Source organism: Rhipicephalus microplus, chromosome 8 (assembly GCF_043290135.1).
Source record: "Rhipicephalus microplus isolate Deutch F79 chromosome 8, USDA_Rmic, whole genome shotgun sequence".
Taxonomy (NCBI): domain Eukaryota; kingdom Metazoa; phylum Arthropoda; class Arachnida; order Ixodida; family Ixodidae; genus Rhipicephalus; species Rhipicephalus microplus.
In genome coordinates this window covers 45375680-45519858 of record NC_134707.1, presented here as the reverse complement: position 1 = coordinate 45519858, position 144179 = coordinate 45375680, and the positions used below count along the sequence as shown (strand labels likewise).

At 46.1% G+C, this 144179-nt stretch overlaps 1 protein-coding gene across 4 annotated transcripts; it reads right to left on the bottom strand.

Annotated features, from left to right (window-relative positions):
• Window positions 1–79779: 79779 nt before the first annotated feature.
• LOC142768493 (uncharacterized) lies at window positions 79780–143118 on the bottom strand. 4 transcript variants are annotated; one of them, XM_075870482.1, is made up of 7 exons: window positions 142986–143113; window positions 139483–139555; window positions 131943–132010; window positions 112114–112174; window positions 106939–106976; window positions 105570–105623; window positions 79780–80072 (listed from the first exon to the last, which is right to left on the bottom strand). In XM_075870482.1, exons 2-7 carry the CDS (start codon window positions 139541–139543, stop codon window positions 79929–79931), a joined length of 426 nt encoding a protein of 141 aa, XP_075726597.1. In that variant the 5' UTR covers window positions 139544–139555; window positions 142986–143113; the 3' UTR covers window positions 79780–79928. The 4 variants fall into 4 exon arrangements, 2 of the variants coding, with proteins under 2 accessions (XP_075726597.1, XP_075726598.1); XM_075870483.1 differs by lacking the exon at window positions 139483–139555 and having other exon boundaries at window positions 142986–143118; XR_012885311.1 differs by lacking the exons at window positions 79780–80072; window positions 105570–105623; window positions 106939–106976; window positions 112114–112174 and adding an exon at window positions 112860–113152.
• Window positions 143119–144179: the final 1061 nt, after the last annotated feature.

The window sequence follows — 144179 nt, the reverse complement described above, 5'->3', positions numbered from 1 at the left end:
ATATATATATATATATATATATATATATATATATATATATATATATATATATATATATATATATATATATATATATATATATATATATATATATATATATATATTCATATATACCAGAAAAAACTCGGACCTATTTATCTAAAGCCAGAAGTGATCCTCTGAAACATTTTTAATGAGAAAGACCTTCCAGTACCTCAACACTCATTTGAACTTTTTCGGCAAGCTCGAATTCAGAGCTCATAAAACACGTTGTCGAAAATTCGTTCTTTTTAAATTGGGTGAAGACAATCTTTTATCTTCAGAACAATGGCAGGCATTTTACTTAAATTGATTTTTACGAGCTTTAACCTATTCGTGGATTTTTGTGACCTCAATTATGGAGAATATGGTTCATATTGTAAATGATTTCTTAGAAGGAAACAACTTGAGGAAATAGGATTGTTGAGACTAGCATGTTGCCAGACTGTTTTACTGAAAACCAAAAATAATTTTAGGCATCTGCAGTGTGAAATAAGGTTTACATGTTGCGACAAAGTTGCAAAAATATTTATTTTGGCTCCAACTTCAGCCGTAAAGTCTACCATGAGATGGTTCTGCTAAACCTATGCTCAGTAGCCGATTCAATAGCAACCTTCATTGGTTACTCTCTAAGAACGTTTTTTTTAATAATTTTTTGTTCGAAGCAGGGATTATATTGTTGAATTTTTGTGCTACCGTTTTCTGGGTTTGGACGTGTCTATAGCCGTAACAAGACATCCTAGCAGCAACGGACGTGGCTGCACCCTGGCTGCTTTAGAGAGTGGAAATTTCAGTTCTGAAGGTAGAATGAAAGAACCTGTCCGAATGAAAATCAAGGCCCACGAACACGCCTGTAGGAGGCGCGTGTTGAGTTGGCAAAGGTAGCGCAATATCCTGTTCAAGTGGCAGCACTGTTAAAATGTTGGATAAGTGGCGGCGCTTACGTGTTCGCACGCATTGTTTTTTTTAAACACCGCAAATGTCCCATATGAGTTTCCTACGCCACGCGCGTTCCTGTGGTCATTTTTGTCAACGTTGCGAACACAATCTCCACGCTGCGCACTGCCCTCTTGCCATGGCTTGTTCAATTTATTGCGTATATATATATATATATATATATATATAATGTGCCTGTACTCTGTCTTGCCGCAGACTGCGCCGTTGGAGGCAAGGCTAAATATAGCCGAGAATGTCCATATAATTGTTATCGTAATCAACGTACTCGCCTAGTCATCTATATTTCAGTGAGGCTGATGTGTGCTTGTTTAAACGGCATCAGTTTGCACTGCTTTTAACAACGTACTATGACGTGCTGAATTTTTTATGCCGATAAAATGTCCAAGAAATAAGAAAGCTAACACGTGACTAAACAGTTGCGCATATCCGCAAGCAGCACCCTCAAAAAAGTTAGTTTGGGGGTGGCCAGTATGAACGACAGAAATACGGATCGCGTTATGTTAGAATTAGAACAGTGTTCCAGCCGCTTTATGAAGGAAAACAGTTCACCATGAGTTGTGCACAATGACAGTGACACACAGTCATGCGAAATAAATTCCTGCAAGATTGTGGCACCCGTTGGTGCCCGACCTGTACCTTGGCAATATGCGCAACGCTGTCGCTGGCAGCGGAGGCAAACCGGTTGCATGCCGTAAGCTTATTTGAGGGCACTGCTTTTTGTTTTTGCAGATGGGAGCGCCCTCACACCTTTTATTAATTCGCAAGCTTTCTTTTTCAACAGGAAAAATTAGTGCGCAACGAGTATATTGTTGAAACTAACACAGACAGATGTCCTTTCAACATGCGCACGTCTGCCTCATTTACATCTTGATAACTGGAGAGTACTTTCGTGGTTACCAATTTACTCATGACTAATTATAATTGTATTAACAAAAATATAGTAACGCCTACTACAGCACACCGTGAAAAATATGCACTAGGTATGGTTTGCATAACAGCATTCTACTTTTAAATTGTGCTGCGTGATATGTGAGACACTTGTATACACAGTGTGTTAGAAGAAATGTGTCCAATATTTTTTAAATAGGCACAAGGCGCTACTTTCTCGCTGTCTTCGCAGTTGCTTTCGATATAGTGTCAAGCATCTTAGGAGGGTTAAACACATCAATTAGAGCAGTAGTTAGATGATGATGATATATGGAGTTTAAGGTCCCGAAACCGCCTTATGATTACGAGAGACGCCGTAGTATAGGGCTCCAGAAATCTCGATCATCTGGGGTTCTTTAACGTGTACCCAAATCTGAGCACACGGGCCTACAATATTTGCACTTCCATCAGAAATCCAGCCGCCGCAGCCGGGATTCGATACCACGACCTGCGGGTCGGCAGCTTCGAGCGGTAATTAGAAAACTTAAAATAGTTAGCTTCCTAATTAGCTGAGTTAGGCAGCTAAGTCGGGAGAATTGAACTCATGCACGCGAAGAACCCATTGGGCTTTGAGATATCGTAAAAGCGGCCTTTAACAGTACATGCGAATTAACGGAATTCTGCTAAGTTTAGCGGCGAAAGCGAAACCAAATGACCGATGAGGGCAACGAGCAGATGACTACAATGACGTTACTGTTCAAAGCAGCAGTAGAGGGCTGCAGTAGCTCCCCTTTCGTTACCGCATGTGCATCATGCATGCTGCAATTGCAAGCACAGCACATATACAGCACACACACACACACACACACACACATATATATATATATATATATATATATATATATATATATATATATATATATATATATATATATATATATATATATATATATATATATATATATATATATATATATATATATATATATATATATATATAGTGGGAGTAATAATTCAATGGGCCAGTTAGTCTTCGTGAAGGTATGGGATATGGCACAACGGGAGCGTTGTCAACAAGGATAAATATCTTTATTTCCCAACAGTTTCGGGAGGGGTCCTCCCTTCATCAGGGGATTAGTTCTCCTGATGAAGGGAGGACCCCTCCCGAAACTGTTGGGAAATAAATATATTTATCCTTGTTGACAACGCTCCCGTTGTGCCATATCCCATACCTTATATATACATTGATGAATTTTTCAGGTGTGTGGAGCCCTCTATGGCCAAATTCTAGAAAGTTTGCCCCCTAATGCGTGGTGTGGAAGAAGAGATTTTAACCGGCCTAATTTGAAACCCTCCTGCGACAGTTGTGGAGTTTTATGAGGAAGCCACTACCATGCAGAGGGCCCTTCAACAGCGTGCCAAGCAGTATAACCGTGTTGTACATCCAAGTAAGGTCACTTCTGTTTTCACAGAAATTACATCAGCGCGTTGCGAGAGCTCAAAAGAGCTCTTATTAAGGAAGAGCTACAAAAGATGCAGGTGACTGCTTCACCTGTAGAGCAGCTCTCCATTGCGGAGATGGTACGCGGCGAGCTACGGCAAGCCGTTCAAGCTCCCAAACAGTCCGAGGCGCCACAACAGAGGCACTGCGTCGAAATGAGCTACGCGGAAGCAGTGCGACGTCCTGCATGGTGCAGTTCACCCGGCGTGTTTTACCCCAACGGGCGGCACGCTCGGCAATAGAGGTAGGCTTCCGTCCTCGCAGACCGCCGTTGATGGCTGAAGCAAGATCGAGAAAGAGTGACATGTGGGGTACACCCGACCACAGGCCCTTCTGTTTCCACTGCAGAGAATCCGGACACGTCTACAGAGCACGTGCATACTGTCGTGTGGGTCACCGTGGCTTTTCGCCTAATGCCTCTCATCGACAACCTGGCGAGCGACCACTGGAAATGGAGAGTTGCATCTCGAATCGTTGAAGTATCGGTCGCAAGAGCCCCGCTCGTCGTCGCCTGCTCGCTACAGGTCACCGAGCCCAGCCTATTCACGCGGCGCTCCGAGACGCCGTTCACCCAGTTTTGAAAGTCGAGAAAACTGGTTTTAGCGCCATCAAGTTGAGGCCGCTGACGATTACTCTACGGAAGATCCTTCACTAAGATGACAGCGAAAGCAGCGAAAAGTTGTACAGAGGCAGTCAAACGTGGTTCGAAGAATAGTGACATCAAACATTGCGGTAACTGTGGATGACGAAGAAGTCATGGCGCTAATCGACACTGGAGCAGACACTTCAGTTATGAGCATGGGTCTTGCCTGCAGGCTGAATAAGGTTTCTACCCAGTGGGCTGGGTCGCAGATACGTACGGCAGGAGGCCATCTTCACACTCCGGTGGGACGGTGCACAGCACCGGTCACTATTCACAGATTTATATATATCGGAGATTTTGTGATAATGTCGAGTTTCTCGAGGGACCTATTTCTCGGACAGGACTTTGTGCGTGATAATGGAGCCGTAATTGACTTGCAAGAGTCGCAGGTAATGTTTTCCACGGCACGAGCTTTAGCGCTCAACCCTCACAGCCGTTACGTGGATGCTTTGGGAATTGTTGAGGATGACGTCACGCTACCACCGAAGAGTTGCGGCTGGACCTTTGTGGCATGCGACGTTTTTGGTGAATTCAACGACTATGAAGTATTACAGAGGCAAATATCCCTCTGCTGCTCAAACGAAACATCTGCATAGCCCGATGCCTTGTTCGGTTAAAGAATAAACGCTCTCGAGTTCTGCTGACCAACTTTAGCAATGAGTTTCAGCACGTCCCTAGAGGCACTACTGTCGCTTTCCTCAGGTAAATCGCCGACGTTTTCTATATCAGCACATTGGATACAACTTCACCACATGCAAATGCTTGGGGTGACCTTGGAAACCGCATTCACGTTCATCCAGACTTGCCAGCTTCACAGAAAAAGCGGCTGCTAAACCTTGTGAGGGAGTTCTCGGACTGTTTCTCCACAGCATCGAAAGTTCAACTTACCACCGTTACAAAACACCGCATTGTTACCGAAGAGTCGTCGCGGCCTCTTCGCCAACATCTATACCATGTGTCTCCGAAGGAAAGAGAGGTGATTAGGCATTAAGTTCGAGAAATGCTGAATGATGACATTGTTCAACCCTCGACTAGTCCGTGGGTGCCACCTGTTGTCTTAGTAAAGAAAAAAGACAACACACTATGGTTCTGCGTCGACTATCGATGGCTTAACGAAGTCACAAAACGTTTTGTTTACCCCCTGCCACGGATTGATGACGCGTTAGACCGTCTACGCCACGCCAAGTTCTTTACATCAATAGATCTCAAGTCAGGGTACCGGCGAATTGAAGTTGACGAGGGCGACCGTGAGAAAATCGCATTCGTGACTCCTGACGAACTCTATGAACTTAAAGTGTTGTCTTTCTGTCTGTAATCCCCTCCCACCGCATTTCAACGCATGATGGACACTGTACTAGCTGGAATAAAGTGGCAGACGTGTCTAGTATACTTGGATGACGTCATGGGATTTTCAAGCACGTTTGACGAGCATCTTTCAAGGCTAAAAAGCTTTCTCACTGCAACAAAGAAAGCAAACCTTACTATCAAGCCCAAAAATTGCTACTTAGACCATCAAAAACTCAAGTTTCTCGGCAACGTGGTGATCCCGGGGGGTTGTTTGACCAAATCGGAAGAAGTTGGCTGCCGTTGCTGATTTTCCTCGTCCTGGAGACAAGAAGGCTGCTCAGCGACTACTCGGACTCTGTGCGTACTTCCGCCGTTTTGTCGAAGGATTTTAGAAAATTGTGGAACGTCTTACAAAAGTACGGCCAGATGTGCCTTTCGTATGGACGAAACAATAACAACAAGCCTTTTTAAAAGTACACTATTGACTGCAGAGAGCTGCAGTGCTGGCACAATTCGACGACACTGCTGACAACGAGAGTCACACAGACGCCAGCTGCGGCGGAATCGGAGCCATTCTGGCTCAATGGCAGAACGGCGAGGAGCGTGTGATCGCTTACGCGAGCCGCAGTCTCACAAAAGCAGAGGACAGCTACTCTACCACCGAAAAAGTGTGCCTAGCAGTCGTTTAAGCCACTAGCAAGTTTCGACCCTACTTAAACGGCTGACCATTTCGAGCTGTCAGTGACCCCAATTCGCTCTGCTGGCTTGCCAATCTACGGGATCCATCAGGCCGCCTCAGCCGCAAAAGCCATCGCTCTCAAGAGTACGACATAACGGTGGTGTACCGATAACGACATGAACATACAGATGCTGACTGCCTGTCTCATGCTCCTAGTTCCCCGACGTCATATGACACTGAATAAGGTTTATCGTTTCTTGGCAACGTCGATGTGGGGCGGATGGCTGAGCTTCAACGTGAGGACACTGAGCTACTTCCTGTCATTCAGCATCTTCAAGAAGAAGACGTTATCGTCCCACGTCAGCTCTCACGTGGATTAGCATCGTATTGTCTGCGGAACAATATCCTCTACAAGAGAAATCATGAGAGCAGCCAGGAAACATTTCTCCTCGTCGTTTTAACGGCAATGCGTGAGGTTGTTTTGCAGGCGTGCCACGAGGATCCTTCTGGCGGTCTCTTAGGCTTTGCTAGGACATTAGGACACCAGCGGAAATGGTAGCATTGACGACTTTGTTGAGAAAGCCGAGGAAGCCCGCCAGCTTGTACAGAACCGCATTCGCACGCAGCAAGGTATCGACGCTCGCCGTTTCAACCAAGGCCGAAGGAACTTCCACTATCAACCAGGTGACTATCTATGGTTGTGGACACAAGTTCAACATCGCGAGCTTTCGGAGAAGCTATTGCGACGCTATTTTCGCACTTACAAAGTTGTGCGTTGCCTCAATGACGTGAATTACGAGGTAGTTCCCCAAAGCTCCGATACCAATTTAAATCGAAGACGTCCACGTTCAGAAGTTTTCATGTAGTACGGATGAAGCCGAACTACGCCCACGAGTTATGAACGCTTTGAACTTTTTCGTATTATTTACAAGAGCGCGGGGTTATTTTTTTCCTTGACGTGATAATTTTTATGGTCATATCTAGCAGCTCAGTCAATCAACCGGGACGATTGTTATTGAAAGAGGGAAATTGATGCAATATAGGCTGGCATCTATACTAGCCAGCGTCTGAGGAGGACAACGAAGTAGTTGTGTGGGCACGTGCTCTGGTGTTCGCGCTTTTCGCTTTGGTTACGAAAGTTAACGCGCTGTTTGTTGCCTACGTACCTGTGTCTTTGTGACATTATGATTATAAGAGACCCCGTAGTAAAGAGCTCCGAAAATATCAACCAAGTGGGGCTTTCTTCCTCTGGGGAAACCAGCAAGTAAGACAACATTTTACGTCACAGCATTATTCTCGCAATTATGTTCTTACACTAGATTGAAAATGTTACGAGGCAGTGTTACAACACTGTAAAGTTTTGCTAACATTCCTGCTGTGATAAATTTCCTTCTACGCGCTCTGCGGTGCGGGTCGCCTATTCGTCGCTTTTGTGTCTTGTGCTGTACGCAAGCGCTGGACAGGGGCCATATAATATTGCGCCACTTGTTCATGCTTTTATTTTGGTGTGACTTGATGATGCAGTCATGGATGGGAATGAACAAACATTTTATGAACCAGTACAAACGCAAAGTATTTGCTCCTTCCGCAAAACATATTTTTTTAAAAGAATAGATCGTTACCTCTGCTCTGTCGAAAATGTTGCTAGACTATGAGTGAAACGAATCGTTTATATATATATATATATATATATATATATATATATATATATATATATATATATATATATATATATATATATATATATATTTATATATATATATATATATATAGGGGAAAGAAGTGTATACCTAAGGGCTCGTTTTTCCGTGTTTTAACACAATAATAATGGGATCTAACATACAGTAATGCCAAGGAATGTACAGGGGAAGTTATTAGAACCAATGGAATGTAAATAAGAAGAAAGAAGAAAGAAAAGTGGATGAAAAAGTAACCAGCCGTGAGTATATATATATATATATATATATATATATATATATATATATATATATATATATATATATATATATATATATATATATATATATATATATACATATATATATATATATATATATATATATATATATATATATATATATTGTTATGGCGTTTATTAGCCGGCACACAGCGAGTCTACACAATGGCGACAGTAACAGCCAAGCACGGACTCTCCGCGCGAGCGGCGTGTTTTTTGGGCAGACCCATTAGAATGCGCTTGAGAGCTCGACCTATTTCAGTGTTCGGCGGCTTCTCTACAATTACCCCGGGGTCGAAGAGGTAGCCGCCTGGCGACCTAACAGCTTGTCACTACGAGCGGGTCATAGTAAGCCTTCAGGCGCTCCACGTTGACTATGTCGCGCCCGCGGCGGCGCATGTCCGAAGATTGTTCAATTGGCTCGATAAGATAGTTGACCGGAGATGTGCGCTCGATCACATGGTAGGGACCTTCATATTTCGGGAGTAGTTTGGAAGAAGGGCCAGCTACAGAGGTCGGGATTGAGAGCCATACAAGGGAACTAGGAAGGAACGTGGGCTCAGAAGTGGCGGAGCCATCACGAATACTGTTCTGCCGCTCTTGCCCATGCGTCGTAAAACTATTCGCAAGCTCGCGGCACTCTTCAGCAAGCCTGGTGGTCTCGGAAATAGGTGTACACTCAGTTGGATCCGGCGTGTACGGGAGTATCGTGTCGATGGTGTGTGACGGGTGCCTTCCGTACAACAAAAAGAAAGGTGAAAAACCAGTCGTGCTCTGAGGGGCGGTGTTGTAGGTGTAGGTTACGAAGGGCAGTATGGTATCCCAATTCGTGTGGTTGGCGGCGACGTACATCGACAGCATGTCGCCGAGGGTGCGGTTAAAGCATGCGGTCAGGCCATTCGTCTGTGGGTGGTAAGCAGTAGTTTTGCGATGGACAGAATGGCAATCAGTGAGAATGGCGTCGACGACTTCTGACAAGAAGACACGGCCTCGATCGCTGAGAAGCTACTGGGGTGGACCGTGGCGCAGTATGAATCGATGTAGTAGGAAGGACGCAACATCACGCGCAGTAGCCGCAGGGAGAGCGGCGGTTTCGGCGTATCGCGTTAAATGATCTACGGCGACGATGGCCCAGCGGTTGCCAGTGGACGTCAGAGGGAGTGGTCAATACAAATCGATACCTATGCTCCCAAACGGACGGTCAGGGCAAGGTAACGGTTGCAGGCCGGCTGGTGACATGTGTGCGGACAATTTGCGGCGTTGGCAAGAGAGACAGGAGCGAACGAACTGCTGGACGTAGCAGTACATCCCACGCCAGAAGTAGCGTTGTCTAATGCGATGGTAGGTTTTGAATACCCCAAAGTGCACGCACTGTGAATCAGAATGGAATGACTCACATATCTCCGACCGCAGACTGCGGGGTATCATGAGTAGCCACTGCTGGCCATCGGCGTCTAATTGCGCCGGTTTAGGAGGCTGTCCCGAATGGCCAAATGGTGAGCTCGACGACACAAGGCACGCGTGGATGGCGTTGCGGACGTATCAGAGAGCAAGTCGATCAGTTGGGCGATCCACTTATTCTTTCGCTGTTCAGTAGCAATGATGTCAACATCAATGGCAGAAACAGCAACCGAGGATACTGAGCAGAGCACGTCAGCTTCAGGCAGAGGGGAGAGTGAGAGGGCGTCGGCATCAGCATGCTGGCGTCCGTTGCGGTAGAGCACACGAATGTCGTAGTCTTGTAAGCGAAGAGCCCAACGGGCGAGGCGGCCTGAGGGATCCTTCAATGATGACAGCCAGCATAGTGCATGATGGTCGGTGACGACATCGAATGAGCGACCATACAAATAAGGTCGAAACTTTGTAAGAGCCCAGACAATCACCAGCCACTCTTTTTCCGTGAGGGTGTAGTTTGTCTCGGCTCTCGTGAGCGTACGGCTTGCATATGCCACAACATAATCAGGGAATCCGGGTTTGCGCTGCGCCAGGACAGCGCCGAGGCCTACACCACTGGTGTCCGTGTGCACCTCTGTTGGGGCCGTAGGGTCGTAGTGGCGGAGAATGGGAGGATACGTCAACAAATGGCGGAGCTTCAAGAACGCGTTGTCGTACTCTGACGACCACTGATTGAGGGGCCCGTTACTTTCAAGGAGCTTCGTCAGCGGTGATGTAATCGTGGCAAAGTTTCGTATGAAGCGTCGGAAGTATGAGCACAGACCCACGAAACCACGCAGTTCTTTGACGGACGCAGGTTTTGGGAATTCGGCCACGGCCCGAAGCTTGGCTGGGTCAGGAAGAATGCCATCCTTGGACACGACGTACCCTAGGATGGTGATTTGGCGTGCTGCAAAGCGGCACTTCTTCAGATTTATATGCAAGCCGGCATTGCTCACACGTGCGAAAACTTCTTTTAAACGTTGGAGATGGGTGGAGAAATCTGGAGCGAAGACAACAACGTCATCGAGGTAACACAAGCACGTGTGCCATTTCAAGTTACGCAGAACGGTGTCCATCATGCGCTCAAATGTCGCAGGTACATACATAGACCAAACGGCATGACGTTGAATTCGTACAAGCCGGCGGGTGCGATGAAGGCAGTCTTCGGTCGAGCGTCATCAGCCAGGGGTACTTGCCAATACCCCGAGCGCAGATCGAGAGAAGAAAAAAATTGGGCTCCGTGAAGGCTGTCAATTGCGTCGTCGATGCGCGGCAGTGGGTAGACATCCTTGCGAGGGATCTTATTGAGCCGTCTGTAGTCCACACAGAACCGCACAGAACCATCTTTCTTCGCAAAAAGAACAACAGGAGACGCCCATGGACTGTCCGAGGGCCGAATGACGTCGCATCGGAGCATATCGTCAACCTGCTTGTTAATTTCCCGGCGTTCAGCAGGCGACACGCGGTATGGACGTTGCCGTAATGGTGGATGGGCACCAGTGCCGATACGATGCGTAACAGTGGACGCGTGACTGAGAAAACTATGCCGGACATCGAAAGAAGAACGGTATTTTTGCAACAGGTCTAGAAGCTGGGAACGCTGTACTGACGTTAGGTCGTCATCAATGTATGGGCCAAATACATCAGGAGATGATGGGTCAGAAGTACAAACAGTACTGATGGTACGCGAATCAGGACAACGCGAGTCTTCGGGTGCGTCCAGGGCTTGTGCGTCGTCGACTGGTTCCATTCTGCCGAGACATTCCCCTCGAACCAAGGTAACAGTGTACGGGGATAGGTTGGTCACGAAAATAGCGGCATTGCCCTGGGAAATGTGCACGGTTGCGAAAGGTACTAGCAACCCTCTCCTTCTGGAAGCACGGTAGGATGGCGAAACGAGTGCAATTGTGTCGGAGAGACCGGTGCAGTAGACCGATACACCCATCGTCGAGCCTAGAGGCACTATAGTATCGTCTTTCACAAGAATCTTGCTCAGTGTCCAGGGACCGTCTTCTGGCGTCAAATGCGAGAAGGGCGAGAGTTCAATTTTGGCGGTGGCACAATGAATGACGGCGTCGTTGCGGGAGAGAAAATTCCATCCCAGGATGACGTCGCGAGAGCATGCTGGAATGATGATGAATTGGGCGACATACAGAACGTCCTGAACGACGACGCGAGCTGTGCAGCCTGCTGTAGGATTAATACGATGTGAGCTAGCGGTACGAAGGGACAGTCCAGAAATCGGCGTCGTCACATTTCGAAGCAAGCGGCAAAGGTTTTCGCTCATAACTGATACCGCAGCTCCAGTGTCAATAAGAGCAGATGCATGAACACCGTCCACAAGCACGTCAATGACATTAGATGGGCGGCTCTGAGGGCTTTCACAATGCAATAGCGTCACAGTCCTTACCTTTGGGACTGCGACGACTAGGTTTCCCGCTCATGAGCAGAAGAACTTGGCCGCATGAGGGACAAAGACCGACGTCGTGGAGACGGCGACCTTCGAGCAGACGGACCTGGGCGAGACGACAGTGGCACAGACGGTAGTTCGTCGTTATACGAATGGCTAAGGTGGCCAGCAACAGGAGAAGAAATGGGAGCCGGCTGTGGTCGAGAGCAATAACGGGCTACGTGACCGGCGTAACCGCAAGCAAAGCAGATGGGCCGGTTGTCGGGTGTGCGCCATTGGTTTGCCGGGGTGGGTCTCGCCCAGAACGGTGGCTGGAAAGGCTGCATGGTGGGCTGAAAATGAGGCTGATGGGTTGCACCAACATACGCAGCCGGCATACCCGCTGCAAAGGACGGAGGTCGTGCGGCAGCTTCGGCGTAAGTCAGTGGTGCAGGCACTTGAACGACTGGAGGTGGCCTTACGACCACTTGGGTGTAACCTGGGGGCGCAGGGGCTGGAAGTTGTTGTGGGTAGTACGAAGGCATGACCTCCGCTATTTTCTGCTCAATCGCTTGGCGGATGGGTGGAAGAATAGTAGTTGCCGATTGTTGAACAGCCAGTGGTTGGGCAAAGGGAAGGAGAGAAAACTGGCGCGCGATTTCCTCACGAATGAAGGACTCTAGGTCTGCCAGCAGCACCACCTGATCACATCTCGCCTCCAAGCCAGCAAGCCCTGCTTCTCGTGTTGTAGAGCGACGGGTAATCGAACGCTGCCGGCGGACCTCCTCGTAGCTCTGGCACAGCGTGATGACCTCAGCTACTGTGCCTGGGTTTTTGGCTAGCAGCATCGTGAAGGCATCATCGTCAATGCCCTTCATGACGTTCCGGATCTTGTCTGATTCGGACATGCTCTCGTTAGATTTCTTGCACAAGTCCAGGACATCTTCAATGTAACTGGTGAATGATTCACCGGCCTGCTGAGCGCGTTCGCGTAAGCGCTGCTCGGCTTGCAGCTTGCGAACGGCAGGGCGGCCAAAAACGTTGGTGATAGCAGTCTTGAGATCGCACCAGGTTGCGAACTCGGACGCGTGGTTGGTGTACCACAAGCTTGCAACGCCCGCAAGGTGGAACACCAAGTTTGTCAACTTGCCGTCCTCGTCCCATTTGTTGGGGACGCTCACGCGCTCGAAATGGCGAGCCAGTCCTCCATGTCAGTGCCATCGGCGCCCGTGAAGATGGGTGGATCTCGGATCCTGGGGACACCGGGACAAGGTGGTGGCATGGGAGGAGGCGTTTGCCGAGAGGCGTCATGATACATGGTAGATTGCAGGGTACGTGAGCGTAGTTCCAAGGGCATTGAAGGGGATTGTAGCACTCTCCACCAATTTGCTATGGGGTTTATTAGCCGGCACACAGCGAGTCTACACAATGGCGACAGTAACAGCCAAGCACGGACTCTCCCTCTCCGCGCGAGCGGCGTTGTGTTTGGGCAGACCCACTAGAAAGCACTTGAGAGTTCGACCCATTTCAGTGTTCGGCGGCTTCTCTACAATATATATATATATATATATATATATATATATATATATATATATATATGTATATATATGTATATATATATATATATATGCAAGAAAGAGATGACGAAGCTTTCGTGGAAGCGTCTTTACTAAACGTTTTCAGCTGGTGAACTCTTTCTTGCATATATATATATATATATACATATATATACATATATATATATATATATATATATATATATATATATATATATATATATATATATATGTATATATATGTATATATATATATATATATGCAAGAAAGAGATGACGAAGCTTTCGTGGAAGCGTCTTTACTAAACGTTTTCAGCTGGTGAACCAGCCTTCGTCAGAGTATATATATATATATATATATATATATATATATATATATATATATATATATATATATATATATATATATATTATATATATATATATATATATATTGGGAATGTTCAGTGGGTTTGGAATGTATAAGAAAAGAAACTGGTACACGTACCAGAAAGCAATATCAATTTACGTTTCAGCCATGGCACGGCCTTCATCAGAGAGTGAACAGTGAACATGGCATATGCCGCTTTTAAGGGCCACTGATATCTCAAAAATACGTCAGGAGTTCCAAAACAAACATCGGTGACAATTCATTTTGATCTATGACCTCATGTAACAAGATAAGTGCTACAACTTAAGGCACATATGAATAGAAAGCCATCGCATCAATGAAACATATAAACCAGTACAACGATGATGAGGCTGCGAAGAAGACACGAGAAATTAGGGCGACATGCGCGGCAAAAGAGATATCATGCACATCTACTCCTGCACGGCACACATAAAAGTACTGAAAGATCACCAAACAAAATTTTAGAAGGTACTATGGTCACTATAAGAACAATAGAACGTGTGGCTTTAATGCAATATGCGGTGAAAAAAAGGGGAGAAAGGGGCATGAGGAAATAAAAAGAGTGTGAGTCACGGGATGGGGAATGATAGCGTATGAATATGATGAACTTTATCACCCACAAAAAAACGTGAGACGTCCGATGCTTTCATTTATGCGAGGGTGAAGACTGTTGAAATTATTGATGATGTAGGATTCACGAACTTCTCGGTCATGATGAGTTTAGTCCAGACTGTAATATGGTAGCCATGATGTTTGCAAATGAGTGACCTGGCATCTGGACATGTTTTGACAGTAGAAGATGAGGTAGGTGAAAAGCGTGGGCTCTATGGTTGTTAAAGCAAAATCTGAATGACGTTTTGGTGTGACCAATGTATTGCTAGTGGCATGTGGAGCCCTCAAGCATGTAGACAACACTGGCGCTTTCGCGAGTGAAGTCTCCATTGATGCTCATGGTAAATCTTGAAGCGCTGCTAGTTACGGAGTGCGTAGTTGTCATCTGTGGCCATACCTTACAACAGGATTTATTGTAAGGGTGACGGCCAACATAGTTGGGTTGGCTGTTCATTTTGTACGAAGTTAACCTATCACGCAGGTTTCACGATCGGCGATAAACCACCTTGGGTGGTTCAGCAAAGCTGTTTTTTAGGCGGTCACTTTGAATCAAAATGTTGTGGTGTTCCTTGAGAATGTTCGTCACATTTGGAGCTGATTCTGAGTGCATTAAAATGAAATTTACACTGTTACGTTACAAGCTCATTGATGGTTTGTTACCCGTGAGCAAATATTCGCGGTCGATGTTTTCCCCCTCAATAAGGGCGTCGTAAATGATTCGTGAGGGGTATCTTTGTCTGGTTAGTGCACCTCGAAGGTACTCACAGTTGCGAACTAACTCATTGTTGTCGGAGCAGATACGTTTAAAAACGAATGGCCTGACTGTATAGAATGCTGGTTTCGCAGTGTTTTGTGTGGCTACTTTGAAATCGAAGAAATTGATGTTTTTCGGTCGGTTTTCTGTACAGCTTCGTCGTCAGTATTTGATGGTGCAATGTTACCGCGTCATTAAGAAAATCGACACTGATAGCTGAGTATGAATGCGAAAACGATATATCTGTATGGGCATTATGAGAGTCCTCGATGAAAGAAAGAAGATCAAATTCGCCATGGTGCCATAATAAAAAGATATCATCAATTAAACGTTTGTAGAAGGAAGGCTTCAAGTCACGGCGTAAAAAGAACTCGTTTTTTAGGAGGCCCATAAAGTTATTTGCGTAATTGGGGCCAATACTAGTGCCCATAGAAGTGCCACTAACCTGGACGTAATGTTGACTATTGAAATTGAAATTGTTTAATTCGAGAATTAGCATAAGAAGGGTGGCCAGTGTGGATGAATCAATGGCTTTGTCCAGAGGAGACTCGTTGTACGCGCGCACAACAGCCTTGATACCATTAGAGTGCGGAATTTCAGTGTACAAAGAGCAAACATGCAGAATTACCAAAAAAAGAGCCAACAGGAATATCTAAATCCTTGATATCGTTTTTAACGGCGTTCGTGTCTTAAATATAAGAAGGAAATGTGACTAGAATAGAACAGATAACATCAACATAGCGTGAGATGTTCTCAGTAACCGTACTTACTCCAGACACGATTGGTCTACCGGCATTGTTTTTTTATGATTCTTGAGCCGGGTGTAAAACCTACCTGCCACCATGCTCAGGGGAACAAGCGTATACGCAAAGCAGATTGAGCAATTTTGTTTTATTTCACAAGGTCGGCCACAACATCACTGACAGCGCATTCGAATTGTTCTGTTGGGTCATTGCTAAGGCGTCTGTAGTATGTCACATCACGAAGTCGCCTGTGGGCTTCATCAATATAACTGTTAGCATTCATTATCACAACTGCACCACCTTTATCTGCCGGCTTGATTACATTGTCGCTGCGGCTTGCCAATGCCTCAATAGCCTGAGCCTCTTTAAAGCCGAGGTTATGACGGAAAGGCGAACAATTTTTGTACGCTTTGAGTATGTCTTGCTGTACGGCTCGTACGTATGAGCCGAGGTGTTTATCCCGCTGTGAAGGCGGAGTCCAATGCTTTCCAGAAGGTAACGTGTATCTGTTTTTTCCGTCGATTGGCGATTGAAGAAATACTCACGCAATCGCATGTTTCTTTCGAAGTTCTGAAAATGGACAATGAGCTGAAATTCATTGTAGCCTCCAGTCTCGGAACAAAAGTTCAGCCCTAGTGACAAAACCCTGGATTCTTCGAAGGTCAACTGGGAACTTGATAAATTCCCTCTATTGGTTTGTTGTATGTCTGTTTTTTTCAGAGAGTTCAAGATTTCTATGTGATTCGGAATGAAGCGTAACTGGAATGTAATGTTGAGCTATTTTGTTCTGCTTGATGCAGTTAATATCATTCAACTTTTTCTGCACATACAAATGAAGCGCAGCGTTTTCGTCAGTGCTGCGTCCCTCTACAGCTGCGTACCTCTAACAGCTGCGTGCCTCTAACATCGGCGCGCAGCTTTTTTTCCCATTAGCAAGAACTTTGTGAACAATTCATAATGAGTGTAAACAATATTAGCCAATTCTAGAGAAGCCCGTTTAAGCGTCTCGTTCCACCTCGCAAAATGTGCTCTCGACATTTCAGCGACAAAACTCTCTGAGAAGGATGGCAGTTCAAACCATAAGAGACCTACAGAATGGTCAATGAGTGCAGCGTGTGAGGTCATAAAGTCGATTCCAAAGATAAGGCCTTGAGGGCAATTTTCCAGTAGAGCAAACAAAAGTAAACTTCGACGCACGGAAGTCACTAACCGTTCAGTGCACATTCCAACCAAAGCAGGAGTACTTACATTCGCTGTATACGAACAGTTTGCGCAATAGCAGGCATCAGAACTTTTTGAAGGCGGTGGTGGAGGTCTGAGCTCATCACAGATATATGTGTACCGGTATTAATAAGAGCGGTTACGTGAACCATCAATGAGAATTGTAAGGTTGCACCGCTGTTCGGCAGTAATCAAACGATTTGCAGTCCGAGTGTTGTATGCAGCGTGACCTCCGGGAGCTGTACCAGCTAGTTTTGCGACTGACGGTCGTAGGCATACCGAGAGCGGTGAGGTTGAGGCAAGCGGGACTGGTGACGCAGGGGCAATGGCGGGCGGCTGATCTGACGTTCTGAAATATGCTCTGCACTTGTCTCAGCACGGTAGGATGGGGCATAGGGTGCCCGTTTGAAGCGGGGTCCCCCATCATAGAAGCTTGGTCGAGGGGATGAGGACCAACAACTGCGGCAATGGCGAGCGATGAGTTCTACCCGATGGCACGTGAAACATATTGGTCGATCATGATGAGTGCGCCATTCAGCGTGGTTTCGTCGTGGCGTGAAGCTACAGTTCGGAGTGGCAGCCGCAATCAGTGTTTGTAAGCCTCATGTGACAAATGATAATAAACGTTCAATCAATCAAAAATAAAAAAAATGACTGGAGGAGCCAAGCGGTGAGTATCAGGGGCATTTTGATGAGTTCGCGAAATGCCCATATTCGCTATCTTTTGGCTAGCCACGGCCTGTATCATTGAAATAGCAGCGAGGTTGTGTCCTGAAGTACTGACGATAGATATAGTGGGTGTTCTGGTGACATTTTCTGGTGACATTTTCCGGCGCTGGTGGTTGATGAAGTGTGGGCAAATCTTGCAAATCTTCACAAGAGGACGTAGCCGCCGTGTTGGGAAGGTGGTCAAATCGGTGAACAATGCACGTACTTTTCGCCTGCTCGAAGCGACGACATGCGTCGATGACCAATTCCACCATCAAGCAGTACTTGCACAGCAGGAAATTGAGGGCGTCATTGTTAATTTCTTGGAGGATGTGTCCGTTTTTGTCCTTTTTAAGCATGTCCTTGATGAGCTTGCGGCACAAAGCCAACACGTTCTGGATGTACGCGGTGTACGGCTCTGTGGGTATCTGGGCACGAGTTGCAAGCTCTTTCTTTGCAGTCACTTGTTGTTTGATGGGTTTCCCAAATAAATAGCGTAACTTCTGGTTACAGGCGTCCCAGCTGGTTAACTCTTCTTGATGCGTCTCATACCAGAGTTCTGCCGCGCCATGCAAGTAGAAGGTGATGTTCGCCAACATAAGCATCGCATCCCAATAGTTGCTGTTGCTGACGCCCTCATACAGGACCAGCAAATCCTCGACATCTATGCCACTTGTGCCGTTAAATGGGCCTGGGTCACGAGGTTGCACCACAACCATCGGCTGCTAAGCTTGCGTATCTTGTTGACAATGAGTAACCTGGTCAGTCTTCGTGGTAGCTTCGATGCGCCATCCGCTGCGAAGATCCAGCTTCTGGGGCTCTATAGCTAGTTCTACTTCGAGCCTTCACCAATGATGTTACAGGGAAGAAAGTATATGCGAAGAATATATTTGCGAGCAAATGTATACAACGCTGCCGCAGTCTGTGCACGTTCTCTTCAGCACTTCGTTGTCGTCATTCTCAGGTACCTACTCAGCCCGTGACAACATAAATACCTCACCGTTTGAACGTTCAAGGTGTTGCTCCTCGGTGGCTCAGTCGTTAATGCCTCAGATTCACGACTCATAGTGCCTACGCTCGATTCATCGCACCAGAGTTGTTTTTTTCGATTATTTTACTTTCTAGCGTTTACTTATATAGATACGCATACTTACACGGTGAGTGACGGTGAGGCTGACTTTGACGCCGGCAGCAAACTCCAGCGAAGAGTGTCCATATTATTGTTATCATCAGGAAAGTGAATGAATTGCTTGACGGTGCGCAATTTTCACGTCGCGCTCCCGGGCTCTCACCGTGAGGTGTTGGTTGTGAGCCTGAGCTGCTGCTGCGTTGCTAGTCCGCAGTGCTGCTGCCTTAGCCTGTGCGTTGTTCGTGTCGTGGAGTGGTAACCAAGAGTGTTCACTGAGTGAGCTCCAGTGACGAGAAAGGAAGCCCGCCAAACGCGACCGCTGTATACCGGCCCGGCCCTCTAGCGGCTACCTATCAAGGTTGAGCACGCGTAGCCCAAAGTACAGGCGATGTGCGGGCACAGCAGCGGCCCCACTTGCGTGACTCACTGGAGAGGGCGCAACTCCGAGAAAGCATAATGGCGCCTCTACCAGGAGCAATTAGAACTAGTGTACATGCTGCAGAAAATGGACAAGGCATGTGTGCGAGAAGCTTCATGAGCAAACTCCTGAAGGGGCGTAACTTGACAAGGGGTGCGTGACGTATTCACCCCGTATTCACCTTTCCCGTGCCATCCCTTCCTGCTTAGCTTCATGTGCTTTCGTCTGGACGAAAGAAAAGAGAATGCCATCGCAGCACCGGACGCTAACACTAGACGGATTCTAAACATTTTTGCGATTATGAATTCGTGAGACGATAAGGTGTTTAGTGTTGCATGACTGCTTTAAAGCTGTGCTGCTCAACTTGATAATTTCCGCCGCCTTTAACGAACTTCAGCAGTGCTGATTCTGTACTCGCCAACTATGCTAGTGGCTAGTATATGTTGTTTTTCTGCAAATTACTCAATAGGCTAAGCCATCCCTTTTGAATGCGAATGCATTTCTTAGGCGGGATATGTTCGATGTCCATCGGGATCTGTGCACCGCCCTCTTCCTTAGCAACAGCTGCGGGTGCGCGCGTCTCTAGCAACCGGAGCCCCCACCATGTCATTCGGCGTCGCCAGCTATCAGCAAGAGCTGCGGGCGTGCGCTTCTCCTCACCCCGAGCAACGAAAGCCCCACAATTTTGGCTTGAACGTGACTTGCCACCGCCTCGATGCAGGGCGTTTGAAACGCTTTCATGCTGCCAGCATTTGTGTAGCGTTGTTATTGATGAGACGCTGACAATATGGTCGTCAGGCACAATGCCTAAAGTTCCTTTAATAATGACAGGCCAAGTGCTTCACCGCTATTTCTCTCGCTGTTCGCTCTCTCTCCTCCCTGCGTCTCACTTTCCCGTCCGCTCGCGCCTCAATCTCGACCGTTCGCTGGCTGAGTGCCTCTCATGAAGATCTGAAAATGCGTGCTTGAGACGCCGCTGTGCAACGCCAGCGCCGAAGGAATGATCAAATATACGCCACCGGGAGCGGCCGCGTTTCGCAAGTGCTCCGGCAGAACTCCTGTTTTTGACTGCTTAGGTCATTCAATGGCCACTTGAACAAATGCGAAGCTTTCTATGAAATCGACCACATCTTCTGAAGTGATTTCAAGTGAGTGCTTCGCATTTCGCATCCACGAAGATTGACTTTTTGGCAGCGTTTGACGACCACGGTGGGCCTACCGGCTAGGCCTACCAACATGGTTATCCACGAAGCAGAGAAAGAGGAGCTTCCCTCCACCGAAACTCTCAACGATAATGAAGGCAGTTGACGTCAAGTGTATGCCAGAGCTAGAAAGCCCGCTTCATTCCCGAAGAAATCAACGCCTGTCATCACTTCCCAAGAACAGTCACAGAAAGCTCTCATCGACTCGTCGCAGCGCTCTCAGACCCCCTCCGCTTCCAGTGGACGACTACAAAATAGTCCTGTGAATACGTGGAGGCCTCAGCTGTGCTGACATTCCACTTGCGCAGCTCATACATGCTGTTTTAAAAGCGGCAGCGCTCACAAGCTCTCTACTTGATCAATACCGCATCAATTCTGTAAGCGGAATTCTGCTCATAAATAAACCATACTCGGAACACACAAAATCATACCACCGTATCAAACCCATCAAGATGAAACAGCCCCGCTTTGAAGTTGTCCCCTACATTGCTGATCTATCGAGTACTTGCCGAGTGTTCATCCATATTATTCCTATGAATCACACACATAAAACCATGTTGTTGTACCCCGCCACGGTGGTCTAGTGCCTAAGGTATTCGGCTGATAACCCGGAGGTCGCGGGATCAAATACCGGTGACGGCGGATGCATTTTCGATGGAGGCAGAAATGCTGTAGGCCCATGTGCTCAGATTTGAGTGCACGTTAAAGAACACCCAAAGGTCGAAATTTTCAGAGCCCTCCACTACAGTGTCTCTCAATAACATGGTGGTTTTGGGACGTTAAATCCCGCAAATCAAATCAATCATCTCGTCAAATCTATTGCACTATGACAGACTAGGCCTCATCCTGACCGGACGTCGCATGGGTTCCACAACGTCTATATTGGTCACTGTCAGAGGCACGCGTGTGCCGTTCTACTTAAGATATCAGGGTGACATCACCAGATGCGTACCCTATCGTCCTAAGACAGAAGCCTGTACTCTCTGTTGCAATCTTGGTCACAGACCAGACGTTTGCTCAGGTGCCCCTCAGCATTTATGTCCAATGTGTGGCATTGCGAGCCTAGTCCTTCATCATAAATGTGAACCTAAGTATGTGGTGTGCAACAGTGACCACCCCACACCCTCGCCCCAGTGTCCACAGCGCTACAAGCCCAATACCAAGCACGCACCCTCAACTTTCAAGCAAGATGCAGCTCCACTCCTCGACCCAAGCATATCTTTCAAGAACAACCCTAGAAGACGCTTATCCAGTGTCATAAGAGAACAAAACCTAAAAACTGCAGACGCAGCCGAAGCCGCAACAAAAGTACTTATCAAGACCCTAGCCTCCGGACTGGCCCTGGACACGAGGTGAGCTGGACTGATGTAGCCTTCCCTGAAAACTCCATTCAAAAGCAGCTTATACTATTGCAGGATGAGGTGGATGAATTCAGGGCAGAAAATGCAAAACTACGTCTAAAGCTTCAATCTTTCAAACAACCATCTACCTCCCCACACCTCCCCGCCTCATCTCTCACCCCTACACCTCTCTCACGACCACCAGCTCCTCCCTCAACCACCTCTATACTTAGGCACCCCGCTCAACCACCTGCGCAAAAACGAAAAGTCTCGACTCCCACATTGTCATTTAAAGAGCGAGTAGACCAAGTCCAAGTGAAACTGGAGAGGGTTGTAATTGTTAAAAAAAGTAACAAAACTCGAAGAGAAACAAGTCAATTCTATTACCTTCCCCACACCTTTCTTATAGAATCTACATGAATCCATGGCCTAGATGCAACAAGCCATGTTACCGATGTAACAAACCCTAGATAGAGTCACGCAGTGGATAGACACGGTCCATGCTATAACCCTTAAGAGCTTACCCAACCTAAGCCAAATCTAGATAGTGAAAATGGTTCCTCGTCACCGCACGGAACTTTGTGTATGGCAATGGAACTGCAGGAGGTTCCGCCGAAAAAAAGGCAAACCTCTTGCAGTACATCAAATCACATACTCTTCCGCACATCATTGTGTTACAAGAAACAAATGATGTAGAGCAGCTGCCAGGTTATAGAACGCACCGAAACCCGGCTGATACCAAAACAAACACTGCTGTCTTAACTCAGAAGCACCATACAGTTACCTACTCAAAATTTGCTGACATAGACATTGAGTACGTCTTTCTCCCAAATGACAAACTTAACTCGCCTGATAATGACTTGATAAACTTACCACGCCATTCTTATACATTCTCAACGTATATAGCAGACCGCGACAGAAATGCCACCGCTTCGATTCCCTATTCGCCCGAGCTACATCTTCAGCAGGCAAACACACCCTCCTCATAGTGGGGAATTTCAGTGCCTCCCATCCAGCGTGTTGTTACACCGCATCTACATCGAAAGGGAGAGCCCTCTGGTCCCATATTCAGGCACATTGTTTTACACTGCAGAACGACCCGGAGAAGCCTACACATTTGAAGAACAGTGACAACAAAGATACGTCCCTCAATCTTACCCTCACTTACAATTCTCCCTCAATGGTTTGGACTAACACTCAAACTAATCTTGGCAGTCATAATTACAAATATATCATTACTCTGCAGTTAAAACCCAGACCCATTGCACCCAAACCACTGATTCTCACAGAATGGGACAAGTTAAGAGAGACAACACAACAACACTGCCCCCTCACGCCCCGCAACAACACTGCCCCCTCACGCATTGCAGACCATACTGAACGTACTCAACAGCTTCAAAAAGGTGCTGAAATCCAAAAAAAAACTCAACCCCCCCTCACCCCTACACCACGATAACTACTCTCGACTCCAAGCTTTCCATATGAGGAAAGCAAAACAGTCACTTCTGCGACGGTGGAATCACCAGTGCCACAACAGGAAACTCCGCATGAGGAGAGCGAAGCTAGACCAAAAAATCGAGCGATACACGACTCAATTGGCGGCCAAAATAGGGGTCAGCTTTGTGAAGGAATGCTTGACCACCTCAGTAATAAACGAACGTGGAAACTTCTTTGACATCCGTTAGACCCCAGCACCTCTCGCACATGACACTGCCACACTATCACCAAACTGTTACACGAGCACAGGGACCATTTAGGACAGCGCTTCGATAACTTCTGCACGTTGCATTTACCTCAACTACGTAATGATTCTATACCATCTTAAAGAAAGAAACCTAACGAGTCATTTGATGCGCCGACAACGAAGGTGGAGTTAGGCACGCCTTCAAAACACTCCGCAACAGATCAGCTTCAGGTCCCGATCGCGTAATGAAGAAATTAATTTAAAGTCTTGACCGATTTCTCTTAAAAATTTGACTGAGTACTTTAACAACTATTTTTACACAGGCGCCCTTCCACCTTCATGGAAAGTTGCCCGAGTCATAATCGTAACTAAACCGAACAAAGGTCTCTTAGTAGAAAATCTGAGGCCCATTTCTTTAACATCGTGTCTAAGAAAGACTATTGAGCATGTTGTGCTTGCTTGCCTCCAGAGACACGTGGAGGATAATGGACTACTGCCCCCAGAAATGATTGGCATTAGAGCCTCGCTTTAGGCGCAAGATGCGATGCTTCGCCTTCAACACGACATCATAACACCTAACCAGAGCGAAGATACTCAGTCAATCCTTGGGTCCAGACATACATGGAGCAATCAATAACGTAGGCCACTCAGATATATATGCTGACCGCAACCGTAATTGTTGTGGCCCAAAAATGTACTGTTATATCGAAGACTTCCTCACAGACCACACAGCTACATTACCATCAGGACCAGAACATTTCTCACCCTATACTTTAGGCAGCTTTGGAACGCCTCAAGGGTCAGTGTTCTCTTAAATCTTTTTAACCTGTCCGTGCGACCTATACCGAATGCTCTCAAACATATCCCTGACTTCTCCCTCTACGTCGATGGTATCACCTTATGCGTTAGAGGAGGCTCGGATGGACACATTGAAGAAACTCTGCAAACAGCTATAGGCTTAATAGCAGCACTAACATCTCAGATGAATCTCTATTGTACACCGAGCAAATCAGAGTTGCTTCGTCTACCAACTCATCGTCGGAACAAACATGTTCTTATGATCGAAGTTAACGTAACTGGGTGCCTCATTCCCAGAATATCACGCATTCGTGTAATAGGTTTTTTTATCCAAAACAAGTGACTTATTACGCACACACGCAAAGCTTTAGGCAATGCCGTTAAAAACAGCCTAATCGATTGATTTGTGGGGTTTAACGTCCCAAAACCACCATATGATTATGAGAGATGCCGTAGTGGAGGGCTCCGGAAATTTTGACAACCTGGGGTACTTTAACGTGCACACGGGCCTACGACATTTCCGCCTTCATCGGAAATACAGCCGCCGCCGCCGGGATACGAACACGCGACCTGCGGGTCAGCAGCCGAGTACCTTAGCCACTAGACCACCGAGGAGGGGCTTAAGAACAGCTTAAAAACAATAGAAAGAGTCTCAGGGTAAAGTGGAGGGCACCTAGAGTCAGAGTTACATCGCGTTATACAAGCTTTTCTGATTAGTAAAATCACATTCATTCTTTCTCTCCTTCACCTTCAATTATCAGAGGAAGAATCGGTCAACATCCTCCACCGCATATTTTACAAATATGCACTAGGCTTTACAATCAATACTTCTAACGCACGACTCCCTCAGACAGGAGTCATAAATAACCTGTGTGAAATCCATGAAGCCCATTAAACAGCTCAATACGCAAAGCTCGTTACCATTAGCACAGGTTGCTACATTTTATGGTCAAACCGAATTAATTTCACCTCACACAGCAACGCTAAATACAACATTCCCCATCACATACAAAAACAATTACTCATGCCGCCCCTTTTTCAAATCGTGCATCCGACATATCATACTAAGCGTCTAATCCGAAAAGCAAACTCTTCCGAAAATATTTCATGAAGCCAATGACGTGCTCTATGTCGATGCGGCAGAATAAGCATCGTCCCGATACCATCCAGTGTTGAGGCATTGTCCCGATGCCTCAACAAAAGACGAAATTACAATAATAATGTGAAGAAGAAAACGCATCGTTGGTAAGCAGTAGCACCACCACTTGGGTACTGGGTTCTGGGCTCCTTTTGCTCGCCTCGTGCTGATCGTGCCAGCATCTGCTTGACCGTTGCTTTGTCCCGATCGTGTTTTCATCATAGAGCCATGGTCGCAACACACGCCAATAAACCGCTTTTCAATTGGTGAAGGGTGCTGACATTCGCCGTCGCCCGAACCTGGGTGCTGCCATTCGCCGTCGCCTAAACCTGAAGCTGCGCAACCGAACGGTACCTCCCACTGTGGCCACCAGGATCGCCCAACCTGGCTCTTCCACTCCATCCTCTAGCACCCCCGGTGTTCTTCGCTTGCGAGAGCCTAAAGTCTTTAGCGTAGCTGATGAGACCAACGTGGAAGACTGGTTCATCCACTACGAGCTGGTTAGCGCAAACAACAAGTGGGATGACACGGAAAAGTTGACTAATGTCATTTTTTACCTCGCTGACGTTGACAAAATGTGGTATAACAACCAGAAAAACGCCATTACGACGTAGTACATCTTCAAAACGTTGTTTTCTGACGTTTTTGGCCGACGCGCTGTCCGCAAGTCCAGGGCCGAACAACGCTTGAGGACTCGGGCACACAAGCCATCAGAATTGTTCACCGGTTACATCGAAGACATTGTTGATCTTTAAAACTGTGTGAACACCACCATGCCTGGGTATGAGAAGATTGAGCACATCCTCAAAGGGATAAATGAGGGCGCATTTCAGATTCTTTTGGCCCGTAATCCTGCCACCGTTGCGGAAGTTGTCACTTTATGTCAAAGTTTCGACGAGTTGAGGAAGCAGCGCGCCCAGACTCGGCCATTTTTCTCACACGCCGACTAAATCTCCAGTCTTACTTCTGTTCCCGATCACTCAGCGGCCCTGCAAGAGAATAACAAGTTTATGCGTGAAGAAGTAGCTGGGCAACTGTCGTTGATTCCCTTCACGCAGCAGCCACCGTCCTCTCGTCTGCCCTTACCGCTCCGCGACGTTATTGCCGAAAATGTAGCCCAGGCTGTTCCCGCCGCTGCCCATCAGCAGCCTGTGGCCGCGCCTGTTCCCCATGCGCCAGCTATGCAGCCTGTGGCCGCGCATCATCGAAACGCTCAAGTCCACGAACTCCATCCTGCTAACGTCGTCACCATTGTTGTGCCACAAACATGTTCCTCGTTCGGGAGCGCGTCTCGGAGGATCGAGCCCTGTTTCGACGAACTGTCTTCCCCCCCCCCTCCCAGCGCCGCCTTCCGTGCAGAAGAACCGTGCAGTTCCGGGGATAACGTCGCTTCCTCTGCCGGACCACTTTGCAGTTCCGGGTATGGCTACGTCTCCCCCCCTCCGAGCCCGAGAACTGGTCTGAGAGAATGGACCAAAGACGCTATTTAAGGCCGAGCCGGCCCCATGTTAGAGAATTTGGCCCCAGGCGACGTTGTCATGCTGGCCGGCTATGTACAAACGACAACCTGCTACAGTAAATGCTACTTGTGTTGCTGTTTTCCAAACGGATTGCCTCCCTCTTTCACCTTCGGGCTAAGGCTTCAGCGAAGTCCGCTCGACGGCTCGCCGCTCTTCGCCACCGCTACCATCGCGACAGAGAAAATTCCTAACAGTGGTTGGCAGCTTTGGGATACGATATCCTACGTTTGGCACGCCGGATCGGACCCCTGTCCTCAACGTTTTGCTGCTCTGGGACCCGCTACCCCGATCTCAACGGCTGAAAAGTTGGATCGGATCTCTGAGCACGAGGACGACCGCCGTGATAGCGTTTGGCTACGCTGCGATACGCTACCCTGTTCTCATCAATCGGTAAGCTGCGACAAGCAACCCTGGATCTCAACATTGGCAAGTTGGACCGGATCCCGGAAGGACTGATACTGTTCGACGGCAGCGATGAGTTGGACCATCGTCGGCTACTTTGGTTGGGTGAGTGCCCAACGTTTACTGTTCATTTCGCCAGACCTCTCTAGCACAGGCAGATGTTAGGACAGCGTTTTAGGTTTTGTTGGTTGTAATTTATTATTCACGTGCTCTAGACCATGAGATTAGCTTTAGAGTACGGTGAATATCAATAGAAGAGCATCACGAGGAACGAGATTGCGATGGAGCAGTACCTGGTGCAGGACCTCCTGGAAATTTGTGAAGCCATGGGGATTTTCGCCGGGTCCGCTAAAACAAGGGAAGCGATTCTCGATGTGATGCAGGCCGAAAATGTGACTGCCGATGAGGCTGACGAGTTTTGGGAGCTCTTTTGCGAGCAAAGCCGTGAAGAGCTCGAAGCTCAAAGGCACGAAAAGTGGCAAGCCGAGGAGAGCAGAAGAAGAACAGAGCATGCTCTTAAAATGAGAGAGCTTGACCTTAAAATTCAAGCCCTTAAGTGGGAGCGAGCAAAACACCAGCTCCACAACTTTCAGGCAGGCGAGAACATCGCCTATTTTCTTGAGGATTTTGAAGTTGTCGGCTGTGATGTTGGTGTTAGCCGTGACCTTTGGGTGGAGAAGCTCGCCACGTTGTTGCCGCGCAAGATCGCGCATGTATTGAATTGTTTGCCCTCCGAGGAAGCAGGAGATTTTGGTCAGGCTAGATATACTTTGAATAAATATTTTTTCATTTCAAGTCCTGCTGGAAGTCAGAGCGATAGTAACTGCGCTGAAGCAGGTGGTAAGGCGCTAAAGGTAGACGCCCGCCGAAAAGAGCGAGAGGACGAGGCACGTCGTAAAGCGCTGGAGGACGACGCGCGCAGTAAAGCGATGGAGGCCCGTCGCGCAGCGCTTCAGGATGAGGAAAGTCACGAGGCATCTGACGTTGAGGCCCGTCACAAGGTGCAAGACACCAAAGTGCGTCAGAGAGATCCGGGCACTGAGGAGCCTCACAAAGAGTTAGGGGCGGAGGCCCATCGGAAACCTCGGGACGCAGAGGCACATCGTAAAGCGCTAGAGATGGAGCCACTGCGCAGCGCACGCGATCAGGATGAATCGCGTCAAAGAGAGCATGAGGCCGACTTCGAAGGCCAGAGAATTAGGGCTATCCACGACAGCGATAGACCCCCACAGATCAAAGCTCTCTAGGCGTGTTGGTTGGCTTTAAAGGGATCGGGAATCCCGTTCTGTCGCAAGCAGAGACAGCTAGCAACGGGCCCGAAGAAAGGCTAGCTAACCAGTCTAGAGTTTTGGCAGTGCCTGTCAAAGGTAGCGCACTTGAAATTAGGTGTGTCGAAACAGCCGGCATTCCTAGCCATTCCGTCAAAAGGAGGCATCTGCGTAAGCGTAACGTGGTAAAGACGACGGGCGCCACGTGCGCTAGAGCCGCTGTTAAGCGCCGTGACGTCTTCATTCGAGACGCCAGGTTCAAGGCTAGGCGCACGAAAGGGCATCCCATGAAATGTTTGAAGCGCAGATTGTCACGCACATCAAGATTTGGCGGACAGCGTGTTCAGAAAAACCGGCTTTCGGGAAAATTCGGACGCCGAGATCTTCGCCTGGCTTTACAAATTTTGAAGCCGCGTAGAGGCAACCACGAGAGGAAACATCGCGTACCTCTGAGTTGTAACAAAGGCTGTAGTTCGCCACCGTGGCGAGGGGGTTACTGGTCGAACGGGCGGCGTAAGCGATGCAGTGCAGATGCCCCTTTCTTCGAGTTCAGCGGCTACGGGTCAAAAGTCGCTGCTACTGAGTTCGGCGAACAGGTCGATTCGTCGTCCTTTTGTCCAGACCGCAACCCTCAAAAGCTGTGGAGTGCGCGACTCCCCAGAGTTCGTCTGAGAGGGGCCCCGTATTGCCATTACTATGAATGGACAATGTAATCAGCCTTGAAAATTGTTTTCTAGTTTGTCGTAAGCCATTCTGTAATAAATATGTTTGAATTTTTGTGTTTTACTTTCCTTCTCATTGGAGAAGCACGCATTGGTATGTTTGTTTCATTATTTTGTTTTCATAAAATTTAAAAAGGTAACAGTCAGTGTGTTTTAATTTAACAGAGAAGGCTGAGTAAAAGGCCTGTTTAAAATGCGTTCTTTGTTTGGCATTACGTGTTGGTAAGCGTGTCAGTGTAGGCTAACTTTCACTTTGTTTTGTGTAACGCACGCAAGTTTCATTCTTTCGTTCTTATTTCATTCTTTTTTCGTAAATTTTACTCTTATTGTCTTACTTTTCAAGCGTGTTTTATCTTGTTTTGATCATAATGGCTGCGCGCATTGAAAAGAGAGCTTGTAGGAGTACGAACTTTGTTAAGTTGACAATATGACGCTTGCAGGCGACGCCAATGTGCGTGATTCGGGATTGCTCGGCGTACTAAAATTGTAGTTTTGGTGCTAAATTGAGCAATCCTCAGAAGCTTCGATCATCCAGAATCTGCCTAAATCACGATTGAGAATCGCTTGAAATAAAAAAAAATTCTGTTTGGTTTAGCGGTGTCATGCACTGACACTTAGCTAAAGGTGTGTCCGCATTATGTATTCCTCCCGCGATTCGTTGCTCGTGATGCTATTTGTTAGCCCAGCGTAATCTCGAGGAAACATTTGGTGTCTGCTGGTCTGGCGACTTGATCAGCATTTGGAGGGTGCTTGCTTTGGCCGGAGTGGTTCGCCTTTGTGTTCGACTCTGTCGTTCCAGTGAACCTCTGCAGGCCTATGGAAGTCTCAACGGGCGGAGAGAGCGGAACGGCTACCGATGGTCAACCAGCATCCCTCCTTCCGAGCCGCGCTGACGGCTCAAAACTCCGGATGCATTGTCTGGCGCCGGGGGTGCTGTTGTGCCACAAACATGTTCCTCGTTCGGGAGCACGTCTCGCAGGATCGAGCCCTGTTTCGACGAACTGTCTCCCCCCCCCCCCCCCTCCCAGCGCCGCCTTCCGTGCAGAAGAACCGTGCAGTTCCGGGGATAACGTCGCTTCCTCTGCCGGACCACTTTGCAGTTCCGGGTATGGCTACGTCTCCCCCTCTCCGAGCCCGAGAACTGGTCTGAGAGAATGAACCAAAGACGCTATTTAAGGCCGAGCCAGCCCCATGTTAGAGGATTTGGCCCCAGCCGACGTTGTCGTGCTGGTCGGCTATGTACAAACGACAACCTGCTACAGTAAACGCTACTTTTGTTGCTGTTTTCCAAACGGATTGCCTCCCTGTTTCACCTTCAGGCTAAGGCTTCAGCGAAGTCCGCTCGACGGCTCGCCGCTCTTCGCCACCGCTACCATCGCGACAGAGCGAATTCCTAACACCATATCTGTCGCGAAACAGAGGCGCACATTTACGCTCATCTGTACCTGTGAGCACGTTTCGTGCGTCATTTGTGCGTGACAAACGTGGTGCACATTTCAATCTGCTAATCATTCTGCGCATGACCTTCCAGTTTTTTCTTTGTAATCTGTTGTATATATTGTACGACGTCAGATGACGGAAATACGTCCGTGGAGCAGTGGTGGACCCAGGCATAAAACACTTTCGTGTTGAAAAAGGAAAGCAAGTGCGACAGACAGAGAAAGACGGAAAGACAGAGACACGTAAAATAAATCAGAGATGAGATTAAAAGAAGAAAAATAAAAATCAGCTCACAAACAAACAGATAGGAAAGTAGAGCGAAAAGAAAGATAAAGATGAGAAAACTAAACCGAAAGACGGCGGGTCAATCAGCTCCTCTCTTTTTTTTTCCTGTATCGGCAAACTTGTCTGAAGCTGCCTATTTGTTTTATTTTGGAGGCTTAGAAGCTAATAAATGGGATGTCTGTGGGGATGTTCTGGAAGTTAAACAACTACTGTTGTTTTCTCAAGTCTTAGAAAATTAGAATAACTTACGTAGCAGGAGCTTGAGCGATTACTGCTGTAATATCCATAGTACCACGCACCGCCTTTTTGGCAGTAATAATAGCAATTCAATAGGATGTTTCGCTGCGGAAACGACAACAGACAATATAGTATTAGAAAGCGGCGAAAATAGGTTGGTGTGCGGTTGCAACTATACTTTATATATGATAATGTTCATTGACATACAGTTCACAACGCATTGCAACAATACCTTTCAAACTTAAGCACGACATACAGTCAATAAATGGTTACTTTGTTAGTGCCTTACTGCAAGAACTAATACAAAATTCTAACAACGGATCATAAGCTACAGCTGTTTTTTTGAATCATTCACTAATAATAGTTGTTAGGTGTTTTCGGAGGCTATATATGCCCTTATGTTAGTGGAAACCTGGGCACGTTAATGAAGTGCGCGTGATTGAAAACTTAAAAGAAAATATTCAAAAATTGTAATATCAATCATACGTCGCTGTTTTCAATTTGGACACAAACGGAGCTAGAACACAGAAAAGAAATCGTTGATGACCAAAATCTAGCCAATATTTTGAGCTTTTTTCACTAAGTATAAAAAATTTTCCTAAAGCCACAGCGACATACAGAAAAAGCACGACTTGCTTACACATGACATACTATTTATTTTCTAATACCTTTCTTACCACGTGTGCTTAGCTACTCACCCCCCCCCCCCCCGGTACCTTGTTTCATATAGTTTCTTCCCCACAATATCAACAGTTCCTTGCGGCATTAATTTGGAGCCTTACTAGGGTGCACTCAAGAAAATCCTTTACCTCGCTCCTGTTAAGAAGAATGCAGTGCAAATCACGTCACTACCATTTTTTCTCGCTTGCTGTATGTAGAGATATTAATGTAATGAAAACATACTTAAACAGCAGTATGGCACTAATACCATAACCTTTGTTTAATAACTTTTTCAATGCGCGCTTTCGTCTTCCACTTTCTTAAACTACTACTGTTAGTCACATTGCGATAAAGACCTCTAACACCGAGGTATTTTTACCGGTATTCCTGAAAACTTCCATGTAACCATTTCTGTCATGGAAGTGGCGAAGTCCCTTTGCTAAAACATGCATGAAGAGAGGTAAACCAGAACACAAAATTTCGTGGAAATACAACACGTTGATATCGAAGACTCATGTGCACCAGTCTTTATGAGGCTTCTCTGTGATCCATGCTCCAGCCCCGCATCTTTTTAACACAATTACCGTCCTGCTTTTCCAAACGCTGGCATCAACTGATAAAAAATCACTACTTCACTGCAAGGACGAATGAATAAATACAATAGCAACAAATTGTACGGCTTAAGCTAACTACGTTAGATTCAATATCGCGTAACTAAGGAGGACCCTGGTGTAAGAGTATATTGCCGCGCAATGAAGAGGTGCTTTTTCATGGATTTTTTGCGTTTAGTGCACAGCGCGTACAAGTGTTCACGAGCAATAGACGCAAATGTCTGGCGAGATAGTTATCGAGACCTCGAATTATTTTTCTCTACTGTTGCTTGAAACATTAGCTTGAAAAACTGAATCAATAACCATTTCGGTGAAAAACGGCTGTTTCATCTATGTTTCGGGCACTGACACAGATGGCTGTCATCTCTTGCGGTTAAGTTGGGATGATGTGGCACAGTGCAGCGCTTGCACACGAGTTCGTCAAAAGAGGAATAGTTTGGCGCAGGATGGCGCAGGCTAAAATGTTTGACAAGCATTATTATAAATGGCGCAGCTGTTCCTCCCCTCGGAGTGCTTCTTGTTTCTTTGTTTTGTTTTGGAGCAAATGAGGCCTGAAGTTCTATATGAAAACATAGTTTCTGTTTATTTTTGGAGTATCTCTCTTGAATACACACCTTCTATATTGTCACGAGGTCGTCACATGTACAAATGGAGCACATTGCGAGTCGAATAATAAATTGTTTATTTGGGTGAAAATGTGCCTAGTAAACAGAAAGTCGGACTACAGTAGCAGTCTTGTACTGATAGCGGCGATCGGAGCGTCAGCCGTTGATCAACAACTGACAAGCGGCGAAGTGCGTCGGCATTTATACTCTTGCCATCGAATATTCTGCGTTATTGCTGGTGGTGACGTAGGTACCAGAATATTCTGTACAGTTCACAGAGTGGGTGGGATCTTATCGAAATGCTCTACTACAGTCCTGAAGCTTCTCAAAAACTGCAGGCGCGGTTTGCGCTCAGAATTGTGTAGTGTATTGGGGCGATAACAAAACTTGAGAAACGGAAGGGCATTGCCCCCCTCTGAAAAAGGCGTCGTCCCTATGCTTAAACTAAAGATGAAGGTACAATAATAATGGAAGAAAGTAAAATAAATAAATTACGATACAGCGATAATACAAACAAAACTGTTTGAGTGTGTTAACACGCATGAAACGGTTTGAAGCACGTGACATGGACGACATCAGGTCGCGATCGGGCCGTTGAGAGCTCGTGATGCCTTTGGAAACCACCTAGTAATCAAGTGGGCCGAGACGTCGAATCACCCTGCACGGTCCGAAGTACCATCGCAGAAACTTCTTACTGAATCCACGTCGGCGTATCGGCGTCCACAACTAAACACGTTCACCGGGCTGGTATTCCACGAAGCGTCGTCGAAGATTGTAACAGCGGCATTCGTTCGTCTGTTGATTCTTGATACGGAGAAGCGCCAGTTGTCGGGCTTTTTCGGCACGTTGAAGGTACTCACTCACATCGAGGTTTGATTTGTTGGTGACGTTGAGTAACATGGCATCAAGTTTCGTTGCCGGGCTCCTTCCACAGACCAATTTACATGGAGATATCTGCGTCGTCTCTTGCACCGCCCTACTGTATGCGAAGGTCACGTACGGAAGAATGGCGTCCCGTAACATCGACGAGAGATAGGGGTGAAATTTTGACGTAGCCCAAATGATGGTGAGACACTCCTATTCTGTTGTGGAATAATTGGTTTCTGCTTTGGATAGTGATCGGCAGGCTTAACTAATAACCCTTTCAAGTCCATCAGCCCTCTGCACAAGAACGGCCCAAAGACCTACGCTGCTTGCGTCAGTGTGTATTTCTGTCTCGGCGAATTCGTCGAAATGGGCAAGTTACGCAGGCGTCTGGAGGTCATGTTTAAGCTCCTGGGAAGCGTGTTGCTGCGGCGTTTCCCACTTGAACTCCACGTCGGCTTTAATAAGGTTAGTCAGTGGATCGGCAATGCGGGTGAAGTTTTCCACTAACCGCCTATAAAAGGGGCGCAGGCCCAGCAATCGGCGCACCACCTCCTTGTCGGTGGGCGGCGGGAAGTCGGCGATGGCGGCTGTTTTTTGTTCGAACTCCACACTGTTATTAGCAAGTGTGAACGAACTCCACACTTGCTAATAACATGCCCCCAGAAACAAAAGCTCCTCGTACGCAAATCTGCACTTTTCTGGCTTCAGTGCAAGTCTGGACGTCTTGATAGCTAGAAGTACAGCTTAAAGGCACAGAAGATCCTCGTCGAAACTCGAGGAAAACACGACGACATCATCCAAGTACACAAAGCAGTCTGCCAATTCAATCCTGCCAGCACTGTATCCATAACGCGTTGAAAAGTTGCAGGCGCTAAGCAAAGACCGAAGGGCATCACCTTGAACCCGAAGAGGCCATCCGGTGTTATAAACGCCGTCTTCTCTAGGTCTCTTTCGTCGACTTCGATCTGCCAATAGGCAGTCTTCAGGTCTATTGACGAAATGTGCTTGGCGTTATGGAGCCGATCAAGTGCGTCGTCTATTCGTGGAAGAGCATACACCTCCTGTCTTGTGATGTTGTTCAGGCGGCAATAATCGATGCAGAAACGTAGGGTCTCATCCTTTTTTCTTCACTAACACCATGGGGGGACACCCACGGTCTCTTAGACAGCTGGATGATGTCATCCCGCAGCATTTCATCAAGTTCTCTCTTCATGGCCTCACGTTCTCACGTTCTCGCGTCAAAACCTTGTACAGACTCTGACGGAGTAGTCTGGCATTTTCTTCGGTTATGATGAGATGTTTCGGGATTGGGGTCTGCCGAATTTTTGATGACGACGAAAAGCAATCTTTGTATTGCAGGAGCAGGGCCTTGAGCTGTTCTTGCTTATGGTTCGGAAGTCTGGGATTGATGTCGAAAGCTGTGGGAAGGGCTTGGTTCTTCTGGGCAGGTTCCGCAGAATCGGCGAGGGCAAAAGCACTGGTGGCTTCCACAATTTCTTTGATGTGTGCGACTACTGTTCCTTTGTTCATATGTTTGTGCTCATTGAAGAAGTTTGTGAGCATAACGGTTTCTTTGCCTCCCCGCAGCTCTGCAATTCCTCTTGCGACGCAAATATTTAGGGTGACCAACAGATGCTGGCTGCCTTCAACGCCGCCTTCTAAGTCAATTGATTCAGGAGCACCGACTAAAATATTGACGCCCGAGCGAGGCGGCATGTTGACTTGTTCTTGCAGCACATCAAGGCACGGTTTCCTGACAGCGTGCGTGATGATAGTGCTTTTTTCTGTGGATAACGTTATCGAGTTGCTTCTTAAGTTAATGACAGCACAATGGAGGCATAAGAAGTTCATGCGAAGGATGACATCTCTCGAGCAACGCTGTCGGACTACGAAGTCTGCAGGATAAATACGGCCGTTAATGGTGACTCTCGCTGTGCAGATTCCTGCAGGCGTTCCGAGATGACCTCCGGCTGTGCGGATTTCCGGGCCTTCCCAAGCTGTCCTAACCTTCTTCAACTTCGTGGCGAACGACCCACTCATGATAGAATAGTCGGCTCCGGTATCGACTAGAGCGGTCACACTGTGGCCGTCGATAAGAGCGTCGAGGTCGCTAGTTCACCGTCTCGCATTACAGTTAGGGCGTGGCGTCGGGTCACGGCTGCGTCGGCATGTTGCACTGCTTCCATGTTGCGTCGTCAGGCCACGTTCGGTAAGTGAGCTTTCGCCGTCAGGGCTTTGCCTGGTTGGCGTTGTGTTCGGAAAGCTCCGTCGCGGCGTCATCGTCGTCGAAGGATCTTCGATAGTTCGTCGCACAGCAACCGCGCCTCCACTGGTTGCTGCCCTTAGTTTCCCGGATACGGGCTAGGAGACCGGCCCCGCGTTGTGCCAGAGTACTGCCGGGGGTGCGGTGACGTGCGGCGGCTGTGCGACGGCGAACATGAAGGACTTCGTGGTGTGCACTGAGTTTCTCTCAAGTAGTCAGCGATGACACGTGGCCGTTCCCCTGCTGTGGACGGCGTGCATTGACGGCGAAGCCACGCAGTCACATCTGTCGGTACTGGCAACGGCGGTAGATGTGCCCGGCCTCGCCGCAGTGGTGGCAGAGTGAGCGGTTGTCAGGTGCACCACAAACGTCGGTTTTCCTCGGTGCACTGTGCTGGCCCGCTCCCGCACGGTAGGACGTCGGTGGGGGTGCTGGCGGTGGTGGCGTCTGGCGACGGAAGTGCGACAGGGTCGCGTTTTAGCGTGGACGGAGAGGAGTGTTGTGGCGCACTGCAGCGGCGTATTTCATAGCTTCCGGCTGTGGCAGCGGTGCTTGTGGAATTAGAAGCGCCTGCTGAACTTCTTCTCGCACAATGTCGGCGATCGACTCCACTTGATGCTGTGCCAAAGGCAACAGCTTGCGAAGCCCTTCCCGCACTATCGCTCAGATCGTTTCACGCAGGTCTTCAGGGTCAATCGTTTGAGCAGCAGCGCAGTCGAGAGTCACGCGACGATTATACTGTCTGGTGCGCATGTCTAGGGTTTTTTTCATAGTGGTCGCCTCAGAGAAGAATTCTCGAACGGTGTTCTGTGGATTCCTCATCAGCTCCGCGAAGAGCTCCTGCTTGACCCCTCGCATGAGGAAATGAACTTCCTTCTCCTCAGGCGTGTCCGTGTCAGCGTGCTGGTATAGACGAGTCATTTCTTGTGCAAAAATAGTGGTATTTTCATTTCGTAGCTGAATACGGGTCTCTAGTAAAGCAGCAGTCCTCTCATTGCGAGCGATGCTCGCGAACGTTTGCAGGAAAACGCCGCAGAAGATTTCCCACGTTTAAGCGCAGACTCCCGATTTTCGAGCCAGGTCCTTGTGAAGTCTTCCAGGTAGAAGTACACACGACGGAGCTTTTCTTCAGTGTCCTAGTGGTTGAGGGCAGCCATGCTATCGTATGTCTCTAGCCAGATCTCCGGGTCTTCGAATGATGACCTATGAAAAGTTGGTGGTTCCCTGAGTTGATGCATGACAATCGCGGGCTGGGATGCTGCGGTTGTCATTATCACCTTGTCTTGTAGAAGCCCATGCTCCGGTAGTATACCTTGCTACCGGTGGCTTGTTTGCAGCTGCTGGTTGGCGTCGGTGTCTTCTCCGTGACGTGGGCTTGGTTCACGGCTTGACGGGAGCATCCGGTACATGAACGAAGCAACACCTCCACCAGATGTCACGGTGTCGTGACATGGAAGAATGAAGCATACTACGAGTCGAATAATTAATTGTTCATTTGGGCGAACTTGTGCCAAGTAAACAGAAAGTCGGACTACAGTAGCAGTCTTGTACTGATAGCAGTGATCGGAGCGTCAGCCGTTGATCAACAACTGACAAGCGGCGAAGTGCGTCGGCATTTATACTCTTGCCATCGAATGTTCTAGCGTTATCACCCGCGGTGACGTAGGTACCAGAAGAATTTGTACAGTTCGCAGAGTGGGCGGGATCTTATCGAAACGATTTACTACAGTCCTGAAGCTTCTCAAAAACTGCAGGCGCGGTTTGCACTGAGAATTGTGTAGTGTACTGGGGTAACAACAAAACTTGAGAAATAGAACGTGCAATATCACCACCTAACCTAAACATAAATTTAAAGGCCAGCTCAATTTTCTTTTTATAAACATAATGAAAATGTGCCAAGACATAGCACACAATTCAAGGTACATTTAAATTTTCACCTGAATTGTTGTCACAAACAAGCGCTCGAAAAAGGCGCGCTGCTGAATTCTCGCGACCAAGCGCTAGAAAGACACCTCGAAGTCAACGATAAAGAAAAAACAAGCATCCAAAGACTCCCCGGGCGCACCGTCTTTTTTCCCCTCGGAAGCGTAGTTCGCTGACTGACCTCCTCACATCGGTGGCCGAGCAAGCCCTGGAAAGGTTCTCGAGGGAAACGGGCGTGGTGATGCAGAGTAGCGTCACGTGTCGCGGACGGCCCTCGAACCGTCTCGTGCTTTCCCCAGCCTTTGCTGCGCATCGCGCCGACAGAAACGACGAGAATTTTCTGGAACCTAGCGCGTAAGGTATTTAACCAAGCAGTGGAGAAGGGAGACGAGGAGAAGAAGAAAGTTAGCGCCAGTGTGCGTAGGGTGTTTCCGCCGTGTCTGTCGGCGAAGATTTTGCCCTTAGGGACAAAACAGGAGAAGAAGAAAGTTCGCGCCCATGCGCGTAGGCAGAAGATGAAAGCTTTGCGCAAGTGTGCGTAGGGTCCTTCCGTCCTGTGGGCGAAGCCTTTTATTCTCAGTGACAAAGGAAGAGAAGAAGATTTTCAACTGAGGGGTGAAGACTCGTGCTACAGGCAGTAGTGCGTGTCTACCACCAGCGATCGAAGACGCGTGGCAACAGCTGCGCGTGGGAAGCCGAAGTGTTATGGGCGAAGAAGTTTGGTGCTTGGAGAGCGGTCAATTGAAGGCGCGAGGTTTCCTGGAAGAGAAACTTCGGGATCAGCGGAACGACAGCCGCGATAGACTTTGAGTGAGTGATTCTCGGAAGAGTATCATTCAGACTTTTGTTCCAAGGACTTTGGACTGGATAAGTTTTCGAACTCTTTAGTCTTTAAGTGTCTTGGCTGTTCGATGCATGCCACTGCATTCTAGTGCGTATTGTTGTTTGTGTCTGTTGTTTCGAGTGTGGCTGATGGTACTGTGTAGTGCAATGTTTGATTGGTGACATATCGTATTCAACTATTGTTGAGTGTGCATACTTTTGTATCGATTTGATCTGCCATAATTGAAAATATAATTTTGTTTTGTTTATGAACTCTCGGCTCTGACTTGTTCTTTGGGCCACAGCCGGCGTCCGCCTGCGCGCCAAATAGGACCACTTTTAAATATTCCACGCTTTTGTGGTGCAGTTCGGGGGGCCGATATTTCGGTCCTTGGAATTAGCCCGGTGATCGTCTCCCTTATTAGTGGGACCTGTGACAATTGATGTGGCGTCCGTGACAACAACCATTTAGTGCACAGTGTGTCCAAAGTAGTGAGAAAGAGCCTTGAGTCTTTGATAGTGCTATTGGAACAATTTTTGTGTGTTGCTCAGTGTTCTCGTTAACGAGTGGGCAAAGAGTGTTTCGATAGGCTGAGCTGGCAGATATCTTGTGCACGCGGCTCGAATTTTATCTGAGAGGCACCAGCACCATGGATCTGGAGAAGTTAGTATCTCTTGGTGAGAAGATGGGTCTTTCTGGCACCGAACTACAGAAGTGGGTCACCCAGAAGAAAAAAGAAGAAAATAAGAGGGCCTCAGAAGAAAAGGCAGCTGTGCTGGAAAAATAAAGGTTGGTGGTCGAAAGAGGCAAAGTGGAAAAAGTAGCTGAGTTGGAGAGAGAGAGGTTGGCAGCTGAGAGGGGTAGGAAGAAAGGGCAGCCGAGTTGGAGAGAGAAAAGCTGGCCACTGAAAGGGCGAAAAAAAAAGAGAGGCAAAGGAGCAACAGCTGGAAGAAGAAAAAGAGCAGCAATTCAGGTTGGAGCTGGAGAGAGAAAAACCGGCAGCTGAGAGGGCGAAAGAAGAAAGAGAGAAAAGGAAACGGCAGTGACAGCACGAGATGGATCTCGAGCGGCTCCGTTTGCAACAGCGAAGTGAAACTCCCGTCTAAGCTAGGGTTGAAAGCATCGAGCGGGAAGATCATGGCTTCCGCTCGAACTCAAGCAAGCTGCTCGTAGCCTTTGATGAAAGGAAGGACGACCTTGACGCGTACCTTCACAGATTTAAGACGATTGCATGGAGCCAGAACTGGTCGGAAGATCAATGGGCAACTGCTTTGAGTACCTGCTTGAGTGGCGAAGCGCTCAGTGTGTACGGTAGGCTGATGCCGACCGATGCAGCCAACTATGCAAAGCTGAAAACTGTTGGCAGAAGCAATTTAGATTTACTGTGGAAGGTTTCCGGGACAGATTTTGGACAGGAAAGCCAGCCGATGGTGAGACGGCTACGCAGTACGCCGCCCGACTTAGCCATTATTTCGACAGATAGATCAAACTTTCAGGGAGAGCACAGGAGTATTATAAGCTTAGAGAGCTCCTTATTAGAGAGCAATTTCTCACCAGTTGCCACCCAAGCCTGTCGCTGTACTTGAAAGAGAGGAGAGCTAAGCCACTTGAAGACATGCTTGAATTAGCTGACCAAATTTTGGAAGCGCAAGGTGGCACTAATTCGGCCAAGGTCAAGAAGGAGTGTCCCGAAGATTCGAAGAAATCGGCACCCGAACAAAAGAAGCGTGCACCGGAGAGTGTTCCGCGATATTTTCTGTATAACCGAGTGGGTCGTCACGCTAACAGCTGACGAACTAACTTTAAGAGCCCCACGGTTGCAAAATGTTTCAAGTGTGGTCAGACTCGACACAAAGCAGACGGATGTCGTAACGGAGTGAGTCAAACTCACCAGGTATCCTGTGTGCAAACGGCACCAACAGCCGATGATGACAACGTCACTGATGGATTCGTAGAGTTGAGAAATGGGGAGAAACTGCCTAGTGTGGGTACTGTAATGACAAAACAGCCAACCGGTGTCACGAAGGGAATGCCGACGCTGCCTGGAAAAGTTGCGGGCAAGAAGGTTACGGTGTTAAGGGATACCGGTAGCTTCACTGTTATCGTGCGGCAAAATTCGGTACGGGCGAGTGAGTTAACAGGCTAAACGAAGCCGGTTTGCCTAATTGCCAGTACCGTTCGGATGCTTCCCGAAGCAGAGATTTAGGTTGAAACCCCTTACTTCAGTGGGAAGGTTACTGCCCTATGTATGAAGACCCCCTGTACAACCTCATGATCGAAAACATCAACGGGGCGCGAGAACCGAATGATCCAGAACGTTTGGGGGAAGACCCGAAGATGGAGCCCTCGCCGACACAGGGACCGCGAGATATAGTGGAGGAGCATCCCTTGAAGGATTTCACTCGAGCCCAATGTGAAGCGTGGGTGCAAGAGACAGCGAATCAGGAGATGATCGTGTTGAACGAGTTAACGTGCTGGGCAGCTGGAATTACGTCGGCACGACCTCAACCGACCGACAGTGTAAACGTGATGGAGTCGGCCATCCAGGCCCAATGTCGTGACATGAACAAGCTGGTGAATAACCAGACAAGATCGGTTGAACGTTATGACCCGTCAACAATGTCGGAAGTTACGACGATGACTGAGACGCCTCAGTTACCGTCGATTAGAAGGGCTCGCCGGAACAGAACGAGAAAAAACAAGAAGAGATCGAGCAAACACCGCAAGAAAGGGCGCAAGCGCAGCTGGAAGTACACAGAATAGGTGCTGAAGTCAAATAAGAGTGTGTTGGGTAGTTATGAGCCTTAATGTGTTGTGTTGTTGTTATCCTGTGTCACAGGTGTATGTCAAGCGAGTCAAAGTGTTTGTTGCGGTTATGCGATGTATAGGATTGTACAATTGTTGCAAAGACAGAACTTTGTACACTTGTATTGTTTGGAATACGTGATGAAGTGTTGTACTCATGTACCTGGGGTTATATTTCGTGTGTTGTGAGATTGAACTGCGACGTGCAATTGTATTGAGTGTTCTATTGTGAATGTGAAGCTCCATGAACGACGGACTATGTTACAGTTTTCAAGTGTGTGGTGACTGTTCACCCTCGTTTGTGTGGTTTTGAACAATATGTGATAATAATCTTAAACTGGGGGGCAGTGTCACAAACGAGCGCTCAAAAAAGGGCGCGCCGCCGAATTCTAGCGACCAAGTGCTAGAGAGACGCCTCGAAGTCAACAATTAAGAAGAAAACAAGCATCCAAAAACTCCCTGGGCTGGCCGTCTCTCTTTCCCTCAGAAGCGTAGTTCGCCGACTAATCTCCTCATATCGGTGGCCGAGCAAGCCCTTGAAGGTTGTAGAGGGAAAGGGGCGTGGTGATGCAGAGTTGCGTCATGTGTCGCGAATGGCCCTCGAACCGTCTCGCGCTTTCCCCAGCCTTCGCTGCGCATCGCACCGACGGAAACGATGAGAATTTTCTGGAATCTAGCACGGAAAGTATTTAACCGAGCAGCGGAAAAGGGACATGAGGAGAAGAAAGTCAGCGCCAGTGTGCTTAGGGTGTTTCCGCCGTGTCTGTCGGCGATTGTTTTGCCCTTAGGGACAAAACAGGAGAAGAAGAAAGTTCGCACCCATGTGCGTAGACAGAAAATGGAAGTTTTGCGCAAGTGTTGCGTAGGGTCCTTCCGCCATGTGGGCGAAGCCTTTTGTCCTCAGTGACAAAGGAGAAGAAGAGGGTTTTCAACTTAGGGGTAAAGACGCGTGCTACAGGCAGGACTGTGTGTCTACTGCCAGTGAGCAAAGACCCGTGGCAACAGCTACGCGTGGGAAGCCGCCGTGTTACCAACGAAGAAGTTTGGTGCTTGGAGAGCGGCCAATTGAAGACGGGAGGTTTCCTGGAAGAGAAATATCAAGGGTAGCGGTACGACAACAGCACTGGACTTTGAGTGAGTGATTCTCGAAGGAGTATCATTCAGACTTTTGTTCCAAGAACTTTGGACTGAATAAGATTTTGAACTCATTAGTCTTTAGGTGTCTTGGTTGTTCGATGCATGCGACTGCATTGTAGGGCGTATTGTTGTTTGCGTCCTTTGTTTCGAGCGTGGCTGATTGTACTGTGTAGTACATTGTTCGATTGTTGACTTATCGTTTTCAACTATTGTCGAGTGTGCATACTTTTGTATCGATTTGATCTGCCATAATTGAGAATATAATTTTGTTTTGTTTATCAACTCTCGGCTCTCACTTGTTCCTTGGGCCACAGCCGGTGTCCGCTGCCATGCCAAATAGGACCACTTCTAAATTATCCACGCTTTTGTGGTGCAGTTCGGGGGGCCGATATTATGGTCCTTGCAATTAGCTCGGTGATCGCCTCACTAATTAACAGGACCTGTGACAGTCGTGTTGCGGCAATTCTAAATTCGTTGTAATAATGTTTTACCCTTACAGCAAAGTGTTCCTTTTCCATGCATTTCTCGAGTATATAAGAATGGGCTAGTCTCTTTTCTTCATAGGCTGAAAGAAATAGAATCAAGAACAACTTAGTAAGTGCTAAAGACGCATTTTCATCTAGCCACTTGAACCAAATCTGTTCTTTTTTCTTCAAATATACTTCTACTGTGTCCACTATTACAAATTGAAACCACTTTGCCTAAGATTGCAGGTAGGCAGGCGAAAGTCATCATGCGTTCCGAGTAGTCTAGAAACGATTAGTAGATTGTTATAATGTAGTGCAGCACAAAAAATCAGACAACAAACGTGTGAGGGGACATCGACGCAGCACAATTTCCGAACTAACAGACAGACAGACAGACAGACAGACAGACAGACAGACAGACAGACAGACAGACAGACAGACAGAGAGACAGACACACAGACGGACAGACAGACAGACAAAGAACTTTATTGGGTCCTGAAAAATGCTGCTCCTTTAGAGAAACTTCGCGGGCCGCTCCCACGTAGGAACGGGGAGGCCTAGCCTCAACGCCGCGTCGTGGGCTCTACGGACAGCCCGTAATGTGGTGGCAACTCCGAACTAAAGTAATTCAAAAGCATTGTGTATATATATATATATATATATATATATATATATATATATATATATATATATATATATATATATATATATATATATATATATATATATATATATAAGGGAAAGAAGTGTTTACCTGAGGGCTCATTTCTCCGTGTTTTGATAATTTCCATTTGTTCTAATAACTTCTTCATACCTTCCTTGGCTATATGGTCTGCTAGAGCTCTCTCTCTCTCTCTCTCTCTCTCTCTCTATATATATATATATATATATATATATATATATATATATATATATATATATATATATATAGCGGCAAATTAAGTAAACATAAAAACCCGGAGGTAAAAATCAAGAATCAAACAATCAAGTTCAAGTAGATCAACCGGTCCGGGGATGCATGCGTAAGCAGGCCTTCTTCGCACCTTTCTGATAAAGAGTTTTTTTTTTTGGTAAGTCATGAAAAAGTGGGAGGTGATTCATCGGCCCTTCTCTAGATTTCACCTTCAATTTTTACTTTGTGAATTTTATTTTTCTTGTGTTGCCTTTGTATATGCAGGGTGTCCAGCTATCTTTAAATATATGCCGATAAACGTAATTACGACAACACCAAATAGTTGTTGCTCACCATTGCCTGGAGTTAGACCATTTTTGGTGTTCTATAAAATTATTTAGTTAGACGTTTTTAGTTGACTCTCTTTAAAAGAAACGAAGATAGATAAAAATGTCAATAGGAAAGTTGCAGATTGGTTTTCGAAATGTCCCATTAGACAGTTTAGAACTTTGTATCTCTAAATAATATAGTTTTTCTGCTAACTACAAATGTCCACGAAGTACAAAAAACATACCACGTGACAAACTCACTGACGCACCCACGCACGCCGCGATTCTGCTGCTCTCTGACGTTCCGCCTTCCAACGATACGCTTCCTTCACACTGGTTTATGACAGCGATAAGCAGTCACAGCGGCTATCGCTTTTGTGGCCTATAGCAAAACGTGTTCATCGTAAACCCACGACCATCGTCGCGGCGCCGTCGAGATGGCACAATCGGGAAAATGCTATGGTCATTCATGCGTGGAACTTTAGGGAGCACTAGAATAATCGTGCGCACTAGCGCGCGAGCTAGTTTGTCACGTGGTATTTTTGAGTGTGTGTGATTCGCTGGCATCTGCAGTTAGCAGAAAAACACTAAATACCAGAAATAAAGTTCGAAAGTGTCTGATCGGATGTTTTGCAAACCGATCTACAACTTTCTCACAAAAATTGTTTCATCTATTTTCATTCCTTCAAAAGGTTGTTTATTAAACGTGTCTAAAGAAACAATATGTAGAACACAAAAAATAGTCTATTTCCAGGCAATAGTCAGCAATATGCATTTGGTGGCGTCGTAATTGTGTGTGGGGGCATATATGTGAAATCTGGCTTAAGATAGCTGCGGCCCCCTGATGTGCATGTGCGTTCCTTTTTACAAACTTTAGAAGGGAGATTGCTTTCTGTCGTCGGCCCTTCGCTCGTGCGTTGTCTGCTTTTTGCGCTGCACTACATTATGATTGACTTGTTCCAACTTCCCAACAAGCAATGTTGCTAAGTAGATTGTTACGACAGGTCACACCGTGATCTAGTCCTAATCTATAACAATTAAACCTCGTGTGCAGTTATAACAAGGCAAAATGGCATAAAATAATTTAGAAATTGGAGAGGCACAAAACATTACCTTATAAATGAAGGCAAAGCCTGCAATATCCAATTATCGCATGAACAAACATTTCAACATATAATTCCAGTCCCGTTTTATGGCAACAAGTTCCTTTCAATTCGTATCAATATTTCGCACTTTCAATTCTCTCATGCATTTCAATTTATGCAAATGAGTTATCCAGAGACCTGCAGGCCAGCGAAAGTGTTAAGAAAGAGAAAATGAACAACCATCTCTTCGTGGCACGAAGTCACAAGGAAATCGTTGGAATTTTCTAGAAAGAAAGGCTTATTTGCTGAAAAATGTATCCTGGTTCGCGGATAAATCCCGAGATGAACGCCTTGCGGGGTCAGACCCTCTAGCGTATGAGCTAATCAGCAGGCTGGCAGTTGGCAGCACGAGGGCGAATTCATTGACAACTCCAAGCACATGAACTTATGTAATGCAAATGAGTTCTGGGGATATCAGCAAGATAGCGGAAGGGTTAAGAAAAAGAAAATGGACAACCAGCATTTATCAGCTGTAAACAATCTTTTTAGCATTAAAAAAAGGTGTTTTTTTCTCTCGGTAAATCTCTGTAACAAAACACTATAAAAATGACTGACAAAGCTTTAGATGAAGTGAAATTTACTATAAAGTGGGGAACTTCTGCAACTTACGCAATTCAAAAAAGGAAACACACTTCCTATTCTTGCAGATACCAGCGATATGGTGATATGGCTTAGCATACAGATTCTGTGAACAAATAACATTCCACCGATTAGGTAATTGTCACAAGAGCTTTATGCATATAAATGCTGAGTGGTAGCAGTATTTAAGCAATTTAAACACTAGTGAAAATTGTGAATTAGCGTACATTTTACAAGTTTTAATGGACGTTTTTTTTTTGTTTTGCACGCGTCCTGAACCTTCGGGAAATATAATTGGAGAATGCGTGGTTTAGGCCGTTTTCAAAAAAAAAAAAAAAATAGATACATAACCTCATTATTACCGATACATATATAACAGCCGCCAGAACACGATTGCATGAAGGAAAATGAAGATGAGATCAGTTTTGTTTGGTGTTGAATTGGCGCTATTCTGCTTGCCGAGCTTTCTGTATTGTAAATGGGTTAATAAAGAAATTACCCGTAACGATACGTACTATGTTCGTGAACTACTATGTTACCATGCAATTATGTTACTATGTTCTATGTACTATGTTGCTATGCTCGTGAAGTACTATGTTACTATGTACGTTAAGTACCTTAGCACCTTGAAAAAAGTGCGTTTATCATCTTTGTGTTCAAAATAACTACGGCGACTCGTCATATTTGATAGCTCAGGTAGGTTCCTTTATTGAATTAATTGACTTAGAAATGCCACAATATTGTATAAAAATTTACCTACAGGAATTATTCAGAAGTGTTGCTCAGTGCAATGAAGATATATGCACCAAATTAGGCACGGCAATTGGTTTGAAAGCGTGGACAGAAACCGTATAGCTCCGTATTCTGTAGTAGCTTACAAAAATGAGGTCATTGGTCTACAAGTTAGTATTGCATTCATGTTCCTGAAACAACCACATAGACAATATGGCATGGTATTCTTTACCAAGCAGCCTTGATAGCTAATTAAGACGATGATACAGAAGCAGCCACGTTGAACATTTGTGTAGCAAAAGGAAATAATGAATATCCGTGCTGATATATGACTGTGATTGATTGATATTGTCACGTAATACAAGCGGCGGAGCACACACAATCATTTATTAAGGGCAAAATGGTGCAAAGAAAAGTAGCTATGGTACAAAAACGAGTCCCCTAAAGCGTTCAGTACACGTGTCACTTTCTCCACAGGAAAAAAAAAAAATTGGCAGCATATCCACGGAGTGAATCATGGAGAGTAGGGCGAAGCATTCGTCTGTCCATTCGTTCTTGCTTCCGTCCGTCCATGCACTCGTCTGTGTGACCGTCCATGCGTCCATCTGCCTGTCCGTGCGTGCGTCTGTTCGTGTGTCCGTCCCTGCATTCATCCATGCATCCGCCCTTGCGTCCCTTCATGAGTCCATCCATGCATCTGTCTTTGTGTCCGTTCGTCCATCTATTCAACACTCCAAGTTATTATCCTTTCATCATATATTCCCCATATGGAAGCACCGCCATCCAGCGGACATTCCGAAGACTAAACGAGAGGTGGCACACGCACACTTTCTGACGGCTTGCGTTTCGGGTCTACTTCCCACCTTTAACCACCTCTACTCCATGGTGTATATTAGTTCACTGTATTCATGGCACTGCGGCCCAACGCTCGCTAAACTTTTCTAAAACCAAGGAGGTTACGCCCAGCGAGTATAACGTAGCAACCTTTTCCTGTCAGATATTGCTCAATGTACATGCCAATCGCTGCTAATTGGGATCACAGCGTGCGCGTTAACTAAAAGCCGAATGCTCCTGTTTCTCATTCCCCATTAGCAGCTATTGGCACGTACATTGAGCACTATTTTTTAAAGTTCAACAACGCTCAGAAGAAATCTCACCGGAACCTCCTTCGAGGTTAAAATATTGTAATTGTTACGCCCTACAACAGCTACGAGGGACGAACGGGTGCCGCTATAAGGAGCTTCGCCATCAGAGTTCATGTTTTATTGTGTGTGTGCAGCTATCGCCGAGGCGTGCGTCCAGTGTTTCGGTGGCGTCTCTTCGGCGTCTCACCCGCACTCAGGTTCCCCGGGGCTTCGGCCGAGAAATCACCGACCCCTGGGGCCTCTGGGAGGATGACATCGAGGCCAGTATGCACCCCACCAAAAGAACATTGTTTCATGTTTACCGTTCCTGAAGGCGCGGTCTCCGTCGATGAGATCATCGAGTGTCTCAAAGAGACAACCGGTAGCGAAGGGGTGTCGTTCCTGCAACACCTTGGTGCTTTGAATTTCTTGGTAGCAACGAGGACAGCGGAACAAGCCACCAAGCTCATGGTGAATGAAGGTTTTGTGCTTCAGATGAAAAAAGTTCAAGTGGAAGTCGTCGGCCCACCAAGTGTGTTCGTGAGTGTGTACAGGTTGCCACCGTACGTACCCGATGACGCGGTCGTCCCTGCTTTGCAGCCTTTTGGCAAAATACGTAGTATAACACATGTTACTCGGCAACGACGTCAGTCTACAATTACCGGTACACGAGTGCTGAAGATAGAAATGGCAAAGCCGGCCGCGAACTTCATTTCAATCTATGGACACCACGTTATGTTGGAGTACCGTGGCATGCGTCGCGTCTGTGCGCGTTGCCACAACGAAGGCCACATGGCCGTGGCCTGTGCCGAACCTTTTTGTCATATGTGCAGCGCGTATGGACACGCTGTGGAAGAGTGCACTGAAGCCTGCAGAAGGTGTTGAGGTGATCACCCGACCGAAGGATGTTTCAAGCGCAGATCATACGCAGACGCAGCTCAGAAGACGCCGTCACCGAGTGTCTAAGACTTCCCAACAATTGAAGAATCTTCTTCAAGCTCCTCAAGTGTGGCCACGCAGTCTAGAACCTATGAAGTACGGCGTCCTTAAAAAGAAAACAACACGAGCCAAGACACGAGACCACTGGGATGAAGAGAGCCTACCCGATGATATCGTAGACGCGCAGTCGGAAGGCGCTACTCGCGTCAAGCCGGCAAGTACGCCAGACGGGGCAACTTCAGATGAACAGCCCGCTCAGACGCAACATGAACACCCAAATGGGAGTTCCACGCAAACTTCCAGTGATTTTTCTTCAGTAGTAGGCAGCATCGAAACTCGACATAACTGCAGCGCTTCAATGGCGTCCGAGAAGCGCCAAACGCCGGACGACCAGGTACCAATTACAAGAGGCATCGCACAAAGCACTGCTTTGATTTCCTATGCCACGGCAGCGACAGACGCCAGGGACAGCACACCAAACACTAACCATGGAATGTCGACAACCTTGAAGAACATGAACGCTACGCCTTCGACATCGATGAAGCAGCAAAGAAGCCGACCACCAACACGGAGCAAACCAGCGCACACCGAGGTTTCTACCAAAGCCGCACGATCTGTAGAGGCCTTCTTCTCCCTCACAGATGCGCGTGCACGTGGCTCAGGAGTTGCTGTCATGAACGCAACGCTAAGGAGGGGTGCTCACTGTCTTGTTAAACACCGAAGGCCGCAGCCTAAGAGTGGATGTGGTACCTAACTGCAAACGAGTCAGATTTGTCAATGTATATGCGCCCGTAATGAGGACAGGTTCAATAACAGGTTCTATAAAGGTGTCAGAAAATTTTTGATCGAACCGATATCATATGTGCTTGTCGGAGTTTTCGACTGCGTGCTCGATACTACACGAGACGTCAGGGGTCCCGGCCATGGAGCCAACAATAATTACGCCAGAGAACGACAGCAATTAGTTCAAGATCTCAAGCTGTCAGATGGGTGGTTAACTCTACATGGAGACGGGTTCATCACAACCCGCGCTTGTGGCATTCATCAAAGCCTAATTGATAGAGGTTATGTGCCCGAAGACTATTTAGCGAACCTACAAGCTTGTGAGGTGGTCCAGCTTGCGCCAAGCCAGCAGAAACTCAGCGATTACGCTCCGTTACTCTTCACATTTAACGTGAGCACAACGAGAATCCACAAACCATGGAGGATAGACCCAACAATTCTTCATGATGACGAAAGCATTTCCGTACTTCAAACTGAGCTGGCGGCCTCACTGGCAGAAGTGGGTTGCATAACTCCGACTACATGGGACCGCATAAAATCTCGCTTGCGCCTCATAGCTCAACAGGCAGAAAAAGCACGCCACGCTCGCCTCACGGCCAAGATGAATGAGATTCTCCGACACATCCAAATTATTGAAAGATGTTGGTCAACTACGTTCGCTATGCTCGAATACCTTGAAGCACAAAAAATTAAGTCTCAAAATCTTCTAAAGCAGAGGTCCCAGGCTACAAGGCTCGCAAGAGAAATGCACTTATTGACAGATAAAATTGAAAACTTGACATATGCGCAAAGAAACCGAGATACGAACAGTGTAACAATGTGAAACGAACAGTGTAATCAATGGGTTCATGCAGTCTGGAAGATGTTTCATCGAAAGAAATAAGCGAAATGGTGACAAGTAGCACACTGAGCAAAGAGCAAGAAACAGCATCCTGCGCGAGAAACTAGAAACGATGGCGTTGAGATTGCGTACCTCACCAGGTGCGCGAATTTGATTGGTTGAGAAGATGGAGGGCATTGTCTACAAGTGACCGGTTAGTACATTGGTGAGTCATTCCAAATGACTGCTTGCCCAACTACGGCAAAAGAGAGACGGCCCAACATGCTCTGTTTGAGTTCTCGGTGGCGAGGGGCGTCTGGCACATAGTACAACGCCTATTTGCCTTTCGCATGGCGCGCATGGGAACAGAACGTGGGCTGTTTGCAAGACTGGTCTTTACAGTAAGTAACCTTGTACGTACTGTGGCGGCGACACTATTTAGCGGAAGTACGGCACAAGCCGCATAGAAGCGCCTATCCCGCACTACAGAACATTCAGCTCATTGTGTGGAATTACCTAATCAGCAGCTGGAAACGCATGGCGAAGAGGCCTTCCTTCGACGATGGCTCACACGTTTCTTCAAAGTAAGAGAGGGGCAGCTAAGGTTTCCAGTTGTCCCGTACTAGCTATGCGCCCACTCTAGTATGCATGCACAAGTGTTACCCTGTAAAGTGTGATTAACTTGATTCTGTTTAATGTTTTCTTCACTTGTAACATTTCGATACCCAGTGATAAATTGGATATTGGTACTCATTTGTAAGATGTATACACTGTCTTTAATTGTTCTCGATGTTTCGTTTGTGCATGTACAAGTTAAGTGTACAATAAACTTTCCTTTTTCGCCCTAAAACGAGGTCAGTCTCTCGGCTCGTGCTCGTGCACGAGACGCATGCGCTGCCCTGCGCCAAGATGCGCGAACACGAGCGAGGCTCTGCAGAAGCCCTCACAGCGTCTAGTTGGTTCTATTCGTAAAAGGATTAGCAGGAGAAATCTCTGCGGCATTACTCCCCCTCTGAAATGCACATCGTCCCGATGTGTGGATTCGAGAGGTTGTAAATCGGGTAGATGCTTAATTCTCTTACGCGGTATGGCTTCATGCAAACAACGTAAATGCCCTCCGCATGGTATTGCTGTTTCGAGCACTCTTGTCCATCAGGGATTTCTTCATAAGTTAAGTCACTTAGTCGGCGAAGGACCTTATTCAAACCGACGTACTATCGAAGGAGCTTTTCTGACAGACCGTGGCGTCATATTGGTGTCCAGGTCCTTACTTGATCACCTGGCTTGTACATAACTTTCCTGCGGCGCATGTTGTAGTAGTCCGCGTCCTTGAACTGTTGTTAGCGTATTCGGTGCCTTGCTAACTGGCGTGCTTCTTCAGCTCTCTACAGGAATTCGTGAATGTCGGATAACTTGTAGCGGTCGTTGTCGACTAGTAACATGGCGTCGAGAGTTGAATTGATTATGCGACTATAGCCAAGCTGAAATGGAGCGACGCGGGTGGTCTCTTGAAGGGACGTAATATAGGCGAATGTAGCGTAGGGCAAGATTTCGTACTACGTCTTATGCTCTAAGTCCACGTACATCGACAGCATGTCAGCGATCGTGCTACTTAGGCGTTCCGCTAACCCATGTGTTTGGGGATGGTACGCAGTGCTTTTCCCTATAAGTGGTGTTCGTCTTTATCATCAAACACTGCATGAACTCTGATGTGAAGGCTGCTACTCGGTCGGTGATTACTACTTTTCGGGAACCATGTTGAAGAACTATGCTGTGCACGAAAAACTTGGCTACTTCAGCTGCCGTTCCTTGCTCAAAGCAGCTGGTTTCAGCGTAGCGCGTTAAGTAATCGGTGGCAATGAGGATCAACCTCTTGCCCAATGATGATATTGAAAATGGCGCAAGACGATCCATTTCATTTTGTTTAAATGGTATAGCAGGCGGGTCTATGGGCAGGAGCAGGCCAGCCGTTTTTAGAGGTGGTGTTTTGCGCCTTTGACATTCATGGCATGTCTTCAGATAGTACTGCCCGGAGGCTAAGAGCATGGGCCAGGAATAGTTCTGAAGGATTCTGGAAAATGTCTGGCTGACACCCAAGTGACCAGACTATGCTTCATCTTGACAAGCTTATAGGAGTTCGGTCCTTATTGCTAACGGAACGACGAGTAAGTATTTCGTCTTGTTGTGTCCAAAGCTTCTTGTGTATAGCATATTTTCACGGAGACAGAATGAAGATAACACTCTCTTAAATACACATGGAAACTGTTTGCCACGCTCTTACAGGTGTTTGAATAATGGGAGAAATTCTGCATCAGCTCGCTGTAGCTGTGCGATATCTGAGACTTCCATCACATAGAGAAATATTGAGTTGCCTTCTTCTGAAGAATAAGAGTTAAGTGGCGAGCGTAATAAGGACTCAGCATCACTGTGTTTTTGCCCAGACCAGTATACTACAGTAATGTCGTATTCTCGCAATTTGAGGCTCCATCTACCCATACGTCCCGACGGGTCTTTCAAGTTCATCAGCCAGCAAAGTCAGTGGTGTTCGCTGACGGCATAAAACGGCCTTCCGCAGACGTATGGTCTGAACTTGCTGATAGCCCATACTCCTGCCAAACACACTTTTTCTGCCTTAGAAAGGTTTTTTTTGGCATTTGATAGGGTGCGGCTGCCGTAAGCTATGACTTTTTCTTCTCTATTTTGAATTGCACAAGTACTGCGCCGAGACCAAGATTGCTTGCATCTGTATGGAGTTCTGTGTCAGCAGTCTCGTCGAAGTGGGCAAGGATCGGCGGGCTTTGCAGACGTTTCTTTGATTTGCTGAAGTTTCCTCTTTTTGTGTGATTGATTCTCCGTCTCTTGTGAGTTTGGTTAGAGGCTTGGCGATTTTCGAGAAATTTTGTACAAATCGCCTGTAGTAAGCGTATAAACCCAAAAATCGACGCACCTCTTACTTGTCTCTGGGCTTCGCAAATCCTGCGACAGCCACAGTCTTGTCAGGATCAAGACCAACACTTAACGCACTAATTATGTGTCTAGAAAAACGAAGCTTCTCACAACAAACTGGCACTTTTCTGGTTTAATTGTCAAGCCGGTGAACTGGTAGCCTGAATGACTTACCGCAGTCTTCCTACGTGTTGGTAAAACATGGTTACGAAAGCGGTCTTTTCACGGTCTCTTTGATCCACTTTCATTTGCAAATGGCACTTTTTATTCGAGCGAAAAGGAATATCTGGCGTGTCGTAGCTGATACAATGTGTCATCGATACGCAGCAAGGGGTATACATTCCACTTGGTGACGCTGTTTAGTTTCGGTAGTCTACAAAAATTCTCAACGTGCAGTCTTTTTTTCGCACAAGAACTACCGGCGATGCCCACGGGCTGCTAGATGGCTGAATAAAGTCGTCCTGCAGCATCTCTTGCACCTGAATTTTTATAACTTCTCGTTCTTTCGGCGAAACTCTGTAAGGGTGTTGATACACTGGCCTGTTTGTTTCCTCTGTTATGATTCGGTGCTTCACGATCTGTGTGTGACGTACTCTTGATGAGGTGGAAAAACTTTCTGCGAATTCACTGATTAGGTCTTGTAGAATTTTTCTCTCGGCTGGTGGTAGACGTCGGCTGATTGAAATGGATGTTCCAACGTCATACGTATTTTCCAAAGCAGGTGGATCTGACGTAATGGTACATAAGTCGGTCACTTCAGTAAAGCTGTGTAAAAAAGCGAAGACAGTGTCTTTCGTGACATGCTGAATTTCATTTCAAAAATTGGTGAGCAGTACGTTGGCAAGCCCACCTCATATGCGAACAATGCCCCGAACTATGCAAATGCCTTTCTTGAGCAGCAGTTTGACCCTGCCATTCGCTATTCCTTCAGAGTCTACGAATGCGTCAGTCCTTACATCAACCAGCACGCTGCATGGCGGTGACATGGTTACGTCACCATCGACAACACTCGATGCAGAACTCCTTGCCTCCTCGTCTAAGGCTAGCTTCATCGAGAAAAAATACCAAAATTCTGCAGGTTTATGATGGTGCCATTAGTTAGCAGGAAGTCAATCCATAGTATTTAGTCTCTCGAGCATTCTGCTAGAACGAGAAAATCAGCGACGTATGTAGCACCTCGTTACGAATATGTGCTGAGGCCTGGTTCGCTCGTCGGGCGTTGCGAAATTAACCATAGAGGCTGATGGTACGAAACGAAAACTATCACATCAATACCATGACAATCACAAAAACTTAACAACAACACAAATACGCACACGTTGAAAAACATAGAAAAGGAGATGTCTTAATGACGCGCGTTTCAACGTCCGATTCCTTTGGCGTTCTCTAAGTCTCGCGCACAGTTGTGGCGTGGCCTCTGGTCCGCTGGGAGTCCCTCTCACGCGTGATGAAACGCCATGTCGATGCTCAATGGTGGCCACGATGTTGAAGAACCACTGCAGCGGTAGCTCCAGTAGTTTCTCGCATAGGCAGGTGCTCGGGCGGGATACACTGCAGACCAGGGTCGGCGGTGGTTCCGGGGCTGCTCGCCGAGGTTGGTGCTCGGACGGGAAACTGCAGCCCAGGATCAGCGGTGGTTCTGGGGCTGCTCGCCAAGGTCGGTGCTCGGGCGGGAAACTGCCGTCCAGTATCAGCGGTTGCTCTGTGCGCTGCTCGCCGAGTCAGGTGCTCGGGCGAGAAGCATTGCCGTCCAGGGGCAGCGGTACTTCCTTGAGCTGCTCGCCGAGTCAGGTCCTCGGGCGGGAGCCTGGAGCGAGACCCAGTCCGAACTTCCGCAGCCCTTCGCCCCTCGAACGCCACGCCCAGGCTCTGACGTTCCTCACTCGCCTCACGCCCTCTTCTTCTTTTTCCTCTTCTTCTCCCTCATTCAAGCATTTTAAATTACCTATTCAAGACAACTTCTTTCTCTTCCTCTTTTCTTCATCTTGTCATTCTTGACACACCCTGAATGCCGATTCTTGCGGTGCATTTTCCCAGAGGTCTTATCAGATGGCTCCAGCCATGCATATTTTTGTCCGCTCCATGTCGTCAAAGCTTTCTTCAAATATTTTGCGAGCCCATAGCTTACGATTGAATAATCAGCACCCACATCCAACAATACGTTCTATTCCAGCCCGTCCACCGTAACACGCAAGTCTGAAGAAATGTTTTTCTTTTCTTATCTTCGCCGTAGTGTTCTGCTCGTCACCGCTTCGCTGGGGTTTTGACGGATAATCTTCGCTTTTTCGGACATCAGCGACCTTGCCTCCCTAGGTCAGTGGATTCAGTTTTCCTGACGCGGGCTCGTTCACCGATGATTTTGTGAGCTTGAAAGTGAAGTCAAACGTCGTGGGCTTGGCGATCGATAACAATTGGTTGCTCTTGACCTTGGCTAGTGCTGGAAGCTAGCAGCTGGAGATTTCAGCCTTGGAAATTACTTTTAGGTTTCTATAGGCCTTTCACCATTACGCGGGCATGATGCATACACAGAAAGCCCACACAGACCGACTCCTCGATATGGGCCGTGTCGGTAAAGGTGTCCAGCTTCTCCGCAGTGAAAACAGAGCCATGTCCTGTCAGGTGTGTACCACACGTCGCTTTTCCGTGATCTCTTCTCTCCGAGAAAAGGTGAGCTTGGCGGAGCTTATTGGCGGACACCGTGAGTCACGAACGAGGCATCGCACACGGCAGGTTTGCGTAAAGCGTCGGCGTACGTTGGTACACAGCGTTCCTGCAGTGGTTGTTGAAGTCGAAGAGGTTGCACACTTGGTTACGGCTGAAGAATGGCGTGCCGATCTTCATCACGGATGACACATATGAGGAATGAAACTGTCGGCATGTCTTGCCGTTGCAGAAAGTTTTGAAGCTTTTCTTTTACGATGGACCGCACCAGCTCTCTCGGTGTTTCGCTACTGTTGTATCGCTTTGCCAAAAGAACATCCGCGGGCTCACTACTGGCACGTGACGGGCACGCTGCTGCACTGCTCTTTCGATGGTCGTGGCTTCAGTGTGGAATTCCGCAACGGTACGAGGACGATTGTGAACCAGGCCTGCAAATAAGTCCTGTTGACTCCACGCATCAAACGGCACACTTTTCTTCTGTCATGTTTGGATCGGCGCGTTTGAAGAGGTGGTTCATGTTCTCGATATACATTCTGAAACTCTCGTTTGTGCGTTGGTTCCTCAATTGAAGGGCGTTTTCTGCCCTTTCCCGGTGATCGGAGTAGGAATACGCAGCAAGCAAATGCCGCTGAAAGTCTTCCCACATCTTTACTGCCCCTTCGTGGTTCTCAAACCATATTCTTGTTTCATATTCGAACGCAAAGTACATGCGGCCTAGTTTCCTAGACTCATACCAGGCATTGGTCCTTGCGAGGCGCTCGAAATGCTCTTGCCAGACTTCTACATCTTCTTGGGCGTCACCGTCGAAGGGTTCATGTAAGCACGGGAGAGACACGAGGAGTTCAGATGTTGAAGCCGCATTTGGTCATTGCTCAGGAGGTGGGGGTCACCGCTGCCTGTGTTACTGGAGCACTGAGAAGTGGACCGAATTTGGGTGACTCACCTCTAAGGTGGCGGCTTGAACGCTAGTGTACTGGTGTCAGTTCACCAGGTTCCAATCGCTGAGGGTCAGGGCTCCTACCTCTTGCGCCAAGGGTACTTGCAATCATACCCAGCACATCCACCAGAAAGTAACGTAATACAAGAGGGGGAACACACAGTTATTTATAAAGCGCAAACTTCTGCCCAGAAAATTACCTATGATACAAAGACGAGTCCGCTCGAGCGTTCGGGCTAGACCTGACGATCTCCACGTGAGATAGCCGGGTGACGCGTGGCAACCACAGCGTCTGCACTGAACCATAATAAAGTTGTTTTCACTCACTCACTCACTCACTCACTCACTCACTCACGTGTCACTTTCTCAACAAAGGAACCAGGTCTGTCTCTCGGCTCGTGCCCGTGCACGAGAGGCATGTGCCGCCCTGCGTCAAGATGCGCGAGCACAGGCGAGGCACTGCAGATGCCTACACAGCGTCTCGTTCATTTTTTTCTTAAAATGATTGGTAGGTGAAATCTATGCGGCATTATGTGGGGTTTAACTTCCCAAAACCACCTTATGATTATGAGAGACGCCATTGTGAAAGGCTCTGGGAATTTTGACCACCTAGGGCTTTTTAACGTGCACACAAATATGAGTACATGGACCTGCAGCATTTTCGCCTCCATCGAAAATGCAGCTGCCACAGCCGGCAGCTGCATTTGATCTTTGATGATGATAATTTGATCTCGCAACCTACGGTTCAGTAACCGAGTACCTTGGTCACTAGGCCACCGCGCTGGGGCCAGCCACCGATTCACAGTTGAGAACACGCAGCATTTATTTGAGTTACTGTGTGTTTAGGCTATACTACAGCCCCCCTCTGCTACATAAGCAAGGGAGGGACATGCACATTAGCCAATGGAGACAAAAATCAAACGCAATAATAGCGTGAACTGGATTTTGGCCACAGTTTATTAAGATTGCCAAGTTAGTATTTGATCTCTAACTAAAGAAGTTATTATTATATTTGACACTCATATAGCTTTCTTGAACAATTAATAACCAAGAATATTGTTGTATAATTTATACCTGTATATCAATCAAAATACCTTTCAAAAGAAAAAAAAGCATTTTAATACGGCAGCTGGCATTTCGCATAGCAGACGACACCGTCGTCATCTGCTTCTACATCAAGACTGTCTTCACTCGTTGCAGCCGCCACCTTTCTCAGTTTCTTCCGTTTCGGTAGAGTACATTGCAGTCAACTACTTGATAAAAGCTCACAAGTATCTTGCATACTTTAGTAAGTTAGAAATGCCTCATAAAAGCCGAGCGCACTGACAACGCTGATCACTCGAACTTGCTGCAATAAGTTGTTTTATTGCGTGTCAATCGATGTGTACCTAAAATAAAGGCCACGTAAGTAACGTTTTAGAATGTACTGAATTGAACAATATGTATACATCAGCGTTTATGTGCAAATAGCGTGCGTACTACGCATAGGCCCAAGGTAGGTGCCGGGAGCAAAGACGCTGGCCAGCGGTGGCTGATTGATACATTGAACAGCTTGAAACCTTGTCTGGTGTAAGTAGACGTATACCGCTAACGTCTCTTCATTTGTGTATATCTCAAGATGTCACAACATTTCGTTGACACTATTCGACAAACTCTCTGTGATTCATATCAACGTATCCATGTACCTTTCATGGGCAGTGCGGCGGACTGTTTTTTTTGCTCGTATGCGCTGCCACCTGAAGTGCGTCACTTTTCAATCATGTACGCGTCTCATTGAGGCACTATTCAGAATCACTATTCATGGTTCTGAATGTGTAAAATAAATGAGAAGCAGTTTTTTATGCGTACAATTTTCAGGTCTTACGAATGAAATCGTCGAAAAAAAATGGCAGCATATCCACGGAGTGAATGATCGATAGTTGGGCGAAGCATCCGTCCGTCCATTCGTTCTTGCTTCCGTCCATCTCTGCGTGCATCTGTGTGGCCGCCCGTGCGTCCATCCACCCGTCCGTGCATGCGTCTGTTCGTGCGTCCGTCGCTTTCATCGATGCATCCGCTCCTGCATCCGTTCATGCGTCCATCCGTCTGTGCAGCCATCCGTGCGTACGTCCTTGCATCTGTCGGTGTGTCCGTTCGTCCACCTATTCTACACTCCAAGTACCACAATCTCGAATCTTTTCATCATATATTCCCCATATAAAAGCACCGCCATCCAGCGGACATTGCAAAGACTAAACGGGAGGTGGCAGACGCACAATTTCTTAAGGCTTGCGCTTCGTGCCTACTTCCCATCTTTAACCACCTCGAGTTCATGGTATATACTAGTTCACTCTATTCATGGTACTGCAGCCGAACGCTCGCTAAACCGTTCTAAAACCTAGGAGGTTACGCCCAGCAAGTATAACGTAGCAACCCTTTCTTGTCTTCTGTGCGTCGTGAAACAATGAAAAATTCGCAGCGTAAGCGTTAGCTAAAATCTGAGTTCACCTGTCTCTCATTCCCCCTTAGCAGCCATCGGCATGTACATTGAGCACGATCTTTTATTGTTCAACGACGCACAGAAGAAATCTCTTACCGACCTCACCATAGAGGTCAAAATGTAATACTGGTTACACACTACGGCTGCTACTACGGCTACGAGGAACGAACGGGTGCCGCAAGAAGGATCTTCGCCCCTAAAAGGCTTAGATGGCTTTCGATTGCCTTTGCCGGTGGTTCGTTGTCGTTTCGACGGAGCTAGCTGCTGAAAGCCCAGACATGAAGCTTGTAACACGCCACTGCCTTGATCTAAGCTTGGCCCGCTCCAACACTTAACAATAGCTGATATAACACGTATAAAAGTGTCTTCCGTCAGGGCATAGTTAAAATACCTTCAATATTCTCAGTAAGGTTACAAAACTAGAAAGCGATGCGAGCACGGCTGTTCTACACTGTTCTGCCCCACGTATAACGCAAAACTCGCGGCGTTTTCAAAACATTTTTCAAGCCCGAGCATTTTTTATCAAGTTTATTAGATCACACTGTTGTCAGCTGCAGTCTGCAAAATAATACCTACGCTTGTACTCCATTGTTTCCTTTCTTCACATCTAAAGTGCGAATTCATCTGCGCCTCAGAACTGTAAACACTTGCCGCGTATTGCGGCTGGTTATTACAGCAGTTTAGTCATATTGTGGCCACTCACACAGTTTTTGTTGTATAGCCACAGTAAGTTTTACAGAGACGCGCTTTGCAACACGCTTGATAAACTACAGGCTTTGCCGCTCAGTTTAACTTTATTCCAAGTTTCTGCTAAAATATCCCGTACGCCATTCAAATAAACTGTGCGCCAAGCTTTTTTAATACTTGTGCAAAATATTTAAATTAAGCGCCAAAACACTTATTCAAAGCAACAACTCAATTAGGCCGCGTGTCAGTGAGTTTAATCCAATTGCCAATATCTTTAATTCAATTCCTAACAACTTTAATTTAACTGCCACTCCATTTATTCCATGCACAAGAAACACATGGTTTGCCCACTTTATATAGCCTAAATGTCGCAATAATGTAAAAATGAAGCCACAGAAAGAACTTTTCACTCGTTTATACATCCTAGCAGTTATGAAAACAGTTGCAGTGCAACTTTCTTCTAACGTTTAGGTGTCCAAGCTTGAAAAAAAATGTATGAATTAATGCATTCAAGGTACTTGGTGTATTAGCTCATACAGCCTATGCTAGTTCATGCTTCATTGCTTCTCCATTATTCCGGCTAATATTCTACACGATTCATTGCCTATGGCAGAAACTCACTCATGTCATTCGCTCGATTGACAGCACTTGGCTGCATATTCACAGAAGCGCTCGCAGTCGTCTAATCAGCGAGGTGAGAACGATGGTGACTGTCAGATGATATTCATTCTTGAAATCAGAAATTACTACCTAAAACTAATCTTGCATTTATTTGGGTTCATGTGCAACTAAGGTTTTCAAAAAATCGCCAAAGGATCTCCTGTGACTGTAACAGATGACGCTAGTGTTGCTGAAGGTGTTGGCTTGAAACGCGAGTGTTTTCGGAGGGGAACATTTCCAGACGACAAGAGAGCTTTGCTTGAATTCATGGCTGAACGTGAACAAGGATCACACTCTCATAATCTTGACGAACCTCGTCGAAAAAGCAGCAGAAAATTCATGGTCGACAAGGCTATGATTATGGATGTCTACATGCGTGGTGGCGACATAAATCAAGTAGCCTACGCCCAAGGCATCAACATAACAACCGCAAGAATGATCGCCGCTACCGACAGTGAAGCACCAACGCGTGGTTGCGGTTTGAAAAGGAATTTTATAGATGACGTCATGAATATTTTGAAACGAATTGTCGACAAAGACTGTTTATTTACTTCAGGGCAGTTAAAGGAGCCCCTGGAAGAAGAAATTCAAGGAGTAACAATCAGTGCAGGCACAGTGGATCACTTGTTGGATGTCCACAGCTACTCGGTGAAGCCGGCAACGCAGAGGACCACAGACCGCAACAGTGACAATGGCAATCACAGCCGCAAGCAGTACGCCAAGTGGCTGCAGTTCAATGGATCGCGTGTTGGCAGCGTTCATTGGACGAGATAAAGTAGAATATCTGGTGTTTTATGAACATTGCCAGATGGCTAAAGGGCGACCAGCTTTGCATATGACCACAATTACAAAGGTAGTGAGCTTAAATAATACTGCATGCATATCCGAAAAGAAAGGTAGTTACCAGATTGTGGTGGATAGAGTTCATTGGCCTGTTTTCACTGATTTCTTCAGCGATGTTTCGGCCAGCATGAACATGTTGAGCCAAACACGAAAGCTGTATTTATTATTGATGACGCAACTGCTCACTCTCTAGCAAAGCAGGTGGCTTTGGGTAACTGCACTCAATCAAGCGCCTGCGAACGTACAAAGTCGTCTTCAGCCCCATAGAAGAAGGTTTCTCAAAGTGACACATGAAGGCATACCTGAGCGGACGTCATGATTTAGTGTGAGCGACACCGCAAAACATGACGAAGAAGGAGCACGTGAGTTCTTTGCTGCTGGAAGCCACTTGGCACTCTATGCAGTAAATACAACGCGAGGAGAGAAACAGCAAATTATCTAGTGTTTGCGGTGAATCCACACGCTTCTAATGTGTGGTGAGAGGCCTAATGTCAGGTGAAAATACGCGTACATAAAATAGTGAGAGCAAGTCCCAAGGATAACTGCGCATCCTTATCATATCTTTTAAAGACGATAGTCTTTCTTGGAGACCTTCGACGCTAAAAACTTTGGTCTGTCTGTATGTACGTTTGTCTGTCTCTCCACCGTTACCGCGAAATGGGTACTCGAAGCAGCCCCAGCCGATACCGCGAAAGGCCAACCCCATCCGCAGCGACCACCAATGTTGCCCAAGAACCGGCATTCATACGTGTGCGATTGTCAATAAAAAAGCAATTATTGCGCATATCTGAGGCACCATAACAACACGTATGTATTCTGCATGTTCGTCTTTTACTAGAAAAGGCATACATAAATACATAAGTAATACTAAGGACTGTAGCCCTTATCACGCTGCGCAGACCAACCAACGCTTGCACGGAAAGGCGAGTGTTTCCAACGCTTTGCTAAAACGGGGCGGTGGTGGCACCTACCCGTCACCTTGCGTTCTACACCTTATCACCTCTGAGGCGGGCGCGCACACCCGTCTCAGAGCCACGTGCTTTGTATTTGAAAAAAAAACGGCCCGAAGGCGGTCATGTCTCATGTGTAACGTGACTTGACGCGCTCGTTTGCCTCCGCTGCACGCTCGAGGCACTCTAACACACCGCCTCCAGAATACCATTCGCCGATTTTCTTGAGCAGAACATCAAATAAATGTTTTGTTCACTCTCTCCACACACGACTATTGTCGTTCGACGACATTTGCAGATTAAATGCAGATACGGGGCCAATTTTTTCTCTGTGTTCATTTCATCGCGTTGCGTGCAGTATGTCGACAAAATACCAAATCAAACCAAGAATCAGTACTGTTAGCTTAATCAGACACACATAATATTGGGAGTGATTTACACTCCAATCAAAACTTTTGAAGAAACCCGACGTTTCGAAACCGACTTGGTTCCTTCCTAAGGGGTGACTGTGGAGGCTACGTAGCAGCGGCGTCTTCTAAGCCCTCGTGGGGTGGATACTGGCCCCTCTCTCTCTCTCTCTCATTTTGCGGTGCAGCACAGTCTGTGTGAATACACTGGGGGAAGGGTTCCAAGCGAGTGGTTGATATTGTGGGCTGTCCTCTGTATGTGCCACGACTCGAGTAACAACCTTCTCCTCCAGTTCAGCTTGCTTTCAAGGATAGCCGTCGCTTCGAAGTTGATCTGGTGATACAACGTCTCAGCATGGTCGGTCACTGCGCTGCGCTCTTTGTAGAACTTCCGCACATCGTTGGCGTGTTGCTTCAGTCGTTCCGGTAGGTTTTTCGTGTCGCTGATATACGACGAGGGGGACTTGGCACACGTAATTTTGTAAACGACACAGGGGGTCCTATTCATTGTTGGCTGGTCTCTCGGGCGGGGGAGGAGTCGGCCCAGCGTACACGAGGGCACGTGCACAAGGACTCCTTTGGCGGTTGACGAGCTCTGCCGTCTACCGAAGTTCTGCCGGTCCAGTACGTACTTATCCTACAAAGGAACAATTTTCAGGCAGAATAGAGGAACCACGATGAGAGCTTCCATCTCCGTCACGATGACAAATCTGACTATGGAGTACCTTGGAGAGAAAGCACTCAGCTCCTTCTCGCCTCAACCTAAGCTTTTTCTGCGTTATATGGATGATTGATTTTGCGTGATTAAAATGTGTGAAGTTGAAAACTTTAGACAACACCTAAATTCCGTGCACCCAGCCATACAATTGACGACTGAGTGTGAAAGTGACCACTGCCTGCCTTTTCTCTACGTCCTACGTCCAGATGGCAAGAAATAGCAACGCTCTGGAGTTCTCCGTTCATAGGAAGCCAACACACACTGGCCGCTACCTTCAATTCGATTCTTCCCACCCGCCTACCACAAGGCTTGGGTGGTGACCACGCTACTCGAGAGAGCTAGGAAATTATGCCCTGATGAGGCAGAGCCAAAAAAAGAAGAGGCCCGCGTGATTGCAGACGTGAGAAAAAACGGATACCCAAAAAACTTCATTCGAGCCACTACCCGCCGAGCAGAGCAACAGAAGATACGAAAACCCTAATCCCCTAATTTTCAGCTCCCGAAACGCGTACTGGTTTCATGCGTTCAGGAAACCAGCGAGATGCTGGCGCGAATCTCCAAGAGGGAAGGCGTTCGCATTGCGCACGTGCCTTCGTGTACGCTGGGCCGCCTCCTTCCCCGCTTGACAGACCGGCCAACAATGAACAGGACCCCCGGTGTCGTTCAAAATTCCTTGAGCCGAGTCCCCCTCGTCGTAGATCTGCGAGACGAAAAACCTACCGGAACGACTGAAGCAACACGCCAACGATGTGCGGAAGTTCTACAAAGAGCGCAGTGCAGTGACCGAAAATGCTGAGACGTTGTATCACCAGATCAATTTCGAAGAGACAGCTATCCTTGAAAGCGAGCCGAACTGGAGGAGAAGGTTGTTACTCGAGTCGTGGCACCTACAGAGGACAGCCCATAACATCAGCTGCTCTCTTGGAACCCTTCCCCCAGTGTATACACACGGAGAGTGCTGCCCCGCAAAATGAGAGAGAGAGAGAAAAGGTCAGTATCCACCCCACGAGTGCTTTGAAGATGCCGCTGCTACGTAGCCCCCACAGTCACCCCTGAGGAAGGAACCAAGTCCGTTTCGAAAGGTCGGGTTTTAGGGGCGAAGCTCCTCGTTTAGAAAAAGTTTATTCTTTCATGGGACGCGACAAACCTAAGAGACAAGCGTCTGTATAACAGGCACAATAACTTGTTTAGAAAAAGTTTATTTACAGCATGTACAGAACACAAAGGCTTCATACCATTCCAGTAACAGGGCACATACACTTCGGCACATCTATATTTCACGACTAACATCACTACGTTACAGTGAAGACATTTGCTCTAATATTCATGATTATGTTGGCATACATGTAGACAAAAATTCAATGTGATATCACGATACAAGGGTATAACAATACAATAGACACAAATGAAACACAATTTGTAACAAATGAAATCATATATAACAACTCAACGGGCGCTGCTTAGCACCAAGTCGGTCGAAAAATGAGTTGTATTCTTTCGTGTTTAACCTTGACGAAAGGGCACGACCAATGCAGCAGAAAATCTTGCTTTCGAGGAAGAAAAGCTCTTCGGAGAGGAACGCGAGGATCTCTCGTCTCATTCTCTCCAGTATCGGCCACAAGGCACGCCTGCGGCAATAGGCAGCTACGGCCTCACATCGGTTTCTCCAAAGGCTGAACAGCCCCGCAACTATTAAGAGAGCGGAGAAGCGGCTACGCGGAAATCGGCCGTTGGACACGAAAGTTCGCACACCCTGTCCCCGAAAACCAGCATTAACCGCACGCCAAAAAAGGCGGAAAACCACAGATTCAAACGTCGCATGTCGATTGGTCTCTACCATGACGCAGCTGGGGCAAGTGGAAGTGCGAACTACCTGCCATCGCTGCAACCGATCTCGCGTGGGGAGCAAGCCCCAGCCCAACCTCCAGACAAAGTCTCTGAGATGCCCTGGTAACACTGCAGCAGCTATTGGCTTCCAAGCGCGGTTCAATACAGATTGACGATGCTGGGGCACCAAGGGCCGTAGAAGGGCGGCCATTCTGTCCACCACTTTAGAATCGGCCACCTCTATCTCTGGGCACGTAGCTTCCAAACGTCGGTGAAATGCCAGTAGGGCTCGATACAAAGATGGTAATTCAGTTGATTGGGGACCTTTGTTTGTTTGGCTATCCGGCAAGAAGACACGTAGTGATGGCCCCAGATGGTAGCGAGCCAGTTTCTGAGCGGGCATGTCATCATTGCTTAGTATTCGCAATAGAGAGCGGAGGCACAATGTAGAAGCCGCGACGGAAACGTCGGGGAATGCAAAACCGCCTTGATCTCGTGGTTGAGCTAACGCTGGACGCGATAACAATTCTGTGCCACCAGACCAAAAAAATGAACTGATGCAGCTTTGCACTTTCCTGCAGACGTGGAGCGGTGGTTTAACAGAATGGCAAAGGTACCAACATTTTCCTAGGTACACCGTTTGAGTTAAGTATCGGCGTTCCAAGAGGGGGAATTCGAAGTACCTGGCTGCTTTGATATCATTTAGAAGAGTTTGTACAATGGATGGCCAGATGCTATCCTGTATACCAAATACAGTGAAAGTAACTCCGAGTATTGAAATCTCAGGAGACCACTGTAAAGGCGACGTGATGTTGATACGACCGTTGGGGTTGGCAATGAAAAAATACTGGCTTTTAGAAAAGTTTAACCTTGCACCGGAGATAATACCGAAATCATGGAATGTATCAAGAGCATGCTGCAGCGACTGTTCATTATGTACATATAGAGTGATATCATCTGCATATGCAGCGACCTTTACTTGAGTGTTACCGGGTAGAGGTAAGCCACGAATCTGTGGGTTATGTTCAATGGCCCTTAAGAAGGGCTCTAATGCAAGGATAAATAACACTGGGGAGAGGGGACACCCCTGACGGACCCCACGCGTGACTCTAAATGCGTGGCTCTCACGGGAATCTAAGTAAAGGGTACTTTCTAAATTAGTGTACATCGCGTTGATAAGGTCAATGAACTTATCCGGGAATCTGTATGCATGTAAAACACTTAGTATGTAGCCATGTTCTATGAAATCAAAAGCTTTGTCTTGATCTAATGAAACCAATAGTCCTTGCGCACATCGGCTAACGGTGTATTGAATGATGTCACGCGTTAACCACGTATGGGTGTGTATTTCTCGGCCCGGAACAGAACAGACCTGGTGGGGAGCGATTATTGTTGCAAGAAATGGACTGATTCGGCGCACCAATATGTTAGCCAAGAGCTTGTAATCTACATTGAGCAGGGTAATAGGGCGCCAATCTTCTGGTCGCGTGGACATTGGGTCTTTCTTGAGAATTAGTGTTATACGGCCTTTGTGAAAAGAAGTTGGATGTGTAATATCTTGGAAACACTTGCGAATGACACGTGACATAATTGGAAAAATGATAGGCCAGAACTGTACATAAAACTCTGCAGGGAGTCCGTCAGGTCCTGGGGCCGATCCCTTTTTCATTGCGTCTAATGCGCCTTTGATTTCGTCATCGGATGGCGGTGATAGGAGGACGTCATTTGTCATGTTGGAATCATGAGGTAAATCTGTTAGCAGAGGATGCGAAGAAACGGATCCTGGCTAACAGACATTAGCACCAGGTTTAGCTATTGACTCAAAGTGTTGAGTGAACTCCTGAAAGTCGCGCGTACCCGCAGCAGTTGGGGTGATAGAGTTCAGCGAGTGGGCAGGCGAGCCTGGTGGACAAAGCAGAGCTCTGCGTGCATACCTTGGCACCTCAGGGTGCGCACAGGGTGCACGTCTACAGCGCCAAGCTGCAGCCGAGAGTGAAGAAGCGCGCATGATACGCTGGTACCGTTCAACGAGCTCCTCTTGCCATGCCCGCATTACAGTGGAAGGACTGGGATCTCGATTGGCAATGCGTATCTTCTGGAATAACAATGACGCATCTTTCGAAATACGGGTGCAAAGTCCTCTGCCCGACGCACTGCAATGATGCCGCCACTGTTCTTTGAGGCGATCCCAATCAGCTACATCGGCCCCAATGAGCGATGTGCGTAACGCTCGGGATAATTTCTCCGTAGCCTGAGAGTCCTGGAGGACGCGGCAATCGAGACGCCATGGTCTGTGAACCGTTGGCGTTCCCGCTGGCAGGCGGAGAGATAACATAACCGGCCGATGGTCGCTAATGTACACTGGTGTCGGTGGCAATGACATTACCCCGGTGTCGTGAACGTAGGTAATGAGAGTGGGGGATGCGTACACGCGATCAATTCGGCTGCTCGACGCTGCTCGACGCCAAGTATAGGCATAATTACTGCCATGCACAATTTGATGAATGTCACTCAATGCCAATTGCTGCACTAGACGTTCGAGTTCTCTGGCATTCCAGTTTGACCTGCCGCGACCTGGACCTCGAACGTCTGCGTGTGAGTCTAAGACACAATTCAAATCCCCTAAAAGTACCACATGTCGGAAATTTAAAAGGAACGCATCAAGAGATTGGAAGAACGCGTTTGAGTTCTCGCGTGCCGCTGGGGCATACACGGCAACAAATCTTATTCTTAACGAAAAAAAGGTGCAGTCGAACGCCAGCACGCGTCCGAAGGCATCGAAGGAAACATGATGGTCACGCAAAAGACCTCGGTTAAATATACGACTCCGACGCCGTCGAATGCGTGCTGGCGTACGAAAAGAAACAATCAAAATTGAACGCGCGCTTGAAACGAGTACATCAGAAAGCTTGAAAAAATTTGTTTCTTGCAGGAACAGCAAATCACAGTGCACTGAACGTGCAAAAGCCAATACCTCAGCCTGTTTTTGTGGATTTCGGAAACCTTGAACGTTAAAAGTAATAACATTTAGAGTAAGAGCCATGGTGAAAATGAAAACATAGTATAGGATCACGCAAATGCAGGGGTACCTTTATCAGGTGCGGGAGCCAATGCCCCGCAAGTGGCTGAGTAATTTTTTCCGGCCAGGCAGTCCACCGGAGGCTCGGAGCTTCCGGGATCGTGTCGAAGTCCGCAGGGGACTTCTGTCTCTGGTGGGGGCTTCTAAGTCACGAGTAGTTATCCGGTGGCGTTTGGTGTCCGGGTTTTTGAGCGAGGATGGTACAAAGATGTCTCCACTGTCTTGGCTTATGTCACTGGGGCTGGTGTCTTCGTCAATTTGTAGGGGCGCCTCTCTCGCGGTGCTGTTGGTGTCCTCGGAGATGCAGGCGTCGTCGTCTTGAGATGTAGACTCCTCGATGACACCTGAACTTGTTGTCGACAGAGCAGCAACGCGAGGAGCCTCAGATGCAATGTTCGCATCCGAGACGCCGTCCTCACGAGGCGCTTCGTCTGACGAGGGCTTGGCCTGCGATTCCTCTGAAATGGCCACGGCACGCGAGGAACTTAAGTTTTCAGTACCTGGAGGGATTACCAGGCCCGGAATCGTTGGGAACGCAGTGGGCGTCTGGTGCAGCGTTGCGATTGGCACACCTTGGTCGTGGTCTGTTACCACGGCTCGCGCTGACGAATCGTTGCACTAGTTCTTAGATGGCGTTCCTGGTTGAAGGGGAGGGAAATCCTTGGATGCCGCCTCGGAATACGATGGCCTGATGGTGCAGGCCATGGTGGCATGCGGGTCCCCACAACGGCGACACGGCAGTGAGCAGCCTTTCCCGTCGTGGCCATAAACGCCACACCTTCCACAAAACGGAGTTGTGCAGTTCATGGGAAAGTGCCCACTGTCTCCACATCGACGACACACTCGCTGGATGCCTTTATAGTCACAGGTTACTCGATGGCCCGCGACCTTGAGGTAGTTGGGCACCGGTGACGAAGCCTTCATTTCCATGCGGACGTATCGCGTCCCAGTGGTCACGGTTGGGCGCGATCCCATGAGTCCTCTGGTGATGTGCAGAACCTTCCCGTAGGGAGAGAGTGCTTGTGCGAGGACTTCGCTGGGTACGTGGCACGGCAGGAACAGGACGGTCACTTGGGTCACTTGGGGTCCCAGGGGTACGATGGCGACGCGCTCTCCTCGGATTATAAGGTGCGACGCGTCTACGATTTGGGTCAGTGCGGCCTCACTGTTGACGGTAACTTAATAGTTCCGGCCTCCAAAGTGCTGAACGCAGTATACTTCTTCGATTCCTACTATTGAAGACGTCATGTCAACGACGTCTTCGGGACTTGTCCCCTCGGGGACGACTACATCGAAGGCTAGCGCCTTCTTCGGGGGCTGGCTTGCCATGACGGGCGTCCGCCATCCCAGGGACGCCGTGAGACGCTAACGACGACGTGAGACGCTAAGACACTCCTTATGGCGTGGCTTGTGCGTCCCTCGTAGAACGTACCCACCAGTGGCATATACCCGAAATAGGTATAACATTTGACCTCCAAGGTGGTGCCGGTGAGAGATTTCCTCTGTGCATTGTTTAACAAATAAAATAGTGCTCGATGTACATGCCAACGGCTGCTAATGGGGAATGACAGACAGGAGAATTCGGCTTTTAGTCAACGCGCATGCTGCGATCCCCATTAGCAGCCATTGGCATGTACATTGAGCACTATCGGACAAGAAAGGGTTGCTACATTATACTCGCTGGGTGTAACCTCCTTAGCTTTAGAAAGGTTTAGCGAGCGTTGAGCCGCAGAGCCATGAATACAATGAACTAGTATATACTATGAATGAATTCGAGGTTGTGAAAGGGGGGAAGCAGATACGAAGCGCAAGCCGTAAGAAATTAAAAGCTGAATCCTCCGGTCTCTCATTTCACAATAGCAGCCACTGGCATGTACATTGAGCACTATCTGAGAGGAAAAGGTTGCTACGTTATACTCGCTGGGCGTAACCTTATTAATTTTAGAAAGGTTTAGCGAGCATTAGGCCGCAGTGCCATGAATACAGTGAACTAGTATGTAGCATGAACTCAAGGTGGTTGAAGGTGGGAAGTAGACCTGAAGCGCAATTCGTAAGAAAGTGTGCGTGTGCCACCTCTCGTTTAGTCCTTGGAATGTCCACTGAATGGCGGTGCTTCTATATGGGGAATATATGATAAAAAGATGCGAGATGGTAGAACTTGGAGTGTTGAATAGATGGACGAACGGACACACAGACAGATGCATGGATGGACGCATGAAAGGACGCAGGGGCGGATGCAGGAACAAACGCAGGGACGGGCGCACGAACAGACGCATAGATGGTCACACAGACGGACGCATGGACGGACGAATGCTTCCCCCACTCTCCATCATTCACTCCGGGGATATGCTGCCATTTTGTTTCAAAACTTTTGGTTGAAGTGTAATTTATCTCCCAGTTTCATACCCAACCAGACAGACTTCTGTCAAGTGTTTACATTCAACACATAATATTGTTTGAATAAAAGGATAACAGCTCTCATGAATGTAAAGTTTAACTCCCAGTTTTTACATCACGATCATCAGTTAACCTTTTATGTGGACTGCAGGATTAAAACTTCTTTATCTCTAATTCACTCTGTCCTGTGAAGTCCTCTTAATTTCTTATTTTTGTAGCTCCACTTGACCGATCGCCAGCCACGGCCAGGTTTTACCTATTTTGGTATGAAATTCCGTCACTCCAATAAGCCTAGTATTTCCTTTGCTTCACATGACCTGTCCTAGTTATGTAATGGTGAAGTGTGCTAAAGCCAAATTCAGCTTGAGCTTTAGTGAAGAACACTGAATTTTATTGCGCTGAAAAAAGTCAGTTTCGCCACAAGGGCGAAGTGATGAATGTGATAGCAGCAACTTCGCATGTAACGCTGAGAACAGCAAGCAGATTGGAACGTGCAGCGCACTGCTCCTGCACAAATGACGCACCAAAACAACATGCACAGGACGAAAGCGAACTGACAATACTTACGACTCGTCAGCTAACGCGCTTTTTAAACAAAAATGATTCGCGAAACATAATCATAAGTACAGATGAGTGCAAACTAACAAATGTCCCAGTTGTTATATTTCGCCGTGTATGAAAAGCGTGCTCATTTCGCAAACGAGGCCTATGCAACGAGCCAAGTAACGTTTTTGGGCCTGGCAACTAACGCACTCATTGCGGTTAAAGTCGAAGGAACAGGATTCTTCCCACCAAAGGATAAGAAGGAGCGCTTCAGAGTTTCCCCATCCTTGCGCAAAGTAGCAGACTGTTTACTTGTACCGGGTTAATCTCCCGGTGATTCTCTTGTCATATATTTCTCTCTCTTTTCTTCATATTGGTGAGTGCTGCTTATTAACGCACAGAAATCTTATCCAACAGTGTTTTCTTGAAGCTGCTGTCTAGTAATTGATGGATGAGCGTAGCTTACACTGACCATCTAAGTAGATGAAGAGAAGGACTTTTCTAACTATAAATATGCACAAAGATTTTTTCCTTACAATACAGGGCATTCCATCACAAGTCAAGGAAGTGCATCTGGTGAGATATCCTTCCTGTAATAAAACACGACAAAAATTTTACATTACACGAAATCATTGTGCTCCAGCAACTTGAAACACTTTAGGTTTTTATGTAATAATGAAAATTCAATCCATAAAATGGCCTTTGTAAATATTAGTTAGTCACATCAGCATAAATATAAAATATAAGTATGAACGTGCATTCGTGAAATTTCTCACAATCCTAGAGCATAAAACCCATTACCAAACCCAAATGATTGTCTGCAAGTTTGTGATATTTTAGGACTATGTGACCCCACTAACCCTTCTTTACCATGATCAAGCACAGTAAAAAAGAGTTTTTTGGTTGCCAAGTCATCGTAAACGTAAACAATAAGATTTAGTTTCCTAGTTTACACTATCTTCGGGACGGACAGGGCATCAAGATAACCTAATATGAGAAGACAGATACCATGCGCATTGGTATATATAAGGTAGTGTTATCGGTTTGTGACTTCAATAAAAAGTTTGTACATCTACATCTATGAAGACTTTTAAAAGACCATCTCCATCTAAATAATGACAACCTCAGCACCATTTTATCTAGAATATACTAAAAGCTGCACACACATCGTCTGTAGAGATTACATGGTGAGCAACCTCAGAGCTATTCGCCAGCATAGATCACAACATCCCTTCGGGCATGCAAACCTTAATTTATTTCTTCAAAGTTTATGCTATTGGACACAATAGTGTGACATGCATGAAAGTATCTTTGACTCTAAATTATAATTCGTATGTAACACCGAGTGAAAGACGGGCGTTGTTCATTAACAGTTGAACTCTTTAGCAATATTGGTGGGCTTTTTGTGGTAAATTTAAGAAAGAAGGGTAATTTACTTTGTTTGGGTCTCAAGCTTTTAGGCTGGCCTGAAGATGCTTTCAGAATGAGCACGCAGGCAGTTTATTCTTAACAAGACCTGACAAGTGAATTCATTAGGCACGGATATAAAGATGTCACCAATGAAAACGAGCTGAAAAATCTAAGAATAGATCTTGCAAAATAAAGCAGTACGTCGTAGTAAAAGTTTTGTTTTTAAAAATTTAAAACCCTACCTGAAGTGCGCATGAGCACACCTTTCGCTATTTCACGAGGCAGCAAAAGAAATGCCAAATATTCAAGGTATACTGCCATCAGACATTACTCTTCTCGATGCAAAAGTATGAACGTAATTAGGACATGTTAATTCAAAGTGGCAAATTACAGAGAAATATAACCGATTCTCATAATATGCTTGTGGCTCTCGGTATATCAAGCAATTTAGAAACTCTTTTATATTTATCACATTTTAGACAACATGTTACTTACGTGATTATGCAGGTCATTGCAGCTTGTTCCTTCTGAAGCTGTCAGGGAAAATCTTAAATTAGGTTACTTCTTTATGTATGGCGCCTGTGGATTTACTGATAAAAGTTACTAATTCGGCGGAGTTGCATTATAATTATTCGAACAAAATGTAACCTGGAACTGGAGTATTGATACTTCTTATGATAACTAACTCAATAAAAACGTTAAACGAACGCCCTTTGACTCGATTTGTGTGGGGAACGGAGCGTTGGCCTTTTGGGGAGCCAACTTTTTATGTCTTCGCATGTAAGCAGCAATGAACCGTGCTGAACTAAACTTTCCTGCATAATCTAGGTGAACTTGAGCGGACGAAACAGTTACAAGATTACAAGAAAGAGTGCCAATGCAGCATTCCGACTTTCTGAGGTATGAAATGGAATGAAAAAAAATTGCCCGCAGCTTCCCTCGGGGGAACACTGAGGAGGATGCGGAGCATATAATTGGTTAACGGGGTGTTAAAGTGCGACTTACTTGGGTCGATGGCTAAATTGGTTAACGTGGTTGTGAAATGGGGTGTTAAATTGCGACTTAATTGGGTCGCTGGCTAAATTGGTTAACGTGGTTGTAGGAGGGGTGTTAAATGAGTGAACACGTATGACACGTATGCGAAAGGGCGGTGTTTATTTATTGCGACGAACTTTGAGCACGATGGCTTTTTGGTCGGTAAAGTGAAGAGTGAGTGGATCGGGTTGCAGCGGTCGTAGGTCGAATCCGGTGCTGCTGCTCGACGCTGACGTCTCTCAGCCGCTTCACGTTCTCTAACTTGAGAATCTTCCGCTCGACGCCGACGTTTACGTTCGGCGTCGCGAGCTCTTCTCCGCGCTGCCTTGTCTTCGGACGACGACTTGGTTGCGGTTCCGCCAACACTTTGGCCGGCGCTGGTCGAAGGGACGTCGATCATTGTGACCTCGGACGTCGACGCGCCGTACAAACCAACCGACGAGGGGCCACTGAGCGAGCGAGCACCGACCTTGAGTATATATACAGCGCGACGGCCCATGCACTGTCATCTGTCGAATGTTCGAGAAGGGGGAGAAGCGCAACGGCGCATGCGCGCGCGTCAGCTGCCGATGTTCTCGAAGCGCGACGGCGCATGCGCGCGCGTCAGCTGCCGATGTTCTCGAAGCGTGATGGCGCATGCGCGCTACATTATACAGCTAGCGAATGTTCGTGAAGAGGAGAAGCGCACGCGGTGTGTAGAGGAGGAAGGGTGCACAGATGGTGGAGGAGTGAAGCGCGCGCGGTGTGTAGAGGAGGAAGGGATGCACAGATGGGGGAAGAAGGAGGAGGAAGCTTGCGGACGGCGCCGCACTACAAGCCTCGAGCAATAAATGCTCCGCATCTAAAAAAAAAACTTCATTTTAATCCTGCAGGACGCGCTTAGCGCGTAGATGGCGTCTCCCATGCAAGGACCGGCAGATATATACCTGGCGGCTGCTTCATGGGCCTGCTGAACGGCATTTGCTAGTCGGAGAGCAGTGAGCTCCTGAGGGACCTCTCCTACTTGTTTGTGGTAGAGTAAGGAGGAGTATTTCTACACTCACAGAAGATGCATGTGAGTTTCACCGTGTGCTCATATGAGGGGCATTTGCCGCTGGAGTATGCATCAGGATAGTAAACGTGGAGCTTCGCAAGGTTTAGGTACGTGTTGGTCTGCTGTAATAGGCGCAGGGTTAGCGCCTGCAGTTTGTTGGGTTTTGAATGGGGGGTGTGGAAATGCGGCGTTCAAGGTAAAAGTTCTTATGTCGTACGTAATGGGCGAATCCCGATTGGTCTCTAACTCAGTGAGATGGGGTTGCCCTGTGGCAGCATGGTTGGTAATTGCGCGCGCTGCAACATGGGTGATCTCATTGAGGTTGGATAGGGCACCCGGCATCTGGTCGAGTTGGGTGGGGAGCCAGATGACAGCGTGGTGCTTCAGGGCACTCAGGTGCGCGCTGCGCCAGCTACGGAACGCTTGGTCGGAGATGACGCCACGTTCGAAGGCTTTGTTGGCCGGTCTGGAGTCGCTGTAGAAGAGTTTCCGTTTGCTGTCTAGTACACATATAGCTATAGCTACTTGTTCCACTACTTTGGGGTTTCGGGTGAGGATCGTTGCAGAGTTAATAATCTGCTGCCTGGACTTCTCGCTCACCGTTTGGCGAATTGCACGGAAAACTCAGTGGCAACTGTGGGAGCAGCGGCATCTCATACGCTTAGCCTCGTGACAAATAGCACAACGCTAAGTCCTTTCACGTAAACCATCAAGCTGGTATAGAGTCGCATTTTTTGGCTCTTTTTGTACGGCAAAGCAGCCATAACGTCTAGAAAATCAGCACACATCACGCTTGCTAATAGCCGCCACTAGCGGTTCACAGCACGTCAGTCTGAAGCTGGAACATTTGGTTCCACGTGAATAGCCTGTTTTCACAATTATGGTGAGTGGTGAAATTGAATCAAAGAGAACGCTCTTTTTTCGTGCTTTTCATTTGTATGCAAGCTCGTCACGTCAAGATACGCATGTGGTGGACGTTTTCGAGGCCACTCCCATTGTCGCATTTCTGTCACGTGGTTCTGATGAAAGAGAATACAGCAACCAACCTGGCCAATGTAAAACTCCTCATAATAGAAACGTTTTCAGAGTAAATGAGTCCATTGTGAACCATGGTTGTCGGGCGGATAAAATTGGTTGCAGTTAGAAAACAACGTCTGATATACACGCGGGATTAAACATCGCAAGACTCCGGCTTTGGCCCTCGTAATAATGAACCCGCGAAATTGGTGCAAATGGTGTGCCAGTGTGAGCGGCGCCACCATTGATATATACCGCGCTTGTATGTTCATTAATACCAGACGCCGGCCACACATGCTCATATTTTGAAGATCCTGCACCCCCAGCTCACCTTGCTTAACTAGCCACCATACGCGATGGACTGGTAGTGCTGCTACCTTTTCTACAATCAGGCAGATGCTGCCAGCTCATCATTCGTACGGACTTCGCGCAAGCTATTTCCAATATATGATTAGTGCATACTATTCACCTTCTTGCTGCTTCCGCATTTGTGCACGTACGTGTTCATCGGTTCCACGAACCACTTTGCCGGACCTTGTCAAAGCTGATTTGGCAACCGACCCTCAAGTTACACCATACCTGCTAGTGCATTTTCATGAAGATGCTCAAGGACCGATGCTCCAAGAAAAAGAAAGCCTCTGACGTGCCACACGAGCTCTTATACCTCCGTGTAGATCAGACCTTACTGGTGGTTTAACCCGCCAAGAAGAGGTTACATTGTGGAGGCTTCGTTTTGGGGTTGCGCTTACGCCATCCATGACCACCCTTTTGGCGCATAAGTACGAGGCCCGCATGGCACATAATGCCCATTTTGTGAAGCCCCAATCTAAGATGTAACTATCTCACAGTTACTGTAAGCCTTCACTAGTTTACAATGAAGTCTTGCCATTACGTGCTTGCAACAGGTCTCAGGCCTGGCCGACCACCCGACTTTGACCGCTGGCTTCGTTGACCACACCTACGTTCTCTATTAGACTTCATACATAAAGAAAAATTGCATGCGTATTTTTGAAATTTTTTTATGCCCAAGGCAGACTTTCGAAATAGAAAAAATAGAAACACACGACGAGATTACAGTGCCCAAGGTGTGTCTTGCGTTAAACGTAAAATCGTGGAAGATGCTTGATGTACGCTTTCAATAGCTAGACTCGACAAATTGATGGGACCACATTCATATAAACCTTTCAATCACTTGCCTGTTGTCGCTTCTCAATGTGCACTTCAATCGTTCCACAAGGAAAGCAATCGTGGAGACGTACTGCGAATACTCCAGCTGTGTATGCTGGGCCACCAAAAATGTTGGCGCAATGTCGTTTAAAGGAATGTCGGTTAGTCTATTGCGAAATCTCGGGGCTAACAGCCACCCCTCTTTTACAGTAACGAAGCTCAGACATTATTGTACCACCAACGGAAAAGAGTGTACATATGTAGCTGAGGGCTAGTGCTGTAAAGGTGTATACGAAGTGGTCGAGTGCCTTAACACACAACACCACGAAGCAAGGGGTGACATCACGAATACCCGATTCTCTGCAAACCAAAAACTATTTTATTGTCATTTATCTGCATCAGCATCAACGACTTGCTACGCACCTATTTTGCTCGCAGTCAAAGACGTCACCACCCACAATAAATGTCTGTGAAGCAAGCTCTTAACGCTATCTCGTTCAAAATGTACAGCAGTTTTCACCACTGCAGCTCTATCCTAGCAGAACATTATAGGCATTCTGCAGTATTGTCCTAAAAAAAGTGGTACTTGAACGTGTTTGGCATGGCTACTCCTGGTCAGAAAATCTTTTCTTATTTTCGTAGACATACGTTATTCCTGCATAAACCATGCAAAACCTAGACTTTTTCAGTGGCACCTGCGATACGGTACCTCATTATGTCACGTATCTGCACGCTGCCGGTAGTGACTCTTCCGGTACTACAAAAGCCGCTCTTGTTGAACAAAATCGACTAACAAAAATTTAGCGAAAATTGTTATGAAGAATTACTCAAAATTTCAATGTTATTATCACTGTAACTGATTCTCTGGAAATGAAAACTTACACTATTCCACTGACACAAAGAAAACTAGAGCCCCTTGACATGAAAGCGCCAAAAGAAAAGAGTGAGACTGAAGCATAGAAATATTTTACCCAGAAAGGAGAATGCCTAGCCAGCGTGCATTGGCTCTCGCTACGCTGCAGGGTAAATAATGAATGTTTGGAACTAAAAATGCTGCAACACATCAGCCTGAACATTTCAGTGCTTATAGGAACATAGGGGGAAACATGATGGCATAGCAACTGTGAATGAACACGCAGTGTGATGTCAGTAAAGATATCAACAGTAAACAACACTTTCCCTAGAAGTTCGAAAGAAGACCAATCAATCAGTGAAAAAACAAAAGAAATATGAATACCATAGGGCATTATTACAAAAGTTTGTTGATTAAACGATGAAGTATGCTTTAGACATCGAGAGGTCTTGCAGAGTTGCTTTTGTGGTTGTCACAAGTATGGATGTCATCAATAAAGGGAAAGAAAATTCTTGCAAGTTGTCTCAAATGAGTGAAAATAAACTGGTATTATATATGAGAGAGAGAAGGTACTTACTCTGGTTGGTCATACATATTCCTTGACTGCAGTATCCAACAAGCTTTGGGAGAAACGTCAGCTACAACGGACATGCCCATGCGTTAAAAGCAGTGTAATACTTAAAAAAGTAAAACTCACACAGCCTTCAAGTATATCAGGAAGTCTAAACAGCAGAATTTCATTACTCAGAAGGAACATGATAATAGGTTCGGACTAGGTTCGGACTCAGTAGTGTTCTGAAAAGCATGTGCAGTGGCACAAGATTATTTCTACAACACCATCTACACACTCTTATACATGTTTAACATACAGAAGTTGGTATATCTGGTAGTTCGTCTGGTTTTTAAGGGGGTGATAAATGACTATTGCGAATCGAATGGCCCTGCTTGTTTTGGTTGGGAGGAGGTGCTGGCAATATTCTAGTGAAGTCGTAGTAAAGAAAGCGCATGGCCGGAAAAAAATACGCTTGGGAAGAGAGAATTAAAGCCCTAAAACAATATGCAGTATAATATAAAACGTTGCGTATTGCCCTATTTAGGTTTAATATACGTAAAAAAACTAGCGTTAAATCAATCACTCCAGCTATGCAGTAAGTACAGTGCATTGTGAAGCAAAGATTTTTTTGTATTCTTAGGTCTTCCTCAAGTCGACTAAGGCCCACCTTTAGCATAGAAGACAAGTGTGCCACCATTATAAAATGAACATTGTTCTTTTTAGAACATTTTCTTACATGGTTTTACTTCGTCGTATTTAGGAATCCTTGCTTTGTTTTTAAACAAGTTTATTATTGCATTTTCAAAAATAAAGAGTATGTTGATTCATTTGGAATCTAATACTGCTTATGCAAGTTGCGTTCAGTAAGATCAGACTCAACTAGTCATTTCAGATTGTTTTAGCAGTGTTCTTCAGAGTATCAAAGAAGTTTAATTAGGTATAGGGCTTCAAGACAGTAATGATAATTTTTTAGCCAGCATGGTGTTCCTTCTGGATAGAATCTGTATTCCCAGCCGTGTCTCGGAACGTAACTGAGGTGGTAGCAATGTAGCCTGGGCCAAACCTAAAAAGAAAAAGAATATAAATTGAACAATACGTGATTCTAAGTGGGTGCCTTGTTTTTTTACCCTATATCAGCACAACAGAAATAACGCAAGAAGTATTTCTTCATGTATTACACTAATATTGCCACTGCAAGGTTGCTGTATAAGGATCAAGCTTAGTATGCAATGGCGATTCTTGGTCTTCATTGTCTTTGTAAACATCATGGAATCAAGTGTGCAATAATCTATGTTAAGCTATGCCCTCCTCTACAAAATAGTTATAATTTGCCAAAAAGTACAGAACCGGAAAACTCGACTTGTGTGCAAGTATATGAAAAAAAAAACACAGACTGAAAAGAAGGTAGAGGGCTTGTTTGTTTTAGGGGTTTGTTTTCTCCCGACGTTTGAAGACAATTTTATCGCATGGTTCTTTGTCCTAATCCTATTGGCCATACTGGATATGCAATTCTGCGCTAATGGCAGAATAATAATTGAGTTTGTTGGTGTACAGGTTAGCACAGAACAAAAAGCAAGCGCCTAGGTAGGACTGCCTTGGTGAAAAAGTGGCTATAGGGTGAATGGTCACTGACCCGAAGGCGCTGCGTTCGAAGCCGTCTGTGGCAGCCGCATTTCGAAGGAGGCAAACTGGTATAGGCCCGCGCACTGTCTAATGTCAGTACAAGTTGAAGAACACCGGATGATTGAAATTTCTGCAGCCCTCCACTGCTGCGTCTCTCACAAATATATGGTGGTTTTGAGACGTAAAACACCAATTAATAATAATAAGTGTAAATATCTGGCGAAGTTGGAAATTTTTGTTGGTGAAAATGGATCAAATTGAAAGAAATCGTCGCACAAAAGGTGCCTGAGTGTATTTATGTATGAGCGCATTTTATAGTTTTGCACCAGCTCATCAAAAAACACATGCATGCATCACCCAAACAGCGAAACGCATACCACTTATAAGCGGGCAATAGGTTTAGTTTTGGTACAATTCTTCCGAAAAATTTTTTCACAAACCTATAATTCATAATAACTGCATTTTAGTAGATTTGATTTGTTTATCAAAGTAACTCAATTGGACTTATATATCTAATTGATGTTTACTGAATGAGCCACCATAATACACGGAGACGGCCCAGTGGACTGGTTAACGACACCTTCGTCTGTCCCAAACAGCCAGTTCACTATTCTTCTAGCACTCGTTGACAAGGTTGAATCCGGTGTTTTCATATCCAGTAACAACGTACACATATTCACTAGTACAACATGAGCACAACAATCGTAATATAACAGTCACATGTTCATGCTTTTCCCAGTTTCAGTGTTCCAGTAGCACTACTTTATGCGTTAATACTGATTTCCGTCTTTGCCATATCTTCCATTTGTCATTTCATAATGAATACTGCAAGCGAAGCGCAAGCTTAGCACCTTTTGTTCAAGACTGGTACATCTGTTTCTAGAAATCTTTTGATGTATTTCATTATCGCCGCCTTAACAAGACCACGAAATAAAAACGTGTATCTTGTGATTTCACGCGTTTATGTCACTTTAGATCGACTTTGCAATGCAAAGTATGGTTCTTTGATCGACTTCAAGAACTATTGAGAAAGTGAGGTCGATCAGAGGCCATGAAAGCACTGCCTTTAATACGTTCCACGGCCTCTACGAGTTCAATTCAAAGCCACGCTGCTTAGTCTTTCTTCGGCGTCTGCATCTTTTCACTGGATTATGGTAAATGTGCCGGATAAAATGAAGCAGTGAACCTGACGTGTATAACTAGTATAACACTCCACCATGTCGCAGAAATGAGTGCCATCGTAGCAATCCGCCATGCGCAGGCAATAATGTCGTGTTTGCGTTTCCCGGCCTGTACGTCTATAAACGCAGTTTGTTCGAAACTTTCCCCGAGTCGCTCGGCCACTAACTAACTGACCAAAACCAACGTCACATTTTAGTGGAAAATGAACAGGAAAGATGATTTCCTGAACTTAACCGATACTTGCAGTTCCGACAAATTTTCGCATACTTCTACAAAAATGGGGACGAAGAAATACACATTAATGCAAGCTGTGCGGGCTTGGCACCGTATATTCTAAGCTTGCACCACGGACACCAAGGTGAGAATTGGTGATCGCTTACTCTAACAGGCCGCTGTTAAATGACGAATTAGAAAAAAAGACCACAAATCTACATGTTTCACTGCAAGCGTCATCGAAAGACGATATTCGTGCGTCTGGAGAGAGAGAACAAAACGTTTATTTGATGTTCTGCGCATAGAAATCGGTGAATGGTATTCTGGAGGCGCTGCGTTAGAGTGCCTCGAGCGTGTAGGGGAGGCGAACGAGCGAATCGAGGCGCGTTAGACATGAGCGCCATCTGGCAGTTATCTTCGAAAACGAAGGCATACGCACCCGCGAAGAAAGATGCGCGCCTGTCTTGGAGGTGATAAGGTGCAGAACGTAAAGCGAAGGGCAGGTGCCACCACCATGTCGTCTTAGCAAAGCGTTGGAAACACTTACCTTTTCAAACCTCGCGTTGTACTGTTAGTGCAGCGCGATAAACGCTACAGTTCTTGTAGTTACTTGTGTGTGCCTCTTCCAGTATAAAGTCACAGATAGGAAACATCGACGTGTTGGTATGGCGCCTCAGATATGCGCAATAATTGTTTTTTAATTGACAATCACACAAATATGAACGCTGAACCTTGAGCAATATTGGTGGGTGCTGCGGATGGGGTTGGCCGTTTGGTTGCGTTTAACATATCGTTAAGGGCGGACAAACAGACAAATGTGCAGACAGACGGACACACCAATTTTTTTTTTTGTCGAAGGTCCCCAAGAAGGACTATCATCTTTATAATTTGATGGAAGAAGAATGTTCCCAGCATGATTTCAGCTACAATAAAGTTGCACCCCTCAAGGGCACCAGTGTCCGCGACGCCTTGTGTGTTTAACAAGCTTCAAGGACACTTCTAGGGCTCTATGCGGGATTGGCCGACTTACGTGAAACTTAGGACATTAACGAGCTCTGGTGACACCCGCTTATGAACGGTCCAACAGGACGATAAAGTCGAATTCATTCCTCAGCGTGCGGCATTTCATTGATTTAGATGGCACCAGTCATCGCGTTACAGACGGTCGACTAAGTTGGTGGTGTTTTAAAACATGGGGCATCTTCTTTCATTTGTCGTTCCACTGAGTGCAGAGTGCACCAATGCAATAAAAGTGTAAGTAACTTTTCGTTATTATATATTTAGAGGCAGGAGTGTTTAAATTTATTTTGAAGCTTTTAATGCTTGTGATAAGTCTGTTTTAAAATAATCAGTACTGTGGCCTGTGCAATCAGTACTGGCCGAGTGTCTTAGGACATCACAACTGCAGCTAAATCAGAGACCACGTAGCAGTCTGTACATTCATGCGAGGCAATGTGTCAGTCAGTTCTTTTCCGAAGCCACGTGTCAGCCTGTATAATCTAGCGCGCTGCTCGGCCGGTGCGCGTCGTCTTTGTTGACATCAACCGCTAGCACCCGAGCACGTGCGGCCAGCTAATTAGGTATTTGGTTGGACGGTATACTTGACAAGTTAGATCAGGCTAAGCTATGCCCAAGCTAATTACGCCAAGTCATGATAAGGCCGAGGTAATTACACCACATCTTAAAGATAGCACGCTGCTTAAGCTATGTAAAGCTAGAACCAGGCTAAGTGAAGCGTGCAAGTTGATAAGCTAACTAAACTATGCTAACTATCATGACGTAAATGATGAGCATGCAAAGTAACATCATGCTAAACATCCCTTACTGATTATTTGACAATTTGTATTCGACTAGTCAAAATTACGTTTAATCGCTTCATACTGATCATGGACTTACTAATTGGACCCGAGATATTTGCCTCTTTATTGAAGCCTTATCAAGGGAGACAAGACAGCTCAGTATAATTATCATTAGGCCTCAGTCAATTAGTTCAATCAAATGAAAGACAGAACTGATGCGGTCTTCCCGTCGAAGCTGATCACGCAAATGAGCAGATGACCAACTTAAAGAGCTGAAAGAAGCTTCCAAATGACTCTTGAAAGAAGATTCCAAATGACTGCTTGCCCAACTACGGCAAAAGAGAGACGGCCCAACATGCTCTGTTTGAGTTCTCGGTGGCGAGGGGCGTCTGGCACATAGTACAACGCCTATTTGCCTTTCGCATGGCGCGCATGGGAACAGAACGTGGGCTGTTTGCAAGACTGGTCTTTACAGTAAGTAACCTTGTACGTACTGTGGCGGCGACACTATTTAGCGGAAGTACGGCACAAGCCGCATAGAAGCGCCTATCCCGCACTACAGAACATTCAGCTCATTGTGTGGAATTACCTAATCAGCAGCTGGAAACGCATGGCGAAGAGGCCTTCCTTCGACGATGGCTCACACGTTTCTTCAAAGTAAGAGAGGGGCAGCTAAGGTTTCCAGTTGTCCCGTACTAGCTATGCGCCCACTCTAGTATGCATGCACAAGTGTTACCCTGTAAAGTGTGATTAACTTGATTCTGTTTAATGTTTTCTTCACTTGTAACATTTCGATACCCAGTGATAAATTGGATATTGGTACTCATTTGTAAGATGTATACACTGTCTTTAATTGTTCTCGATGTTTCGTTTGTGCATGTACAAGTTAAGTGTACAATAAACTTTCCTTTTTCGCCCTAAAACGAGGTCAGTCTCTCGGCTCGTGCTCGTGCACGAGACGCATGCGCTGCCCTGCGCCAAGATGCGCGAACACGAGCGAGGCTCTGCAGAAGCCCTCACAGCGTCTAGTTGGTTCTATTCGTAAAAGGATTAGCAGGAGAAATCTCTGCGGCATTACTCCCCCTCTGAAATGCACATCGTCCCGATGTGTGGATTCGAGAGGTTGTAAATCGGGTAGATGCTTAATTCTCTTACGCGGTATGGCTTCATGCAAACAACGTAAATGCCCTCCGCATGGTATTGCTGTTTCGAGCACTCTTGTCCATCAGGGATTTCTTCATAAGTTAAGTCACTTAGTCGGCGAAGGACCTTATTCAAACCGACGTACTATCGAAGGAGCTTTTCTGACAGACCGTGGCGTCATATTGGTGTCCAGGTCCTTACTTGATCACCTGGCTTGTACATAACTTTCCTGCGGCGCATGTTGTAGTAGTCCGCGTCCTTGAACTGTTGTTAGCGTATTCGGTGCCTTGCTAACTGGCGTGCTTCTTCAGCTCTCTACAGGAATTCGTGAATGTCGGATAACTTGTAGCGGTCGTTGTCGACTAGTAACATGGCGTCGAGAGTTGAATTGATTATGCGACTATAGCCAAGCTGAAATGGAGCGACGCGGGTGGTCTCTTGAAGGGACGTAATATAGGCGAATGTAGCGTAGGGCAAGATTTCGTACTACGTCTTATGCTCTAAGTCCACGTACATCGACAGCATGTCAGCGATCGTGCTACTTAGGCGTTCCGCTAACCCATGTGTTTGGGGATGGTACGCAGTGCTTTTCCCTATAAGTGGTGTTCGTCTTTATCATCAAACACTGCATGAACTCTGATGTGAAGGCTGCTACTCGGTCGGTGATTACTACTTTTCGGGAACCATGTTGAAGAACTATGCTGTGCACGAAAAACTTGGCTACTTCAGCTGCCGTTCCTTGCTCAAAGCAGCTGGTTTCAGCGTAGCGCGTTAAGTAATCGGTGGCAATGAGGATCAACCTCTTGCCCAATGATGATATTGAAAATGGCGCAAGACGATCCATTTCATTTTGTTTAAATGGTATAGCAGGCGGGTCTATGGGCAGGAGCAGGCCAGCCGTTTTTAGAGGTGGTGTTTTGCGCCTTTGACATTCATGGCATGTCTTCAGATAGTACTGCCCGGAGGCTAAGAGCATGGGCCAGGAATAGTTCTGAAGGATTCTGGAAAATGTCTGGCTGACACCCAAGTGACCAGACTATGCTTCATCTTGACAAGCTTATAGGAGTTCGGTCCTTATTGCTAACGGAACGACGAGTAAGTATTTCGTCTTGTTGTGTCCAAAGCTTCTTGTGTATAGCATATTTTCACGGAGACAGAATGAAGATAACACTCTCTTAAATACACATGGAAACTGTTTGCCACGCTCTTACAGGTGTTTGAATAATGGGAGAAATTCTGCATCAGCTCGCTGTAGCTGTGCGATATCTGAGACTTCCATCACATAGAGAAATATTGAGTTGCCTTCTTCTGAAGAATAAGAGTTAAGTGGCGAGCGTAATAAGGACTCAGCATCACTGTGTTTTTGCCCAGACCAGTATACTACAGTAATGTCGTATTCTCGCAATTTGAGGCTCCATCTACCCATACGTCCCGACGGGTCTTTCAAGTTCATCAGCCAGCAAAGTCAGTGGTGTTCGCTGACGGCATAAAACGGCCTTCCGCAGACGTATGGTCTGAACTTGCTGATAGCCCATACTCCTGCCAAACACACTTTTTCTGCCTTAGAAAGGTTTTTTTTGGCATTTGATAGGGTGCGGCTGCCGTAAGCTATGACTTTTTCTTCTCTATTTTGAATTGCACAAGTACTGCGCCGAGACCAAGATTGCTTGCATCTGTATGGAGTTCTGTGTCAGCAGTCTCGTCGAAGTGGGCAAGGATCGGCGGGCTTTGCAGACGTTTCTTTGATTTGCTGAAGTTTCCTCTTTTTGTGTGATTGATTCTCCGTCTCTTGTGAGTTTGGTTAGAGGCTTGGCGATTTTCGAGAAATTTTGTACAAATCGCCTGTAGTAAGCGTATAAACCCAAAAATCGACGCACCTCTTACTTGTCTCTGGGCTTCGCAAATCCTGCGACAGCCACAGTCTTGTCAGGATCAAGACCAACACTTAACGCACTAATTATGTGTCTAGAAAAACGAAGCTTCTCACAACAAACTGGCACTTTTCTGGTTTAATTGTCAAGCCGGTGAACTGGTAGCCTGAATGACTTACCGCAGTCTTCCTACGTGTTGGTAAAACATGGTTACGAAAGCGGTCTTTTCACGGTCTCTTTGATCCACTTTCATTTGCAAATGGCACTTTTTATTCGAGCGAAAAGGAATATCTGGCGTGTCGTAGCTGATACAATGTGTCATCGATACGCAGCAAGGGGTATACATTCCACTTGGTGACGCTGTTTAGTTTCGGTAGTCTACAAAAATTCTCAACGTGCAGTCTTTTTTTCGCACAAGAACTACCGGCGATGCCCACGGGCTGCTAGATGGCTGAATAAAGTCGTCCTGCAGCATCTCTTGCACCTGAATTTTTATAACTTCTCGTTCTTTCGGCGAAACTCTGTAAGGGTGTTGATACACTGGCCTGTTTGTTTCCTCTGTTATGATTCGGTGCTTCACGATCTGTGTGTGACGTACTCTTGATGAGGTGGAAAAACTTTCTGCGAATTCACTGATTAGGTCTTGTAGAATTTTTCTCTCGGCTGGTGGTAGACGTCGGCTGATTGAAATGGATGTTCCAACGTCATACGTATTTTCCAAAGCAGGTGGATCTGACGTAATGGTACATAAGTCGGTCACTTCAGTAAAGCTGTGTAAAAAAGCGAAGACAGTGTCTTTCGTGACATGCTGAATTTCATTTCAAAAATTGGTGAGCAGTACGTTGGCAAGCCCACCTCATATGCGAACAATGCCCCGAACTATGCAAATGCCTTTCTTGAGCAGCAGTTTGACCCTGCCATTCGCTATTCCTTCAGAGTCTACGAATGCGTCAGTCCTTACATCAACCAGCACGCTGCATGGCGGTGACATGGTTACGTCACCATCGACAACACTCGATGCAGAACTCCTTGCCTCCTCGTCTAAGGCTAGCTTCATCGAGAAAAAATACCAAAATTCTGCAGGTTTATGATGGTGCCATTAGTTAGCAGGAAGTCAATCCATAGTATTTAGTCTCTCGAGCATTCTGCTAGAACGAGAAAATCAGCGACGTATGTAGCACCTCGTTACGAATATGTGCTGAGGCCTGGTTCGCTCGTCGGGCGTTGCGAAATTAACCATAGAGGCTGATGGTACGAAACGAAAACTATCACATCAATACCATGACAATCACAAAAACTTAACAACAACACAAATACGCACACGTTGAAAAACATAGAAAAGGAGATGTCTTAATGACGCGCGTTTCAACGTCCGATTCCTTTGGCGTTCTCTAAGTCTCGCGCACAGTTGTGGCGTGGCCTCTGGTCCGCTGGGAGTCCCTCTCACGCGTGATGAAACGCCATGTCGATGCTCAATGGTGGCCACGATGTTGAAGAACCACTGCAGCGGTAGCTCCAGTAGTTTCTCGCATAGGCAGGTGCTCGGGCGGGATACACTGCAGACCAGGGTCGGCGGTGGTTCCGGGGCTGCTCGCCGAGGTTGGTGCTCGGACGGGAAACTGCAGCCCAGGATCAGCGGTGGTTCTGGGGCTGCTCGCCAAGGTCGGTGCTCGGGCGGGAAACTGCCGTCCAGTATCAGCGGTTGCTCTGTGCGCTGCTCGCCGAGTCAGGTGCTCGGGCGAGAAGCATTGCCGTCCAGGGGCAGCGGTACTTCCTTGAGCTGCTCGCCGAGTCAGGTCCTCGGGCGGGAGCCTGGAGCGAGACCCAGTCCGAACTTCCGCAGCCCTTCGCCCCTCGAACGCCACGCCCAGGCTCTGACGTTCCTCACTCGCCTCACGCCCTCTTCTTCTTTTTCCTCTTCTTCTCCCTCATTCAAGCATTTTAAATTACCTATTCAAGACAACTTCTTTCTCTTCCTCTTTTCTTCATCTTGTCATTCTTGACACACCCTGAATGCCGATTCTTGCGGTGCATTTTCCCAGAGGTCTTATCAGATGGCTCCAGCCATGCATATTTTTGTCCGCTCCATGTCGTCAAAGCTTTCTTCAAATATTTTGCGAGCCCATAGCTTACGATTGAATAATCAGCACCCACATCCAACAATACGTTCTATTCCAGCCCGTCCACCGTAACACGCAAGTCTGAAGAAATGTTTTTCTTTTCTTATCTTCGCCGTAGTGTTCTGCTCGTCACCGCTTCGCTGGGGTTTTGACGGATAATCTTCGCTTTTTCGGACATCAGCGACCTTGCCTCCCTAGGTCAGTGGATTCAGTTTTCCTGACGCGGGCTCGTTCACCGATGATTTTGTGAGCTTGAAAGTGAAGTCAAACGTCGTGGGCTTGGCGATCGATAACAATTGGTTGCTCTTGACCTTGGCTAGTGCTGGAAGCTAGCAGCTGGAGATTTCAGCCTTGGAAATTACTTTTAGGTTTCTATAGGCCTTTCACCATTACGCGGGCATGATGCATACACAGAAAGCCCACACAGACCGACTCCTCGATATGGGCCGTGTCGGTAAAGGTGTCCAGCTTCTCCGCAGTGAAAACAGAGCCATGTCCTGTCAGGTGTGTACCACACGTCGCTTTTCCGTGATCTCTTCTCTCCGAGAAAAGGTGAGCTTGGCGGAGCTTATTGGCGGACACCGTGAGTCACGAACGAGGCATCGCACACGGCAGGTTTGCGTAAAGCGTCGGCGTACGTTGGTACACAGCGTTCCTGCAGTGGTTGTTGAAGTCGAAGAGGTTGCACACTTGGTTACGGCTGAAGAATGGCGTGCCGATCTTCATCACGGATGACACATATGAGGAATGAAACTGTCGGCATGTCTTGCCGTTGCAGAAAGTTTTGAAGCTTTTCTTTTACGATGGACCGCACCAGCTCTCTCGGTGTTTCGCTACTGTTGTATCGCTTTGCCAAAAGAACATCCGCGGGCTCACTACTGGCACGTGACGGGCACGCTGCTGCACTGCTCTTTCGATGGTCGTGGCTTCAGTGTGGAATTCCGCAACGGTACGAGGACGATTGTGAACCAGGCCTGCAAATAAGTCCTGTTGACTCCACGCATCAAACGGCACACTTTTCTTCTGTCATGTTTGGATCGGCGCGTTTGAAGAGGTGGTTCATGTTCTCGATATACATTCTGAAACTCTCGTTTGTGCGTTGGTTCCTCAATTGAAGGGCGTTTTCTGCCCTTTCCCGGTGATCGGAGTAGGAATACGCAGCAAGCAAATGCCGCTGAAAGTCTTCCCACATCTTTACTGCCCCTTCGTGGTTCTCAAACCATATTCTTGTTTCATATTCGAACGCAAAGTACATGCGGCCTAGTTTCCTAGACTCATACCAGGCATTGGTCCTTGCGAGGCGCTCGAAATGCTCTTGCCAGACTTCTACATCTTCTTGGGCGTCACCGTCGAAGGGTTCATGTAAGCACGGGAGAGACACGAGGAGTTCAGATGTTGAAGCCGCATTTGGTCATTGCTCAGGAGGTGGGGGTCACCGCTGCCTGTGTTACTGGAGCACTGAGAAGTGGACCGAATTTGGGTGACTCACCTCTAAGGTGGCGGCTTGAACGCTAGTGTACTGGTGTCAGTTCACCAGGTTCCAATCGCTGAGGGTCAGGGCTCCTACCTCTTGCGCCAAGGGTACTTGCAATCATACCCAGCACATCCACCAGAAAGTAACGTAATACAAGAGGGGGAACACACAGTTATTTATAAAGCGCAAACTTCTGCCCAGAAAATTACCTATGATACAAAGACGAGTCCGCTCGAGCGTTCGGGCTAGACCTGACGATCTCCACGTGAGATAGCCGGGTGACGCGTGGCAACCACAGCGTCTGCACTGAACCATAATAAAGTTGTTTTCACTCACTCACTCACTCACTCACTCACTCACTCACGTGTCACTTTCTCAACAAAGGAACCAGGTCTGTCTCTCGGCTCGTGCCCGTGCACGAGAGGCATGTGCCGCCCTGCGTCAAGATGCGCGAGCACAGGCGAGGCACTGCAGATGCCTACACAGCGTCTCGTTCATTTTTTTCTTAAAATGATTGGTAGGTGAAATCTATGCGGCATTATGTGGGGTTTAACTTCCCAAAACCACCTTATGATTATGAGAGACGCCATTGTGAAAGGCTCTGGGAATTTTGACCACCTAGGGCTTTTTAACGTGCACACAAATATGAGTACATGGACCTGCAGCATTTTCGCCTCCATCGAAAATGCAGCTGCCACAGCCGGCAGCTGCATTTGATCTTTGATGATGATAATTTGATCTCGCAACCTACGGTTCAGTAACCGAGTACCTTGGTCACTAGGCCACCGCGCTGGGGCCAGCCACCGATTCACAGTTGAGAACACGCAGCATTTATTTGAGTTACTGTGTGTTTAGGCTATACTACAGCCCCCCTCTGCTACATAAGCAAGGGAGGGACATGCACATTAGCCAATGGAGACAAAAATCAAACGCAATAATAGCGTGAACTGGATTTTGGCCACAGTTTATTAAGATTGCCAAGTTAGTATTTGATCTCTAACTAAAGAAGTTATTATTATATTTGACACTCATATAGCTTTCTTGAACAATTAATAACCAAGAATATTGTTGTATAATTTATACCTGTATATCAATCAAAATACCTTTCAAAAGAAAAAAAAGCATTTTAATACGGCAGCTGGCATTTCGCATAGCAGACGACACCGTCGTCATCTGCTTCTACATCAAGACTGTCTTCACTCGTTGCAGCCGCCACCTTTCTCAGTTTCTTCCGTTTCGGTAGAGTACATTGCAGTCAACTACTTGATAAAAGCTCACAAGTATCTTGCATACTTTAGTAAGTTAGAAATGCCTCATAAAAGCCGAGCGCACTGACAACGCTGATCACTCGAACTTGCTGCAATAAGTTGTTTTATTGCGTGTCAATCGATGTGTACCTAAAATAAAGGCCACGTAAGTAACGTTTTAGAATGTACTGAATTGAACAATATGTATACATCAGCGTTTATGTGCAAATAGCGTGCGTACTACGCATAGGCCCAAGGTAGGTGCCGGGAGCAAAGACGCTGGCCAGCGGTGGCTGATTGATACATTGAACAGCTTGAAACCTTGTCTGGTGTAAGTAGACGTATACCGCTAACGTCTCTTCATTTGTGTATATCTCAAGATGTCACAACATTTCGTTGACACTATTCGACAAACTCTCTGTGATTCATATCAACGTATCCATGTACCTTTCATGGGCAGTGCGGCGGACTGTTTTTTTTGCTCGTATGCGCTGCCACCTGAAGTGCGTCACTTTTCAATCATGTACGCGTCTCATTGAGGCACTATTCAGAATCACTATTCATGGTTCTGAATGTGTAAAATAAATGAGAAGCAGTTTTTTATGCGTACAATTTTCAGGTCTTACGAATGAAATCGTCGAAAAAAAATGGCAGCATATCCACGGAGTGAATGATCGATAGTTGGGCGAAGCATCCGTCCGTCCATTCGTTCTTGCTTCCGTCCATCTCTGCGTGCATCTGTGTGGCCGCCCGTGCGTCCATCCACCCGTCCGTGCATGCGTCTGTTCGTGCGTCCGTCGCTTTCATCGATGCATCCGCTCCTGCATCCGTTCATGCGTCCATCCGTCTGTGCAGCCATCCGTGCGTACGTCCTTGCATCTGTCGGTGTGTCCGTTCGTCCACCTATTCTACACTCCAAGTACCACAATCTCGAATCTTTTCATCATATATTCCCCATATAAAAGCACCGCCATCCAGCGGACATTGCAAAGACTAAACGGGAGGTGGCAGACGCACAATTTCTTAAGGCTTGCGCTTCGTGCCTACTTCCCATCTTTAACCACCTCGAGTTCATGGTATATACTAGTTCACTCTATTCATGGTACTGCAGCCGAACGCTCGCTAAACCGTTCTAAAACCTAGGAGGTTACGCCCAGCAAGTATAACGTAGCAACCCTTTCTTGTCTTCTGTGCGTCGTGAAACAATGAAAAATTCGCAGCGTAAGCGTTAGCTAAAATCTGAGTTCACCTGTCTCTCATTCCCCCTTAGCAGCCATCGGCATGTACATTGAGCACGATCTTTTATTGTTCAACGACGCACAGAAGAAATCTCTTACCGACCTCACCATAGAGGTCAAAATGTAATACTGGTTACACACTACGGCTGCTACTACGGCTACGAGGAACGAACGGGTGCCGCAAGAAGGATCTTCGCCCCTAAAAGGCTTAGATGGCTTTCGATTGCCTTTGCCGGTGGTTCGTTGTCGTTTCGACGGAGCTAGCTGCTGAAAGCCCAGACATGAAGCTTGTAACACGCCACTGCCTTGATCTAAGCTTGGCCCGCTCCAACACTTAACAATAGCTGATATAACACGTATAAAAGTGTCTTCCGTCAGGGCATAGTTAAAATACCTTCAATATTCTCAGTAAGGTTACAAAACTAGAAAGCGATGCGAGCACGGCTGTTCTACACTGTTCTGCCCCACGTATAACGCAAAACTCGCGGCGTTTTCAAAACATTTTTCAAGCCCGAGCATTTTTTATCAAGTTTATTAGATCACACTGTTGTCAGCTGCAGTCTGCAAAATAATACCTACGCTTGTACTCCATTGTTTCCTTTCTTCACATCTAAAGTGCGAATTCATCTGCGCCTCAGAACTGTAAACACTTGCCGCGTATTGCGGCTGGTTATTACAGCAGTTTAGTCATATTGTGGCCACTCACACAGTTTTTGTTGTATAGCCACAGTAAGTTTTACAGAGACGCGCTTTGCAACACGCTTGATAAACTACAGGCTTTGCCGCTCAGTTTAACTTTATTCCAAGTTTCTGCTAAAATATCCCGTACGCCATTCAAATAAACTGTGCGCCAAGCTTTTTTAATACTTGTGCAAAATATTTAAATTAAGCGCCAAAACACTTATTCAAAGCAACAACTCAATTAGGCCGCGTGTCAGTGAGTTTAATCCAATTGCCAATATCTTTAATTCAATTCCTAACAACTTTAATTTAACTGCCACTCCATTTATTCCATGCACAAGAAACACATGGTTTGCCCACTTTATATAGCCTAAATGTCGCAATAATGTAAAAATGAAGCCACAGAAAGAACTTTTCACTCGTTTATACATCCTAGCAGTTATGAAAACAGTTGCAGTGCAACTTTCTTCTAACGTTTAGGTGTCCAAGCTTGAAAAAAAATGTATGAATTAATGCATTCAAGGTACTTGGTGTATTAGCTCATACAGCCTATGCTAGTTCATGCTTCATTGCTTCTCCATTATTCCGGCTAATATTCTACACGATTCATTGCCTATGGCAGAAACTCACTCATGTCATTCGCTCGATTGACAGCACTTGGCTGCATATTCACAGAAGCGCTCGCAGTCGTCTAATCAGCGAGGTGAGAACGATGGTGACTGTCAGATGATATTCATTCTTGAAATCAGAAATTACTACCTAAAACTAATCTTGCATTTATTTGGGTTCATGTGCAACTAAGGTTTTCAAAAAATCGCCAAAGGATCTCCTGTGACTGTAACAGATGACGCTAGTGTTGCTGAAGGTGTTGGCTTGAAACGCGAGTGTTTTCGGAGGGGAACATTTCCAGACGACAAGAGAGCTTTGCTTGAATTCATGGCTGAACGTGAACAAGGATCACACTCTCATAATCTTGACGAACCTCGTCGAAAAAGCAGCAGAAAATTCATGGTCGACAAGGCTATGATTATGGATGTCTACATGCGTGGTGGCGACATAAATCAAGTAGCCTACGCCCAAGGCATCAACATAACAACCGCAAGAATGATCGCCGCTACCGACAGTGAAGCACCAACGCGTGGTTGCGGTTTGAAAAGGAATTTTATAGATGACGTCATGAATATTTTGAAACGAATTGTCGACAAAGACTGTTTATTTACTTCAGGGCAGTTAAAGGAGCCCCTGGAAGAAGAAATTCAAGGAGTAACAATCAGTGCAGGCACAGTGGATCACTTGTTGGATGTCCACAGCTACTCGGTGAAGCCGGCAACGCAGAGGACCACAGACCGCAACAGTGACAATGGCAATCACAGCCGCAAGCAGTACGCCAAGTGGCTGCAGTTCAATGGATCGCGTGTTGGCAGCGTTCATTGGACGAGATAAAGTAGAATATCTGGTGTTTTATGAACATTGCCAGATGGCTAAAGGGCGACCAGCTTTGCATATGACCACAATTACAAAGGTAGTGAGCTTAAATAATACTGCATGCATATCCGAAAAGAAAGGTAGTTACCAGATTGTGGTGGATAGAGTTCATTGGCCTGTTTTCACTGATTTCTTCAGCGATGTTTCGGCCAGCATGAACATGTTGAGCCAAACACGAAAGCTGTATTTATTATTGATGACGCAACTGCTCACTCTCTAGCAAAGCAGGTGGCTTTGGGTAACTGCACTCAATCAAGCGCCTGCGAACGTACAAAGTCGTCTTCAGCCCCATAGAAGAAGGTTTCTCAAAGTGACACATGAAGGCATACCTGAGCGGACGTCATGATTTAGTGTGAGCGACACCGCAAAACATGACGAAGAAGGAGCACGTGAGTTCTTTGCTGCTGGAAGCCACTTGGCACTCTATGCAGTAAATACAACGCGAGGAGAGAAACAGCAAATTATCTAGTGTTTGCGGTGAATCCACACGCTTCTAATGTGTGGTGAGAGGCCTAATGTCAGGTGAAAATACGCGTACATAAAATAGTGAGAGCAAGTCCCAAGGATAACTGCGCATCCTTATCATATCTTTTAAAGACGATAGTCTTTCTTGGAGACCTTCGACGCTAAAAACTTTGGTCTGTCTGTATGTACGTTTGTCTGTCTCTCCACCGTTACCGCGAAATGGGTACTCGAAGCAGCCCCAGCCGATACCGCGAAAGGCCAACCCCATCCGCAGCGACCACCAATGTTGCCCAAGAACCGGCATTCATACGTGTGCGATTGTCAATAAAAAAGCAATTATTGCGCATATCTGAGGCACCATAACAACACGTATGTATTCTGCATGTTCGTCTTTTACTAGAAAAGGCATACATAAATACATAAGTAATACTAAGGACTGTAGCCCTTATCACGCTGCGCAGACCAACCAACGCTTGCACGGAAAGGCGAGTGTTTCCAACGCTTTGCTAAAACGGGGCGGTGGTGGCACCTACCCGTCACCTTGCGTTCTACACCTTATCACCTCTGAGGCGGGCGCGCACACCCGTCTCAGAGCCACGTGCTTTGTATTTGAAAAAAAAACGGCCCGAAGGCGGTCATGTCTCATGTGTAACGAGACTTGACGCGCTCGTTTGCCTCCGCTGCACGCTCGAGGCACTCTAACACACCGCCTCCAGAATACCATTCGCCGATTTTCTTGAGCAGAACATCAAATAAATGTTTTGTTCACTCTCTCCACACACGACTATTGTCGTTCGACGACATTTGCAGATTAAATGCAGATACGGGGCCAATTTTTTCTCTGTGTTCATTTCATCGCGTTGCGTGCAGTATGTCGACAAAATACCAAATCAAACCAAGAATCAGTACTGTTAGCTTAATCAGACACACATAATATTGGGAGTGATTTACACTCCAATCAAAACTTTTGAAGAAACCCGACGTTTCGAAACCGACTTGGTTCCTTCCTAAGGGGTGACTGTGGAGGCTACGTAGCAGCGGCGTCTTCTAAGCCCTCGTGGGGTGGATACTGGCCCCTCTCTCTCTCTCTCTCATTTTGCGGTGCAGCACAGTCTGTGTGAATACACTGGGGGAAGGGTTCCAAGCGAGTGGTTGATATTGTGGGCTGTCCTCTGTATGTGCCACGACTCGAGTAACAACCTTCTCCTCCAGTTCAGCTTGCTTTCAAGGATAGCCGTCGCTTCGAAGTTGATCTGGTGATACAACGTCTCAGCATGGTCGGTCACTGCGCTGCGCTCTTTGTAGAACTTCCGCACATCGTTGGCGTGTTGCTTCAGTCGTTCCGGTAGGTTTTTCGTGTCGCTGATATACGACGAGGGGGACTTGGCACACGTAATTTTGTAAACGACACAGGGGGTCCTATTCATTGTTGGCTGGTCTCTCGGGCGGGGGAGGAGTCGGCCCAGCGTACACGAGGGCACGTGCACAAGGACTCCTTTGGCGGTTGACGAGCTCTGCCGTCTACCGAAGTTCTGCCGGTCCAGTACGTACTTATCCTACAAAGGAACAATTTTCAGGCAGAATAGAGGAACCACGATGAGAGCTTCCATCTCCGTCACGATGACAAATCTGACTATGGAGTACCTTGGAGAGAAAGCACTCAGCTCCTTCTCGCCTCAACCTAAGCTTTTTCTGCGTTATATGGATGATTGATTTTGCGTGATTAAAATGTGTGAAGTTGAAAACTTTAGACAACACCTAAATTCCGTGCACCCAGCCATACAATTGACGACTGAGTGTGAAAGTGACCACTGCCTGCCTTTTCTCTACGTCCTACGTCCAGATGGCAAGAAATAGCAACGCTCTGGAGTTCTCCGTTCATAGGAAGCCAACACACACTGGCCGCTACCTTCAATTCGATTCTTCCCACCCGCCTACCACAAGGCTTGGGTGGTGACCACGCTACTCGAGAGAGCTAGGAAATTATGCCCTGATGAGGCAGAGCCAAAAAAAGAAGAGGCCCGCGTGATTGCAGACGTGAGAAAAAACGGATACCCAAAAAACTTCATTCGAGCCACTACCCGCCGAGCAGAGCAACAGAAGATACGAAAACCCTAATCCCCTAATTTTCAGCTCCCGAAACGCGTACTGGTTTCATGCGTTCAGGAAACCAGCGAGATGCTGGCGCGAATCTCCAAGAGGGAAGGCGTTCGCATTGCGCACGTGCCTTCGTGTACGCTGGGCCGCCTCCTTCCCCGCTTGACAGACCGGCCAACAATGAACAGGACCCCCGGTGTCGTTCAAAATTCCTTGAGCCGAGTCCCCCTCGTCGTAGATCTGCGAGACGAAAAACCTACCGGAACGACTGAAGCAACACGCCAACGATGTGCGGAAGTTCTACAAAGAGCGCAGTGCAGTGACCGAAAATGCTGAGACGTTGTATCACCAGATCAATTTCGAAGAGACAGCTATCCTTGAAAGCGAGCCGAACTGGAGGAGAAGGTTGTTACTCGAGTCGTGGCACCTACAGAGGACAGCCCATAACATCAGCTGCTCTCTTGGAACCCTTCCCCCAGTGTATACACACGGAGAGTGCTGCCCCGCAAAATGAGAGAGAGAGAGAAAAGGTCAGTATCCACCCCACGAGTGCTTTGAAGATGCCGCTGCTACGTAGCCCCCACAGTCACCCCTGAGGAAGGAACCAAGTCCGTTTCGAAAGGTCGGGTTTTAGGGGCGAAGCTCCTCGTTTAGAAAAAGTTTATTCTTTCATGGGACGCGACAAACCTAAGAGACAAGCGTCTGTATAACAGGCACAATAACTTGTTTAGAAAAAGTTTATTTACAGCATGTACAGAACACAAAGGCTTCATACCATTCCAGTAACAGGGCACATACACTTCGGCACATCTATATTTCACGACTAACATCACTACGTTACAGTGAAGACATTTGCTCTAATATTCATGATTATGTTGGCATACATGTAGACAAAAATTCAATGTGATATCACGATACAAGGGTATAACAATACAATAGACACAAATGAAACACAATTTGTAACAAATGAAATCATATATAACAACTCAACGGGCGCTGCTTAGCACCAAGTCGGTCGAAAAATGAGTTGTATTCTTTCGTGTTTAACCTTGACGAAAGGGCACGACCAATGCAGCAGAAAATCTTGCTTTCGAGGAAGAAAAGCTCTTCGGAGAGGAACGCGAGGATCTCTCGTCTCATTCTCTCCAGTATCGGCCACAAGGCACGCCTGCGGCAATAGGCAGCTACGGCCTCACATCGGTTTCTCCAAAGGCTGAACAGCCCCGCAACTATTAAGAGAGCGGAGAAGCGGCTACGCGGAAATCGGCCGTTGGACACGAAAGTTCGCACACCCTGTCCCCGAAAACCAGCATTAACCGCACGCCAAAAAAGGCGGAAAACCACAGATTCAAACGTCGCATGTCGATTGGTCTCTACCATGACGCAGCTGGGGCAAGTGGAAGTGCGAACTACCTGCCATCGCTGCAACCGATCTCGCGTGGGGAGCAAGCCCCAGCCCAACCTCCAGACAAAGTCTCTGAGATGCCCTGGTAACACTGCAGCAGCTATTGGCTTCCAAGCGCGGTTCAATACAGATTGACGATGCTGGGGCACCAAGGGCCGTAGAAGGGCGGCCATTCTGTCCACCACTTTAGAATCGGCCACCTCTATCTCTGGGCACGTAGCTTCCAAACGTCGGTGAAATGCCAGTAGGGCTCGATACAAAGATGGTAATTCAGTTGATTGGGGACCTTTGTTTGTTTGGCTATCCGGCAAGAAGACACGTAGTGATGGCCCCAGATGGTAGCGAGCCAGTTTCTGAGCGGGCATGTCATCATTGCTTAGTATTCGCAATAGAGAGCGGAGGCACAATGTAGAAGCCGCGACGGAAACGTCGGGGAATGCAAAACCGCCTTGATCTCGTGGTTGAGCTAACGCTGGACGCGATAACAATTCTGTGCCACCAGACCAAAAAAATGAACTGATGCAGCTTTGCACTTTCCTGCAGACGTGGAGCGGTGGTTTAACAGAATGGCAAAGGTACCAACATTTTCCTAGGTACACCGTTTGAGTTAAGTATCGGCGTTCCAAGAGGGGGAATTCGAAGTACCTGGCTGCTTTGATATCATTTAGAAGAGTTTGTACAATGGATGGCCAGATGCTATCCTGTATACCAAATACAGTGAAAGTAACTCCGAGTATTGAAATCTCAGGAGACCACTGTAAAGGCGACGTGATGTTGATACGACCGTTGGGGTTGGCAATGAAAAAATACTGGCTTTTAGAAAAGTTTAACCTTGCACCGGAGATAATACCGAAATCATGGAATGTATCAAGAGCATGCTGCAGCGACTGTTCATTATGTACATATAGAGTGATATCATCTGCATATGCAGCGACCTTTACTTGAGTGTTACCGGGTAGAGGTAAGCCACGAATCTGTGGGTTATGTTCAATGGCCCTTAAGAAGGGCTCTAATGCAAGGATAAATAACACTGGGGAGAGGGGACACCCCTGACGGACCCCACGCGTGACTCTAAATGCGTGGCTCTCACGGGAATCTAAGTAAAGGGTACTTTCTAAATTAGTGTACATCGCGTTGATAAGGTCAATGAACTTATCCGGGAATCTGTATGCATGTAAAACACTTAGTATGTAGCCATGTTCTATGAAATCAAAAGCTTTGTCTTGATCTAATGAAACCAATAGTCCTTGCGCACATCGGCTAACGGTGTATTGAATGATGTCACGCGTTAACCACGTATGGGTGTGTATTTCTCGGCCCGGAACAGAACAGACCTGGTGGGGAGCGATTATTGTTGCAAGAAATGGACTGATTCGGCGCACCAATATGTTAGCCAAGAGCTTGTAATCTACATTGAGCAGGGTAATAGGGCGCCAATCTTCTGGTCGCGTGGACATTGGGTCTTTCTTGAGAATTAGTGTTATACGGCCTTTGTGAAAAGAAGTTGGATGTGTAATATCTTGGAAACACTTGCGAATGACACGTGACATAATTGGAAAAATGATAGGCCAGAACTGTACATAAAACTCTGCAGGGAGTCCGTCAGGTCCTGGGGCCGATCCCTTTTTCATTGCGTCTAATGCGCCTTTGATTTCGTCATCGGATGGCGGTGATAGGAGGACGTCATTTGTCATGTTGGAATCATGAGGTAAATCTGTTAGCAGAGGATGCGAAGAAACGGATCCTGGCTAACAGACATTAGCACCAGGTTTAGCTATTGACTCAAAGTGTTGAGTGAACTCCTGAAAGTCGCGCGTACCCGCAGCAGTTGGGGTGATAGAGTTCAGCGAGTGGGCAGGCGAGCCTGGTGGACAAAGCAGAGCTCTGCGTGCATACCTTGGCACCTCAGGGTGCGCACAGGGTGCACGTCTACAGCGCCAAGCTGCAGCCGAGAGTGAAGAAGCGCGCATGATACGCTGGTACCGTTCAACGAGCTCCTCTTGCCATGCCCGCATTACAGTGGAAGGACTGGGATCTCGATTGGCAATGCGTATCTTCTGGAATAACAATGACGCATCTTTCGAAATACGGGTGCAAAGTCCTCTGCCCGACGCACTGCAATGATGCCGCCACTGTTCTTTGAGGCGATCCCAATCAGCTACATCGGCCCCAATGAGCGATGTGCGTAACGCTCGGGATAATTTCTCCGTAGCCTGAGAGTCCTGGAGGACGCGGCAATCGAGACGCCATGGTCTGTGAACCGTTGGCGTTCCCGCTGGCAGGCGGAGAGATAACATAACCGGCCGATGGTCGCTAATGTACACTGGTGTCGGTGGCAATGACATTACCCCGGTGTCGTGAACGTAGGTAATGAGAGTGGGGGATGCGTACACGCGATCAATTCGGCTGCTCGACGCTGCTCGACGCCAAGTATAGGCATAATTACTGCCATGCACAATTTGATGAATGTCACTCAATGCCAATTGCTGCACTAGACGTTCGAGTTCTCTGGCATTCCAGTTTGACCTGCCGCGACCTGGACCTCGAACGTCTGCGTGTGAGTCTAAGACACAATTCAAATCCCCTAAAAGTACCACATGTCGGAAATTTAAAAGGAACGCATCAAGAGATTGGAAGAACGCGTTTGAGTTCTCGCGTGCCGCTGGGGCATACACGGCAACAAATCTTATTCTTAACGAAAAAAAGGTGCAGTCGAACGCCAGCACGCGTCCGAAGGCATCGAAGGAAACATGATGGTCACGCAAAAGACCTCGGTTAAATATACGACTCCGACGCCGTCGAATGCGTGCTGGCGTACGAAAAGAAACAATCAAAATTGAACGCGCGCTTGAAACGAGTACATCAGAAAGCTTGAAAAAATTTGTTTCTTGCAGGAACAGCAAATCACAGTGCACTGAACGTGCAAAAGCCAATACCTCAGCCTGTTTTTGTGGATTTCGGAAACCTTGAACGTTAAAAGTAATAACATTTAGAGTAAGAGCCATGGTGAAAATGAAAACATAGTATAGGATCACGCAAATGCAGGGGTACCTTTATAAGGTGCGGGAGCCAATGCCCCGCAAGTGGCTGAGTAATTTTTTCCGGCCAGGCAGTCCACCGGAGGCTCGGAGCTTCCGGGATCGTGTCGAAGTCCGCAGGGGACTTCTGTCTCTGGTGGGGGCTTCTAAGTCACGAGTAGTTATCCGGTGGCGTTTGGTGTCCGGGTTTTTGAGCGAGGATGGTACAAAGATGTCTCCACTGTCTTGGCTTATGTCACTGGGGCTGGTGTCTTCGTCAATTTGTAGGGGCGCCTCTCTCGCGGTGCTGTTGGTGTCCTCGGAGATGCAGGCGTCGTCGTCTTGAGATGTAGACTCCTCGATGACACCTGAACTTGTTGTCGACAGAGCAGCAACGCGAGGAGCCTCAGATGCAATGTTCGCATCCGAGACGCCGTCCTCACGAGGCGCTTCGTCTGACGAGGGCTTGGCCTGCGATTCCTCTGAAATGGCCACGGCACGCGAGGAACTTAAGTTTTCAGTACCTGGAGGGATTACCAGGCCCGGAATCGTTGGGAACGCAGTGGGCGTCTGGTGCAGCGTTGCGATTGGCACACCTTGGTCGTGGTCTGTTACCACGGCTCGCGCTGACGAATCGTTGCACTAGTTCTTAGATGGCGTTCCTGGTTGAAGGGGAGGGAAATCCTTGGATGCCGCCTCGGAATACGATGGCCTGATGGTGCAGGCCATGGTGGCATGCGGGTCCCCACAACGGCGACACGGCAGTGAGCAGCCTTTCCCGTCGTGGCCATAAACGCCACACCTTCCACAAAACGGAGTTGTGCAGTTCATGGGAAAGTGCCCACTGTCTCCACATCGACGACACACTCGCTGGATGCCTTTATAGTCACAGGTTACTCGATGGCCCGCGACCTTGAGGTAGTTGGGCACCGGTGACGAAGCCTTCATTTCCATGCGGACGTATCGCGTCCCAGTGGTCACGGTTGGGCGCGATCCCATGAGTCCTCTGGTGATGTGCAGAACCTTCCCGTAGGGAGAGAGTGCTTGTGCGAGGACTTCGCTGGGTACGTGGCACGGCAGGAACAGGACGGTCACTTGGGTCACTTGGGGTCCCAGGGGTACGATGGCGACGCGCTCTCCTCGGATTATAAGGTGCGACGCGTCTACGATTTGGGTCAGTGCGGCCTCACTGTTGACGGTAACTTAATAGTTCCGGCCTCCAAAGTGCTGAACGCAGTATACTTCTTCGATTCCTACTATTGAAGACGTCATGTCAACGACGTCTTCGGGACTTGTCCCCTCGGGGACGACTACATCGAAGGCTAGCGCCTTCTTCGGGGGCTGGCTTGCCATGACGGGCGTCCGCCATCCCAGGGACGCCGTGAGACGCTAACGACGACGTGAGACGCTAAGACACTCCTTATGGCGTGGCTTGTGCGTCCCTCGTAGAACGTACCCACCAGTGGCATATACCCGAAATAGGTATAACATTTGACCTCCAAGGTGGTGCCGGTGAGAGATTTCCTCTGTGCATTGTTTAACAAATAAAATAGTGCTCGATGTACATGCCAACGGCTGCTAATGGGGAATGACAGACAGGAGAATTCGGCTTTTAGTCAACGCGCATGCTGCGATCCCCATTAGCAGCCATTGGCATGTACATTGAGCACTATCGGACAAGAAAGGGTTGCTACATTATACTCGCTGGGTGTAACCTCCTTAGCTTTAGAAAGGTTTAGCGAGCGTTGAGCCGCAGAGCCATGAATACAATGAACTAGTATATACTATGAATGAATTCGAGGTTGTGAAAGGGGGGAAGCAGATACGAAGCGCAAGCCGTAAGAAATTAAAAGCTGAATCCTCCGGTCTCTCATTTCACAATAGCAGCCACTGGCATGTACATTGAGCACTATCTGAGAGGAAAAGGTTGCTACGTTATACTCGCTGGGCGTAACCTTATTAATTTTAGAAAGGTTTAGCGAGCATTAGGCCGCAGTGCCATGAATACAGTGAACTAGTATGTAGCATGAACTCAAGGTGGTTGAAGGTGGGAAGTAGACCTGAAGCGCAATTCGTAAGAAAGTGTGCGTGTGCCACCTCTCGTTTAGTCCTTGGAATGTCCACTGAATGGCGGTGCTTCTATATGGGGAATATATGATAAAAAGATGCGAGATGGTAGAACTTGGAGTGTTGAATAGATGGACGAACGGCCACACAGACAGATGCATGGATGGACGCATGAAAGGACGCAGGGGCGGATGCAGGAACAAACGCAGGGACGGGCGCACGAACAGACGCATAGATGGTCACACAGACGGACGCATGGACGGACGAATGCTTCCCCCACTCTCCATCATTCACTCCGGGGATATGCTGCCATTTTGTTTCAAAACTTTTGGTTGAAGTGTAATTTATCTCCCAGTTTCATACCCAACCAGACAGACTTCTGTCAAGTGTTTACATTCAACACATAATATTGTTTGAATAAAAGGATAACAGCTCTCATGAATGTAAAGTTTAACTCCCAGTTTTTACATCACGATCATCAGTTAACCTTTTATGTGGACTGCAGGATTAAAACTTCTTTATCTCTAATTCACTCTGTCCTGTGAAGTCCTCTTAATTTCTTATTTTTGTAGCTCCACTTGACCGATCGCCAGCCACGGCCAGGTTTTACCTATTTTGGTATGAAATTCCGTCACTCCAATAAGCCTAGTATTTCCTTTGCTTCACATGACCTGTCCTAGTTATGTAATGGTGAAGTGTGCTAAAGCCAAATTCAGCTTGAGCTTTAGTGAAGAACACTGAATTTTATTGCGCTGAAAAAAGTCAGTTTCGCCACAAGGGCGAAGTGATGAATGTGATAGCAGCAACTTCGCATGTAACGCTGAGAACAGCAAGCAGATTGGAACGTGCAGCGCACTGCTCCTGCACAAATGACGCACCAAAACAACATGCACAGGACGAAAGCGAACTGACAATACTTACGACTCGTCAGCTAACGCGCTTTTTAAACAAAAATGATTCGCGAAACATAATCATAAGTACAGATGAGTGCAAACTAACAAATGTCCCAGTTGTTATATTTCGCCGTGTATGAAAAGCGTGCTCATTTCGCAAACGAGGCCTATGCAACGAGCCAAGTAACGTTTTTGGGCCTGGCAACTAACGCACTCATTGCGGTTAAAGTCGAAGGAACAGGATTCTTCCCACCAAAGGATAAGAAGGAGCGCTTCAGAGTTTCCCCATCCTTGCGCAAAGTAGCAGACTGTTTACTTGTACCGGGTTAATCTCCCGGTGATTCTCTTGTCATATATTTCTCTCTCTTTTCTTCATATTGGTGAGTGCTGCTTATTAACGCACAGAAATCTTATCCAACAGTGTTTTCTTGAAGCTGCTGTCTAGTAATTGATGGATGAGCGTAGCTTACACTGACCATCTAAGTAGATGAAGAGAAGGACTTTTCTAACTATAAATATGCACAAAGATTTTTTCCTTACAATACAGGGCATTCCATCACAAGTCAAGGAAGTGCATCTGGTGAGATATCCTTCCTGTAATAAAACACGACAAAAATTTTACATTACACGAAATCATTGTGCTCCAGCAACTTGAAACACTTTAGGTTTTTATGTAATAATGAAAATTCAATCCATAAAATGGCCTTTGTAAATATTAGTTAGTCACATCAGCATAAATATAAAATATAAGTATGAACGTGCATTCGTGAAATTTCTCACAATCCTAGAGCATAAAACCCATTACCAAACCCAAATGATTGTCTGCAAGTTTGTGATATTTTAGGACTATGTGACCCCACTAACCCTTCTTTACCATGATCAAGCACAGTAAAAAAGAGTTTTTTGGTTGCCAAGTCATCGTAAACGTAAACAATAAGATTTAGTTTCCTAGTTTACACTATCTTCGGGACGGACAGGGCATCAAGATAACCTAATATGAGAAGACAGATACCATGCGCATTGGTATATATAAGGTAGTGTTATCGGTTTGTGACTTCAATAAAAAGTTTGTACATCTACATCTATGAAGACTTTTAAAAGACCATCTCCATCTAAATAATGACAACCTCAGCACCATTTTATCTAGAATATACTAAAAGCTGCACACACATCGTCTGTAGAGATTACATGGTGAGCAACCTCAGAGCTATTCGCCAGCATAGATCACAACATCCCTTCGGGCATGCAAACCTTAATTTATTTCTTCAAAGTTTATGCTATTGGACACAATAGTGTGACATGCATGAAAGTATCTTTGACTCTAAATTATAATTCGTATGTAACACCGAGTGAAAGACGGGCGTTGTTCATTAACAGTTGAACTCTTTAGCAATATTGGTGGGCTTTTTGTGGTAAATTTAAGAAAGAAGGGTAATTTACTTTGTTTGGGTCTCAAGCTTTTAGGCTGGCCTGAAGATGCTTTCAGAATGAGCACGCAGGCAGTTTATTCTTAACAAGACCTGACAAGTGAATTCATTAGGCACGGATATAAAGATGTCACCAATGAAAACGAGCTGAAAAATCTAAGAATAGATCTTGCAAAATAAAGCAGTACGTCGTAGTAAAAGTTTTGTTTTTAAAAATTTAAAACCCTACCTGAAGTGCGCATGAGCACACCTTTCGCTATTTCACGAGGCAGCAAAAGAAATGCCAAATATTCAAGGTATACTGCCATCAGACATTACTCTTCTCGATGCAAAAGTATGAACGTAATTAGGACATGTTAATTCAAAGTGGCAAATTACAGAGAAATATAACCGATTCTCATAATATGCTTGTGGCTCTCGGTATATCAAGCAATTTAGAAACTCTTTTATATTTATCACATTTTAGACAACATGTTACTTACGTGATTATGCAGGTCATTGCAGCTTGTTCCTTCTGAAGCTGTCAGGGAAAATCTTAAATTAGGTTACTTCTTTATGTATGGCGCCTGTGGATTTACTGATAAAAGTTACTAATTCGGCGGAGTTGCATTATAATTATTCGAACAAAATGTAACCTGGAACTGGAGTATTGATACTTCTTATGATAACTAACTCAATAAAAACGTTAAACGAACGCCCTTTGACTCGATTTGTGTGGGGAACGGAGCGTTGGCCTTTTGGGGAGCCAACTTTTTATGTCTTCGCATGTAAGCAGCAATGAACCGTGCTGAACTAAACTTTCCTGCATAATCTAGGTGAACTTGAGCGGACGAAACAGTTACAAGATTACAAGAAAGAGTGCCAATGCAGCATTCCGACTTTCTGAGGTATGAAATGGAATGAAAAAAAATTGCCCGCAGCTTCCCTCGGGGGAACACTGAGGAGGATGCGGAGCATATAATTGGTTAACGGGGTGTTAAAGTGCGACTTACTTGGGTCGATGGCTAAATTGGTTAACGTGGTTGTGAAATGGGGTGTTAAATTGCGACTTAATTGGGTCGCTGGCTAAATTGGTTAACGTGGTTGTAGGAGGGGTGTTAAATGAGTGAACACGTATGACACGTATGCGAAAGGGCGGTGTTTATTTATTGCGACGAACTTTGAGCACGATGGCTTTTTGGTCGGTAAAGTGAAGAGTGAGTGGATCGGGTTGCAGCGGTCGTAGGTCGAATCCGGTGCTGCTGCTCGACGCTGACGTCTCTCAGCCGCTTCACGTTCTCTAACTTGAGAATCTTCCGCTCGACGCCGACGTTTACGTTCGGCGTCGCGAGCTCTTCTCCGCGCTGCCTTGTCTTCGGACGACGACTTGGTTGCGGTTCCGCCAACACTTTGGCCGGCGCTGGTCGAAGGGACGTCGATCATTGTGACCTCGGACGTCGACGCGCCGTACAAACCAACCGACGAGGGGCCACTGAGCGAGCGAGCACCGACCTTGAGTATATATACAGCGCGACGGCCCATGCACTGTCATCTGTCGAATGTTCGAGAAGGGGGAGAAGCGCAACGGCGCATGCGCGCGCGTCAGCTGCCGATGTTCTCGAAGCGCGACGGCGCATGCGCGCGCGTCAGCTGCCGATGTTCTCGAAGCGTGATGGCGCATGCGCGCTACATTATACAGCTAGCGAATGTTCGTGAAGAGGAGAAGCGCACGCGGTGTGTAGAGGAGGAAGGGTGCACAGATGGTGGAGGAGTGAAGCGCGCGCGGTGTGTAGAGGAGGAAGGGATGCACAGATGGGGGAAGAAGGAGGAGGAAGCTTGCGGACGGCGCCGCACTACAAGCCTCGAGCAATAAATGCTCCGCATCTAAAAAAAAAACTTCATTTTAATCCTGCAGGACGCGCTTAGCGCGTAGATGGCGTCTCCCATGCAAGGACCGGCAGATATATACCTGGCGGCTGCTTCATGGGCCTGCTGAACGGCATTTGCTAGTCGGAGAGCAGTGAGCTCCTGAGGGACCTCTCCTACTTGTTTGTGGTAGAGTAAGGAGGAGTATTTCTACACTCACAGAAGATGCATGTGAGTTTCACCGTGTGCTCATATGAGGGGCATTTGCCGCTGGAGTATGCATCAGGATAGTAAACGTGGAGCTTCGCAAGGTTTAGGTACGTGTTGGTCTGCTGTAATAGGCGCAGGGTTAGCGCCTGCAGTTTGTTGGGTTTTGAATGGGGGGTGTGGAAATGCGGCGTTCAAGGTAAAAGTTCTTATGTCGTACGTAATGGGCGAATCCCGATTGGTCTCTAACTCAGTGAGATGGGGTTGCCCTGTGGCAGCATGGTTGGTAATTGCGCGCGCTGCAACATGGGTGATCTCATTGAGGTTGGATAGGGCACCCGGCATCTGGTCGAGTTGGGTGGGGAGCCAGATGACAGCGTGGTGCTTCAGGGCACTCAGGTGCGCGCTGCGCCAGCTACGGAACGCTTGGTCGGAGATGACGCCACGTTCGAAGGCTTTGTTGGCCGGTCTGGAGTCGCTGTAGAAGAGTTTCCGTTTGCTGTCTAGTACACATATAGCTATAGCTACTTGTTCCACTACTTTGGGGTTTCGGGTGAGGATCGTTGCAGAGTTAATAATCTGCTGCCTGGACTTCTCGCTCACCGTTTGGCGAATTGCACGGAAAACTCAGTGGCAACTGTGGGAGCAGCGGCATCTCATACGCTTAGCCTCGTGACGCTAAGTCCTTTCACGTAAACCATCAAGCTGGTATAGAGTCGCATTTTTTGGCTCTTTTTGTACGGCAAAGCAGCCATAACGTCTAGAAAATCAGCACACATCACGCTTGCTAATAGCCGCCACTAGCGGTTCACAGCACGTCAGTCTGAAGCTGGAACATTTGGTTCCACGTGAATAGCCTGTTTTCACAATTATGGTGAGTGGTGAAATTGAATCAAAGAGAACGCTCTTTTTTCGTGCTTTTCATTTGTATGCAAGCTCGTCACGTCAAGATACGCATGTGGTGGACGTTTTCGAGGCCACTCCCATTGTCGCATTTCTGTCACGTGGTTCTGATGAAAGAGAATACAGCAACCAACCTGGCCAATGTAAAACTCCTCATAATAGAAACGTTTTCAGAGTAAATGAGTCCATTGTGAACCATGGTTGTCGGGCGGATAAAATTGGTTGCAGTTAGAAAACAACGTCTGATATACACGCGGGATTAAACATCGCAAGACTCCGGCTTTGGCCCTCGTAATAATGAACCCGCGAAATTGGTGCAAATGGTGTGCCAGTGTGAGCGGCGCCACCATTGATATATACCGCGCTTGTATGTTCATTAATACCAGACGCCGGCCACACATGCTCATATTTTGAAGATCCTGCACCCCCAGCTCACCTTGCTTAACTAGCCACCATACGCGATGGACTGGTAGTGCTGCTACCTTTTCTACAATCAGGCAGATGCTGCCAGCTCATCATTCGTACGGACTTCGCGCAAGCTATTTCCAATATATGATTAGTGCATACTATTCACCTTCTTGCTGCTTCCGCATTTGTGCACGTACGTGTTCATCGGTTCCACGAACCACTTTGCCGGACCTTGTCAAAGCTGATTTGGCAACCGACCCTCAAGTTACACCATACCTGCTAGTGCATTTTCATGAAGATGCTCAAGGACCGATGCTCCAAGAAAAAGAAAGCCTCTGACGTGCCACACGAGCTCTTATACCTCCGTGTAGATCAGACCTTACTGGTGGTTTAACCCGCCAAGAAGAGGTTACATTGTGGAGGCTTCGTTTTGGGGTTGCGCTTACGCCATCCATGACCACCCTTTTGGCGCATAAGTACGAGGCCCGCATGGCACATAATGCCCATTTTGTGAAGCCCCAATCTAAGATGTAACTATCTCACAGTTACTGTAAGCCTTCACTAGTTTACAATGAAGTCTTGCCATTACGTGCTTGCAACAGGTCTCAGGCCTGGCCGACCACCCGACTTTGACCGCTGGCTTCGTTGACCACACCTACGTTCTCTATTAGACTTCATACATAAAGAAAAATTGCATGCGTATTTTTGAAATTTTTTTATGCCCAAGGCAGACTTTCGAAATAGAAAAAATAGAAACACACGACGAGATTACAGTGCCCAAGGTGTGTCTTGCGTTAAACGTAAAATCGTGGAAGATGCTTGATGTACGCTTTCAATAGCTAGACTCGACAAATTGATGGGACCACATTCATATAAACCTTTCAATCACTTGCCTGTTGTCGCTTCTCAATGTGCACTTCAATCGTTCCACAAGGAAAGCAATCGTGGAGACGTACTGCGAATACTCCAGCTGTGTATGCTGGGCCACCAAAAATGTTGGCGCAATGTCGTTTAAAGGAATGTCGGTTAGTCTATTGCGAAATCTCGGGGCTAACAGCCACCCCTCTTTTACAGTAACGAAGCTCAGACATTATTGTACCACCAACGGAAAAGAGTGTACATATGTAGCTGAGGGCTAGTGCTGTAAAGGTGTATACGAAGTGGTCGAGTGCCTTAACACACAACACCACGAAGCAAGGGGTGACATCACGAATACCCGATTCTCTGCAAACCAAAAACTATTTTATTGTCATTTATCTGCATCAGCATCAACGACTTGCTACGCACCTATTTTGCTCGCAGTCAAAGACGTCACCACCCACAATAAATGTCTGTGAAGCAAGCTCTTAACGCTATCTCGTTCAAAATGTACAGCAGTTTTCACCACTGCAGCTCTATCCTAGCAGAACATTATAGGCATTCTGCAGTATTGTCCTAAAAAAAGTGGTACTTGAACGTGTTTGGCATGGCTACTCCTGGTCAGAAAATCTTTTCTTATTTTCGTAGACATACGTTATTCCTGCATAAACCATGCAAAACCTAGACTTTTTCAGTGGCACCTGCGATACGGTACCTCATTATGTCACGTATCTGCACGCTGCCGGTAGTGACTCTTCCGGTACTACAAAAGCCGCTCTTGTTGAACAAAATCGACTAACAAAAATTTAGCGAAAATTGTTATGAAGAATTACTCAAAATTTCAATGTTATTATCACTGTAACTGATTCTCTGGAAATGAAAACTTACACTATTCCACTGACACAAAGAAAACTAGAGCCCCTTGACATGAAAGCGCCAAAAGAAAAGAGTGAGACTGAAGCATAGAAATATTTTACCCAGAAAGGAGAATGCCTAGCCAGCGTGCATTGGCTCTCGCTACGCTGCAGGGTAAATAATGAATGTTTGGAACTAAAAATGCTGCAACACATCAGCCTGAACATTTCAGTGCTTATAGGAACATAGGGGGAAACATGATGGCATAGCAACTGTGAATGAACACGCAGTGTGATGTCAGTAAAGATATCAACAGTAAACAACACTTTCCCTAGAAGTTCGAAAGAAGACCAATCAATCAGTGAAAAAACAAAAGAAATATGAATACCATAGGGCATTATTACAAAAGTTTGTTGATTAAACGATGAAGTATGCTTTAGACATCGAGAGGTCTTGCAGAGTTGCTTTTGTGGTTGTCACAAGTATGGATGTCATCAATAAAGGGAAAGAAAATTCTTGCAAGTTGTCTCAAATGAGTGAAAATAAACTGGTATTATATATGAGAGAGAGAAGGTACTTACTCTGGTTGGTCATACATATTCCTTGACTGCAGTATCCAACAAGCTTTGGGAGAAACGTCAGCTACAACGGACATGCCCATGCGTTAAAAGCAGTGTAATACTTAAAAAAGTAAAACTCACACAGCCTTCAAGTATATCAGGAAGTCTAAACAGCAGAATTTCATTACTCAGAAGGAACATGATAATAGGTTCGGACTAGGTTCGGACTCAGTAGTGTTCTGAAAAGCATGTGCAGTGGCACAAGATTATTTCTACAACACCATCTACACACTCTTATACATGTTTAACATACAGAAGTTGGTATATCTGGTAGTTCGTCTGGTTTTTAAGGGGGTGATAAATGACTATTGCGAATCGAATGGCCCTGCTTGTTTTGGTTGGGAGGAGGTGCTGGCAATATTCTAGTGAAGTCGTAGTAAAGAAAGCGCATGGCCGGAAAAAAATACGCTTGGGAAGAGAGAATTAAAGCCCTAAAACAATATGCAGTATAATATAAAACGTTGCGTATTGCCCTATTTAGGTTTAATATACGTAAAAAAACTAGCGTTAAATCAATCACTCCAGCTATGCAGTAAGTACAGTGCATTGTGAAGCAAAGATTTTTTTGTATTCTTAGGTCTTCCTCAAGTCGACTAAGGCCCACCTTTAGCATAGAAGACAAGTGTGCCACCATTATAAAATGAACATTGTTCTTTTTAGAACATTTTCTTACATGGTTTTACTTCGTCGTATTTAGGAATCCTTGCTTTGTTTTTAAACAAGTTTATTATTGCATTTTCAAAAATAAAGAGTATGTTGATTCATTTGGAATCTAATACTGCTTATGCAAGTTGCGTTCAGTAAGATCAGACTCAACTAGTCATTTCAGATTGTTTTAGCAGTGTTCTTCAGAGTATCAAAGAAGTTTAATTAGGTATAGGGCTTCAAGACAGTAATGATAATTTTTTAGCCAGCATGGTGTTCCTTCTGGATAGAATCTGTATTCCCAGCCGTGTCTCGGAACGTAACTGAGGTGGTAGCAATGTAGCCTGGGCCAAACCTAAAAAGAAAAAGAATATAAATTGAACAATACGTGATTCTAAGTGGGTGCCTTGTTTTTTTACCCTATATCAGCACAACAGAAATAACGCAAGAAGTATTTCTTCATGTATTACACTAATATTGCCACTGCAAGGTTGCTGTATAAGGATCAAGCTTAGTATGCAATGGCGATTCTTGGTCTTCATTGTCTTTGTAAACATCATGGAATCAAGTGTGCAATAATCTATGTTAAGCTATGCCCTCCTCTACAAAATAGTTATAATTTGCCAAAAAGTACAGAACCGGAAAACTCGACTTGTGTGCAAGTATATGAAAAAAAAAACACAGACTGAAAAGAAGGTAGAGGGCTTGTTTGTTTTAGGGGTTTGTTTTCTCCCGACGTTTGAAGACAATTTTATCGCATGGTTCTTTGTCCTAATCCTATTGGCCATACTAGATATGCAATTCTGCGCTAATGGCAGAATAATAATTGAGTTTGTTGGTGTACAGGTTAGCACAGAACAAAAAGCAAGCGCCTAGGTAGGACTGCCTTGGTGAAAAAGTGGCTATAGGGTGAATGGTCACTGACCCGAAGGCGCTGCGTTCGAAGCCGTCTGTGGCAGCCGCATTTCGAAGGAGGCAAACTGGTATAGGCCCGCGCACTGTCTAATGTCAGTACAAGTTGAAGAACACCGGATGATTGAAATTTCTGCAGCCCTCCACTGCTGCGTCTCTCACAAATATATGGTGGTTTTGAGACGTAAAACACCAATTAATAATAATAAGTGTAAATATCTGGCGAAGTTGGAAATTTTTGTTGGTGAAAATGGATCAAATTGAAAGAAATCGTCGCACAAAAGGTGCCTGAGTGTATTTATGTATGAGCGCATTTTATAGTTTTGCACCAGCTCATCAAAAAACACATGCATGCATCACCCAAACAGCGAAACGCATACCACTTATAAGCGGGCAATAGGTTTAGTTTTGGTACAATTCTTCCGAAAAATTTTTTCACAAACCTATAATTCATAATAACTGCATTTTAGTAGATTTGATTTGTTTATCAAAGTAACTCAATTGGACTTATATATCTAATTGATGTTTACTGAATGAGCCACCATAATACACGGAGACGGCCCAGTGGACTGGTTAACGACACCTTCGTCTGTCCCAAACAGCCAGTTCACTATTCTTCTAGCACTCGTTGACAAGGTTGAATCCGGTGTTTTCATATCCAGTAACAACGTACACATATTCACTAGTACAACATGAGCACAACAATCGTAATATAACAGTCACATGTTCATGCTTTTCCCAGTTTCAGTGTTCCAGTAGCACTACTTTATGCGTTAATACTGATTTCCGTCTTTGCCATATCTTCCATTTGTCATTTCATAATGAATACTGCAAGCGAAGCGCAAGCTTAGCACCTTTTGTTCAAGACTGGTACATCTGTTTCTAGAAATCTTTTGATGTATTTCATTATCGCCGCCTTAACAAGACCACGAAATAAAAACGTGTATCTTGTGATTTCACGCGTTTATGTCACTTTAGATCGACTTTGCAATGCAAAGTATGGTTCTTTGATCGACTTCAAGAACTATTGAGAAAGTGAGGTCGATCAGAGGCCATGAAAGCACTGCCTTTAATACGTTCCACGGCCTCTACGAGTTCAATTCAAAGCCACGCTGCTTAGTCTTTCTTCGGCGTCTGCATCTTTTCACTGGATTATGGTAAATGTGCCGGATAAAATGAAGCAGTGAACCTGACGTGTATAACTAGTATAACACTCCACCATGTCGCAGAAATGAGTGCCATCGTAGCAATCCGCCATGCGCAGGCAATAATGTCGTGTTTGCGTTTCCCGGCCTGTACGTCTATAAACGCAGTTTGTTCGAAACTTTCCCCGAGTCGCTCGGCCACTAACTAACTGACCAAAACCAACGTCACATTTTAGTGGAAAATGAACAGGAAAGATGATTTCCTGAACTTAACCGATACTTGCAGTTCCGACAAATTTTCGCATACTTCTACAAAAATGGGGACGAAGAAATACACATTAATGCAAGCTGTGCGGGCTTGGCACCGTATATTCTAAGCTTGCACCACGGACACCAAGGTGAGAATTGGTGATCGCTTACTCTAACAGGCCGCTGTTAAATGACGAATTAGAAAAAAAGACCACAAATCTACATGTTTCACTGCAAGCGTCATCGAAAGACGATATTCGTGCGTCTTGAGAGAGAGAACAAAACGTTTATTTGATGTTCTGCGCATAGAAATCGGTGAATGGTATTCTGGAGGCGCTGCGTTAGAGTGCCTCGAGCGTGTAGGGGAGGCGAACGAGCGAATCGAGGCGCGTTAGACATGAGCGCCATCTGGCAGTTATCTTCGAAAACGAAGGCATACGCACCCGCGAAGAAAGATGCGCGCCTGTCTTGGAGGTGATAAGGTGCAGAACGTAAAGCGAAGGGCAGGTGCCACCACCATGTCGTCTTAGCAAAGCGTTGGAAACACTTACCTTTTCAAACCTCGCGTTGTACTGTTAGTGCAGCGCGATAAACGCTACAGTTCTTGTAGTTACTTGTGTGTGCCTCTTCCAGTATAAAGTCACAGATAGGAAACATCGACGTGTTGGTATGGCGCCTCAGATATGCGCAATAATTGTTTTTTAATTGACAATCACACAAATATGAACGCTGAACCTTGAGCAATATTGGTGGGTGCTGCGGATGGGGTTGGCCGTTTGGTTGCGTTTAACATATCGTTAAGGGCGGACAAACAGACAAATGTGCAGACAGACGGACACACCAATTTTTTTTTTTGTCGAAGGTCCCCAAGAAGGACTATCATCTTTATAATTTGATGGAAGAAGAATGTTCCCAGCATGATTTCAGCTACAATAAAGTTGCACCCCTCAAGGGCACCAGTGTCCGCGACGCCTTGTGTGTTTAACAAGCTTCAAGGACACTTCTAGGGCTCTATGCGGGATTGGCCGACTTACGTGAAACTTAGGACATTAACGAGCTCTGGTGACACCCGCTTATGAACGGTCCAACAGGACGATAAAGTCGAATTCATTCCTCAGCGTGCGGCATTTCATTGATTTAGATGGCACCAGTCATCGCGTTACAGACGGTCGACTAAGTTGGTGGTGTTTTAAAACATGGGGCATCTTCTTTCATTTGTCGTTCCACTGAGTGCAGAGTGCACCAATGCAATAAAAGTGTAAGTAACTTTTCGTTATTATATATTTAGAGGCAGGAGTGTTTAAATTTATTTTGAAGCTTTTAATGCTTGTGATAAGTCTGTTTTAAAATAATCAGTACTGTGGCCTGTGCAATCAGTACTGGCCGAGTGTCTTAGGACATCACAACTGCAGCTAAATCAGAGACCACGTAGCAGTCTGTACATTCATGCGAGGCAATGTGTCAGTCAGTTCTTTTCCGAAGCCACGTGTCAGCCTGTATAATCTAGCGCGCTGCTCGGCCGGTGCGCGTCGTCTTTGTTGACATCAACCGCTAGCACCCGAGCACGTGCGGCCAGCTAATTAGGTATTTGGTTGGACGGTATACTTGACAAGTTAGATCAGGCTAAGCTATGCCCAAGCTAATTACGCCAAGTCATGATAAGGCCGAGGTAATTACACCACATCTTAAAGATAGCACGCTGCTTAAGCTATGTAAAGCTAGAACCAGGCTAAGTGAAGCGTGCAAGTTGATAAGCTAACTAAACTATGCTAACTATCATGACGTAAATGATGAGCATGCAAAGTAACATCATGCTAAACATCCCTTACTGATTATTTGACAATTTGTATTCGACTAGTCAAAATTACGTTTAATCGCTTCATACTGATCATGGACTTACTAATTGGACCCGAGATATTTGCCTCTTTATTGAAGCCTTATCAAGGGAGACAAGACAGCTCAGTATAATTATCATTAGGCCTCAGTCAATTAGTTCAATCAAATGAAAGACAGAACTGATGCGGTCTTCCCGTCGAAGCTGATCACGCAAATGAGCAGATGACCAACTTAAAGAGCTGAAAGAAGCTAGGTTGTCACAATCTCCTCCACGGCACCAGCCAAGCAAAAGGAGAGTAAGCTTACCAAAAGTATTTGTATGCAAAGAAGCTGCCGCTTAGCGTTCACCGCATCAAACACCTGACAGTAACACCAGCACCATCACAGTCCCGAGTGGAATTCAGGCCTTCTCAGAGTCAACGAGTTTGTATCCGAATTCACGTGACAATCAGTTTGATGTACAGATAGACGCGGCGAATATCGGGTGTACCTAATAAATTTGCTCTTGCCGAGGAGCAGTACTCGCGTCACGTGGCACGAATTATCTATCAGCTTTATCGCGCAGACTATACACACACGCAAGCAGAAGTAAAAGTGACACCAACGTGACTACGATGTCGCGCATTCAATTTCACCGTGCTCAAGACGTTGCCAATCACAGCCGCAGTGCCACCACGATATGAGCACCCCTGGTGACCACCTGTCCTTTTATTTATCCACAATATTTCTTAGGAGCAAAACGAGCAGCACAGGAGTGCTGCGTGTGCACCATTGGTGACTTGAAAACTGCCGCAAAAGTCCCACAGGCGTTCTTAACGCTACGCGCGTTCTTGTAACCATTTTTGTCAACGCTGCTATCACGCACTCCACACTGTCTTCTTGCCATGGCCGCCGCAGAGCGTGCTCGGGGCAAGCTCATCTGCTCGAGAAGCTCGAGCCATCCGGCGAAGCACCCAGGGGCACCTCTTATGGTCAAGTCTGATACTGCAGGTTCTTACAAAAGCAATACGACGCCAACCTCTTGGCACGTAAGCAGGTTGATCTGCAACCGCATGTTGATCTCTACGAAGATGCCTTTCTGGGCCTTATCAATGCCGATACTTTCTCCGAACAGCAGAGCGATGCGAAACTGAGAAGGCTGGCAGAGAACATTAAATATAAAATGACTGTTGTAGCCAGAGTGTTCAGACAAGGATTGGAAAGATTTTTCTTGCATAGCAATGCGTTCGTAAAAAAAGAAGGATTTCCGGCCTCACCCGACTACTTTCGTGTTGTACCATCGAGGCAGCAGCAAGAATTTCCGCAGGCCCTGTAAATGACTAGACGGCTTGCCACCTTGTTTTTTCTTGCACGCTGTGACATGATAAACTATCACTGAGTAGCATTGCCTCGGCTGTCTTCGGTGAAGGAGAACATCCTATGACTGTCAGCAACGCAAGACACCACCGACAAGTCAGACGAGGCAACAAGTCTATCAACTTCGTTGGCCATTACAGCAGGTAAGAATCAACATTCTAGAATAATTTCCACATTAACGTTCGACAGCAATTGCATCAACGTAGCCAAGGACTACTCCCACGCTAATACTACGGCCTTCCTAAAGGTAGTGTGACCAATTTAGTGAAGTTGTTCATCACAAATTTTCCGCAATCTCCTGCAAGTTCTTATTGCGGGCACTGGTAGACGTTTTACGGCAGACCCGACGCAAGAAATTTCGAAATATATCACGACAGATCACCGAAGGACAACTGCCTGCCACATGCAGGCTGCTGGCCTTGACGAGGATCTTAAAAAACCTCTCCGCCATACTGGCCGTGTATGTCGATGTCAAATGCAAGACTTCGGACGCCTGCGTATGTAACCTTCGCATACATCATGAGAGTGCAATAAAGAACAAACGCGCTTATTTACGCAAAGAGCACATCAATGATACTTGACGCCATTTTGCGTACCACCACCAATGAAGACAATCTAGACGTCCCCGCTGCCTGCAACGCCCTTAATAAGATGAATAGCTCACTCACCAACGAATAAAAAACCAGACTCAGATCGGGAGCCCTGACTGCGATCTTCGACGACGCCTCACAGAATACCAACCTGGCGAACATCTGTTTGATAGACGGCAATACGCCAACGCGTAATTAGCGAAAATATTCTTCTATGATATTTCGAACCATAATGGGTACGCCGACATCCTCGCACACTGGATGGCGATGGTGTGTATGTGGACTTGACGAACCCTCGAGGCAGCTAGGCACGCCTCGAGAAAGTGCACGTGGTATGCCTTAAGCTTCTTTGTGCGCGTTAGGTAAATGATGATGCAACTTTTTGCTTGCTTTAATATTGTGCTCTTGTATTGCACGTGTTTTTTTTCACCTTGACGTTATAATTGAGGCACCTGGGGATGCTTTTTCAGGGGCAAGGCATTTGCAGGTGTGTTTATAGCTTCAGTTTGACTTATTCAATTGTCAGCCTCAGAAGTGTTAGGGACTGTCTGCGCAGACCACGCCACAATGTTTGAAAGGTTTTCGTGATCTTTTGCTATAATAGCGTTATAATCACACACAAGACACCAATTATAAGTTTCATTCGACAGTTTACGGGCGCAACAGCTGGCACTGAAATGTTCTGTGACGGCCTTATAGCAAAACTTAGCTTGTATTAACGAGGCACATAAATATGAAAATGCACTAATACAAGCTAACTTCATTTACACCAACTCCTTCGAGCCACGACACCTTTAAACTTTATAGCAGAAGACACGCTGCGCCCACGACTCGACGGTCGACGACTGTTCCGGCTGCGATCACTTCGGAGTGTTAGTCGGTAATGCGGGACGCAAGTGAGCACAAATAGAGCGTTATGTGTAATCAAGTGTTGGTACCGCCTTCTACAGCATCACAACCAAGTGACATCTGATCGAGGTGCCTTTTCATCTATGTTCCGGATCGCCACTTGAAGCCGTGATCCAAACGTGGTCAGGAAGAAAAGGACACTAAAAATGCCCGGGATTGTCGAGCTATAGCCACAGTGAACCCGTGTTGCGCAGTTGCCAATCCGGAATCGAAATGTCTACAGAATTATCTCACATTTTCTTGACCGCGGAATGAAATGAGGAGAACACTTAGAGGAATTAAGTAGAAATGAAGAGACGTCTTTTTCTGAAAATAGAGCACGTTTTTGTCCGCATGCTCTTTTTCAAACTTCAAACATTAGTAAGTAGGAGCCTTGATCATACCAACTAAACAGTAATAATAAAATGAGTCGGCTAATCACAAGCACGTCGCATTGATGAGCAATGCTTTTGCTGCAATTTTGTCTTTATATAAAAGGGGTCACACCGACTTTTGCCTCTTTTTTTGCATAACTGTGGTTTTATGCCATTATTACCTGTCGTGCGGAACTATGGAGCCAGCATAAGCTTTTACGCCTTGTGAATTTTTCCTTGGGTGATTCCCTGCCATTTCATGTTTCGCCGCCCACTTTGTTTTTTTTTTCTTTTTTATGTCGCCATCGGGGACTCTAGGGTATATTTGAAAAAGCACTTCACTAAGTTTGGACGTGTATACACGATGGCACGATGTTTTTGCTCACTGCAAGCTCTCTGAACCAGCATGCACCCCATCCCAGCTTGTAATCCCCCTCCCCACTCAGTTTCAATTATATCGCTTCTGTCTAGATACATGGGCTGTTTTGCTAAAAAATGCACGAGATATGTCCCTAAGCCACTAACCTTCGACCTTCGTAAGGTGTCTTGCGTGCTTATGCTGTTTTTTATGCATCTGATGACATCAGCTTTATGGGGATGTATTATTACCTTAATAAACTATCATACGCGCTTCCTACGCTGAGGAATATAGGAATGGAACTTAGCTGCCCGGCCATACCTGGAGTGGAAATGGGCAAATATTTTTTATTCCGAGAATTTGAGAGGAATAGATAGTTAAAAACATCGCGAAATACACATTGACAAGAAACCACACTGGGCTAGTGCTTGTCCACGTCTACTTCGCGCTGTTTTTACTAAGGACACTTACCAACAGGCTCGAATTCACTCTCTCGTGAAATGTGTGGAAGTGGAATTGCCCTAGGTTTATTTTCCCGTAATGAAATCAGTTCCCGTTTCGCAACACTAGACAACTAGGACGGCACACAGAGTACCGGCGTCTTGTCAACATCAGATTACACAATACTTTCATCTCTAACACAACGATCATAAAAGTACTAGCGCCGCCTCCATGGAGTGTGTTGCGGCAAAGCAGATGGCCTCTAGCTTTTCGCGGTTCATCACTAGACTAACCAGAAACATTGTTTGAAACATACTACCATATCACAAGTGTTAACAGTAGGCAAAACAATACAAAAACTCAGTGTGATGTATACCTCAAGGCTGCACGAGGCGGCAAGAGCCTTGAGTCTTGAGTCCTCCCTTCTAAGTCGTATCTGGACGTGTCATTGCGGGATAGGTTTACGAGCATCGTCCGCAGGAAAAGGGTCATGTATTTCCGGAGACGTGGAAGAAGCTAGCTACTCTTCAGCCAGGCCTATGCTATAGCATGCGCTAAGACAAATCACTTTGCTTCTTACGGCGGGGTGTGACAAGAACTGTTCACAAGATTTGTCGGCAACCTGCGAAATGCGGTCGCAGAATTCTTCAGTGAGGCTAAACTATAGGAACACATTTCGCACAGAACAATACAACAAATATCTGCTCACTGATTATCGTCCAGAACGGCCGGTGCTTAATGGCCAACGATAACTCGTGTGAAAGGATAACAGCAGTCCTTTAGGAAGAGCTGCACGATACGTCTCGTGTATCGCAGGTCAAGGCACGTTCGATAACCAACATCATTCCTGAGGACGTTTCTGAGCAACTTCCGCAGTCACAAAATATTGACGCACCACCACCACCTGAGCCCGAAACCATAAGCTATGCTTCTGCCGCTCCACGCAGTTGCCAAGGCCCTACGGCGTCGCAGTTTCGTCGCTAGGCACCGCTGCCACTTCCGACGCTATTCCCGCAAACCTGTAGGATAAAGCTACGCTGAACTAAAGAGCAAAGTTTGGAGAATCCCCGATAATTGCCCGCTCTGCTATCCCGGCGCAGAAGCTGGTGACACCTACCATTGCCGCAAATACTAGATCAGCCCACGTGACTTTTCCTTCAAGGCACCACGCTCACCGCAACATGAACGACCACGGGACGTAGCCCACTTTTCAACATATATCTTAAGAGTTATTCGTGTTGACCATCACTAAGATCTTATAATTCCTATTGATAAGCCCACCATGAACTAACCGCCACTCAAAAAGGTGAACTAGTGACCTCGACGTTCCGATTAACGGCCACAACGTCACAGCTCTCGCAGAAACAGGGTTTGACTTCTCCATCTTTAGTGGTTCGCGGAGCCGTTCGCCATGTGTTAGGCAATGGTAGAACTGCTCAGAAAGGCACGGAAATCCAAACTCATAGAAGCAATCTAATAACGCCCCCTATGGTCTGGACAGCAAAGGTCACTAAATAATTGTGCTACCGTGAAAACTACATGACTTTGCAACATTGCTCAGGGAATGCCATACCTCTAATGAAATTCTTACACCATAATGGCGTCGTCATAGATTATATAAGAAAGTTGGTAACTCTTGTCGGACAACTGACACTAGCAGGTATAAAGCCATGTCCCCATGCCTTGATACAGACACCTGAGCAGGAGCACGACAATTACAATCACCGAAAAAACGTGGCTGTCAGTGGTGCGTTTGCTTTTTGACATTCTGTTGAAGCTAAATTGACGACCCCCAAAACGAAAACCATTCTCCGACGTCAACCCAACCCTTCTCACAAGTTACCATCAGCCCGTCTGATGCCTTCTACGGGAATACAGTGACAGTTTTTTGCCGTAATTAAGGTTTCGAAAAATGTCCCTAGCTAAGTGCCATGTCCTAACAGAATGAAATGCTCTACCATTTTTTCTTGAGCCCCTTCTTAGTCTGGACACCAGAGCGAGAAGCTATAGAATTACCAGTCAACGAAATGCTGCACGATACCATATTGCAACCTTCGAAGAGTCCGCGGGTATCACAAGTAGTTCTGATGCAGAAGGACGATACTCTGCTCTCAATCTCCGGCGTCAGTCGCTTGTATGGTCAATATCCAGTGCGCCCAAGTAAAGTGCGCTGTGTTTCCTAGTTTTGATGTAGAGTTCATTGCCCTCGCAAACACGTGACAGTATTCTACGGTGTTGGTTAACTACAGGAGCACAACTAACGTAGTTTATATGTAGACTCGTGGGTATCTAGTCATTTTATTGTTTACCTGCCGATGCGCATGTTGCTTACATAGAGTATACCTCAAAGCGAGTGTAATTTTATGGATGCCAAATGCAAGACATTCGGCCCGTGTTTTCATGTATGTCAAAAAAAAAAAAAACACCACGTGTGTGAACTTTGCGGAGCCTTTCCGCTACGTCGTGTCTCACAATCATATCGCGCTTTTCGTGCGTAAAACACCAAGAAGTTGTAATATTGTTTGAAATGTTTGTTTACTTCTTAGCGTTCACCTTGAGCTTTGCTAAAAACAATTACGTACCCAGACTTGTTTACGTTGTCGCAGAAGCGTGCTAACGTACTTTGAGTTGTCCTTTCACGGTTTTTTGCCACTGCTCTTGCACAACGTATGGGACAAATATTTTGCGATCAGTTTGTAACAGTTCTCTGTGCTTGTAGCTGCCATCAAATTTTACACCAAATTATAGAACACACCTCCAAGTTCACTTAGTCCGAAAGAGATTATATGCCTGTTTCATTTTCACCTAGAAAAATTTATACATCAAAGCGCAAATGTTCATAGTAGTAGTAGTAATAGACTTTTATTCAGCCAAATTTACAGGCCGAGCATTTTGACCGCATGTGCGATCAGTCGACGCTGTTCTTCTTCCATATGATCAAAATCTTTATTGCGATAACAATTACATGGACTCCCTTGGCTGGAATTCGCCATTGGCGTCGGTGCCAATGTCATGCACCCTGTATGTATACGTATCTATATAAATGAAAATTCAAGGAAGAAAAAACCCAGTAAAAGACTCCCGCACGCAAAATCAAACGTGGAATCTCCACTTGGTGAATGATAGGCGTTAACTACTGAGCCGCCACATGGTACCTCCTTCTTTCAAACGACGAGCTATTTATATCTACCACTTACCGCTGTCGGCGGGCATCTCGGCGAGGGGGGAACTGTCGCGTTTTTTATCATTATCAGCAAGATGGCGCAATGAACGCGCGGCGGCTCTCATCTCTCATGCTGACTTTGGCCCGAGAAGAGGAGGGGAGTGGACGATCTCTCGCGCGCCCTTAAGTCGCGGTGGGGAGATTATACGTTCTGTCTAGCGTCGGGCTTGCAGTGGAAAGTTTCTTTTGCAGTTACGGGGTGCACAGAGGTCACTGAAAACGTTGCACAGCCTCCGTTTGCCAAAAAAGGCGCTCTTTTCAAACACAACGAAGTAACAGCTTTGACGCTTATTTGCGTTCATCTGTACCTGTGAGTACGTTTCTTGCGTTATTTGTGCGTGATAAAGGAGGAGCACGTTTCGATCTGCTTGCCATTCAGCGCGTGACCTTCCAATTTGTTGCTAAAGCTTTCATAGAGAGGAGGAAGTTTATGCGGAAAGACAGGGAGGTTAGCCAGTTCTTAGACCAGCTGGCTACCCTGTGCTGGGGAAAGGGGTGAGGGGAATGAAAGATGTTAAAAAGAAATGTTGCGAAGAGAGGGAGAAATTAAAAAAAAATGCGACAGAGGAAAGGCAACATCAAATATTATAAGACACTAAAGTCTGTCTCTGAGGCCAGTTGTCCGCAAAAAGCGCAGCAAAGCTTTCAAAGCCTTCTGGGCTGAGGATGGGCCAATGACCCAGAATCCTTTGTTCCGACAAAGACCGATCGTCTATCTATTCAGAGCTGCAGTGAGTTCTTGTCTTTGCACATTGAAATGTGCACTCACACAGAAGGTGCGCGATGGTTTCTTCGCAACTGCAGTAAGTGCATGTAGGAGAGCTGGCCATCCCAATTAGATACGAGTATGCGTTCGTGAAGGCCACTCCAAGCCACAGGCGGCATAGAAGAGTCTCCTCAGCTAGAGATATCCTTGAGGGAAGGCGAAGCTGCAGATGGGGTACCAAGTTATGCAGGCGCACGTTTGTGAAATCTGTTGAGTTCCACTGCACCAGTGTGAGGTCACGTGCAAGCGAACGAAGTCTGGTAGCTGCGTTGGTTCTTGAACACGGGATGGCTGTGTATTGGGTACCATCGTGTGCAGATCTAGCGGCCTCATCTGCACGGTCATTGCCATATATACCGAAATGACCTGGTATCCACTGATACACTATGCTGTGCTGTCTTTCGATCGCGTGGTGATGAAGAAGCCTTATTTCAGCTACTAACTGTTCATTGGGTCCATGGCGAAAGGGTGACATAAGACATTGAAGAGAGGCCTTCGAGTCCGAGAAGATAGACCCAATTCCCGAAGGTTCTTTCACTACAAACTCCAAAGCTGCACGTATGGCTGCAAGTTCTGCAGCTGTCGACGACGTCAAGTGCGATGTCATGAATTTAATTGTGATGTGCCTCGCGGGAATAACCACCGCCCCTGCAGAGCTTACTGACGACACCGAGCCGTCCATGTAAATGTGAAGGCGTCCATTGTGCTTCTCTTGCAGGAAAAGTAATGTGGCCTGTTTCAGGGCTAGATGCGACAAACTTTTCTTATTTTGGATGCCATGAATTGTAAGAAGGGCTTTGAGTGGGTGTAGGCACCATAATGGTATCGGTGGCTGTGCTGCATGCGTGAAGTGCAATGGAAGCACTTCGCTATGCTGAGCTACAGTTGCGCTGAACGCTGAGTGGGGCCTGGAAGTTCGAAGTGAGGCGAGGTGATGAGATGGAAGCTGAGCGAAATGTCTTATGTGCATTCTCAAAGCGTCTACGTGGATGTATGCGTTGACTGGATAATCACGCGCAATGATGACTGTCGCTGCTGTAGACGCGCATCTCGGGAGACCAAGGCATATTCTCAGGGCTTGGGCTTGGATCGACTGGAGGACGCGCAAGATCGGATCCCGCAAAGCACGGGTAAGCTGTATCGCATATAACCGATGAACAAAACAGTGTAGAGTTGGAGCATTGCTCGTACCGATGCACCCCACGTTTTTCCAGCAAGAAACCTCAGTACGTGGGTGATCATGGTGAGTTTAGTTTTCATGTGGGTGATGTGAGGGCTCCAGGAGAGGTCGTGATCGACTATGACTCCGAGGAATCGGTGGGTCTTCACGTAGTTGATCGTGTGTCTGTTGATTTTAATAACATATGGGCTCATAACCTTATGCGTGAATGCTATAAGCGAGCATTTCTCTGATGACAGCTCTAGTCCCCTTTCTTCCAGGTACTTTGTCGCTATTGTAGCCGCTTTCTGAAGCCGCGCACGCAAATAAAGGCGTGTTACGCCTGACGCCCAGATGCAGATGTCATCTGCATATATTGATAGATGGACAGATTCTGGAAGTGCGTCAACCAGGCCGAGTAGCGCTAGATTGAAAAAGTGTGGGGCTAAGAACACCACCTTGAGGCACACCTCGACGGTTGCAATGGTGCGTTGTTGTGCCATTCTCCGTCTGTACAAAGAGAGTTCTGCCTTTCAGATAGCTGTGGATCCATTGGTAAACCCGACTCCCTAATCCAACGTTTTCCATGACATCCAGAATGGCTTCATGTGATACGTTATCGTATGCACCTTTCACATCCAAGAACAAAGCCGCAGATAAACGTTTCAGTCTTTTTTGATGCTGAACAGATGAGACCAGGTCTATAACGTTATCAATTGCGGACCGCCCACGCCGAAAGCCCGTCATAGCATGAGGGTATACCTCGTGGCGCTCCAGGTACCACTCTAGGCGAGTCAAAATCATCCTCTCCATCACTTTCCCGAAACAGCTGGTAAGCGCGATGGGGCGATAAGAGGTCAAGTGCAGAGGAGATTTACCTGGTTTAAGCACAGGGACGAGGCGGCTGGATTTCCACGATTGAGGGATAAATCCGCTGCTCCACGAGTTGTTGTACACGGATAGAAGGACCCGTCAAGATGCTTCTCCAAGGTTTCAAAGAGCCATGTACGTGATCACATCCGGACCAGGCGATGAAGATCGTTTGCCTGCCGTCAAGGCCGCTTGTAGTTCCTCTAGAGAGAAAAAGGTGTTCATTCTTGAATCTCTGGAAACCGGAGCGTTTTCTAGGTGGCGCGTGGTGCACGCGGACGCATGACTGGCAACTTTCATGCAGAAATCTTCTGCTACCTCAATTTCGGTGCGGCCTTGGTGGAGAGAAAGACACCTAAAGGGGCGATGTTGATGTGCCGATGTTCGTAGGCCATGGACAATCCTCCATGTCTGCGTCAAAGGCTTGCGTGGATCCAAAGATTCGCACAGATATTTCCAGCGAAAGGATTGAAGTGAAATGATTCGCCGCTGAATTTTTTTTCTGTAGGCGCCTTGCCTCCCTCAAGTCGTGAATAGACTTTGTGCGCCTATATCTTCTTTCTGCGCGACGACGGATCGCTCTGAGCCGTTCCAATTCCGCTTGATGTTGACAATATTCTGAAGTATGTTGCATATGATAGGTCGCTTCTTGAGTAGCACCTCTAATCATATCCTCGGGGGTGTCAAGAGGAGGCGCTTTATTTTCTTGACACCTTTTTTCCGTCAGTGACCTGAACTTTGTCCAGTCGATGCGAATCGGTGTGTCGTAGTTTAGCGATTTTTCCAGACCCTTGATCTTCAAATAAGTTGGTATGTGGTCGCTTCCGTGAGTTTCATAGTCTGCGAACCACTTGACCTTTTCATTTAGGCTTCGTGACACAAATGTCAAGTCAAGGCAGCTGCTGTATGTCGTTCCCCGTAGAAACGTTGGGCTTCCGTCGTTTACACAAAGCAGCTGCTGCTCCAGAGCAAAGGAGAATACTTGCCTTCCGCGACTGTCTTTCTTCTGACTTCCCCGTAGTGGGTGGTGAGCGTTGAAATCTCCGGTGATGATCCATGGTCCAGGTGTGGCTGTTAACAGTGCACGTAGTCTTTCAGTTTCAAAACGGTTTGAAGGTGATATATATGCGCCTACAAGCGTGAAAATGAGGTCTCTACGTTTAACTGTCAAGCAGACATACTGGTTGTCATCGTGAGGTGCTACTCGGTGCTCGATATAGGTAAGGTCGCATCTGATATATACAATAACTTTACTCTGTTCGTTGCAGGTAGCGGACTTGAAGGCTTCGTACCTGGATAGTCGTATTGCATTGTGTAGCCTTGGCTCGCAGATAACAATAATTGGAAACTGGTTTTTAAACACAAATTGACGGATATCAGAAATGCAGGGCTCTAGGCCTCTGGCATTCCACTGAAATATCGAAGCTCCTTTGACCTCTTTACAAAAGGCTTGCAGGGGCGGAGCCATGGTGCCTTTCCAGACTTCATTGCACCGGCTTCAGCGATTCCGCTAACTGAGGTGCACTCTTTGCAGCCGGACTCTCAATGCTAGTGAGGAGTATACGAATTGTATTCATAAGAGCCTTTACCATGGCTACGATTTCTTTGTCGCGACTATCACCGCATTCTCGTTCCGAAGTGATTGTAGACGAGTGATGCGGTGGCTCAAACGGTGGGTCTATCGTTGGCAGCGCTAACCATGCTTTAGGCGAGCCGGTGATGCTCTTGTCTTGCTTGGAGGATTTGTTGTCGGCGTGTCTGGACGCTTGAGGTGGTATGCCGGCGGTCGTTTGGTGAGGTTCAGTCCTTGCTTCAGCACTGGGTCTCCTCAGGGGCCTCCGGCGATGAGACCACCGGTGTCGTGCTTGGGCAGCGGCCTCCCTGTGAGTTGAGCCATAGCTTCGTCTTTGCGGCAAAGCTGTGACTTTTTTATGATAAACCACAAAATTTCAATTGCTACAACACACATCTAAGTAGCACACTTCATATCATTGAGTACGTACATCAACAGCATGTTTGGGGGGCGTAGGTAGAGTTCCGTTGAAATGAGGGGAGACCTCGGAAGTGCATGGCGTAATGCATGGCAGTGCCGTTTGACAGCTGCTTGCGAAGCTCCAGAGCATGCACAACGCTTGAGAGCGCTTTTTAAAAAGACGATAGTCTTTCTTGGGAACCTTCGACACGAAAATTTCGGTCTGTCTGTCTGTCCGTCTGTACCTTTGTCTGTTTGTCCACTCCTAACGGCACCGGGTACTTGAAACGGCCGACCCCATCCGCAGCGCCCACTAAGGACGTTTAGCGTTCGCGCTTCTGTAATTGTCAAGTAAAAAGCAGTTATTGCGGATGTCTGGGGCACCAAAACAAGACGTATATATTTTGCATGTGCGTCTTTTACTATAAAAGGCATACATAAGTAATGTTGAGGACCGTAGCACTTATCACGCTGCGCTGACCATGCAATGCTTGCACGGAAAAGCGAGTATTTCCAACGTACGCTTTGCTAAAACAAGACAGTGGTGGCACCTACCCGTCACCTTGCGTTCTACACCTTATCACCTCTGAGATGGGCATGCACACGCGTCTCAGAGCCACGCGCTTTGTTTTCTAAAAAAAACTGCCAGACGGCGCTCACGTCTTACGTGTGACGTGACTTGATGCACTTGTTCGCCTCCGCTGAACGCTCGAGGCACTCTCACGAAGCACCTCCAGAATAACATTCACTGTTTTTCTTGCGCAAAACATCAAATAAATGTCTTCTTCACTCTCTCCACGCACTATCGCCTTTCGACGACATTTGCGCGTCAAATGCAGGTACGGGGCCATTTTTTTTACCTTCCAGTCTTCCCACTCCTGTGTCTCAAGTGTATGTGCACCGCAATGCTAGACAAACCGCAAGGTGCCACTGTGCACTCAATGCGAAAGTACCGTGCTATTTCCGTTAATCAAAAGCTTTTTAAATGCCAAGCATTTCTCAGTTAACTTTGGCGTCTTTTAGGGTATCTATCTATCTATCTATCTATCTATCTATCTATCTATCTATCTATCTATCTATCTATCTATCTATCTATCTATCTATCTATCTATCTATCTATCTATCTATCTATCTATCTATCTATCTATCATCTATCTATCTATCTATCTATCTATCTACCTATCTATCTATCTATCTATCATCTATCTATCTATCTATCATCTATCTATCATCTATCTATCTCTCTAGCTATCATCTAGCGCGTCACGTTACGTTCGAGAATATTGGGTCTTTTATGATGCACTCGCGGCCGTTTCGCTAGCTCTACAAATAACGAATTTGGTGTTACGTGACGTCAGTGGATGACAGAGGTATATGACTGGTGCAAACATGATAATTATGACACACGTGTCAGTTAAGAACATGACAACATACCATGTTCATAGAGTGCCCGCGGCTGTTTCGCAAAGTTCACATATACTAAACTTGTCATCAAGTGACGTGAATAGATGACAAAGGTAAACAACACATCAAAACATAATAATCATGACATGGAAGTCATGTGCCGCATAATTTACCTCTGCTTCTTAACGTTGTGGTAATTTTGAAATGACATATCTACCTTCCTAATTCGTGGTTCGCATATCATCTATTCCCACTGTGCGTGGGATCTGCCAATGTTCGTGTCATAACTTCGACCTCGTTCTTATTGGCGGTGGAGGATATCTTTTTCGCCAGCTTTCCTTTTTTGTTTTACAAAGGTGAAGATAAGGTAAAGGTAAGAGCTCGTTTCCTTAATAGACACAATTTGATTGAGAACTAACAGACAATTATGCCAAGGAAGGTATGGGGATTGGTATTAGAAGTAATTAGGATGTAGTTGCGTAAAACAATAGACGAGAAAATAACTTGCCGTCGTCAGAGACCGAACCTGGGACCTCCGAATAACGTGTTCGTTAATCTTCCATCTGTGCTACCACGGTGGCTGCACCACCGGTCCCCTTTACGGGCATTTATGTGAATTGAAACGTGGGAGCATCAGTAAGCGCTGCCTGTTTCCATTGCGGTGAGTGTGGGACACTTATTTTTTGCCTGTTGGCATCACGTAGCATGCGACCCTATTACGAGCTGGCAGCTGACCGAATGTAGCTTTTTGTCACAAAAACAGATGAATGCCAAATTTCCTCATTTATTCTGCACATGCTTGCCCCAGACTCCCGGAGAAATTGCAGCTTGCATGATCGAGCTCCAATAATGAAGATGCTGAATTATGAAATCACATGTGGATTTAACAAAAGTCGACACAAAGTATGTTTTGCGATCCGCGGATTGTCTAAGAACAAGGCGCAGAGCACAGCGCGTACCTTGCATTGCCAGTAGGAGATTTGTATTTCCATCACGATACGATCGCAGGGTGCTTCCACGGTGGCAGTGAAAGAAACTCATTAGGATTACTCCGGTTTCTGTTGCGCTCGCACTAGAAGCAAGTGAATTAGCAGGCTGGGAGGTGAAAAAGAACACGCGTGTGGACCCAACGCTTTATAGCTTTGCCATAAGGCGTCATAAGGTCCCCCGGTGCTGTTTTGTGGGAACTTTTGTGGTGTCGAATATTTTACTCGACACTGTGCAACTATTTCGGACGCGCGCTTAGAAGTACTTCCTGGATTTCCTTTCGTTTTGTCTTCCGGCCTACCTTCTGTAAGCAAAAATAATATATCCGCGGCAAGTACAGCTGCAGCCGCGTCTGCGTAGAGCACGTAAACAGCTGCTTTTTGTTCTGCGGCGCGAAATTTTGGGTCAGCTTGACAACTAGGCCGTGCATGCTTCTGATACACCACTTCAGAGCCCGAAAGTGCGTCAAAGTTTCCACCCGCAGAGAAAAAAACCATATGCTCATGTGCTCTACAAAGACGTGGCCGCGGCTGTACTTTCTCGTGTGAGAATGTTATTGGGTACTTTCTCATTTTGTTGTATTGCGCTCTTTGCAACAATTATTTCTGTACTTACGCCAGTATTGATGGACCCATAGCTGCTTGCATAATCAGGCCTCCCATGCCAGGCAACGCATAACGTACCTGTACAAAAATGCACATTATTTCTCAAGTTAATTTTTGTTTTTGCACAGCATTTACAACACACTGCAATTACAACACACAGCTATACAAGCAGAGGAAGTTATTTTCGCTATATTTTCGATGAGACACATTGCTTTGTGGTATAACCCCCGCTTGCGAAGCAAATGACCCCGGTTCAATGCGCACTCTGTCTCAGAATTTTTTTATTATTAAATACAAAGCATTTCTTGGCGAACTTCGGTGACTTTTTATCTATTTATCTTTTTTTAGCGTATCTATCTATCTATCTATCTATCTATCTATCTATCTATCTATCTATCTATCTATCTATCTATCTATCTATCTATCTATCTATCTATCTATCTATCTATCTAGCCGCCTACGTTTGGGTGCTCTCGTGGTCACCCCCTTAACTAGGCCAGAAAAAAAATTAGCTTGGCAGAGTAAGATAGTTTGACGAATATGATGCATTAGTCAAGGCATGAATAATGTCACAATCCTGTAGCGTACGTCATCAAAGACTTCCTGCCTGGCAGTGGCACATACCCACGGGCGGGTATGTGCCAGAGGTGATTGACACTTAACATCTACCTAGGAACGCCCAGAACACACATGGGCAATTTTAACGCGGGAGCGTTAAAAAAAACCCGACATCGGAAATACCCGACATACATTGTTGACCCGACGAATGCACAAAATAAGTGTCAGGGTCCCAGCTGGAATCGAAGCCAAGCATTCTGCGTGGAAATGAAGCATTTTACCAAAGTGTTATGCTTGGTCTCGGGAACTAATTTTGAAATAGACGCTAATCTTAGTGAAACGTCAATAGTGGTTGCAGTGCTGCCTACCAACTTTATAAACATTACATATGTACTCTTTTGATATAGACGTCACGCCGGGTTAACATCAACTGTGGTTAGTTGCCAAGCACTGATGTTGATTTATGTAGCAGTGTCCAGGACCAGCATATCGCTCGCGAGCATCAGAGCTTCATATCAGCTTGGGGTGTTGGTTATACGCAAGTACTAGTTGCCATGGTGGCGCAAGTGCGCACAACTGGTTATATAAACATCTGCAACTCTTCAACATATGTCTGTACGTGCAACATTTGTACATATATTTAGCGTCGATTCATGGCGTGTTGTTCAATAAGAAATTACAACACGGTCACTTTCTCCCCACGTGCTTCGCGTAACATCGATTCCCATGTACGTGGGATCTGCCGAATTTTTTTTATTCACTTGCAAAGTTCTCGATTTCTCGGTCACGCATAAGATGATTTGGGCTCACAAATAATGACGCCACCGCCCGCACCAGTGGCGACGCTGACTTTGGAACTTCTAAGGAACGAGGTTTTTACCGCTATCCCGTTAATAAAGGTCAGCCTCGTGGGTGGAGAGTATATTTGTTGTTAGGCTAGCACTCTCTATAGCCACGTAATAAATAAAAACAATAGATTTTGGTTAGGATGAAATGCACCTAATTTCCGTGGCAAGCACTTGTTCTACCACAAGTGGTGACAGTCCTTGGAGGTTCTTCGAGAAAAAAATAAGTGCTATATGAACGAACTAACCTATAACAATACTAAAGTACCAAGAAAATTTTATTTCTACAACCGCAAGTTCCTATAAAGGGGTCGCGAAAAAATAAAATGGCAGGCTGGTACGTTGAGTAATACAAGCGAGCACACAATAGTGACATGAATACCAATACTCTCGTATTTTGGGACATGCGTTTAAGTTCGAAGGCTTTCACGAGACCACCACAAGGCTTTTGAACTATTTCATCACAACTTGAGAAGACTCGGGTGGTGAAATTATTTTAGGTCTGAATTTTTTTTCTGAAATCAGAAGCCAACACTGCTGTACCACCTTAGTGCATTTTGAAAGTCAGCTTTGTCGTATTGTGTTACCCTTGTGCATTGAAGCACATTGCAAGTTCGAAGGGGCGTGTGGCAAGTTGGTGTTGAGGTTGAGGTTTAGCAGCTTGAGTTCATCGTTTTCTTCTTTTCTTTCTTTTCAAGAATTTTCTGTCACATACCTTTCGGCATACTAACCCAACAGATTCATTATTATAATCGATCATGTGGCATGCGCGTATTGCTGTAAGCAGGTTATTTCACTGTAAAAACTGAAAAGTTGACATTACGGCACCGTCTCATGGTCATAACTAAAATGTTGTTGAAACCGGTGTTGCTATCAGTAAACCAAGTAATGTTAGACTTTATTTATTTATTTACTGGATTTGCAGACACGCATACACACGTGCACAGAGAAATGAGGGAGGGCGAACAGGCAACTGCTACCTGTAGGGGCACAACACCTGCTTATGCTTTCGGGAGAAAGGAAGACGCTTAAGAAAACAGAATATAAGGAAGAGAAAGAGAAAATATTAGAGGAAATTTAAAATGAGCGTCGACATCGTGACGTTCCATTCCAAGAAGAATAACGTGCCCCGCGCAGAACGTGGCTTCGGACTGCGTTCGTGCCTGCGCCTGCGTTCCTTGTTCCATCCTCAGGGTTGCGGTCAAGTAACCGGCGGTTACTTTTATTTTATCAGATCTACTTCTTGTTCCGCAACTGTTTTAGTGCAGTGATAAGTCTAACTTCTTATTTAATGTCTGTTTCTTCTCCGGGCCAGAGGGCTGCCCACTGGTCAGCCTCTGTTCCCCCTCAAGATCTTCCCCTGGAGTTGTTTCTCCACAATGGAACCCGTAGCGTTCCTGTCCCTTTGGTGCCGACCACCGGTGGGTTCATCCGCATGAAAAATCCCAAGACAATCCAAACGGAACTTCGTGCGATCACTTCCCACTCTCTACTGATAACAGAGGTTCGTAAATGTGGACGGGGGGGGGGATACTATGCTGCTCACCAGACAAGGCTTGCATCCAAGACCTTCTGAAGTGCACTACTTTTGCATCACATCCGATGAGCTCTTTTATCTCACCTCATCTAGTTTGCCGCAAAGGATTGGTTCGGGGGGTAGACGGAAGTCTAAGTCCAGCAGAAGTCTCGGACATCTTTTCCCCAGCAGGTGTTTTTTCTGTTTACCGCTGTACCAAACAGGAAAACCAACAGAAAGTTCCCACTGAAAATGTATTTGCCACATTCACTGGAACAGATCGCCTTTCGGAGATCAAGGCATGGCCGCTTATCTATAAGGTCGAAGCTTTGGCTCCCCGTCCGCTGCAATGTGCTAAATGTTGGCGCTTCGGACACAGTACTAAAGGTTTTCGAACGGAGAGTCGATGCCGCATATGCGGGGTCATATACGAGGCTGGTCATAGTACTGCTGAGTGTCAATCAGACAATAAGACATGCTGTTTGTGCAAGGCAAATCACGCTGCAGACGATCCTAACTGCCCTGCAAGATCAAAGGAACTTCAGGTGATTGAAATCATTGAAAGGAGACGATGCTCTTGTAGAGAAGCGATTGCGGAAATTCAAAGCAGGAATCAGCGTTATGCCGGCATAGCAGCTCGTCCACCTCTTTTTATGGATGCATCACCTTCTCAGTCCATTTCTGCTATGGTAAAAAAGGCCGTGCAAAAAGTATTAGAAAAATGTTTGCTGAATCTGTCCGACTCACTCAATTATATTATGGATTCACAGATGACGGGCGCATCTGATCGAATAATTAAGCGTATTCAACCTTCTAGTGCCTCAATTAATAAACCTGCTGAACATCAGTCAGATGTCTCTATCGATAATGAGGCAATGCCTTCCAGATCTAACACAACTGAGCAGGAAGGTATATCTGATTCAGAATCAATAAGTAATCGGGATGTAGATATGAATGCTCGCCTTTTGAAACGCACCAGATCACCTACTAGCAAACTTAATAATTCTTCTCATCCAAAAACAAAAAAGAGTGTGAAGGAACCTAGGACTAAAGCGGACTTCTTAAAAGATAGTATCTTAGATCAAGCAGTTGCTACTGCTTGCTTATCATCATAGGGTGCCTTAGAGTACTTCAGTGGAACTGCCGTTCAATTCTCTCTGCAACTACAGACTTATTATTTCTAATTTCTCAACGATCTCCAGACGTCATAATTTTGCATGAAACTTGGCTGTCTGCGGATCAAAAGTTCTATCTAAAAAACTATCAGTGCTTTCGACTGGACAGATACTCACATGGTGGAGGATTAATGTTTTTTCCTTTCATCCAAAATTTGTCATAAAGCACACTTAGTTTACCAACAAATATCACACGATTATGAAGTATTGGTTCTGGAAATTCACTTTCCCGGATGCGCGCCACTATCTATAGTCAACAACTACTTTCCGGCTGGAATACAAGGTGAAAGAGCCCTTGACGTGACTGTGAGTTTTTTGCAGAAACAGTATACTATTCGCGGGAGACTTCAATTCCCATCATGTTTCAGGGGGATTCCGCACTGATTCATCAGGAAAATGGTTGTGGGACTGGACTAATCGGTATAAACTTATTTGTTTGAACTCCAGAGTTCCGACATTCGTTCGATGTAATTCGAGGTCCGTCTTAGATTTGACATTTGCTAGCTCAAGTGTGACAATATCATCTTGGGCTGTTCTTGATACCGCTACAAGTAGTGATCACTGCCCCCTGGTATTTGAAGTCAGAATTCATTTAGTGACGGTAGATCGCCAGGTGCAAAGTTTTGTAAACTACTCTAAATTTAGAAAGAACTTACAGTCAACGCTGTCTTTCTTGCCCAATATGGAAGCAAATATGAAAGCTATGAGCCTTTGTTCCACCCTAAAGTGTACAATCAAAAAAATCACAGTACACTATATCTTCAACAATAGGAAAATTAATATCTGCCTGGTGGAATGTGGATTGAGCCAGAGATTATAGACGCCGCAACGCTGCATGGAAAAAAACTCCTTACCAACCAATGTCCGACTAATTGGAGAAATTATTTATTCACTAAAGCTACCTTTAAGAGAACAGTTTCATTAGCGAAAGACGATTATGAAGAAAAACGGTACAGCTATCTATCCAAGGGCGGCAACAAGAAAGCTCTATTCAGATTTCTCCGTAATTGTAAAGCTATAACAGCACACGTAAATATTGACTCAGTTATTTTTTCTCCGACTGACTTGGAAGATACATTAACTGACATTGAATTAGGATTGGAGAAGAGATTTACATCACAAATCAAAATAAAGTGTGCAAAACCGTCCTTCGGAAGTGATTTTACTGAAGTAAGTAGGGATAAACTTGCGCACGTCGTTCGTAGTGTGCCAAACACAGGTCCTGGACCAGATGGCGTCACTTCAGAAATGTTAAATATAGTATTCGACATCTCTCCTGAAGACCTCCTTAACGTTGTCAACTATTCACTTGAAAATAGTTGGATACCTCCTGACTGGAGACTTGCGAAAATAATACCGCTTCTTAAAAAACAGGGACTAGGAATGCAGATAGATAACATTAGGCCAATTGCTTTAACATCACACGTAGTTAAGTTAATAGAAAGAATACTTTAAATTAGAGCTACGAAGTTCATAACAGATAATGCGATACTCAGTGCGTGCCAGATTGGATTTAGACCAGGTTACTCTATATGGAGGGCGCATGTTGAATTAGAGGCTCGTATAAAGCTTGCTCGGCACGGACGACAATATGCAGCCCTAGCAACCCTTAATTTAGCCAAAGCATATGACAGTGTTGAACATCTTATTCTCATCAATGTCCTAAAAGAGCTTACGTTCCCGCAGTACATAACAAATTGTATATACGAATTTTTAAAAGACAGAAAATTTTATTGCTTCCAACAAGGTGTTTCCACGCCGAAGTATAGCCAAACGAGAGGTGTTCCTCAAGGCTCTGTTGTATCGCCTGTGCTATTTAACATTTTGTTAAGTTCAATACCACAGAGTGATAAAGTACAAGTATATGTATATGCAGATGATATCGCGTTCTTTGCATCTTACAGCGATATTTATTTACTACATTCGACTTTACAGTGTTATTTGGCAACATTGGAAACCTGGTTTCAGAAAATTCTTATGAACCTGAACGTAACTAAAAGTGCTTTAATAGTTTTTCTATTGGACGCACCAGTTACTATTTTTCTTCGGTACCATCAAGAAATAATTCCCCAGGTTAACTGTATTAAATATCTGGGTGTTCTGTACGATCAAAAACTGAGCTGGCATGACCACATTGAATATATTGAAATTAAGGCTACACGCGCTGTTGGAATGATAGGTAGGCTGGCCGCCTCTGTTCCGGTCTACGCAGAGATACACTGATCATGATTTATCGCATGTACGTTCGTCCGATTGTTGAATTCGGATGTGTACTATTCTCTGGTGGACCAGCATACAAAATAAACCCCCTGATTCTCTTAGAGCGGGAAGCTCTACGTAGTTGTTTAGGTGTGCAAAAATTAACAGCTAACAATGTTTTGTATCAAAAAGCTGGGATACCCACCCTTGCTTGCAGATTTCGTATTTTAACAGTAAAAACCTATTTAAAATTTTCTGAATTCACTTTAAGAAGGCGACAGTTTGTATTCTTTGCCGAGCCTGGTGTCTTTTTCAACGAGCATTGGTCCCGTGTATATAAACCCCAAGTGCTATTTGTTCAAACACTTCTAGATGCTTTAAATGTTAATATATTCGAGATCACACCATCTGTCAAACCAATCGGCCAAGTGCAAATAAAATTTGACGATATCTTCCCCATGAACGCTAAACACTTGCCCTCTAAATATTTGATTGTTTTATTGGAACAACACCTGTCTCAATTAGGTACTAATGTAATTGTAACGGATGCATCTATGAGTGGCGAGAAGGCAGGTGTGGGTATTTTTTCTCTCTCATTATTCTGGTCATTTTCATTACGCCTCCCAGATTATACACCAATACTTGAAGCGGAATTAATGGCCGTTATACTAGCTATTCGTAAACTTCCTGCGACTCATTCGACAGCTGTGATAGTTTCTGACTTGTACTCCGTGCGTTTCTTTTTTATCATCATCGTCGACATCAGCAGTACTAGAAACTTTTAAATCATTAATCCCAGCAAACATTCTTCTAGTGCGAATGATATGGGTGCCAGGCCATCGTAGTATATTTATAAACGAGATGGCTGACACAATTGCGCGAACATCTCTTGATCTTCCGATTGTGCCAATCATGCCTCCTACAGCTTATGTAACAGCAGCGAGGTTTAGAAAACTTTCCCTTCTTGAAGACTCATCAAAAATCATGATACCGAATCCAGATTTCTCGCACCTGCACTTCACATGGAATAAGAAATGGTGTCCCATGCGTAAATTGGAAGTCTTGATAACAAAAATTACGTTGCCATGTACCACCTCTTTATTTCTACTTAAACAAGTCTGGTCTGGTGCCATCCCCTCTGGGCTCAAGCTGTAACGAACTTGAATATATCGACCATTTTCTCATCACATGTCACCGTTTCAAAAATCAAAGACAAAAACTGCTTCGAAATTTTATTAAAAAAACTAGGAATATCACCTAAAACTCCCAATATTTTGTCTTTTGGGGCCACTTTATTGGGACACAGCGACAGGAACATCTGCGGGGCTCTCTGCGAATTCGTATATAACAGAAGAAGATTACCTTGCTGAGTTAGCGATCAGCTCTCGAATTTTACTAGCCACACTACCACTTAATATTTATCTAATACACTGCAATGATTCAACTTTCAGGAGAATTTTACATAACGATTCCACCTCTTATATTCAACAAATTCTATTATTTCTCTCCCCCTTTTTTTCTTTTTTTCTTTTTTTTTACATTGTGCCAAATTAATTTCACAGTCAAAACACAGTGATCATATTCCCCTAGTCTAGAAAATCTAAAGGTATTGACTTGCATTAACTACCACCTTCTTGGCCAATCCCCCTTAGTGGGCGAGAGCCACAAAAGAAAGAAACAAGCAAGCAAGCAAATGATAGAGACTTAGACAAGTCACAGAAAACATACAAAAAAAAGTCGCGTGCATCTTCCCACGCGCGAAATCGAGTAAGTGCGTCGCCGAGGGGGGGGGGGGACGGCGCTTTCACGTGAATGTTGCGTAATTTGGTATGATTTTAGAATGACTAATTGTTATCTTGTTTTTATTATTCTTTTTGTATTGAATGAGGAAGAAGCATAGCATTGAACAAGTGGTGGAACGCTAATGTGCGATCCAGTGAATACATATACGGCGACCAGTGAACGGTTTTGAAGCACGAGCAGTTCGTTTTTGTTTTTACTAGCAGAGGTTGCCTGCGCCGGCCTTGCGAGGCGAAAGAGGGGGCGGGGGGGTGACAGTTGGCATGAGACGCAAGCATGTGGCACGAGACGCGAGGCGCGAGCATGCGTAGCAGGGGTGCCCGAGCCGCCGCAGAGGCCGGTTTGGCGAGTAGGTGCGACTATAAAATTCTCCGCCTTTAAAAAACACGTATAAACCACTGGTTAGGCCCGTTTAGATCATAAAATCAATATAGCTCGATGAGCCTGGTGGCGTCGCAAAACACAACCTCTCGGAAAGAGATAATCGTCTATGGTTGAGCTTTTAAGTCCCAGGAATTAATAGTCCTTAATCAACTAAGCCCGCTGAGTGGCAAATGCTCGACAATGAACTAAAAGAAGCCTGAACGTATTATCGGAGCTAAAAGTTGCGTACTACAGACTGTCAACACGCCCTTGATGCTGGAGGCGCTCGCGTAAGAACACAGAGGCGATTCTTAGTTTATATAATTGCACTCTTGAATGACAAGGCAAGCCATGGCTACGAATACGGGGAGGAAATGATAGAAGTGTCCATGCATTACGATGCACTCGGACATATTTTTCATCATCGCCAGTAAAAGCAAAGTCACGGTGAACAGCTGCATAGGTTCGCGTGTTGCTTTGCGAAAGCGTATTGGACCCTTCAACATTTCGCAAAAAGAAGAAATGTGGCGTAGCGGGCACTTCGTCAACACACTTGAAGTTGAATTTTCAGGATAGTTTGGATTAGCACCATCACGTGCATAATCGCTCATTTTGTTGCTGCATGGATGTGACAACTACGGGAAGTAAAGCTAGGCAAGCTATTGTCAACTGAGTACGGTGTCCCATTAGGCCATCGCGTTCTACTCTTGAAGGCGAAGCTCAAATGTCCTCCAAGTCTTTTATACAAGCCTTATCAGATAGTTCAGTGTCATTGCGGGTGCTTGGGCTTGATCTTGAATAAATAATGGTACGATTGTTTTTTGTGTCATTAGCAGCGCAATCTATGAAACTCGCGACTATCCCAGACATTGCGGCTTTGACAGGATCTCTAAAAGAAAACGTTTTCATGAAAATGAACAACTAAAGGCACGTGGACAATATGCCAACGCCCTCTTACACAAACAAGCCAAACTGGAAGGCACGTTAGGAAAGATTCAGTGGTCTTAAAAATAAAAACCCAGGTGTGCGCGTAACGGGCCACAAATTTAAAGCAAAAGCTGGAAGAGTAACCTTTCTAGATCCTTTTCAAAATTACCATGGTGCAGAATCTAGACGTACACTTGCATTACTCCACTGCCCCATAAATCATCGCAATTTTTGTGAAATATAGAAGCATCCAAACTGTCATTATTCACTTTCAGCGTCCTCAGAGGTGGCTCACAACAGTGAAAACGTATGATTGAGCAATTTCAATGACTTGGGTGTATTGAACGGGCCACTTGTTACAAACTTAGCATAGTGGGTTCCATGGTTTTGATTTTACTCTTCTATCATAGTTATTACAAATTTCAATGCCAATATCACCCCAATATTTAGCATGCATAGGGTCTTTTTACAAATGAGGGCAAAGCACCCACGGGAATTTTCAGTATAATACTTAGCTGCTCCGAAGAGGGCACCAGTAGAAATCCTTTGCTATTCCCGTCATTTGTCTCTCATTCAATTTTGAAGAAGAAGCACTCTAAGGTCTTAGCTTCTGGGCGGTTCATGTCACCTTGACGTTTGCATATCATGTCGAAAATAGGCCGTGTCATCAATGGATATGCACCACAAAATGGGGCAAAGTACGTTATTTGAAGCGCTTCTTAGTATGAATAATATGAGTTGAACAGTGCACCGTAGAAGTAGATGATCACGTTGGTGAAGCTGAGACATCCCCACAAGCAGTATGGAGCAGAAAATGGGCATGCACCTAAGAAGACGGATGAGAGGAACGAGAAGCACCTTGTGGTAAGCTGAATCTCTACGCAGTTTCTCGAAGACGTTCCATAGATATCCAGCTTCAAGCTTGTCACCATTAGTACAGCATAAAAGAACTGTATCGCAAAGAATGTGGTGAACTCCTTCGTTCGTGCCCTTCTTTGTTTCAGCTTAAGGCATTGTGATGCATATCCACTCTGGTATATTGGTCAAGAAGTCTTAGCAATAAATTCAGTAGATAGTTTAAAAAATGTGTGACAAAGATAGATAAATAAATGAGAAGAGAGTGCTGGGCAATATATCAAAGAAATCCTGCTTTTACTTTAAAATGGTACCAGTATACCAGACTGCCGAATTAACCTGATCATTGAAAGCCTCTCCATCTTCTTATTTCCCATCGCCCTTTAGCAGTATAGTCGCTGTGGCAAACATCAATGCACACGGCAGAATTTGTCTTTCCCCTGATTTCACGATAGTGTAGCTGACACAGCCTTCTTTGCATGCATCAGACACTCCAGTAAATAGTTTTTTTGCAACTCGTTATATTTTGTTATAACTTTCGCTGTAAATTATCCGCCAATGTTTGACAATCATATTAACAAGGGGAAGTCTGCATATACTGTGTTAAATAGTAAATTTGGCATTCATTTCCTTATGAAGCTTGCGTCTCTCGTACTCATATGGCGGTTTTGGGACGTTAAATCCCACATATCACTCAATCAATCGTTATAAAGCTTGAAAAAATAAAAGCCAGAAGTTCATGTTATCATACGAACTTGGTATGAAGCATAGGCTAGTGGATGTAGTCAAACATACATACAAGAAAGATACATTACCAGTAATAGCGGCAATAACAGCAGCAGGTGTGCCAGAAAGCATCATATGTTATTTGAATCTAGAGATTCGAGAGACTCGAAACGTTCAAAAGCTATGCAAGCATGCACACGTCTCATATATATTAAACCTCTTACTGCAAATGGTTTGACTCTATATATGAAAATACGCATGACGCACACATATTCGTATGTACAATCAGTTCAGGGAAAAACATAGTGAGAGCGCTATGCTTCATTCTGGAAATATTTTCCAGGCGTTTTTGCTGAGACAAAATTGAAGTCGAAACGACAATGCGACCGAAGATCCTTGCCAGTGGTCTTTTTAAATAATCACTTTTTTTATATAAATGCGATTCAATTTTCAATTTTATTTTTCACGGTTAGTGAAATGTGAAGTCTATTCAAAACAACAATGCTTTTACGGTGTTCACTGAACTTTTACTTGAAGATTAGCACAATAGGAATGCGCAAGTTGTTTGCCTACTCTAAGCGTCAAAGAACTTGCCGGCTGTCTCCGTCACACTTGTTCGCCGTAATTCAGTCCGATAAGTATAACATTATTTTCCACCTGACCGTTTTCTAGACTATCCCTAGCCCTAAAAATAATAGGGTATTACTATTAAGCCAGTCTATCATATTATATTTGTTTTCCAAACATAGTATATATGTCTAAGCTCACACCTCTATAATTTTCAAAACATTATGGCAAGCGAGCGTTTCTAACTTTTGCTTCAACCCATTTTTGCCAAGATAACTTTTTATCGTTCAAAACAACGGTACCTCTTTAGTTCACTGCATTGTCGCAGCTACCAGATCTAAGCTCTTTGCAATGTTGCAAATGTTGGAGAAGGAGGAAAATGCAGACACACCTGCTACAGTGGCCCTGAACAACCATACACCTGATCAAAATTGTTGTTAATAAAAGTATTCACGCTAACAGTTCTGGTGGTGGTGATTCTCTATTGTTCATTTTAACAATATTAGACGCAAAAAACGGGTGTAGCAGGTGGTCGAGTCATCGGTGTTGGCGTCAGCTTTTGTAGTCAGGAAAAACTGGCGATCAATTCAACAAAAATAATTTCTTACACCGAATCAGAATTTAACAGAGGCCTGCTTGGTATGCTGATGTACTACTCAAGTGCTATGGCAGTGCTTGAAACATTTTCTGAAGATACCCTATCGAGGCAATGAATT

What these genes read in the sequence shown, in the direction of transcription:
- LOC142768493 (XM_075870482.1), bottom strand. Translation starts at nt 139,543, where the DNA reads ATGTTCCTGTCGCTGTGTCCCAATAAAGTGGCCCCAAAAGACAAAATA. An exon ending in CAAAATATTGGGAGTTTTAG is followed by an intron (nt 132,011 to 139,482) that starts GTGATATTCCTA and finishes ATTTTTGTACAG; the next exon opens with GTACGTTATGCGTTGCCTGG. An exon ending in AATATGTATGACCAACCAGA is followed by an intron (nt 106,977 to 112,113) that starts GTAAGTACCTTC and finishes TTTCCCTGACAG; the next exon opens with CTTCAGAAGGAACAAGCTGC.